This window comes from Peromyscus leucopus, chromosome 3 (assembly GCF_004664715.2).
Source record: "Peromyscus leucopus breed LL Stock chromosome 3, UCI_PerLeu_2.1, whole genome shotgun sequence".
NCBI lineage: Eukaryota > Metazoa > Chordata > Mammalia > Rodentia > Cricetidae > Peromyscus > Peromyscus leucopus.
Window position 1 is genome coordinate 107,095,990 of NC_051065.1, and position 134,820 is coordinate 107,230,809.

The 134,820-nt window shown below is 52.0% G+C and overlaps 1 protein-coding gene across 3 annotated transcripts; it reads left to right on the plus strand.

The window, feature by feature from the left end:
• Nucleotides 1–6,083: 6,083 nt before the first annotated feature.
• Nucleotides 6,084–68,815, plus strand: Fbln2 (fibulin 2). 3 transcript variants are annotated; one of them, XM_028854749.2, is made up of 19 exons: nucleotides 6,144–6,184; nucleotides 6,688–6,762; nucleotides 29,384–30,678; nucleotides 47,050–47,161; nucleotides 47,980–48,109; nucleotides 49,974–50,154; nucleotides 51,844–52,053; nucleotides 52,525–52,725; nucleotides 53,309–53,410; nucleotides 55,378–55,518; nucleotides 59,055–59,189; nucleotides 60,302–60,439; nucleotides 61,839–61,982; nucleotides 62,098–62,226; nucleotides 62,479–62,604; nucleotides 64,358–64,474; nucleotides 64,906–65,034; nucleotides 66,615–66,738; nucleotides 67,904–68,261. In XM_028854749.2, exons 3-19 carry the CDS (start codon nucleotides 29,397–29,399, stop codon nucleotides 68,259–68,261), a joined length of 3,759 nt encoding a protein of 1,252 aa, XP_028710582.1. In that variant the 5' UTR covers nucleotides 6,144–6,184; nucleotides 6,688–6,762; nucleotides 29,384–29,396. The 3 variants fall into 3 exon arrangements, with proteins under 3 accessions (XP_028710575.1, XP_028710589.1, XP_028710582.1); XM_028854742.2 differs by lacking the exon at nucleotides 6,688–6,762 and having other exon boundaries at nucleotides 6,084–6,184; nucleotides 67,904–68,815; XM_028854756.2 differs by lacking the exons at nucleotides 6,688–6,762; nucleotides 55,378–55,518 and having other exon boundaries at nucleotides 6,084–6,184.
• The last annotated feature ends 66,005 nt before the right edge of the window (nucleotides 68,816–134,820 follow it).

The following is a 134,820-nucleotide window of genomic DNA, read 5'->3' on the forward strand; positions in this document are numbered from 1 at the left end:
CATAAAAAGCATGTGAACAAGTGCAGAAGTGTTTGCAGAGAAAAGGGGGAGCCCCCTTTCTGTGCAAATAATGTCGGAAAGAGCCTGCTGTAGATGCTGAGTGAAGGTAGCCTAGAGGCTGGGCACCCGGTGCCAGTGTTGGCACAAGCATCAGAAGCATCCAGGATGCATGTGCTCTGTGCCACTGCAACTTCTTGGGGGTGGACGAGTACCCAAATCTAAATCCTAAGATGCTCTGCAAATCATCTTTGAAAATAATAAAATCATTTAGAAATGGTCAGAATTGGATCGACAAGCTGGGCAGAGCAGAGGGGACTTCTGAAGAGATGCTGATCACAACTGTGGGGGTTTGGGTGGCACAGAAAAGAGCCGGTACAGCTCACAGAGAGACAGTGAGCAGAGGTGGACAGGCATCCACATGCTCAGGCTCACACATTTATTCACATACACATGTATGTATACACTCACTGACGGAGATGCTCATACTTACATATATTGATATATTTCTACATGCATTTATTCTTTCATCATACATACATTTGCATAAAACAAAAGTGATTGAAAAAGATTCTTCTGAGAAGACATTTGCTGGTATAGACAGTTTGTTTTATATTCTCTAATGTACTTATTAAACCCAGAGCCAGCCTCTAGGATTTCATAGGTGGGAAAATCAAGGCTTAGAATGGACAGAGGTTGTCCAGGACTAGGGTTCCTGCCTCTGAACTTTCTGTTAGCCCCTGAGGGTTGTGTTATTTGGTCTTTGGCAAATCTCTTCACTCTCTTGGCTGTTCTGGAAGAGTGGGGGGCTCTGAGTAACCCCAGTCTGCTTTCTAGCCTATGGTGAAATCTTTACTCTGAGTTCAGCATTCTACCCAAGCCAGGAGAGCTGGCCTGAACAGCCAGGCTGAGCCAAGTCTTGTCCTGGGTGACCAGAACTTCTGAAAAGTGCCAGAAATTTCATCACACCAGGCAGAGGGGAGGGTAGGATGAATCAGTAATGAGCTACGCCACAGAGGCAGAAACCGACCATTCCCAGACAGAGGCGTCAGGCCATCGGACTTTCTGGAACACACAAGGAACACATGGAAGACTAATGGCTCCCCACCTCCCCAGGGCTTCCAGGTGCTTCAGACCCTCAGAGCACCTTGCCAAGGGGTGCCTGGTCTTTGGTCACGGTGCTTGGGACAGTGGAGGAAGGACAGTGTGTGCTGGTTGCATGGGATCCTGCCATATCACAGAGCCTCAGCTTCTTCAACTGTAAAGCAGGAACAGTGATAAAAAAAGATCTGGACATTGTGAAGTGTGGGGAGGGGCCTGAGAAATGCATGGGGTGGGGGATGGAGGATGTACATGGTAGGCCATTTTGCTTCACTGAATCAAGTTTATCAGCCAAGCTTTTCTGTGGGAGTATTTGTGAACAAGAAACTCCTAGTCAAATTGGTCAAAGCCCCAAATGAAGCAACTAGTTCAAAATTGCAACTCAGACTGGCAGAGGCTTCCAGAAGGAAGTATTTACTGGTCCCTACAGTGGAAGCCTGCTATTGGATGGCCCTAGGTTGAGCAGTAGTAAGTGCTTAAGCATCTGCATCAGGAAGTACTCTGTGTTCCTGTGCTGCCCAGAGTTGGTCTCTGTTCATTCCTGGCTGGTCAAATGTAAGACCATGGCCACAAGCTCACTCTCCATCAAAGAGCAGGCACAAGTGTCCTCTTTGGGCTCCAGGCATACAGTACCTCTCTTAGTTACTTTCCTTCCCTGATCCAACCACTGAAGCTGGGGATAGACTTCTCTAGTAGACCACACCTGGGCCAGGTGTCCAGCCAGGAAGTGGGGACCCTCCCAGTCCAAATGCATCATGTGGAACCAAGATAGAGACAGAAGGTTCTGCAGAGGCACTGCTACCTGGGGATGTGCCTGGGCAGAAAACTGAAATGCAGACTGCATAGGTATTGTAGGATCCACAAGTCCCGCCCCCCAGTTCCCCAACTGCCACAGGTACGGTACTGCACATGTGGGCTTCTTAGCAGAGAAGTTAGTTAGGTACAGGTTAGGCTGCTATAATAAAGGGACCTGTGCTTTGGTGCATTTCCAAGTGAAGCTCCAGGGCAGGTAAGGCTGCTTGTCATACCCAAGGGCTCCTTCCATTCGAACAGGGCATGACCTGTGTCCAGCCAGCTGGAAGTGAAAGGAAAGGGTAGGCTTGTCCTTTCTGGAAGCTGGTCATATCATTCCTGCTTCTCTCCAGTGGTCCAGAATGTTTGTGGCTGTAACATCAGGAAATGCAGTCCTTAGCCAGGCTTGCATGCCCATCTGAACTTCCTATGGGTAAATTCTAACCAAAGGATGGGTAGGGGTCTAGTTCCTGCCACAAGCAGAAAGGAATTGGGTGGATGGAAAAGATTCATGATGAGCTGGATGGCAGAGAGGTGGGGATGTCCCCTGGAGGGCAATCCAGCTTCTCACAGGTGAAGACCACAGTTCCAGCCTTGAAGATGGGGGTGTGAGTGAGTGAAAGGCTAGAGAGGTGGGGATCCAGATCAGAGAGGGCCTGAGCCTGGCCCTAACCATTGACTGTTTCTCTGTATCCGATGCCTTGCATGTCAACTGCTAGTTCTTGTCCCAGGTTTCCCCGGGGGTCTGAGATGTGTAGGCTGGTGGTGCAGCCACTCTGGGGAGGAGGCAGGGCCCAGGAAGGACATGCACAGGCAGGAATTCCAGGTGGAGTGCTGCCATCTAGAAGGCTCCAGGTGGCCTTCCTCCTTTTTTCTTGTAGACATTCCACTCTCTATGAAGGGACAAAGCTGGGAAGGCCTTCTGCCCAGCTGTACTATAACCTATCAGGTACCTGGGGATTACTGAGAACTCGGCTGCTCCACTCCACCCACTAGAGAAGTGGACCTAGGCAGTGTAGACATTTGTATTTCAGATACAGACATAAAGTACCAGAGTTTTCTGTTCACTATCATACATGACTGTTTGGGGTAGTGCTGCCCAGTGTCTTTGTGGGACAACAGGATGAGGTGGACTGACCTCTGAAAGTCACTGGCTGTCATCTTTGAAAGTTATCTTCATTCAGTTTCTGCTGCTGTGTGAAGAAAAGAGTCTTACTTAGCTCAGACTCTGGGAGAGCTGAGATGACTGAGCCAGCATCCTGGGGAGGGCCCCTGGGCTGCACCACATCATGGTGGAAACTTTGTGAGAGGGACAGATCACATGTCGAGACGGGAAGTCAGAGTGGGTGGGGGGCGGCAGGCTGGGTCTTTACAACAACATCTCAGTGAGCTGGGCCTGAGAGAGACTCATTAATCCCATCTGAGGGTGGAGCCCCCACAACCTAACCATGCTCCACCAGACCCACTTCCTGAAGAAATGCAACATTTCTACCCTCCAGATCCCCCTTGCTGGGAGCCTTGGGGACACTAAGGTCTCAGAAACCTGAGGACCCTCAAAGGGTATTCAAGCCATAGCTGGAGAGTCTTGGTGGCTCTGACAGCTCCTGTCCTCTTCTCCCTGGCAGCTGGGGAACCTCACTGTGGCTGTAATGTTAAAACGAGGGCAAGAGAGGAGATGCAGAGGGGGTAGGAGCATCGAAGAGCCACTATTGGAAGTTGAGGGTCACATCAGCCACAGAGGCAGGAGGATAGCTTCCAGCAGGAGTCTTGAAAACAGAATGCAATAAAAGATGTTTTTAAATAAATGGAGGTAGGAAGGGGAAAGATGTGTGTGTGTGTGTGTGTGTGTGTGTGTGTGTGTGTGTGTGTGTGTGCGCTTCCATGTGTGCCAGGAGGAGGCCAGGGAACACTGCTGGGTGCCACTCCTCAAGAACACTGCCCATCTAATTTTAAGACAGAGGTTCCCAGTTGCCTGGAGCTCTTACCTAATTAGCTTGATTAGGATGATAGCAAGATTTGGGTTCCTGTGGGTGCTCTTTTCCTTCCAATTCTGAGTCCCAGTGACATTATACACTTTTTCCCACAGACAGCCCAGGGAGAAGGTGTGTAATGAATATAGTAGCAACCAATGTGAAGCCAAGGGCTTAGCATGGCGAGTCATTGCTTCCAGCATCTTCTACACAATTCCAACATGGGGACAGAAGCTAAGACTGAAGGCCACTCAGACAGGACTTTAAGGCAAGGCTGTCTAGCCTCAGAGCCTACCTTCTCAAGCCCTTAGATGGTGTCCTGTGCCTTTACAGTGGGGCAGTGGCCTTCCCGAGGACACCAGGTATGGATACAGTCCCCTCCCCCAAAGACTATGAGCCTTTTCTTCCAAGTCCAGTTGTCCAGGTGGTGTAGGTGACCCACCATGCCTGCTGGCTGTGGCGCCTCAGTGCCCAGGGAGGCCATGAGATCTGCACTGGTGTGAATAACACCTCTGCCCCCCCGTGACACTCTGTCTGGGCCTTATCAGCCCATAACTTCCTTCGACTCTGTGTCAGCCAAGCCCCGGCCCCAAATTCCTGATGGGTGATGCATACTCTGTCTTCGATAAGAGTCCTGGCAGGCTCTAGGCCAGCCACAACTCTGGCTCAAATGACGGAGGTGGGAAAACAGCCTCTGCTTTATCTGGTGGAAAGACAGCCAGGCCCTGGCTCCTTGTCTGCAGCCCGAGCCTGAACATTGGCTGTTTGCCTCTCCTCCCTGGACCTGGGACCTGGACCCCTGGGTGGGGAAAGGACCCATACTTTCTGCATTCTTGCTTTTGGCCATCTGCTGTTTATTCTCATATGCTGTTTACGAAGCACTCCCCTTTGGGATGTCAGCTCAACACCCCCGATGTAGGCTTTGATGCCTTTTTGTTCCATTGACAGTTGAGGAGGTCAGTCAAAGCTTGGAGGGAAGCGACGTGCCTAAGTCCGCACAGCTGCATATGACAGAATTCTTAACTGCGAGGTTATTCCACCCATGACCATCTATAAATCAATCTCAAGAAGGGTAGCCAGGGAGAGAGTGCAGCCAAGTAGCAGGAAAGAGTGTCTCTGATGGGGGGTCTCGGAGAGGGCAAGTGGGGATATTGAAGCTGTATCTCAAAGCGAGGATGAGCCAGCCCTGGCATCTTGGGGGAGAGATTTTCAGGTAGAGGTTAACAGCACATGCAAAGGTCCTGAGAGACCCTTTGTAGAAAGGACCCACGGGAGAAGGCCTGTCAAGTTTAGACAGACGCTGAGGCAGCCTGGGTTAGACCTTTGCACTCAGCTTTGGTCCTCACATCCCATCCTGGTTCCTCTGAGTCCCTGGCTCTTTCTGGCCCCAGCTACATAACCCTAGGCAGAGGGTCTCCCTTCTCTGTTTTTGTTTGCTCTTGGCTGCCTCACACCTGTTCTGGGCCACAGGGGTCTTCCTCTTGGACCTCAGCTGCTGCGAGGCTGAGGGGTAATGGCTGCAGGGGCATGCATCTCTGGCAGGTATGGGAGGTGGTTTGTAGTCTTGGATCCCAGACAGTGAGGCTCACTGTCTGCTTTCTATCACGCACAGGCCCTGGGCCTGCTGAGAATGGGCAGTGGCAACCAGACACTAGGATACCGGCCTGCATCGTTTGAGGGGTGGGGAGCCAAGGACCCTGTAATGATTTGTTTTGAGTTTATTACTTACAGAGCGTTGACTGCCTGTTGGGCCCTGTGCTGTGGATGATAGGGTTCTCCACATCTCCCCACTTACAGGGGTCAAGGGGATTGGCCAAGCCACACCATGGAGAGGCAACAGAACCAGGCTGGAAAAAGGGCAGGGTGATCTAGACTGTGGAGAACTGAGGTGTAGGTGTGCCCATGCCTAGTTTCTGCAGGCCTGCCTCTGGGCAGCTTTGTGCCTGGGCACCACTTCTGGCCATCACAGCATGCTCAAGAGTACTGGGTCCACGAGGAGAAGCTGAAGGGCGGCGCAGTACTGAGATTCAAAGTGTAGCCAGGACGCGGAGACGCGATGCCGAGACCGGGTGCCGAGAAGGGGCTCAGAGACCGGGACAAGAGAGCCCGGGCTCCTATGCGCGCGTGTTGAGCCTGGGGCTGGGCGAAGATGTCTTGGCAAAAGCCGAGGCCCCGCCCCGAGGCGGGACCTGTTGGGCGGGGTCTTAAGGCCTGGCTCGTCCCGCTCTTCCCCGCCCCGAGCCGCGCGCAACCCGGACTCTGGATTCACCGACGGCGGGTGCACCGATGGACGGACGGCGGCGCAGCGCAGCACAGAGCACCGGGTGAGTACGGGGCCCTCAGTCTCCACGCCGCGCTCCCTCCAGGTCGGTCATCTTCTCTTGACCCCTGGCTGCGTCTCTCCGGCCCTCCAACCCCCAGCCTTGTCCCTCGGGGTCTCCCAGGATCATCCCCCACCACCACCACCACCACAGCAGGGAAGACTGGGCCTCTCAGTCTGGCACCACCCCACCCGCAGTCACACACTGCCACACACGTACTCGCCCTCACGCTAGCAGAAGTTACTGCAAACTCTGCAGAGGCACGGGCCACCCCACCCCCCAGTCCAGAATTTCTCATGCAGGGGCTGTGCACACTCACCTCTCCCACATCCCTCTGCACGCGTGCTTTCACACACACCGGCCTGTCCTTCCAGCATCCCGCAGACACGCAAATGTGACCATGTTAAACACGTGTGCCTTCGACACCCCAGAACAAGTTTGGCCCAACATCAGTTAGTGTGCCATGCTTATCTCCATCCACTGTTTTACATACATCTCCCACACAGGCCTGAGGACACAGAGGGCCCTCACATTCAGGTGCACAGACAGCATCGTGGCCCCTAGCACCTCTGTTTCTCCTGGTGAGTGGGAGCCTTGGCTTAGGGAGAAGAGGGTGGCTGCTGGTGTTATTCTTGGCTCACTCTTGCTATGGCCTGGGTGGCTGTGTGTGTGGGGGGGCACAGGAGGGACTCCGTCTTCAGGGGGTGGGCTTGGAGTCTCACAACCTCTTGTTTCGTCCCTCCTTCATCCTGGTCTCCTAGGCAAGGGTGCCCACGCCGTCCTCCTCTGCCGTCCTGAGATCTTGCCCATCTGCTTTGTGATGATGGACACTCAGGCCAGTCAGAAGTTGTTCTGAGCCAGCAGGTGTCCTGGGACAGTCCAGAGAGGACAAAAAGGAGGCTGTGGTGTGGGTGCATGTTGCTCAGAGGGTGATGAGCCAGGCCCTCCCCAGGAGAGGCTGGGTGACTTGGGTGGCAGCAGAGGGCTCCCTGGGCTTGGCGCTGAGTGGAACCGATGCATGTTTGGGAGGGAATGCCAGCGTCTCTGGGCCTCACCTTCCCGAGGGGCCAAGCGCGGGGGTGCAGGACCCCCAAGAGGAAAGGCAGGATGGGAGGTGTTGCCAAGGGCCGGTACCTACCCCTTAACTTTCCGCCCACCCCACCATCTAGTATGTAGAAAGCCTCTGACTTGAGGCACAGACCCACCAACCCCAGCCGTGATTGGCTCTGTATGTTTTGCTTGGCTCTCAATATGCTATTATTGTTTTTAAAAATTTAATTAGCTGCCAGCATTTACTAACTGGCAGCTTTCACAGAAAAGTCCGGATTTCCGTCTTTTCTTGAAAAACACAAGCCCCGGTGCTCAGGATTCATTATGCTTGTGTGGCTTGCTTCAACCAGTGCTGATTGCCTGCCATCCTTGGGGACAGGCCAGGCACGCCGTTGGTTGCCGTCCCTGCCAGGCCTTCCTTCTAGGCTCCTATCTGACCGTTAGAGACCTATTTTGGCTGTGGCCCTTTGAATGCATTACTACCTCAAGAGTGGGCCCAGGCTAGGCTCCGCCATGGCAGGAAGCCTTCAGTATCTTGGTTACTACAGAGGTGGGAGTGTCCCGGACTCGGGTCTACAGGGAATCTCGGTGATGGGGTAGACATTTTGTGCTGGTCTGTGGGGGTGATGGCCTGGTGTCCTCACCAGAGGAAGGTCAGAGCTCCTGGTTTTCACACCCTCAAACAAAGCTCTCTGCCCTTCCAGCATTGAACCCTGAGAAAGAGAGACCTTGATGTCAGTGGCTCTGGAGCTTCCTGAGTCTCATCCACTGCTGACACATATAGGTGCTCGATAAATGCTCCTGCCATGACTGGAGGCAAATAAACTGCTCCTTAGGATCACAGCAGAGCTGAACCCAGGGCTCGGGAATAAGATCACACACAGCCTGGCTACATGACCCTTTAGTGAATGATGAGCGTGACAGTCCCCTTTGCTGTGACTCCTGTGGCACCAGGTAGAGTCCACAAAGTCTGGGCAAATCCATGGCACTGTTCAGGTGTGTCCTCTCAGCCATCTGCTGGCCTTGTACCTTAGATTTAGAAGCGAGGCTGTGAGCAATTTTGTTGTATCATCCCTCTAGCTGCCCTTGGCAAATAAGAAGCCACAGAGAGACGGACTCAGGAGACTATGCAAGCCAAGTTCACGTTCCGGCAGGCAGCTGCTGGATGTGTGGCTCAGAGTGGGCTAGCCAATGGGTTATTCTAAGACGAGATTTCGGTGGCCTTCCACACTCATCCTTTGCATGTGGCTGATTGTAGGTATGCTGAGCACCCCTGTGACCTGTGGCTGCCTGTCCATGGCTCATAGGACATGGAGAGTGGGCAGCCGCTGGCCTCTCCTTGGTGTTGTTTGGAGATTTCCTGCTAGGGAGCTGGTCTAGAGCTTGGCTGCCTGCCCCCTTCACTGGGCCTCAGTCTTTTCTTTTGTATGGTAGAGATTTCTGGCATCTTCTAGTGCCTGTGAGCATGCAGTAAGGAGGTGGAAATGGGGACGTATCGCTGCCTGGGGGGTCCAGCCTCGAGCAGCACAGGGCCCAAAGGGAAATCCACAGAGTCAGCATGTACTAGATTTTTTTTTTTATCTGAGAGGGTTAGGGAAAGATACTCACATATTCTCTTGATGATTTCCTTCAGACCTTTTCTTTATTCTTCTTTTGCATTCTCTGTTCTTTATTTTCCCGGTGATTCCCTTCTCTTGTTCTTGATGTTTTCCTTCTAACTCTGTCTTTATTCTTGATGTTTCCCTTCTCGTTCCTTCTAACTCTCTCATTCTTAATATTTTCCTTCTAACTTTCTAATTCCTGATATTTTCCTTCTAACTCACTTTAATTCTCTCATTCTTGATGCTTTCCTTTTAACTCTTATTCTTGATGTTTTCCTTCTAGCTTATTTTAACTCTTCCTTTATTCATTTTCTTACAGTTTATATACCTGAGCAAAATCTTTCAGGCAATATAAAAATTATGTTTTGGTTACATTCTGTTTTTCAAGTGAATGATTACAAAGCAAACAGTAACAAAACAGCATGTTTTCCATATCCCTTACATGATTAAACATTTTACATATTACAGGTAAAAAATAAATTATCCCAAGAACCCACTTACATTCATACCTAAGGAACTTGTTATAGATCAACCATGTAGGCAAGCAAGATAGTTTTCTCAGTCAGGTCTTTTACTGGCAGGCTGCAGTTTTGCAGTTATAAAGAAAGGGCCAATTACTTTATTACTTATCTTGAAAGGTAATCTTATAAGGGATTCTAAAGGAATCACAAATCTAAACTTTTATATATGAAAAAGAATCAGTCAGCTCTACTTTAAATCTTTAGGGTACATACCCACTCATCAATAGTTTTTTTATATCAGGAGATTGAGGGCAAAAATGGGTACAAGGAATTAATCATCACCTTTGGTCATCAACCAATGCTAGCAAGGAAAGTACGTCATCTAGTAATGATTGGGCTGCTTTGTTCTTGTTCTCTGAACTTAAAGAGTTCTGTATTCATCTATGTGCCTGCCTAAAACTTTAGATTATCTTCTTGGGTTTTTTACCTCAAGGCTATTTGACAAAAACATCTTAGTCTAACTTTAAGTTATTTTCAAAGCTTTGTTTCAGCTGTGATGCACACTGAAACCTGTGAACACATCTCCCAACATTAAGGTTAAAAGAATTTAATCTAGCTTGGTTAACTGGGACTCTACTGTTTTTCTTTTTCTTTTCTCTCTCTTTTTTTTTTCAAGACAGGGTTTTTCTGTGTAGCTTTTGGAGCCTGACCAGGCTGACCAGGCTGGCCTCAAACTCACAGAGATTCATCTGCCTCTGCCTCCTGAGTGCTGGGATTAAAGGCGTGCGCCACCACCGCCCGGCTTCAATTGTTTTTCTTAATCATTAACTTAAGCCATAGTCTATATGGCTCCTCAATAGGAACTTATGTGTTGTAGCTGTGTGACACTTCCTTGTTTATATTTTTAAACACCAAAAACGCTATTTAAACTAACATTATTATCATCAATTAGACCGCACAGCTTAAGAAGAAATCATCATAATAATCCACAGGTTAAAATGCCCAGTAAAACAGGATGTTTCCATGAGATAAACACACTACATTACAGGTAGTGGGGATCTCCCCACACCCATCCACACCATGCCAGATACCAGAGAAAGATGGCAGCAGCAAACATGTGAAGGCACAGCAGAAGCAAAAGACCTTCAGGGGTCTATGGTCTCAGGGCCTTGCCTAGCCAAGATTCACCCATCAAGGAGTTGCCTCCTGGTGGGCTGACCTTGAATTTCAGTTGTCACCTGATGCTCCTCTAACATGGTCACCAGCAGGGATGACTGTCTAACATTTTGTCCAGGCCAGGTACAGGTGCAGATCTCACGGGGGCTGGGGGTGGGTGAAGCAGATGCTGTGCGTGTTGCTATGCAGCTGATTTTCTATCTGGAGGGGTGAGATGGGGGATTCAGATGGGAACATACTGAGGAGGGAAAGACAGCCAGATACATACCCAGGTGGATCTGGAGGCCGTTCGTGCGTGCGTGCGTGCGTGCGTGCGTGTGTGTGTGTGTGTTGGTTGTTTGGTTTTGAGACAGTCTTATTGGGTGGAGGGGCTGGCCTAGATTTTACCTTGTAGCCTAGGCTTAGGGGTTGAGGCAAGCTCTTTGAGGAGGGATTTCTAGACTGAGATATGATAGCAATGGTAACAGCTAGTGCAAGGGGTCTAGTGTGGGATTCTCCTTGATGCATGTAAGGGAGAGAAAGGGAAGAGGTGGGGCTTTTGTGGGAACGGGGGCTGTAGGAACAGAGAAGGCATGAAGTGTGCAGCAGGGAGTTTGAAATTTCCTGGGACTTTTTGTTTGTTTGTTTTATTTTGCTTTTTGAAACAGGGTCTTGCTATGTAGCTCTGTCTGGCTTCAACTCACTATGTAGACAATGTTGGCCTTGAACTTCCAGAGATCTACCTACCTCTGCCTTTCTAGTGTTCCAATCAAAGGAGTGTGCCAACATGTCCCAGAAGTTCCTGGAAGTTTTGAACCAAGAAGCCCCAAGATGCAGGTCCATGTAAAGATGCTCTGAATGGGTCTGGGTTCTGGAGACTTTGTGCCTCTGCAGAATGGTGCCATGTGGCCCCTGAGCCCTCCTCAGAGCCAGGCCTGGTGGTGTGTATACCAAGCTTCCTGTGAGATGTGCTGGTCAAATAGAAGAGAGGCTGTGTGGAAAGATCTAGAAGCTCTGCTGGAAGATGAAAACAAAGAGCTGCCACTTGTGTAGCCGTGTTGCCTTGTGTAAGGACAGAATACACATTTACAGGGGCCTGCCTGTGCAGCAGCCACTACCCTGGGAGGACAGGCGTGAAATGTGCTCACCTGGGAAGGGACAGTGCAAGAGAGGAGAGACTCCCCACTGTATGCCTTGTTATATTTGGGGGTTTGAGCCTCGTCGGTGATGTAGGCTCAGAACACACAGGAGAGGCTGCAATTGTTGACCAGCAGCAGTGGTTAGTGTGCATAAGGCCCTGGGAGCCACCCTTAGTGACAGAGAAAATAAACCTCCAAACAATACACAAAGCTGAAAGCCCTTGATGAACGGGTGTTCGCTTGTGAGTGAGAGCTGGTGTTCACATCCCTGTGTTCATGACCTCATTGAACAGATCGACTTCTCCCTGGCATGAACTGTGAAAGTTTCCACGGTGATTACATTATATGGTGCCAAAGTCACGCTTTGCAAAGTCCAGCCAGTGAGCCAAAGGAAATCCCTCCCCTCCCTCCCTCCTCTCTCCCTCTCCTTTCCTCTCACCTCCTTTCCTGGGGTGTGCACTCCTGGTTAATTCCCGAGGGCTGTCTGGAATGGGCATTTGGCATTTGGTGGGGAGCTTGTGTCCTCATTTGGTCTTAGGCACATAGCTCAGCCCCGGGGGCTGGCTCAGACCCCACTCTTGCATGGGGAGAAGCTGGTACAGAAAAATCCCGTTTGGCCTCCTATGAGGTTCACAGCTCTACTGTCCAAATATTGCCCTTGTTCAGGCCGGTTGACTCACTCAGCCTCTGAGCCTCAGTTTTCCTTACTGTGAAGTGGGTATTGCGGTCCTCTCTCAGTTTTGTCAGAGAAGACGCACCTTCATTCCGTAGGTCTTCACTGAGCACCACTGAGTGTGGAATGCTTCTGAGTGCTGAGGATAACCCAGTGACTCAGGCCACATCCTCCACATCATCGAGCTTGATCTGGTGGGAGACACAGACCGGAGGCAGATGGTACACACTTCTGTGTGAGCAGAGGGACACGTGAGGCTGCCTAGGACAGGGACTGAGGGTGGGCTTAACATTAGGGCCCACACCCTGGATACTGCTGCCAGGAGAGACTTTAAGACAGAAGCCTGTCAGGAGCAAGTGACCAGAACCAGTTACAGGACGAGACCTCTCCCCACCTCATGACTGAAGGGGCTTATCAAGGTGGATAGTCATGGAGGTGGGTAAGGGTGGCCCCTGGAGCTGCCACACTGTTAGGGGATTCTGATGGGTCAGGGTGCAGTCTGGTTGAAATGCGAGATCCCCGTGGCTGCAATCGCGAGAGTGGGCTGGAGGTGACATCAGGGTTACCTCCCCCATCCCATCAGGTTATCTCCTACCTTCTACTACAGTTGGCAGTTGGAGCTGGGTCCAAAGTGGTCACGATGGAAATGAGAAGGGACGAGATGCTGGGCTCAACTGAAGGTGGGTGTGCTGGGATTCCTGCAGTATCAGAAGTAGACCGAGGGAAAGGGGAAGCTGGTACAAGACCCAGGGGCCCCCGATGATAGAGCCATAGATCAGAATCCTCCTATCACTTGAGTCCACAGTAGTGCAGGCCTCTTCCTGAGGCCTGAAAGCTCCTCTGTGCTCTGTACCCTCCCAACAGGCTAGAACCTGGCAGGGCTGGCAGTGGGGGGGGGGGAGCTCTGTATACTGAAGGGGTGAATGGAGACTGCGGGATGGGGGCTTCAGTGGGAGCTGTGGACACTGAGGGATGGTTGAGAATCTAGTGGGTGCTTTGTGGGAATGTCCGTGGAGGTGCTTGCTGGAGTTGTTGGGGCTCGTGAGTTGGCTTTGCAAGCTTCCTTGCCAGGGCCGGTGCACAGAGGGAGGAAGATGTCTCTCATGGCAGTCTCGGGGTGCGGCACACACAGTCTAGGTGCACAGCCAATCTGGAGGAGAGTGCAGGGAGTTCAGAGGCTGCGAAGCTGAGCCAGGAGGCAGGCCACATTCAGCTGAGCCTCAGGAGAGCTGGGAAGCTTCCTGGACAGGGTGGGACCCCCATTTCAATGGGAAGGGAGAATGAGAAGGACAGGGGCCCTGAGAAAGCCTGGCTCCTCTTGGTGAGTGGATTGATCATGAGAGGGAGGTAGACAGAACCTCAGGAATGGAGAACCCCTAATTTTGGGCAAAGGGCCAGTGACAGGTACTTCAGAATACTCTGAACACAGGGGGGACAAGGCCAGAACTCTTGAGGTGATAGGGAAGGTAGACGAGGCTCTGAGAGGGCACGCCTGCTGGCAGTCACCCTAAGGAGGAAGAATGGGCTGGAGCCAGCTCTGTCCGCCTCCATGTCCTCAGCATGGGTGCTACAGGCCTCCTTTTGGCACGTCCTTTCCAGGGGGCCGTGAGGGTCAGGCTGTACGTCATTTATAGCCATTGTTCTTGAAGTTACTGTAACCTGGAAACCGTACAGAAATGCCTCTGCATGGGGCTGATTGTTGCAGGGAAAGTGCAGGTCTGGGGGAAGGTTACTTCCTTCCTCGGGGTGGGAGTCTGACTGTATTGTCCTTGGCCAGGGTCCCCACCCACGTCTTCCAGCTGGTGAGGAAATGGTGCCACCCACCATTTGGCAGAGGCCAAGGGGATGGTGGGAGCCTTAGGAGGTGGGGGCTGGGGCACTGAGCGCTAAGTGCCGCGTCCACAAGAGGACATTGCTTGAGGCAGACCTGGTTCCCCCCAGGTCTCTCATCCCTTTAGGCCTCAGTTGGCTCATCTTTGAGCTGGGGCAGCATTCCTGGCTCTGCTGACCTTTGGGGGCCCAAGGATGGTTTGCATATGGAAAGAGGCTTTGGAGTGTGGGGAGGACTGGACAGTGTGTGGGATGTGTGGAGAAAGCTGGCTGGCCACTTGCCTTTGGTCTTAGCCACAGGGTATCTCGTCCAGCCTCAGAGTCTCCATCTGAGTGATTGAGTTGACAGCCCCCTCCCAGAGGCAGATGGAGACGGAAGGAAGGTCACAATCTGTGCATCCCCCCCCCAACATATGCTGAGCAGGTGGGTAGCACTGAGTGGTGGCTTCTCTCTTGTCACCCCTCCACTCCTCTGGTTGCTGAGGTGGCACTGTTGATCCTTGTGGTCCTGCTTATCAGGTCTCGGTGCCCAGAGTCCATTCTCCCTTACCTGTGACCCCCAGCCTGAATGTCTAGCCCTTCATTTTACCCAAGGGAACATTCAGAAAATCTAGAAAGTTCTGGTTTTAGGGTTCTCTCAATCAGGAAACACATCAGAGAAAATTGCAGTAGGAACCCTTGGGACCCCTGATCACCCTTCTTGCTAGTTCCTTTGGGTCTGACCTTATTCTTAGAACTGATCCTAAGGGCAGTGAGATAAGCCAGGAAGTGAAGAGCGAGAGCAAGGGAGAGAAGGAGAGAGGGAGAGAGAGAGAGACAGAGAGACAGAGACAGAGGGAGAGAGGGAGACAGAGACAGAGACAGAGAGACAGAGAGAGAGAGGGAGGGAGAGACAGAGAGACAGAGAGACAGAGAGACAGAGACAGAGGGAGAGAGGGAGGGAGAGAGAGACAGAGAGAGACAGAGAGACAGAGACAGAGGGAGGGAGGGAGACACACACACACACACACAGAGAGGGAGAGAGAGAGAGAGAGAGAGAGAGAGAGAGAGAGAGAGAGAGAGCAGAGTGGAAGGGTAGGTAGCCGAAGGGGAGGTCCTCCTGAGACCCAAGGATCAGGACATCAGGGAAGGTGATCACAACACATAGAATGTCTTGTAAATACAACTTGCCAGTATACTCCAGTCCCTGGCATGCACACAGGCATGTGCATACAAGAAAACACACAGGAACGCACACCCATAGCCATGTGCGCCCATAGACTCACACTCTCTCCTTTTTTTTTTTCTTTTTTTAGTTTTTTGAGACAGAGTTTCTCTGTGTAGTTTTGGTGCCTGTCCTGGATCTCGCTCTGTAGTCCAGGCTGGCCTCGAACTCATAGAGATCCACCTGGCTCTGCCTCCCAAGTGCTGGGATTAAAGGTATGTGCCACTGCCACCCGGCTACACTCCCTCCTTTTAAGATTTATTATTATTTTTAATTATTGTGTTCCTGTGTGCATGCATGTGAGTGCAGTTGCCCTTGGAAGTCAGAGGCTAGAGGTGTCAGATCTGGGGTTACAGGTGGTTTCGAGGTGCCCCATGTGGATGTTGAGAATGAAACTTGAGTGTTCTGGAAGAATAGCAAGTGCACTTAACCACGGAGATGTCCCCCATTCTTTCACATATGTAGACATGCACACCCATTGGCACTCACACACAGGTGCACATATAAGTTTATGAAAACACTCATGCTCAGGCAGTGTACTCTCATACCCAGCACACATTTCTACACACAATACAGGTGCACTCTCTGTCTCTCTCTGAGAGAGAGAGAGGAGAGGAGAGAGAGAGAGAAGAGAGAGAGAAGAGAGAGGAGAGAGAGGAGAGAGAAGGGGGGGAGAGTCACGCGTACTCACTCACATACCCTCTGTTCCTGGGTTCCGCAGGCAGTACCCTTAGTCCTCTGTGGTACAGATGACTGGGCTCCTCAGGTAATGCTCCTGGTCCTCTGCAGCGAATCACTGCATTCTTCAGCCTCTACACTGCCTCCTAATCCCCCCAGGGTTGCAGAGAGGTTGCAGTAGCTGGATTCTTCTGCAGGGGAGAGAATCGCTGGGGCCCTGGGTCACCCGCTTTGAGTTGCCTAGCACTCATGCATTGGATATTGAGCCCCATCGTCAGGAGCACCCAGCTTGGTCTGGATCCCTTGTCTCTGCCTCAGCCGTGGTTGCTGACTGTCTTGGCAGGGTTTGAGGTGGGGTGGGGTTTCTCAGACTCTTGGTCTGACGGTTGTACCATGGCTGGGACCAGATCTTGCTGGCTTTTGCATACCGCCACCTGCTTTTTGGTAGTCTTGAGAAACACACAAATTCTAGGTTTGTGCCAATAAATTGTTGCTTGGCAAAGGCCCTTGGGAGTTGCGGAGAGGCCAGCTGCCCTCTTCCTTGGCTGGCATCTCTGTCCAGCTGTGGTGGCAGCTGGGGAGGATGGGTGTAGAGTGCCAGTCAGTCACTGAAGGACCCTGAAGGCTGTATGTGCTGGGCAGAGGGAAGCGGGGTATGCTGGGGGGGGGGGAGGAAGTGACTGTGCTCCACAGCCAGGGCTGGAGAGCTGGCTTGTTCTCAGAAGAGGTGGAAAGTGGCCAGGTGAGGGGAGCCCGTCACATGTGTGGCCATGTATGCATCCATGACCCTGGAAAAGAATCTTCAGGTTTCCCCTAGAAAGGCCTTGAGAAAGAAGGAAAGACAGAAGTGCTGTGAGAGACTGTGGGACCATGTCGCTGCCACCACACTGCCTCCAGCTCCCTCCAAAGGCTACCTCATTCTCCACAAAGAGATGGGCTAGCCCTTCTCAGAGGTTTGGATTCCACAGTGGTGGGTTTTATTACTCATTTTTCAGCATCTAGGGATGCTCGTGTTGAATTTTCTTGCAGCTCTTGCCTAGCAAGATGATGAGCCACACTGAGTTCCAGCCTTGTGTGGCTTCTGGCGTCTGATGCCATTGTGGAGCGTGGGCAGCGAGGTCTTCTCTTGTATTGTCTGTGTCTGCTTTAGATTTCAGGATTTTCCTGGTTTTATGATGGGAGGAGGGGGAAGGCACATTCCATTTTTCAAGGCCTGGAGCAATTTTTAAAACAATCTTTTAATAGGATGGAAATTTTGAGGGGCCCTGTCTGTGCTGTCTCACTCTGGCCTCTGTCAAAAGGCTTTCCATTTCATTCTCAGTCTCCTGGGAGGACATTGGTGCTTTCCTGCAACAGGCAGGGGACTGAGCTCAGAGAGTCGCAGCCTGTCACCTGTGGACACACAGCAGGGAGCGAGCTCTGCTGGCATCTCAATTAGGTCAGTCTGACTCCAGGGCCTGAGCTCTGGTGCTGGTCCCCAGGGCAGGGAGCTGTCTGAGGTGCTGGCCAGCTGTGGAGCCCCGGGGCTTGGTCTGGGCTGTGTTGTGGAAAGGAAGAACTCTGACTCAGGACTTCCCTCGTCTGTCTGTGACATCCATGGGCAAGCCTGGCTCTTTACTCCCATTCGTACAGTCACTGTCTACTGGCCCATGACTCCATTCATCCTGTGCTGATGTACCCAGCTACTACCCACCTCCACCCTCCATCTCCTCACCCACCCAGTCACCACCCACCTCTGTCCTCCAACTCCTCATCCACTCAACTACCGCCCACTAACCAGTCTACCTTCCCACCCATCTGTCCTCCACCTACAAACAACCCACCTACCCAGCTCCCATGGTCTTCTCACCAGCATCTACTTACTTATCCATTTTTTTGATAAGTTCATGTAACCATCTATTAACCCACATTTTTACCCATCTGTCTTCCTTCTGATTCATTTACCTAACTAGCCACTTACCCACCCACTGACACACTCATCTCCCCACCAAACCATCTGTCCACCCATCCACTCACCTAGCTACCTGTCCACTCATTCACTTACCCATTTATCCACCCACCCAGTCACCCTCCCATGTATCCATATACACATCCACCCTTCCACTCATATATCCATACACCCACCAATTCGCCCACCTACTACACATATATCTCCCTGTTCATTCATTTATCCATCCACTTATCCATCCATCCATCCACCCACCCATCCATCCATCCATCCATCCATCCCACCAGCTACTCATCCATGTATCCATCCATCCATCCATCCATCCATCCATCCATCCATCCATCCATCCCACCCAGCTACTCATCCATGTATCCATCTACTCACTACCTATCTACTTGCTCTCCTTTTATCTACTTCCTAACCCTTTGGGCTTGACCTCGGGCATGGGATGGGATTAGAGGCTGCAATTTCAGAGGAAAGATATATCTCACGTTGGGGTAATGATAAGAGGAGAAGTTGGGGATCAGAAAGAATCTTCTAGTTTGTTTGGTAGGAATTGGTTCTTTGGAGGGCTCCAGAGGGAGACAGCTTGGGAGATATGGGTGGGGAAGGATAAGTGCTTGTTGTAAAGTGATCCTTGGGGTTTTTCATTTCAGCTGGGAGGCCAGGCACAAGTCCCTGTCTCCACAGAATATGCGTGTATGTCTGCTAAGACTTGGCTTTTCAGTCAGCTTCAGGTGCAGCTAGTGCAGGTGCCCTACAGCTGTGGCCATGCCTCTTTCTCCTTTCTTTCTTTCTTTCTTTCTTTCTTTCTTTCTTTCTTTCTTTCTTTCTTTCTTTCTTTCTTTCTTTCTTTCTTTCTTTCTTTCTCTCTCTCTCTCTCTCTCTCTCTCTCTCTCTCTCTCTCTCTCTCCCTCCCTCCCTCCCTCCCTCCCTCCCTCCCTCCCTCCCTCCCTCCCTCCCTCCCTTCCTTCGAACTGAACTGGTTCCAGTGTCCTCAGTCTCCTTCTGAGGACAGAGTGACTTCAGGGATCCTTGATGCCTCATACAGGATGATAGAGAGAGGTCATTCTCCACTGTCTCCCCTAAGCTGGGTCCTGTGGACTCTGACTGGCTTGGTCTCCATCACCAAACACTGTTGCAAGGGAAATGAAAGCGCAGAGTTGCATGCAGTGGTCCCCAGTAGGTACTCCAGGGGCTGTTCTTGGAAAGGGGGGATGTGCAGGGTGGTCAGATGCATCCTTCGTGCCCCACAGAGGTTTGCAGAGCCCACCGAGGGGCTCACTGGATGCAGCTCAGGCAGGCAGGACCTTGAGCTAGCTTAGGGAGGTCAAGCGTGCACAATTGTAGGCTGGATGGAGCCCCAGGTAGGAGTGCTGAGATCAGCCTTGGCCCAGGCAAACTCTTTTCACTGCTCCACCCTGGGACTGCTTCCGCTTTGTGGGCTCGTAACTGGGAAAGGCGAAGATGGAGCACCCCAGAGCCAAAAGCAACATTTTCTTTTCTCTAAGGTTAATTGAGAGTGCTGGGCGTTAAGCTGTGTAATTTTTCACCTGCTTGTCCTGGTTATGAGATTAGCAGTTCATACCTATGAACCCGAGGGTCAGCCCTCTCCCAACACTTGGCAGCATTTTATTCTTTTCTTTCTTAGGGAGGGGTGGAAAGGGAGGCTGAAGCCTGGCTGTTCCATTGAGAGTTTATTTTTCCAACATTCTCATGAGCTCACCCCATTGAAGGGAAGTCCAGGGGCTAGAGAGCGAGTGAGGAGCTGGCTGCCCGGCACCCTAAATCCCACATGGGACCAAGCAAGCACATCCAGATTGTTTTGTTTTGTTGGTTTGTTTTTGTTTTTAAGACTTATTTTATTGTTATGTACCCCAGGCTGGCCTCAAATGCCTAGGTTCCATCGTTCCTCCTGCCTCAGCCTCCCAAGTAGCTTGGACCACAGGCATGGGCCATGATCTAAATCCACTGATTTAAATCCATGACTTGCTTTTGGACCCAGAATTTCTCTCCTCCTTCAGGACAATTGGAGTGGGTGGCACAGTCCTTTTTACCCATTGTCTTGAGCCTAGACCATACTTCCTGGCCCATCCCTTGCCCAAGTTCTGTGCCCCAGAAGACTCCAGACCCTTCTCTGAGTCCCAGCTGATTCCTTCCCTGCACAGCCAGCCTCGATTTGAGGCAGTCACACCATGCAGTGTTCTGACTGGGTCACAGGGAATAAAGAAAGTAGAGCTCCAGATAGAAGCCAGGCCCGATGATAGTTGGCGGTGTGTGTGGCCTCACGTCCGTCCCTTCCCCAGGTCCCTGTCCTGTCCTCTTTCTTTTGTTTCCTTTTTCTTGGTTCCTTTTCTTTTGTAAATCATCTTACTGAGGAAAAGCACATGTACAAACAACAACAACAACAAAACCCATGCTTCAGTGTCAGGGTGGAGCCAGAGGGCAGACCCTTGGGTAGCACCATCTTTGTGAGTCAAGAGGACATGGCTGTCCCTGGGAGGCACCGTGGCTCTGTGGACCCTTTTTCAGGGGATTTGGCTACAGGGAGGCATATTCCCTAGCTCTGCCTCCTGCCTCAGTCTCTAACTAGGGATGTGTGGGCGACAGTCACAGATCTGCTGGAAACACACGGCCTGCAGGCTGGCAGTTGGACACGTCTCTGGGCTTTTCTAGATTTCCTGCTTTCTAGGACTGGGATTGTCCTCAGACCTTGGCAGCTTCTCTTTGGATTCCAATCATGCTGTTACCCAGTGACCCTCGGCAGAGCAGTGCGGGCCCGTTGCTCTGCCAAGCTCCCAGGGCACTGTGTCTGCGGAATTAAGGTCTCCTTCCCTCCCCTTCTCTTCCTTGTCCCCTGACCACCTTTCTTGTTGTCCACTTCCCGTCTGCTGTCTCTCTTGCATGGTACCCACAAGTGTGCCAGACTGATGTGTGTCCCGGGGCCTTTGCACATGCGTTTCCTCTGTCCATGGCCATACCCCAGACCTTTGGGTGGCTGCACATAGTTTTGCTGGGTAAGTCTCAGATGGAATGTCACCTCCTCGGCATCCTCTCTCCTCTTTCACCAAGGGTGTTTACAGTTCGCATCACAATGCCCAGATTGTCTTATTGATTTCTTCCCTGTTTTTTTTTTTTCTACATTAGGTTATTGGTTCCATAAGAATCTCTCTCTCTCTCTCTCTCTCTCTCTCTCTCTCTCTCTCTCTCTCTCTCTCTCTCACACACACACACACACACACACACACACACACACACACACACAGATTCACACACACAAGCATACACATTCTTTTTTTTCCTGGTTGTTATTTATGGTAGTAGTAGCCTTACTATGTGGCCCAAGTGGACCTTGAACTCATGATCTTGTATCACAATTTTCCAAGTGCTGAGATGACAGGTGTGACCTAGAGGGAGGACTTTTGTGGTCTTGTTCACTGTCCCATCTTGGTACTTGGCACAGAGCTAACTGGGGTGGGGTGGGGTGAGGAGGTGCTTGCTGAACTGATGGACTTGGGCTCCTGTCCCATTTCAGGTCTGGGTTCATATCCCCTTATCACTTTCTGATTGTGGGTCCTTGGACAGGCCACTTATCCCAGCTAGGCCTCAGTTTCCTCATCCGTGAATTATAGCTAAATGAAACAAACATGTCTGGACTCTCACAGCTTGGTGTCTGGCATCGTCTGCTCTGAGGAAGTCAAGTGTATATGAAGCTGGTCAACTGCTGAGCTCCTGACTGAGCGCTGGTGCCAAGATCCAGCTTATTTTCCCAGCCATCTGATGACTTCCTCTTATCAGATGAGGAGCACCGGGTCATTCTCTAATTTCCCTTTTGGCACTGGCTGCCAGGAAGCTTACTACTAAAGGCAGGTTTCAGGGCCAGCACTTGTTTCCTGCCTAGTCTTCCCTGTCCCCTCTCTGTGCCTTGGTCACTCTCTTTTGGCTTTTGGTTTGAGCTGTGCGTGTGAGGTGGTTTTCTGTTTTTTGTGTTTTTTTTTTTTTTTTTTTTTTTTTTTTGTAAAAATACACACAATTTGTCATTTTTGAGTGTGCGACTCAGTGTCATTAAGAGCAGCTACAGTACTTGCAGCTCTATTTCTGTCTCTAGACTCTTTAATCCTGAACAGAAATTCTGGCCATTCAGTACCAGCTCCCTCTGTGTCCTGGCACCCACCATCAGCATTCTGTCTGAGTCTATATTTGTGCCTGGGGCCTTTTCACATGCATTTCCTCTGCCCATGGCCATACCCCAGACCTTTGGATGGCTGCACATAGTTTTGCTGGCTAAGTCTCAGATGGAATGTCACCTCTTTGGCTCCCTCTGTCCTCTTTTGCCAAGGGTGTGTCTAATTCTCATCACAATGCCCACACTGTGTAAGTGTGGACTCTTTAGTGACTAACTTGTCACTAGACATCATATCCTCAAGGGGCATTTACATGGTGGCCTGTGCCAGAATGTCCTTGCTGAGGCTGGTGGCATTCCATCGTCTGGATAAGTGGGTTGTCTTTATTGGCCTCTCTACCAGTGGGCAGCATGCAGTGATGAGTGTGGGCATGTGGGATTAGTTTTAATAGACATAGTCTTATCTTTCTGGGCCTTGGGTGAATCCAGGATCATCTGCATTAAAAGTAGGTTCTGGCCAATTTTAGAACAAAGCCATTGTCAGTGTGTATGTGAGTGTGTGTGTGTCTCTCTCCTGTTTGTCTGTGTATATGTGTCTGTGTGTGCATATTTGTGTGTATGTGTGTCTCCGTGTGTTTATGTGTGTGTATGTCTGTATGTATGCATGTATTCTATGTGTCTCTATGTGTGGGTCTGTGTGTGTGTGTTTGTATCTGTGTGTCTGTGTGTGGTATGTCTGTGTGTAGGCACGTATTCTGTGTGTCTCTGTATATGTGAGTCTGTGTGTATGTTTGTATGTTTCCGTCTGTGTATTTGTGTGTGTCCGTGTGTGTTTGGTCTGTGTGCATGTATTATGTGTGTCTCTGTATGTGTGGATCTGTGTGTGTGTGTCATGTGTTTACTTCTGTGTCTGTGTGTGCTAGGCACTGCATGGCTCCAGTTCCCTCTCACCTGGAGACCCCAGTTGGGAAGTGTTGGCTGCTGATGACTCACACCTGTATCTTCTCCAGCTGCTCGCTCTTGGCTGGCAGGTGTCTCATCTTGGTGTGCTGGAAGGTAGCTCTTCCTGGTCTTTGGTGGAGTGAGGGCTGAGCTCCGGAGCCTTTACCCTGCAAGGTCCATTGGTAGCCTTGTGCTGTGCTGAAGCTGAGACCCTAACCCCTGTTTTCTCTCCTTGTCCCCGGAGCTCTGCTGGGGGTGTACACATGTCCATATCCCAGACTTGAGGCCAATGGGGACATGGGACACATCTCTCACCATTAAAGGTTTAAGGAACTATAGGCTGTTGGTTGGATCTGAAGAGACAGACACACTGAGGGTGACTAGTTGCTAGACACAGTGGCTGCTAAGTAGAGGGTAAAGTAGAGGAAGAATTGCCCTGAAATTTAAGGCCATCCTGGTCTACACAGTGAGTGCCAGGCTATCTAAGGCTACATGGCCAGACTGTGTCTCAAAGGAGAAGCCCAAGTCCTTGTGGAATCAAGACCAGGAGCTTTCAGATTTCCCAGCAAGCTAGAAAGGCTGAGTCAGTCCAGGGCAGTGTGTTCAGTTTGGTACCTTAACACAAGGTCCCATGGGTGGACCTGTGTACAGATGGCCTGGCTGCTGACTTGTGCTGTCCTCTGGTTGGATGTGGGGATGGGTCTGGCAGCCTTGAGGGTGGCACCCTGGCCAGGTGGAACTGACTGCTTATGTTCTGACTAGCCAGCAAGAAGGGCTCTCGTGTTTATTTCCCTGCGGTCAGCCCAGCTGTTTGTAAGACCTAGGGTTCTCTGTGGCTGCCTGTCATTTAAAGGAGATTCCTTCCAAATGCTTGAGAAGTTTTAAGGCTACAGCGCCAGGCTGAGGCTTTCCTCCAGAGCTGCCCATCCAGTGCAGGCTGCCAGTTAAAATAGGATTTCAGAAACGCAGCAAGTGAATATGTTCTAATGATTGCAGGAGTGTACTCATGCTGACCTAGTGTTCATTGCTGTTCTGAAACCTCAGTGTGACCGCGTATCCTGGGTTTTTATTTCCTAGTTCTAGGAGACCTCTTCTTGTCAGAATCGCAAGTTGTCAGAGAACTGGAGAAGCAAAGGACTCGTCTTACTGTGTAACAGATGCAGAAGTACTCCCTTGTTGAAAGTTTCTTCTCCCACAGCTTAATTATCTACAGCCAATAGTGGCCTAAAATATCAAGTAGAAAATCTCAGGAATAAACATTGCAGGTTTGAAATGGCGTGTATTCTGGGGCCAGTGATGATCTTTAATGCCCTCCTGCATGGGACCCGAGCCACTCTGTCCAGTGGATCCATGCTGTGTTCACTACCCTCCCGCTAGTTACTTAGTAGTTACTTGATATGGAGCTTGTCTTTAAGTGGCCCTATGCCACTTAATCATGGCCCCAGAGCACGGAAGTGCTGACAGTGCTAATTGATGTGACAAAGAGAGGCAGGAAGTGCTTGTTGGCGGGGAAGGGGTAAGTAAAGGAGGAAGTTTGCCTGCTGAGGGTGCTTTGATCTAAAGTAAGGATTGCAGGAGTTGGAGATGTTTGAGGTCTCAGGCATCCCCGGGGAACCAAAAATGCTTTCCCAGAGAATAAGGAGGATTGCTGGGGACTGCCGTAATGTGGTCATTGCTCTCATCTGGCAACAATAGAATGTCTTCCTGGGGCCACTCTGACCTTCCAGTGCCCTTGCCAGCTCAGAGTCCTGTAACAGTGTGGAGGTTAACTTGTCAGTCACTTCACTGGAGGGCTGTGGTGTGTAGAGTGTCTGGAACAGTGAGGACACAAGGAGGCGCTGTGGCCAGTCAGAGAGACCAGCAGTAGTCTAAGCAACATCCTGGAGCACCCATGACTGGTATGCCAGAGACCTGTTCCTCTTGGGCATCTGGCTCACCCAGGGGCCTGTGGGAGAAGGATATGGAGAATGGATCTCCAAAAGGTACCCTGGGAGAGAGAACTTTGCCGAACGGGCCTCTATCCCAAAGGCCCTGTCTATGTGAAGTCAAGGCACACGTTTTCTAAAAATTAAAGATTCTCTCTGTGTGTGTGTGGTATATGTGTGTGCACATTTGCAAGTGTGCCTGTGTGTGGAGGCCATAGGTCAGTGGTGGGTGTCTTCCTCTTTCTCTCTCCCCACCTTATGTTTTGAGACACAGTCTCTCACAGAACCTGGAGCTCACCAATTCTGCTGGCCCCAGGGACCTTCCCGTCTTCTCTTCCCCAGAGCTGGAAATACAGTACATGTGTGGCTGCACCCAGATTCTTAGATAGGCCTTGGGAATCAAGCTCAGGTCCTCATGCTTGGGAAGTAAGCAAGGCTGGCCCAGCCCCCAGGTCCCTGGGCATGTGTCCTCCTGTCCCGGGAACATGCTTGCCTTACACGTGGGCTGCCTCAGTGACTGCGTTCCTGTTCTCTTTCCTACCTTCCCACTTAGCATTCCACTTTGAAGGTGCACGGGGGGGAGGGCCCACTTTCCATGCTGTGGGGTCCGTTAAGGGGTGTGCCTCTGGAGCTGCAGACAGGGCAGAAAGGGAGCTGTGGCCACCTGGGTCTGGATGGCAAGGGGTGGCCACGGGGAGCCAACCATGGCTATGACAGGAGGAGGGAGAGTGAGGGACGGGAACGGTGGCCGTGGAAAAAGGAGGACAGCCACAGTATCCCAGAGGGGAGGAGGAGTGGCACCCTGGCCTCTCTGTCCCTCCCCTTGACTGGACAGGAAGCTGGAGAACCAAGACGGAGTCTCAGCAGAGTCCAGCCTCCCTGGCATAGAGCAGCACAGCTGGGGACGGACAGACAGACAGTAACTCCCACAGGGACCCCACCAACCCGAAGACCAGCCCTGTGCTCCCTGGGTGTGGAGTGCATGTCAGCTGCATGGGGTGCCCTGCAGTGTGGCAGCTTCAGGACACACTGGATGGAGTTGTCCTCACATGATGCTCTTCTAGCCTGTGTCCTATCTACACCTCACCTCTGGAGGGTGGGGCTCACAGGGGAAACTCTGGGAGACCCTGGCCAGGTGTGGTTGAGACAACTGGGCAGGCTTGTGAAGGCCCCTGAGGGCCTGTGGGATTCACTGGAGGTTTGTAGAGACTGGAGGCTGCTTGGAGCTTCCTTTCCTTCCTACTCCCACCTTCTGGAGGGTTGAGGGTTGTTTTTAACAAAATCTCAATCGTTCAACTCTACCCATGAAGACCCAGGAGCCAGATGCTAGGGTGAAAGCCCGCTAGCTCAGAGAGGCAGAAAGAGCATCCAGCCTACCTTCCTTCTCACCTAGGTCCCTGAACCCTCCCGCCTTCCCTGTGCCGTCTCAAACCAAACTCCTCCAACCGAGTGTCCCTCCCTTCTACTTCCTGCGTGTCTCTCTATCTGTCCTCTTGACTCCCTCTTACTCTCTATGGTTTTTCCGTATGTTTACCCCCTGTCAACTGGTTTCATGCTGCCTCTTGACTCATGGTTGACTTTATTTAGTCCTGTTTACAATATTGAATCAGAAAGCTCTTGGGTGAAAGGTGTGTGCTAGGGCTGAGCCACAGACCAACTAGAAACAGGTTTTTGCAGTAAATAATGCAATCTCGGGGTTCCCAGTGTGATCAAATATCCTCCAACAGGCGAGGACTGAGTCAGTTGGAGTGAGCCCCAGGGCTCCAAAGATCCCTCAGATTCTGAACTTGGCATGGACACAGGCTCTGTCTTTCAATGTCATTTTTACGGTATGCCTCCTGGCTTCCTCAGCTCTTCCTAGCCCAAACAGGGCTTCACATCCCCCAGTACATCCATGGCCCTCCATCTGTCGTTTCCCGCTTTTCCTCCTTTCCCTGCCTGACCAGATTCTGTATGTCTACACACTCGGTAGACTTGATCTTCATAGCAAGTCCCCTCCCCTGCCCCATCTCCCTTGTCCCGTGGGCCACCCCACACTCTGTACTCTCTGTCCTCATACTGCATCAACACAGGGTGTCCACAGGGTCGGCATCAGGCCCCTGGGCTGCCAGGCATCCCGCAGGTCCCTCACTCAGCAGAAACCTGCCTGCTTTCACTACTCCTTTCCTTTCTCACCTGTGGCCAGCCCCCGCTCCCCGCCCCATCCTCCTTCCCGCCTGAGTTCCTCCCTGTCTTCCGCTGCTCCTGCCTCAGGTCTGTGCATTTGCTGCCCCTGGCCCAACGCACTTGGGCCTCCTCAAGCCATCCAGCCTCAGTCAAATGCCACCCCCTGTAAGATGCCTTTCCTGAGTCCCCAGGATAGCAGACTTCCCAACCCAACCCTTCCCAGTTCACTGTTTTACGGAGTGCCTGGAACAGGTGGGCATGTACCATTTACCCCACGGCCATCAGCCCAGGGAGGTCAGCCAGCTGGCCCATCTTACTGGCTGACAAACACCAGTCCCTGGACGCACCTAGCACAGATGCCTGCCAGCTGCTGGTGACCACCTGTCATTATTCCATTGCTGACTTCGGGGCTCAGGCCTTGCCGACAGGCCATACTTACCCTGCCTGGGCTGGGTGGGAGCTGGGCAGCCCAAGCATGTCCATTCTCCAGAAAGCTCACCTCTCTCTCTCTCTCTCTCTCTCTCTCTCTCTCTCTCTCTCTCTCTCTCTCCCTCTCTCCTCTTTCTCACCCCAGATCTTTAAGAAGTTACTGTCTATCTTAATGTTTAAAGTGAGAGTTGGGTATGGTGGTATAGACCTGTTACCCTAGTATTTGGGATGCTGAGGAAGGAGGATTCTCTTTTGCTCAAGGGCAGCCACTATTACAATGTGAGACCTGTCTATAAATAAATAAATGAATGAATAAATAAAATCTTGCCCTAAAACAAATTGACATATATTGAGACCCAGGGACTATACTTTGTTGTATTTTCTAAACGATAAAAAGCAGGGCTGGGCTTGCCCGGTCAGCGAGGCAGGCACCAGGACCTGGACTCAATCCCTAGAACCCATGTAAAATGCTGGGCATGGTGCCATGTGCCTGTAATCACAGCTCTGGAGAGACAGAAGGAAGGAGCCCTGGAGTTCACTGGCCAGCTGGTCTAACATAATGGTTGAGCTCCAGGCCAGTGAGGGACCCTGTCTCAAAGGAGGTGGACAGTGTTTCTGAGGACAAAATCCTGAGGTTATTCTTTGACATTACACACAGGCACACAGGCACACTCACACATATACACATATGCACACATTGCTTCCCCTGAAACACATGCATACATACCTACATACATTCACGCGTGCAACCCCCTCCCCCCTACACACACACCAGGTACCATCAGAACTGATAGTGTGAGAGTCCCTGTTCATGACTTCAGGGGATTGTGCTGTCCAGGGTCTAGCCTGATGCTGAGTCACTGTGCCTGTGGGTATCGGTACCTTTTGCAGGAGCGAGGATTGGTGGAAAGATGGCGTTTGAGTGGCTGTGGAGGACTTTGAGGAGAACAGGGAGCAGGAAGGGGGAGGCTCCTGGGAGCATTCGTGATTGGTGGGAGGAACCCCACTAGTACTGGGCATAGTGTGGGTACTGGCCTCTTCTTGCTGGTGATGGAAGCCAGGCAGCATGGAAGTGGCTGGCGCCTGGATCACTCTGGCTTGGTGCAGCAGAGCAGAGGAGAGCTGGCCTTAGGGATGGACAGGACAGAGGCAGCAAGGCGCTGTGATGAGGTGGCGGGAGCATCCAAGGTTGACCTTGGAGTTCCAGGGTCTCGTGAGGTAGATGGTCTTGAGCTCTGGAGTCTGAGCACTGGGGATGCAGTATACACAGGATTGGAGGGCTGTGCCAAAGCCCAGAGGGGGCCTGTTCCTGTCCTGTGCCCCTCACCACATCCCCTGGCTGGCAGCCATGACTGGGAACCCAGCCAAGTGTTTGGAGGAGGAAAACTGTTCTAGTGGCTGTATGCAGACATGGGCATGGGAGTGTGTGTGCAGGATGATCCACGGGTGTGTCTGGGTGACTGGGCAGGGTGAGACCACAGTGCTGGACTGAGTGAGCATGTACTCATGTGTACTTGCTTGCTTTTACATTAGTGTGTGTGTGTGTGTGTGTGTGTGTGTGTGTGTGTGTGTGTGTGTGACTGTGGGCTAGATGACGCAGAGGGCTCACGTCACCTCGAGCACAAAGATGTGGGGCCACATTGCTGACCTGCTTCAGCATCCGTGGCACCTGAGTGACACATGTTCAGGTGCCTGCATCTTCCCTGCTGTGGCTGTCTGTGAGAGAGAGAGAACGAATGCTGAAGGATGCATGGATGTGGGGAGAGGGGCATGCCTGGAGGTGGAGGTGGCTGTGTGCGGTGTGTACACACGCTGGGGCGTGTGCCTCATCGCTCTGTGTGTCCCTTGGTGTGACAGGCTTCCTCTCCATCCTTCCAGGGCCTCTCAAGACATGATGCTGCTCCAGGAGTCTGCAGGAGCATGGCTGGCATTGGCCCTGGTCACAGCCCTGACTCTAAGCCCGGGCATGGCAGTCCCGTATCAGGACTGCACAGGCGCGGAGTGCCCACCCCTGGAGAACTGCATCGAGGAGGCACTGGAGCCAGGAGCCTGCTGTGCCTCCTGTGTGCAGCAGGGCTGTGCCTGTGAAGGCTACCAGTACTACGACTGCGTCGTACATGGAGGTTTCGCGGATGGCCGTGTGCCTGCCGGCCAGTCCTACTTTGTGGACTTCGGTAGCACCGAGTGCTCCTGCCCGCCGGGGGGCGGCAAGATCACCTGCCAGTTTATGCTGTGCCCTGAGCTGCCACCCAACTGCATCGAGGCTGTGGAGGTAGCTGACAGCTGTCCTCAGTGTGGCCAGGTGGGCTGTGTCCACAGTGGCCGTAAGTATGCCGCTGGCCACACCGTCCACCTCTCGCCCTGCCGGGCCTGCCACTGCCCGGATGCTGGCGGTGAGCTCATTTGCTACCAGCTCCCTGGTTGCCAAGGGAACTTCTCAGATGCAGAGGAGGGTGACTCTGAGCGACAGTACGAAGACCCCTACAGCTATGACCAGGAGGTGGCCGAGGCAGAAACCACCGTGGCCACGGTGAACGAGATCCAGGCAGGTGCAGAGGGCCCCCCAGCTGCTCTGGGAGGTGGGAACTTGCCACCATCCTCCATTAGAGCAACTCCCAGGCCAGCTGCCCCCGCCAGACCCACAGCAGCTGCTGCCCTGGGTCCCCCAGCTCCCATGCAGGCCAAAGCCAGGAGAGTGACACTGGACATTGATGAGGAAGAGGAGGAGCAAGTGGAGGAGATGGTAGCCACTGAGCCACCAGCAGCAGGTGGCCCTGGAAGGCTGAACAGCTTGCCTACAATACCTCCAGCCATCCCTGACCTCCCTGCCCGAGAGAAGGAGGCTGAAGCCAAGGCAGGACTGGAAGAGAACTTTATTCCTGATGTCCAGGCCACTCCTCCCAGCGCAGGGCAGGAGGGGGCTGCACCCCTGCCTAGGTTAAGCCCGGCTGGTCTCATTCCGTCTCTGACCACAGACAGCTCTCCTGGGGACCCAGTGAAGTCCAGCAGCCACCCCATCCTATCCACACGGCCGCCTGACAGAGCCCAGGTCACACCCTCCCCAGAGGTGCCTGAAGAACAACCCCTCCATCCGCGGTCGCGACTTCCATCCCAGGCAGAAGAGGACACGGACCCCAACTCAGTACATTCTGTCCCCAGAGGTGGTCCTGATGGTAAGGCCCTTTCCTGTGTCCCTGCAGGGCCACTGAGCCTGGAAGGAACTGTTGCTCCCTATGGGTTCCTCACAGGCCTGAGACAAAGTGGTGTGGGTTGGTGGAGGTTCCCATGGTGCTTTCTTGCAGGCCTAAGACAGAATGGCATTGGCCAGGGGAGTTCTCAGCACTGCCCTCTCATAGGCCCGAGACCAAGGGGTACGGAGAGGTCCTTGTCTAGGAGTACAGGGCCCTTGGTGGGCTCTGACTGAGGGCACAGAAGGTTTTCTTCATCAGAATAGATTACGATCCTGCCTACTGGAGTCCAGGGATATCTTAGCAGGAGTCACAGGGCTCTGCAGATCTGGTCCACTGTCCATGAATGTCCTCCTCCAGAGGCCCAGCGGTAGGCTGGTGGCAGAGGGGACATGTTCTATTGTGGCTCTACCTCGGCTGCTCCTTCCAGCCAGGAGTCTGGTTAACATGTCAGGCCCCTCAGTGCCGCTACAGTGGCTCACGCCTTACACAAAGTAGAAGCTAAAGTCCTTGTGGTGTCCATGTGTCCTTTTCAGCTGCCCAGTGGCCTCCCCCCTCCTCCTCTGACCCCTTATACTCTCATAGTCGGCTTAGGCCCACTGGTTTCTTGGCCAGGCAGCCTCCGGCCCTGGGACCTTTGCACTTAACGCTGCTTCTGTCCGAGATGCTCTTCCGGGTGTCTGGATGACATAGTCCTTTGCTCGGTGACAGGTCACTTCCTCAGGGTGCCTTCTCTGCCACCCGCCTGCCTTCTGGCAGCTTTGACCTCGCTCAGCCAAAGCTGACATTATAGACATAATGACTTGGGTCCTTGCTTATGGTTTTCTGATGTTTAGCATTACACCAGCCAGATCTGGTGCTGAGCCCAAGGACTCCAGGACCACCTGTACATAGTTGGCGCTCTATAAATGTGGGATGATGGATGGAACCGGTGGGAGACCACTGTCTACCTCCTCTCTTCCTCGTTCTTCTTCACCCCTGTTGACTCAGCGTCTCCCTGAGAATCTGATCCCCCCGCTGTTCTCAGTGTTTGCTAACGGCATCGTTCCCAGCTCGGACAGCACCTCCCCCAGGAAGTCTTCCCTGAACAGTTGGGTCTTGTCTCCCTCCAACCCACCAATTCTATTCTCTCCCCCTTTTCTTTACAAAGGTGCCTGGGACACTGTGTGGTCTCTAGAAGCTTTCCCCATGGCCAGAGCCTGTGTCTTGATCAGTCCCATACTGTAGGGTTGTTTGTGAGCAGGCCTTGATGGCCCTGGGAAGACAGGAATGGGCTGGTGTGGCGCTGGGCCCCAGGCTTTGAGGGATGGATGCAAGGGGAGGGTCTGGGAAGGCTTTCAGGCAGAGTGGATGTGAGGGGCTCTGAGACAGTCACCTTGTGACCACGTTCCTATCCTGTGGCTTCAAGCTTTGTGGCTGTGAGTGGGCTTTTCACCCGCCTGGTGTCTGTCCATCTATGATGTGCCCCATGGCACTTGCTGGGCATGGGCTGTGTTTGGAACCTGTATATGGGCAGCAAGGGTGCCATTGGGGGCTGTGAGGCTCCTCAGGCCTGTGGTCCTCATACCACCAGTACCTCTGTTTCCAGCCTGCTTTCCTTCCCGTGGCTCCCTGCTCCCAGCCTGCTAGGGAGGTGTGGCTGTAGAGGAGGCCTGTAACTGACTGGGACTGGAGCCCAGGCTGTTCTCAGCCCTGAGCCTGGAAGTGCAGGGGGCAGGGAAGGTCTAATGAAGTGCACGTGTGTGGGAGGGCTCAGTGCCCTTAGCCTGCAGCCTCTAGGTTTCCAGAATAGGAACAGCCCTGGCTTCCACTGTGGCTCCGTGGGATCTGGGACCAGCTTTGCTCACCTGGTGGATCTTCCTGCCTGGCCTTCTCAGCTGTGTTTGGGCTGCCACCGGAGACTAGGCCTGGAGTACCCTCATCTGCTGCAGGGCCATCCCAGCAGGGGCCCAGCTCATGCAAAGGCCCAGAAGATTATAGTCAGCAGGGCCAGGCTGGTACTGCAGCTTCAGCTAGGGAGGAAGGAGTAGGTTTAAAACAGGACCCGGAAGTCTGGGCCTGACCAGAGTCTCAGTCTTTGCTCACCATGGGCAAATGGCTTGGCCCTTTATGCCTCAGTTTCTCCATCTTCAGACAGCGTAGAAGCCCTGCTCCAGGGCTGTTTGGAGCTCCTCGGTGGCTGCAGTCTGCGGCATGGCGCGGAGTGTTCACCGAGCATTAGGAGATGTTACTGACTTTACTCTCCTCTGTTCTTCAGCCATAGCTCTCTTCCTCAGCAGGCATTTGTGGGGCCCTGTCTATGTCAGGGGCAGGGCTAGAGAACAAGGCGGGCCCAGCCATCCCCTCAGGGCCTAATGAGTGGAGTGCATTAAGCAGATAAAGGCGCAGGCAGCGGGGCATGCAGCTGGTGAGGGTGGGCGACAGCAGGCCTCGTGGGTGGGGCTCTGGTGGCCTGCCAAGCATCTGAGGGAAGCTGGGTCTGAAACTTAGGGTCTCCAGGCTGCTATTGGAGGGGAGTTTGGGGCCACGGCAGGGGAGAAGCTGGGAGAGACAGCTTTGCCCTTCTCAACCTTCTAGGTTTACTGAGAGGCATGCCGGAAATGACCCCGGCCCTGTTGCCATGGCAGCCCTGGGGCCTGGAGAAGGTGGTTTCCTACCGGGGCGGGGGTCCTGCCTGGGAGTCAGAATTGTACCAGGGATCCCCACTGCTTCAGCTGGGCTGTCCCTGCCTCTGAGCATGTCCAGATGTAGTCTAAATGGAAGCCACATGCCTGCCTCTCTGGGCCGTGGAGAGGGGCTCTGATGTCTGTTTCTGCTGTTACTCAAGGGACTTTGGGAGGGTGCTGTGTCTGCTGGGCTGGCATAGCAGAGGGAGCTGTAGAAACAGCAGGGGGTGGCCTTGGCCTTGAAGAGACCAATTTGAGCGGGAAGGGGCCCCTTCCTTGGGGCCTCACTCTGCAGGGCAGGTGTCTATACTGACGCTCCAGTTCAGGTGCCAGCTCCTACCTGTCCCAGGCACTGTCCTCTGGGCACTAGTGTGTGAACTCAGTGATTATTAAGCCCCTTTGTCCCCACCCAAGCCCAGAGGGTTCTACAGAGCTCTCTTCTGGCCTGTGGACATGGTGACAGGAAACGGCAGAATCAGGATCATCTTGAAGTCTGCATTGCCATGTCCTGTGACCCTCTTCTGAGACCTGGTCACCTTCACTGAGATAGATACTAATTCTCTGCTCTTGGGGAGCGCTGGGTGACTTTCAGAAGCTCAGTCGTCACAGATGTGATGGCCTCGGTGAGGGGAGACTGGGCATGAGGCGGCGGTGTCCTGTGCCCGTCTAGGGGGCTCTGACTTCTCTTGTGGGTCAGGGAGGCTTGCTGGGGGGGAGGGGAGAGTGCCTGTGCTTAGTGTTGTGGCCACTGGAGGACTGTGAGAGAAGGGGTTCCCGGCAGGGCGAGTGTCTATAAAGTTCCTCCAGCCAATAGGGATGACATTTGATTAAGAAGGTATCCTCCAGCTGATATGAGGGAGAGTTGTTGGTGCAGGGGCGGGAACCAAACCCAGGGCACCGTGCCTATCCTCGGGTGCAGATCCAGGCCCGGTGGGGCATAGCTATAATCTGTTACTTGGGAGGCTGGAACAGTGGGGCTACAAGATCATGGCCAGCCAGGGCAATGTATTGAGACTCCGTCACAAAAGGAAAAACAAGCAACAGAAGAGCGCAGGGTATAGCTTGGTGGCAGAGTGCAGCCGAGCATGTGCAGGGCCGCCTATCCTCGGCACTCTGCTTACCAAAAAGGTTTGGGCCTGCCTTAGCCCACAGGGGTTTGAAACCTGTGAGGCGTCACGGAAGTCGCAAGGATGACGGGCTGTGGATGATTTGTCTCCACTTGGGGCTCTGCCGATCCCATTCCCCACTACTGCCAGCTCACAGGGCCTGGAAGTGCCAGGGCTGCTGGGGTGGTGGTCGTGTGGAGGGCAGCCTGGGGCTTCCCCAACTGCTGCAGCCTCCGATGTCCTCGCAAGGCCCCGTCTGCGGCTCATCAGCTGTAGTGAGTGTGCTGACCTTCCTGTCAGAGCTTTGGAGACACAGGGGACCTCATGGTCCGTGCTTCCCCCGGCGTTGGTTACCAAACATCTGAGAAAAGAATTGGAACTGAACTGTATGGAACGTGCAGTTTGGTCTTTATGCCCTAAGCAGCAGTGCCACAGCTGGTCACACAGCATAGGGATGCGTGACTGTAGTCTAGAGACGATCTAGAGCCTAGATGGCTGTGCAGAGGCCAGGCTGGCTCGTGTACGGGCCTGGAGCACCTGCTGTCCGGGGCTTATGCTGGGGCCTCCTGGATCCAGCGCCCTTAGCGTCCTTAGGGGAAGTTGAGCGATATGATGCTGGTGCTCTGCCTCTGTTTTGCGGACCTGCCATGCTGGCCCTCGTTGGTCTATCTGTCAGCTTCTCTGCAGAGCATGCTGGGGATCATTAGAAATGGGAAGGCCTCCAGGAAATGACACTTCTGCTCGGTGTTGTTGAATGACAGGCAGGTACGGCCGTGCTGGGCTCACACACCACAGGCCAGCCACTCAGCAGGCAAAGGGAGGCAGCCCTTCCCACGGGACAGACTGGTTGCTGCTAACCCTCTGTCTCAGCTCTGGTGTCACCGCCAGTGGTTGGCAGTTGGATTTGGGTCTGTTACTCCGGGTCACTGTTTGAAGCATGGAGTGAAACAGCTCTGAGAGAAATGATGGGGGACATCCCATTTAACGGAGAGCAGGAACTGTCATCCCAGGTTAGGGGGCTTTTGTGAAGGTCATAGCAGAGATGGTGACAAGTAGACCCTGCCTCCCTGTGGGAAGCGTGGGCTCTAGTTCCCACGGAGGACTCACAGGTAGCTCATATGGGTTTCCTAGGCTCTCTCCTCCCTATAGGCACTGGTTACATTTTACAGTTGTCCCCACAGTGAGGGTCTGAAGCCAAGGCTGGACCTTTGGTGGCTTTCTTTGAGACAGATTTTCACTGTGTAACCTAGTCTGGCTCCAAACTTGCCATCCTCCTGCCTCAGGTTCCTGAGTTCTGGAATTAATGGTATCGCCCTATTTGATTTCTGTAGCTTTGATTGAACACTATGATCAAAAGCAACTTGGGGAGGAAAGGGTTTATTTGGGTTACACTTCCAGGTCACAGTCCATCATTGAGGGAAGTCAGGACAGGAACTTTAGCAGAAACCATGGAGGAACACTGCCTCTTGGCTCAACCTCAGACACATGCTCAGCTAGTCTTCTTATGTCATCTAGACTCACCTGCCTAGGGACGGCACTGCCCACAGTGGGCTGGGCCCTTCCACATCAATCATCAATCAAGACAATGTCTTCCAGACTTGGCCTCAGGCCAGTGGGATCAATTGAAATTCCCTCTTCACGGGTGACTCCAGATTATGTCAGGTTGACAATACAAACTATCAGGCACAGATGTACACCACCATGCCTGGGGGAACAAGACCATGGGGATCAAAGTTCCTCTCAATAGTCTGTCTTCTCCATAAGTGGGATGTCCTCATGGTGTCTCTCAGGGCTGTCACTCCACGGGGACCAGGTTTCTCTAAAGTTTCTGTTTCTTTAATGTCTTTCTTTAAAAGCAGGTTTATTGAGATCACATTTATGACCATAAGGTCCCCTGTATTTGAATGCATAGTTCAGTGGCTTTTTAACATATTCACAGCTATGCAAAAATCATTCAAATCTAATTCCAGATTATCCTCATCCTGCTAGGACACCACATCCTGTCCTGTCTGCTTTCTCAGCTTGTGGCTGCTACTCACCTCCCTTTTGCCTGTTGAAGTGTGGGTTCCAGATTCTAGGGTACTCAGGAACCTCCCTACTGGGGTTTCCTGGCCACGTGCCACCTCCGGGACTGTGGGGTTGCCACCCTCCCAAGCCATGACACTGCTGGTGCCTCTGGTGTTCTTCACAGATGTCCCCTCGGCCCCACATGGTCTTGTCTCCACTCTACATGGTCTCATTTCTGCTCCACCTGGTCTGATCCCCATGGCCTTGTCTCTGCTCTGCTGTCTTGTCCCTGTTCCCCATAGCCTTGTCTTTGACCTGCGTTGACTCCTCTCTGCTCTCCATGGTTTCTCATCCTCAGCTGACATGCTGCAGCCTGTGCTAACCCGAAGATGAAAGAGTGCACGGTGGTCCTGGTGTGCAGCCTCATCCCCAGGGCCGCTGCGGCCTGTGATGCTGTCCATAGCCAGCTCCGTCGGGAGGCTGACCCAGGCCCAGTGACCTGAGGAGAGCGGCTACAAAGTCCTCAGCAGGCCCCGGGGAATGAGCAGTGGCAAGAGAGTGAAGGGTCTCTCTACCCCTGAGTGCCCGCCCTCAGCACTGTGGCCGGGGCTTCAGGGGCCCCATCCTATTTGCTCCCCACAACAAAAGCATTTCCCCCATGATCCCCACAAGGGCAGAGGGTGTGCTGTTGCTCTTGCTGCCTAGCCTGCTGAGAGGATCCCCTGCGTGGATGACTCACTTCTTTCTTACTGTATAACCTTCAGGTAAATCACTTGGCTGCCCTGTAAAAGGGGTTTACGGCAGTCCTGCCACCGGAAGGCAGCAGGACTCTGCAGGACTCTGCAGGGCCCTCACCCCCCCCCCCCCCCCCCCCGTGACTGCACAGTGCTTCCCAGCGTGGTGTTGAGTTACACTGGGAAAGAGCCCAGTTTGACTCTCAGAGAGTGGATTCCAGGCCCTGCTCCTCCAGGCTGTGTGACCAAAGGCAAGGGACTCACCCTCTCTGAGCCTCAGTTCTGTATGTGGAAGATGTAAGAAGTCCTGTTAGGGCTACTGATTTTTTGGTTTTTCAAGACAAGGTTTCTCTGTGCAGTTTTGCGCCTTTCTTGGAACTTACTTTGGAGACCAGGCTGGCCTCGAACTCACAGAGATCCGCCTGCCTCTGCCTCCCGAGTGCTGGGACTAAAGGCGTGCGCCACCACCGCCCGGCTGTTAGGGCTACTGATGAGACGTGGGCCAGCTCAGAGTGGTTACAGAGCTGTAGGTGTGTTCCCTGCCTTCCCTGCAGGGGGGTTGCTGTGCTCTGGGGAGTGCAAGGAGGGTGGATTTGTGCTTTTGTGTGAACAGAGCTGTGTCTTTTCTGCTGGTCAGAAGCCTGTCCCTCCTGAGAAAGAGCCAAGGGCCAGGCCTGCTGGGGATGGGCTGGGGTGTTTAGCTGCACACTTCCTGCCCCACCCATGTGTTTGTCATTCCAGCTGCCTCCAGATGTGCAGCTGAGTGCTCCTCCCTGCCTGCCCCCTCCTTGTGCTGTGCTCCCTTCCAGCTAAGTGTTCCTCGGGGCCTGTCCTTCACACTGTGCTCCCCTGACACACCTTTGCCAGCTGTGGGCGAATGCCCAGCCTCCAGTCCTTTCTACCTGTAGTGTTGCCTAGCTGTGAGGTGACATTCCATTACCAAGGGCAAGCGGGTGGATTATGTGTCAGGTGCTGGATTCAACTCTGGCTGAGTACGGATCTATTCATGTCTTGAGACACCCTCAGGGGTTTGCCATCTTTATACCCATTTTATAGACGGGTGACTGAGACCCAGGGAGGTTAAGGGAACTGTCCCAGGTCCCAAGGCCAATGAAGCAGAGAAATGTGCTGACTACCCACTTGGCCTTTTGCCTTGGTACTTCGTAGCCCTGTATGCCATCCTCCTGAGTGCCCAACTACGCTGTCAAAGCAAATGGAGGCTCTGGAACTATGACAGGGCACTGGGCCCATTGGGCAGAGCAGGGCTGGGGCACAGCTGGCAGACGGCCGGCTCCTCTCTGGCCTCTGGCCTGGGCCTCCTTGCAGCATTCACTCCAGGGGCCAGAGAGCCAGATTCTCCGGGATGTAGGTGGTGGAGTCTGGGAAGCTGAACACAGGGTCTGACTGTCCTGCTCATGCTTAGAGAGCCACTTAGCTGGGGATGGGTCTCTGGTTTCCTTTCAGCCCCATCCTCTTGCCTTCTCCACTCATGCACTGACATGGTTGTGGGCCACACTCCTGGATTGTGCTGGGTGCCTGGGAGTCAGAAGGAAGCAGAGGTGAAGGCCTATCCTCCTGGGGTCTGACTGTGGCTCAATGCCCAGGGACCAGCAGACCTCTGGGAGGCTGCTGGCCTGGAAGCAGTTAGAGATGCCGAGCTGGTAGGAGGTCAGATCCCACTTGTATGGAAGCTTCTGGATCTGTTGTTTTCTGGGCCGGAGAAGCTGAGCATGATCGCTCTGGGTTTTCTCCAGAAGCCCGGGATCTGGAATTTCATCTGGAAGCTCCTAACATGTAAAAATATTGGCAGTTCATTCAGACAGTTTAAAGCACCAAGGAAGCGTGTAGTGGGCCTGACCTTGCTGCTGGGTGTATTGACTTCCCTACTCCTTCCCATTCCCAGACACACAACTAGAACCCTGAAGAGGCCAGGGATAGGTAAGGAGCCTACCAAAGGTCCAACAAGCTCAGAGATGGAACCAGGAGTCCTGACTCCTAACCAGAGCTCCCTTCCCTGTGAAGACCCCTCCCAACTGAGCAAAAGCCCTTGGGAAGCAGTTTCATGAAGGGGCCTGATTGGATCTGAGGGGACCAATAGCATCCTGTGAGGGGCGAGGGGACTGATGGCCATTCAGCTGCCACTAGGAAACCTGGAGAGCATCAGCTCTGGCTGTAGCTTGAGAAGCAGTCAGGCCAGCATGTCATGGCGATTCCAGGCTTCTGCCTCTCCAGGCTCTCTTCCTGCTGAGCACAAAACAGGGCTGAGCAGGGTAGCAGACAGGCTTGGAGGAAGAGAAGGGCCTAGTGGGATGTCTTTAGGTCTCTGGCATGTGCCCTTGACCATGAGATGCAGGCCTTCTCGCACTCAACCCATGGTGAGCCACTTGGACTGCTTGTGGGACTGTTCCCATCCAGGGCAGACTCATTTGATATGCACAGAAACACATGAGTACACATGTACTTACATTTGTGTTAACATTTCCTGGGGAGGCATGAACAAATGTCTAAGACCATGATGACAGGCCAAATGATGCCACCCAAGTCTACTTCGGTGAACCCATGGGTTTAGTTGGGATTACAAGAACATGAAGAACTTAACGTGTGTCCCCTAATAGCAGCTGTTAACTACTTGCACATCTTTGGGGAGCGGGCAGGGTTCATGCCTCACTTCCGCAAAGGAATGTTAGGAGGCTCAGCCTTCAGAGGGATTGTGGGCAATCACTGCAGCTTTGATTTCAAGGCAGCAATAGTGTTGTCATGCCTGGAGGACAGCATCATCTCCCAACACACACACACATACACACACACACACACACACACACACACACACACATACACACACACACACACACACACACACACACACACACACACACACACACACACACACAGTGTTCTGGCCAGTTTTGACAACTTGACACAAGGTAGAGTCATTTGAAAGGAGGAATCTCAATTGAAAAAAATGTTTTCATAAGATCCAGCTGTAGGGCACTTTCTTAATTAGTGATTGATGGGGGAGGGGGGGCTAGCCCATGGTAAGTGGTGCCATCCCTGGGCTGATGGTTCTGGGTTCTATAAGAAAGCAGGCTGAGCAAGCCAATAAGCAGCATCCCTCCATGGCCTCTGCATCAGCTCCTGTCTCCAGGTTCCTGCCCTGTTTGAGTTCCTGTCCTGATTTCCTTCAGAGATGAACAGCAATGCTGAAATGTAAGCCAAATAAACCCTTTCCTCCCCAACTTGCTTCTGGTCATGGTGTTTCATTGCAGCAACAGAAACCCTAGCTAAGACACTCACTCACAGAGAGTCACCACTGGGTATCTTCAGAAAATTGATTCCAGGAACACCCCCACTCCATCTTGGGTACCAAAGTTGGAGGATGCTCAAGTCTCTTAGGTAAAACCCGTGCATAGAACCTGTGTGCGTCCTACTTCAAACGCCTGCCCATCACTGGTTATCCTGAGGCAGGGTGAATATGATGTGGCCATAGCTGCTACGCTGCACTGTCTGGGGAACAAACACCAGAAGCATGTCTGTGCACCTTCGCTCAATGCAGATACAGGTCTTTTAGAACTATTTTCCTATATTGAGTTGGTTGAGTCCACAGCCGTAGGTAGTAGAGTCAGTGGATAAGAGGGCCAAGCATATAGGTACGTGCATGCTGGGAACATTTCAGTCTTGACTCTGTATCTTAAAACTCTAAAAAATAGACACTACATCTAGCCCAGCTAATTCCCTAATGCCATCTAATGCTCCACTTTCTCTAATTGTTCCCAAGGTGGGCTGTAAAGCTTGTTTTGTAAAGGCAATATCTAATCAAGGATGATTAGCCAGCCAGCGTCTGGTTTACCGTGGTGGTTATATTCCCTGGGTTTGTTATTCCAAAACCCCTCTGAAGCCTAATACACACAGTCTCAAGTGTCTTTTGATGTAGCACAAAGGAACAGGCCTTTGCCAGATGCCCTGTTGGAACTTAAAGTGCGGACAGCAGGCCTCGGTGGACAGCTCAGAGAGTTCACACCTGTGCACACACGTGGCACGCACACTCATGGCACTCCACCCCACCGACGGAGACTTGTGCTCCCTGGTGTCACCTCCACATCGTTAGCTCTTTCTCCCTCCTGGCTCCATTGAAGTCATTGTTCCGACTTGCCAATGCCCTTGCCTGTTCCTGAGTTTGTTTTATAGAATGGAGTGATCCGACTCGTGTCTGGCTCTTTTGGAGGAAGGAAACACATTGGGTCCTATCCACATTCTTGTGGGTGGCAGGCAGTTAAATTGCTTTTTTTGGTGTTAATTGCGGCCCCCGTTGAGATGGCAAGCAGAAAGTCTCAGTTCCATTCTGCTGTGGGAGGGAATCACAGCTTGCTGCTCTGCTCTGAGGCCGATAGACATTGAGGGCTGCGTCGCTGGCAGCGTTCCTCTGTGTCTTTGGGAAGCGGGAGGCCCCCCTGTGTGTTCAGTGGACACCTCGGTAGGAATCTGCTAACTACAGGGTGTGTGGCATGGACCGATGTTTCTCAGTGCTCTTCCGGAGCACCCCAAAGTTTACATGCATGTGTGTGACAGGTGGGGTCCCGCCACTCTCATCTCGGGCTCATCCCAGGGACAGCCGTCTTTCATCTTTGACCCCAGAGTAGAACAGCATCTCCTCTTGGTTTTAAGTCACATTCATGAGAATTGTGGTGCTGAGGACCTTTCCTTGTGGCTGGCTCTTTTTGTTCTCATTTGCCTATGAGTGTGTGTGGCATACAATAGGTCAGGCCTTTGTCTCGCTATCCGTAACAGTGGCAGAGCGGCAGGGCCCTCCACTGAGAGCCAAGGAAAGGTGCCACAAGTGCAGGATGCAATTCAGCAGTCACTTCTGGACTCAGGCTCGGGTTGGCACACAGCGGGACCAGCCAGGCTTGAGGCAGGGCCAGCCTGACGGGAGGCAGGGGTCCATGGCATGTGTGTGCTAATAGGGCTGGGAAGAACAAGGGGGCAGGGAGCCAGACATAGAGAAGCAAGGCTGGGTGGGCTTAGGTGGAACCCCCATCCCAGCAGCTCCTTCTGGGTCCCCATCACTTCTCTGCCCAGTCCTGTGAACCTGGGGCGGAAGGCAGAGCTGAGGTCAGGACCTTTTCTGGTGTGTCTACTTCACAGGCTCCATAACAATGCTCAAGGCTCCTGGGTGGCCCCGAAAGGCTCACCCTAGGTTGTACAGGAAATGTCACCATGTCCCTCAAGGCTGGTGGGACCCACAATACTGTGTCATTCTCTGAGCTGTGTGCTGAAGCCCTCAAAGCAAACATCCTGTTGAGCAGGGCCCTGTGGAGACTCCCACTGCTACCCCCCTGCCAGGAGAGAAAATGCTCCGCAGCATTTTCAAAGCCAGAATCCTTCAGGGCTTTTATGTCAGGGAAAGGGGACTGTCTAGGAGGTCTTGATGTCTGGGCTGGATTGTTTGGCACATCCATTGTTCTGTGATCAAAGGAGGTTATATAGTCTCTGGAATCTCTGAATCTATTTACAAGGGAAGAGTTCTGGAATGGCTAATACCTGCCTGCAATATACAGAAAGCTAGGCTCCTTCCCAAGACACCATCTGTTGCTGGGACTTGGGTCTCCGCTCAGATGCCTGGTGCCTATCTGTGTAATCCTTTTAAAAGACGAACGTCACTTTATACAGCTCCTGAACTCTGACTGAAATACGTTCAGGAATGGTCTCATTTCGTGCACACACCTGCCTCTGGCTCCTTAACACCTGTGTGTGATTGGCTGGGAGCAGCTTCACTATTTCATCTCTGATTGTTAGGTATTTCTGGAATCTTTGCTGTCACAAATGCATCATGCATCTGGGACCCTCCTGTCTGGGTTCATGGTGGTGTCTGTCAGCATATGAGATTCCTGGAAAGGGAAGTTCCAGCTCGCAGTTCTTTATATTGTATTGCAATGCATTAAAAAAAAAATAAGATGAAATTTACAAGTATCGAGTGTGCAGCTGAACAGAATTAAATGAAGTCACACTGGAGTGAGATCTCCCATCTTCTGAAACTCTGTCCCTGTCAAATGTGAAGGCCCAGCCCCCGGTGCCCAGCACACTGTTTTCTGTCTTTGACTCTGGGTGGAAACACGTGCTGCCTCTAGTCTTTTTGTCTGGATTGCTGCTCTATCTTTTGTAAGTCTTAGGCCTCCGTCTTCACTATGGGATTTTTCTAGTCCTGTTACCGTATCCATTCCTGTTTTTGTCTCTTCCTGTGGCCAGTGTCTTTCCCCATGTCATGCTTGTGGGATAGGAACATGTCACGTGATGGCTTTGGTCATCATTGGCGGCTTGTTGCAGCACAGGAACCATGTCTCTGGAGATTTCTAGCATGGGCTGTTGAGTGGCCTGGGACCCTCGGGCATCTATTTCTTATTTTCCTAATAACAAAATCTCTGCAAAATGGGTTTGCATATCTTCCCTTCAGCAGGTGGCAGGGCAGGTTTTCCAAATCTCTCTCTCTCTCTCTGTGCCATCCAGGGGTTTGGCTGAGTAGGTGGGTCAGGGAGCAATCGTATTCTCTGGCTGGCAGGACCCTGAAGCCTGATACTCCAAAGACCACAGCAGAGTGGTCCAGAGCCAGGCCAGAACCAGGCCATACCACTGTTCACCAGGAGGTGAGGAAGCCCCAGTTGTCCTTGGGAGGAATAGGGAGGCCCAGCCAATCCAGAGGAGGCAGAATGGGACTTCACAGCCACGGAGGCGTCCTCATCTGATTCCGATGTGTGGACAGTCACCTGGGTACCATCCTGGAAGTGACTGGAGAAGCGGAGGGTCAGGAGGTGAGGCAGAGTGAGGGGACAGGTGGGCTGTGTGTGCTTTGGAGGTGGTCCTGGGGGGTGTGGATTTGATCTAGAGTCCTCAGAACACACAGGGACTTCACTGACACAAGAAGGTTCTGTGAGGCAGCAGCTGAGGCATCAGAAGGAGGCAAACATCCCAGCCTTGGAGAGCCAGGGGCAGCCTGAAGCAAGTCTACTGCTGGTGGGGTGCAAATTCCTATGACTAGGCTAGAAGTGTAGTAGGGGCCTAAGCAAGGTGACATAGGAAGCCCATAGATCAGAGGGCGTCACTGGAGTCAGAGTGTGAGGAAGAGGAGAGGCCAGAAGCCAGAGAGGTTAAGAAATTCCCAGAGAGTGAGGCTGAGGTGTCTGAGGTCAGGGAAGGAGCCAGGCCTGTGGGAGCTGCCTCAGGACCATCTTGGGAATTGTGGGGTGGAGTCCTCACTGTGACCTTGCCTCCTATATCTTAGATGTTGAGTCCACATTAGACCCAGTCCCCTTTATGCACCAAATGGGTTGACCTTCCAACATGAGGTCACCGCCCCAGATGCCTTTGAAGTGAGAAAGCTGGGGTGGGAAAACCCGGGGCAATAGTGGAAGTCTACCAAGTGCAGGCTAAAATCTGGTCCGAGACCAAGAAACTAGAAGAGAAGACCACCGAGTCCATGTGGAGGTGGCCCCTTGGCCTGCTGGAGGCTGGGTTCACAGGTCTTTCAGGACTGGCTGGGTCAAGTTGCTCGTGTTCCCTGGAAGGGAAGGGGAAGAGAGGAAGTGAGGCTGGGCTGTCTAGCCCTCCACTTCCTCCGGGCAGAGGGAGTAACAACAGCTGGAGGGTTTGGCCCTACGCCTGGCTTGTTGCTGGCACTCAGCACGTCGCGGCTGTCACTGTTATCTCTTAAGGCATCCATCATGTGTTGCCTGGCCAGGACCCCGGGATCTGGTGCAATCTGGTTATCCCACAAGGCTTTCTTAGAAAAGCCTTAGGGAGGGAAGATTCCAGCCTGTAGAAGGAAGATCAAGTGTTCGGATTTGGATATGAAATGCCCCACCCAAGGCTCATTATGTCTTTTTTTTTTTTTTTTTTTTTTTTTTTTTGGTTTTTCGAGACAGGGTTTCTCTGTGTAGCTTTGCGCCTTTCCTGGAGCTCACTTGGTAGCCCAGGCTGGCCTCGAACTCACAGAGATTCGCCTGGCTCTGCCTCCCGCGTGCTGGGATTAAAGGCGTGCGCCACCACCGCCCGGCGGCTCATTATGTCTTAAAGGCTGGGTCCTCACCCAATGGGTCATCTCTGCCACACACACATTGTACACTTTGTGTGTGTATGTAAGTGTGTGTGTGTGTGTGTGTGTGTGTGTGTGTGTGTGTGTCTTTATGGAGTCCAGGCTCCATAAATTTGTAATCCTCCTGCCTCAGCTTCCAGAATGCTTGGTTTACAAGCATGCACCTCCTTGGCTGACTTGTATACTTTTATATAGTCACTTTGGTAAATGGAGGCTGAGTGGGGTGATGTAATGGGGTTGGGGTACACAAAGGTCAAGGAACATTCTCTGAGGAAATTTGATCCCTGAAAAGGGAAAATTGAGTCAGCCTGGTTGACAGCCATACCCCTACTCCTCTTTGTTTTTATGTTTTCATTTTGAGACAGTCTCACAAAGTTGCCCATGCTGATCTTGAACTACAATCCTGCTGCAGGACCTTCTGAGTAGTGGATTACAGGCTGGTTCCACCAGGCCTGGATAATTGTGTGAATTTCAGGATCACCTTGACAAACCCCATAAACAGATTGGGACTTTGATTATAATGGTATTAAAGTTGTAGCTCACATACAGGAGTGTTCACATCTTGAGTCCATTGACCCTCTATTCAAGTATGCATACATGGTATGTGTTTCAAATAAGTGGTTAAAAGCACTTGCTGATTTAGCAGAGAACTCAGGTTCAGTTCCCAGCACCCACATAGCAGTTTAAGACCACCTATAACTCCAGTTCCAGGGGATATGATGCCCTCTTGTGGCCTTCATGGGCTCTGCACTCATGTGGTGCACATACATGCATGCAGACAAAGTAACACATAAAAGAAGAAAAGAGAAAAAGGCAGAGAGACTGAGAGATTCCCTTCTTGTTGGACAAAATTCTTACTGCTGATTTATTTCTGGATTTCTCTTTTATCTTTTTAATTTTTTTTTAAAAAAAAATTTTATTTATTTTTATTTTATATGCATTGGTGTTTTGCCATGGGTGTCAGGTCCCATGAAACTGAAGTTACAAACAGTTGTGAGCTGCCATGTGCTGGGAATTGAACCTGGGTCCTCTAGAAGAGCAGTCAGTGTTCTTAACCACTGAGCCATCTCTCCAGCCCTGGGTTTCTCTTTTAAATGGCATTTTTTTCCTGCTAAATTTCCTATTATTAATAATAACCACTATTTGAATACATCAATTTTGGTTTGGGTCATTGTGTCATAATAATAGTATTAATTTTTATTAGTTAGACTTCATCTTTACAATTTTTAAAAAAGCAGCTTAAGATAGCTCTTAATGGAATCCCACAAGCCCCCTGAAGCTCTTTTCATGTCTCCTGCCCCATCTGGGCCACTCAGGTCAGGCTCCTCAGAAGCAGAAGCCCAGTCAGGGCTTCTCATGTCTGTAATGATTCATTAAGGGACATGTCTTGGCAGAACAGTCTAGGGGATGGGGAAGGGACTAGACAATCACTCACGGGTCAGCTGCTGCCTGTGCGGTCTGATCCTGTGGGCTCTGGAGTGAGCACCCCCAAAGTGCACACACACACACACACACACACACACACACACACACACACACACACGCATGCCCTTGGAGCCAGTCGCTGGCTACCCATTGTTATACCCACCCTGCAGGAGGACCAAGTCTCCCCAGTGCTTCCTTAGAAGGGAAGGGCTGGACATGCAGGGCAGGGGGTGGGTGGGGGTTGGGGTAAGGGGTTCCCTTGCCCAGTGCCTGCAGTCATGTACTGCACTTGGTGGCCCCCAAACCCAACCACACCTCCTCCTTGCAACCCACAGGCTCCACCAAAGACCTGATTGAGACATGCTGCGCAGCTGGCCAGCAGTGGGCCATTGACAACGATGAGTGCCAGGAGATCCCCGAGAATGGCGCTGACAGCGATGTCTGCAGGTGAGTGGCCTGGGGTGGGCAGAACTGCTCTTGCCTTCCCTGGGACCCAGGTGTGTGAAGGTGACCAAAAGTGAATGCAGTGAGTCAGCTGGCCACACGAATCTGTGGCTGTCTCAGTGGGTAAATGCAATGGTGTGCAACTTAGAGCAAGTTCAAAGGATCATCATCACCTCCCCCTCCCCCAGCTCAGTCACCCAGAATGGTCCAGAGCGTGGCTGCTCTTTATCCTCCTCTGCCACCTGTGATGCGGCTCCAATGCGCATGCTCTGCCTCCCCTGCCAGGGTTGGTCTGCTGTTACCTTACTTTCTCATCTTTGGCAGCCTGCTCAGTTTTCAGAAGGAGAGTCAAGTCCAGAGAGGCAGTGCGACTCACCTGTGGTATGGCCAGGATTAGAAGCCATATTTTCTATAACGTCCAGCTCACTCTGCCTCTGCCTCCTTCTAAGCCTCTTCTAATTCTGTGACAGAGCGTCACTATGTAGGCACCACTCTCCCCACCATATCTACCCTGTCCTTTCTGAGGTTGGGTCTCTCTAACTTTCTCTGGACTGATAGTGGAACTCTGAATGCCAACTCCTTTCTTCAGAGGTCAAGGGCACAGCTCTGAGACCAGTGGGTCCCAGGCCCACATCAAACCCATGTGACATGGTGGGGTTGTGCCTGCCCTTCTGCCTGTACTGGTCCCACTTGCTGCAGACCTCAGGTCGGGCCTTCCCTTTTCTACACTCCACCCCATCTCCCTCCTGTGAGGTGGGGGAACGTCACCCTCCTGGGGAGGGTCCCGAGGAGACAGGCCCTGAAGCCGCCCCCTGTTTCAGGATAGCCCAGAGGCACTGCTGTGTCTCCTACTTGAAGGAGAAGAGCTGCATGGCTGGCATTGTGGGGGCCAAGGAAGGGGAAGCCTGTGGAGCCGAGGACAATGATACCTGTGGCGTCTCCCTGTACAAGGCAAGTTCCCCCCCCCTTCCACAACTGTGGGTGAGATGGGTGACACCACATCTTGGGGGTGGGGTGGGAGGTAGACTCACACCCTGCCCAGGAAATGTTAAGTCATGGCATTCGTCAACAAATCCACAAAGGATGCATTGAACTCCCCCAACAACCCAGGTGACATTGTGCTTTCTCTGAGGCAGGTCTGGTTGAATGTGGCAGGGTGTGGTGTGCCTGAAGGTGGTACCTGAAGAGGTCTGCGGGTGGAGGTCGTGCTGGGGTGCACAGTGGCCCTAGGATCAGTGTGGCTGCAAGCAGTACAAGGTCCTAGAAGCTGGTTTTCCTTGCATGTGTGTGCTGGAGGCTGGAGGCAGGCAGGCCGGGTAGTAGAAAAGGCTCTTGCTGCTGCAGGCAGGTGTAGAGTCCTGCTTCTGCCGTTACCTTCACCCCATGCCTCTCATTACATTCTCTCTCAGCCTCAGTTTCCCCAGGCGTAAAATGGAGGCAAGGAATTGCCCATCCTAGGGCAGGCAAGGCCCAGGGCCCACACCTGGAGCTTGAGGTCATGTGGTCTTCGGCAGTGGGCACGGCAGCATCAGATGAAGGACTGGGGTGTCACTCACCACAGCTGTGCTTGTGGCTGGCTTGGCATCAGAAAAGGTTCAGCTGGGCTTGTGTGGCTGTCATTGGCTGGTGGCTGCTCTGGAGCCAGATGATGTAGGTGGCCCACAGCTTAACTGGCTGTCTCTGTTCCCTGAATGGAACATTCTCTCCCACAGTGGGCTGGCTGGGCCTGGTTCAGATCGAGCTCTAAGAAAGATTGAAAGCATGTGTTGCTCAGCTTTCCTCACTGTGACACGCCCGAGACCACCCCCTTATGAGAGTGAAAGGTTTGGGTTCAGTTCGTCTACTTAGCCCTGATGCCTTTGGGGCTGTGGTGAGGTGGCATGGCATGGTGTGCCTGGTAGAGGCAGTTGCTCACATAAGAGGGAAGAGACTGGTGTCCCCACGTCCCCTTCAAGGGCATGTCCTCAGTGACCTAAGACCTGCCACTAGACCCTTCCTGGGCCCTGGAGTAGGCATATGCCAAACACACACTATAATGACATGCAAGACCTTTAGAAGCCTGGGTTCAAAGTGGGCACATGGTCACTTTTATCTAACCTTAGTGACCAAAGCAAGTGATTGGTCACCCCAAGCTGGAGACACATGCTCACTCTCTGAGTTGCTGAGCTGTCCAGCCACAGACTGGGTACCAGGGAGGCTGGTCAGCTGGAGCTGTTGCTGCACGCAGCCTGTTGCCAGTTTGACAGTGTAAATCAGATTTCCCTGTGGCGGCTGGCAGTCTGCACTGGGTGGCTCTGCGTATCCTTAGGGATGCAACCTCTGTCTTTTTGTTGAATTGTCATTGTCGAGTGTTAGCTTCAGGTCCCTTCATGACCTGACATGACACCAGGAACTCCAGCACAGGAGACGGGTACACTTCCAAGTTGAGCCTGTCCCGAGCACTTTAGGATGTCACCGGGACTGTACGGGCCCTTGAGAAATGCTGTCTTTTTGCTGAGCTGACGGGATTGGTGTCCTCTTCTCAGGGTGGGGCATAGTGAGCAGGGCTGGGCTTCATTTGTAGTTCTTTCCAAAGGGACATTTATTCATTCATTAAAGAAAATTAACATTAGTCCTACGCTTCTCTAGACTTGGGATGTAGGGGTGGGCCGCCCTCCACCCTGGGAGAGCACCCAGGCAGACAGAGGATCTAGATAATGTTAATTCACCCCAGAGCCTGCCCCAGGCTATGCCCACGGACCTTGGATGAGTCACAGGCACACAGACCGTGGGAAATCAGGCAGGCTCTGAGGGCTTGGTGCTCTGTCCTCCTCAGCAATGCTGTGACTGCTGTGGCCTGGGACTCCGTGTGCGGGCTGAGGGCCAGTCGTGTGAATCCAACCCCAACCTGGGCTATCCCTGCAACCATGTCATGCTCTCCTGCTGTGAAGGCGAAGACCCCCTCATAGTGCCCGAGGTCCGTCGGCCGCCAGAGCCTGAGGCCACCCCGCGTAGAGGTGAGTGCTGCCCTCCCAGGTGGAGGCAGTTGGAGGAGGACGGTTAGGGTCCTTAGGATGGTTGGGCTGGGTGGCCTCAGGCCGCAGTGGGGACCCTGGTCCATGGCTGTATGTGGTTTGAGGTTTGATCTCCGCTCTATAGAGTTCTGCGGCTACTGACTGGACTCTAACCCAGTTTGTGCTGGTGTGGCAGTCCCACATAGTTCTCTGTGCCACTCACCAGTCACCAGTGGCCATCTGCCCTTCTACCCTCTCCTCATCACCCTGGCTGCTCTGGCCATAGCCACAGCCTTCCACTGTTCCCCCATTCCACCATGCAGATCTGCGTATCTATTTCTCCACCCAGTCACTTGTCCATCAGTCCGTCCGTCCGTCCATCCATCCATCCATCCATCCATCCATCCATCCACTTCTTATCCATTCACTTGCCTGTCCATCATTCATTGTTCCACTTCCTCATTACTTCCCAAATCTATTCATCATCTACCTCCCCACTCATTCACCCTCCCACTCATTCACTTATTCTTTCACCTACCCACCCACTCATCCGTTTTCATCCATCTTTCCATTCATCTGTCCACCTACTTGCCCATCCATTCACTCACCTATCCATCCACCAGCTCATCCAAGGTGCTAGTTAAAAACAACTTCTGAAGAACAAGTAACTACCCAGACAATGGTTCAAGGTAGAGTTCAGGAAGAAACCCAGAATCAGAGGTCAGAACAGGATATAGGGCCAGGTGGACAACTTGGCCAGGCAGGGTCTATCCATCCAACTTAACCATCCACATGATATCATAATATCCCCTTCCTGTGAGGAGCTTCTGGATTCTTCCTTGGGTCTGGGAGATGCTGGTGGTGGGAGCAGACTGTTCTGCTTCAAGTCCTGTTTGAAATGGCCTCAGGCATATCCCCTCCCTTTTCTGCTGGGAGGATGGTTAGGAAGGGCATGCAGTTGGCAATGAGCAGGACCTGGCCCATGGAGGTACATGCTGGTGTGCTCATTGGTCTGCCTCTGCCCAGTCACAGTTCCAGGTCCTCAAGGACAGCTGTGGGCACCAGGCCAGGCCTTCTCAGGATGGAGCTCAATGCAGACACCTTCCCTATGTCAAGTCCTTAGCTGCAGCTTCATGCCACCATTCTGTTCTCTTGTTGCTTGAGGCGGATGGCAAGGGCTGAGGTATCAGACCAGGGGAGAGCTGCCCAGCAGAGCAGCCTCCTCTTCCTCCCCCCTGCTACCCTCTGCAGAGTAGGCCGTGGGTCCCAGGATCTGGAGGCATGAAGAGACCCAGTGCTGGCCCAGCTAAGGAAGCTGCAGACAGACGTCACATCCTGATCTGTCTCAACCTAGGCCAGCACTCTTTCTATGACTCTAGTTCAGCACTTTAGCAAGAACCCCCATTAGGCATGGTCCTGTCCTATTGAAGAGACCCAGGTGATGAAGGCTCAGACCCGCTACCATGGGTTCACTATCATTCATTCATTCATTCATTCATCCATCCATCCATCCCCCATCCACCTAACCATCCATCCATCCATCCATCCATCCATCCATCCATCCATCCCTTTCTCCCTCCTTCACTCCTCCATCCCCATCTGTTGAACCTCTGTTGCTTTCCTGGAATCCCGTGGGCTCAGCCACACAGTGGCCAAGTTGGCTATGTCCCCAGTGCTGACCAACCACCCCAGTTTCAGAGGCGGAGATGGCAAGCCGGGAGGCCCTGTCACTGGGCACAGAGGCTGAACTGCCCAATAGCCTGCCGGGAGATGACCAGGACGAGTGCCTGCTGCTCCCCGGGGAACTTTGCCAGCATCTTTGCATCAATACCGTGGGCTCCTACCGCTGTGCCTGCTTCCCTGGATTCGAGCTGCAGGGTGACGGCCGTACCTGCCGCCCAGGTGAGCTGCAGGCAGCCCAGGCACAGGCTTGTCTTGCCCGTGGAGGGTGGCCTGGCTAGGCTTCCTGCTGCCCCCTGGGTTGATGCTGGCAGAAGCCAGAGGAGGCTTCCAGCTCTGGGGATTCTGAAGACTGCCTGGAGCTGGGCTTGGGCTTTAGAGACCCTCACCAGGCCCTAGTTGTGTTCCTAGCATCATGGCGTTCTCCCTGCCAGCTGTGCGGGGTGGAGCTGCCTTTTAGTCTAGACACCCCCACTGCTTTCTTCCCTCTTTTGCCTTCTCCTAGTAGCTGTGAGATAGCTCTTGCCCAAGGTGTGCTTGTACCCAGAACCTCAGTTTCTTCCTTTGTGAATGGGCAAGAGGGGTGGTCAGTGAGGTCATCAGTCAATGCCTGGTGTGGTTGCCTGTGAGTGTCCAAGGCCAGACAGAAGATGTAAGCCTGCCCCCTGCTGTATGCTCTGCTTATAACAACAGATGGAGGCGCGCCACGGTTGGACGCTGCAAGGGAGTCTGCCCCGAGGAGGGCTGAGTCTGCCCCGAGGAGGGCTGAGTCTGCCCCGAGGAGGTCTGAGTCTGCCCCGAGGAGGTCTGAGTCTGCCCTGGGGAGGTCTGAGTCTGCCCAAGTGTCCCCCAACACCATCCCACTGCCTGTGCCACAGCCCAACACCTGCAAAGGTGAGTGGAGGGGTGTACTCTCTGCAGGGCCTGAGCTGTACACGTCTGGGCCATGTGGTGTGGTGGGCTCTGGGGCTGGGTGTTTGCAAGCTGGTCCAGGCCACCGGGTGCCTCTGCTTTGTGGAAGGGGTGGAAGCTGCATGGTGATGACGGAGGAGGAAGAGGCGACATCAGGGGATTCTGGGTCTCTGTGTGACCCTGGTCAAGTGGGTCATCTGCTCTGCCCCATTCCTCCTAGAAAGCCAAGTTTTCCTTCAGGAATGCTGGGAAGTCCTCCCTTCCTGCCTTCCGTTCCTCACTGTCCTCCCTAGTACTCAAGGAATGGCTTGGCGTCTGAGTGGTGTGTGGGAGAAACTCGAAATATTGTTCCCAGTGCCCGCTGGGACTGGAACCACCTCCTGGGGACCCTGTGAAAAGGCACGGGCATGGGGTTGTCATCTTTCCACACCTCTGCCTCGATGGGCCTGCAGTGGAGACACCCCACCCCCCACCCCCCCACCCCCGCCCACATCGCAGAGCTGGGGGATGGGCAGTACGGTCCGGGCCGGGCTTATGTGTTCTGACTGCAGGAATTTCCCCTCAGACAATGGACCCTGCCAGCAGGTGTGCCGTGTTGTTGGAGGCACAGCCATGTGCTCCTGCTTCCCTGGCTACGCCATCATGGCGGATGGCCTGTCCTGTGAAGGTGAGTACCTTGGGGTCACCCTCTTACTTTTGCAGGTCAGGTTGTCCTGTGGTGAGGGCTTAGGGTAGGGGCGACCAGGAGGACTTCAGACTCACTCTGATCATGAGGTTCAGCTGTTGTGACAGAGAACCCCAGCAGAGCAGTGTAGATGGTGCCCTCTGGTGTCACTGAACCCTTGGTGGTATGGGCCTGCTGTGGTGCCGGAAAGGTCCAAGGTCCCCGCTCCTGTCTGGTTGCTCTGCTGCTTTCTAGAGGAGTTCTTCTCAGAACTGAACTTGTTCCCATGTCTCCTGGAGTCCCTCTGGACACAGCTTCCCGGGAACTCTACAGGCTCCCCAGACGTCCTGCTTAGGGGCCCTGGGAAAGCTCAGAACTTGTGTTCTAACCAAGACCCATGCCAGACGTGGGCCATACTCGCCTCACTGCTCCCTGGGGGCTGGCCTGGTCTGCGTGGCTGAGCTTGCTTTCTGATCCATGCTCAAGGCCAAGGTGGAGAGAGAGAGAAGGGAGCCATGTGTCACTGTGTCAAGGGCACATCCAGAAGTGGCCTCACGCGGCCCCCCCCCCCCCCCCCGCATGCCTGAAGTGGGGAGAAGGGCCTCAGTCATGGAGGGAGAGTTGACATTGGTGACAGTGAGCTTCCTCTGCCATTCACAAGCACATGAAGAGTGATGGTCACAAAGTCACTTCACCCCAGTGACTGGCGAAGGTGAGCTCCTGTCTCGGTGGGGCCATTGTAGACTAGGACCTCCCAGCACACAGTGTACAGTGGGAACAGTAGTTCTGACACTCGCTGGTTGGCCTCCTCAGTGAGTTTTGTCTGAACCGGCTTGAGACGTCCCAGGACCTTACCCCCTTCTATCTGGACAGAGGAGGCATAGAGAGCTACAAGTCCAGGATATGTATGGATGGGCTCAGGCTCAGGAGACATAGTCTGAATGTCTGCATATGATGATCAAGTCTGTCCAAGAGGATGCCCACATGCCTTTATGAAGCTCAGCTCATCCCACATCCAATCATTCTGGAGACGCAGTTTGTGTATGAGTGACACCATCCTGTCAGTCTAGAGAAGGTAGCTAAGGCACATAGCATGGTGGCAACTGACCGACCTTCTTCTCCGGTGGTGGAGACGACAGGCCCAGAGGATACTGTGTTCTTTGGGCTCTGAGTCTCCCCAGGGCTCTGGGGACTGAGAAGGTTATCTTGGTTCAGAAGTCTTCAGATCTGATCCCCACCAGGGACCTGGGACCGGGGTGCCCAGTATGCTGCCTCTGCTGGCCATGTGGCTTGGCTGGTGTTCACGTTCTCCCACGTGCCCCTTCTCTCCGGGAGCACTCCAGGAGAAGAGCTGAGAGGTAGAAGTCAGAGGTTGCATCTGTGAGGGTGTGTCCAGCTCCCACACAGGAGGAGGCCTGCCCTACTCTGTTCTCAGAAACAATCGCAGGAATTCCCTGCTGGGACAGCCTGAGCATTTTTTAAAACATTTCCAAATTTGAGTTTCTGATGAAACTTCAGAAACCTGCCCATGGAGACCCTTTTGCATAGCCCCTAGCCTGGCAGCCTCTGGAGGTCCCCACCTCCTTCTGTGAATGCTGCTGGCCCTGACCCCAAAAAGCCTTTGAACTTGCAGGTTCTTCTGTTGCTAATTCCTTGGTGGCTGCAGACTTGGACATGACAGAGAGTGGGTTGGGGGCAGCCTGCTGCCTGTGGTGTGAATGTGGGCGGGTTGCTTGCCCTCTCCGAGTCTTACTCCATCTGCCCCTTACTGGGCGGTGGGAGCCAGCTCTAACATCTTTGAGTCTTACAAACTCAGCTTGCGTCCCGAGGTTCAGCCATCACACTGACAGGCACACATTGGTTTTTCGTTTTCGTTTTTTTTTTTTTTCTCTCTCTCTCTGTCCCTGGATGCCCCCAGCAGCCATGCCTCTCTAACAGCCTTCTGTTTTTCCTTCCGTGGCTGCCATTAGACCAAGACGAGTGCTTGATGGGCACTCACGATTGTAGCTGGCAACAGTTCTGTGTGAACACGCTGGGATCCTTCTACTGTGTCAACCACACAGTGATCTGTGCAGAGGGCTATATCCTCAACGCACATAGGAAGTGTGTGGGTAAGCTGGAGCCCCTGCCTGCCGCCTGTGCCACGGCTGTCTGCTCTGCCCCACGCCAGCCCACCACATCATGCCACATGCTAAAGGACCTGTCCTTTGCATGTGAGCTCCCACACAGCGGCCTGCTGCGCTCTGTGTCACACCCTCGTGTCCCGGTGTCTTGTCCCGCTTGTTCTCGGTGGCTATGTTCCCAGATTATGCCTGTGACGTAGAAAGCTGATGAGATAGCTCCCTGGTATGTCAGGGACAGGGAGGACAGATGTGGGTACCAGGACTGTGCAGCAGTGTGGAGGCGGAGAGGCCTGGGCTGGAAACAGGACCCTAGTAGCTCTGGACCTTGTCTTTTCTCAGCTATTGGAAGCTGTTGACACCTATGAGGACTGTGGGACATGAGCAGCGTGCACGCAGCCTGGGTCATGTAGCCTGTCACCTCAGTCATTTAGATTGCCCATAGATTTATCTGGAATCTCCCCAAAGGGGAATGGGTTGTACTGGGTCCAGACGACCCAGTTCAGCATCCATTTGTTATGTGACCCTGAGCAGGTGGCATTTTCCTCTGAGTCTTCCCTCAGTGGGCAGGAGGGTGTGGGCCCTGTGTCAGCCCGCAATGCCTGGGCCTCTTGTCTACCTATGCCTGATTGGTTGGGACTCTGGGGTTCTGTGGGCAAGGAAGGACTCCATGCTGTCTTGTGTCTGGGTCATTTGGTATTCTCACTGAGGAAACAAAGCCCTGGCTTTGGGCATCTCAGAGATAACCCCGAGGAGTGGGGAGAAGTCAGGAAGACCAGCCAATGCTACGGCAGGGACATGGGCAAAGGGAGATGTCACTCTTGCCAGTGGTACCCAGGAGAGGAGGCATCTCCACCTGTTTCCAAGAATGGGCAGAATGTGGAGATGGGGAAAAGCATCAAGCAGGGAGACAGCTGAGACAAAGGTGTGGAGGTGGGAACCGGGCGGAGAGTGCTCAGGGCTTGCGACCAGAGTCCTGTCTGTCTTGCCTGTGCTTGGGGACCATGTCCAGCCTGGACATGTCCTCTTATTCCTTTGCACTGCTGGGCAGCAGCGCAGGCCGACATGTTTGCCTGGCTGCAGCCGTGGTACAACATGGCTCTCCCGACGTGCTTGCCGGTGGTGGCAGCCCCTCCTGGGTGGGCTGGGTCTGTGTGTGCCCATTGGGAGGCATGTGAGTCCCTTCACAGGATGTCCCCCCACCTGCCACTCCTTGGCTCGGCCGCTAAGACCTGTGCTGCAGGGTCTTTAGCAGCTGGAAGATGGGCCCGAGGATAAGAAAGCCAAGTTACATTCCATTCAGCAAGATTTATGGGCATGCTCTATGTCTTCCCTCTTTACTCTGCATAAACTACCAGCCTCCCCTCCTGTTCCATGCAAATATTGCTTGGGGGGTTGGGGGTTCCCCAGCTGCTCCACTCAGGTGCAGTAACTCAGGCGATCATGCTAGGATGAAGTGTGCTTTCGCTGGAGGCCGCTAACCCCTCTGAGCCTTAATTCCCACCCTCCACCCCCCATGAAACAGGTAGATGATGGTGCCTGCCTCTGAAGGTCACCGTGGAGGTCAGGGGCATTAGTTCCTGTGAGGAGCTCTGGCAGGGTTCCAGAGCCACTGAGGCATGGAAGCTGGGCACAGGAGTGGGTGTGGCCTCTGCTCGGTCCCCCCTGTGCTTGACTCTTAAAGTTCCCCGCTGGGCTGGACTGTGGGTGGCTGAGGCGGGGGCGCAGCCTCAGCTCTGGGACCTCCCTGGCAGTGGGAAGCAAGCCGTGAGGAAAGGGTGTAGCTTGGACCAAGTGCCCTGGCTTCTGTCCCTGCTGGCTGCGTAACTCAGTCCAGTGGCATCCCTTTGGGGAGAGAGATTTCCCCGTCCGTCCGTGAAATGGCTACCCCTGGATCACAAGGCAGTGAGTCTCATCAGTTCTTGTCACTTCCTGACCCTCTGGTGATCCCTTGTGTGTGGTGGCTGTTACCATTCAATACGGTGAGGCCTCCCAGCTGTGGGAAACTCCTGGATCCCTGTGCCGGTCCAGCTGTAAATCAGAAGTCTTTGTGGTGGCTAACCAGAACTGTCACTTCCCTGTCCCCACTCCTCTCCTGGAAGGGTCTCTTCCCCTACCCCACTTTCCTACCTGGTCCCCTAGTTATCTCATAGATTCAACTCAAATGCTACCACCCCGAGAAGCAGCTGGCATTGCAGGACCAGGGCAGACAGTCCTCTGAGCTCAGCCCCGGGCACCTCACACCCCTCACCCGGATGTGTCTCCTTCTGCCTGTCTTGATCCAGCTGCTCAGCTGGCCACTCAGGGGTGGTGCTGACCCACTGTGTGGCCACAGGAACATGGCACAGAATAGGCACTGGCCAGTGTGGCACTGAGTGATTGGGCTGTGCCTAGTGCCATTATCTCCCAGGGACAGGCAGGAGAGGCAGGGCTGGGCAGAGCCTCCATGGGACCTTAGCCCTGGCCTGGAGGCAATTATGGGTTGGTGACCTCTGCTTCCTTTTGCCTCAGTTCACTGTTCCCTCCTCCCTGCTACTCATTCCTAGCGTGTCCCAATGTCTGTCCTTGACCGCTTCCTCATGTACCCATTCCCTCAAGTGACCTCCGCCACCTGACCACTCCCCTCGACTCCTTCAGTGAGCCCAGAGGTTGGTCTCTAGCTGCCTCTTAGCCCCAGGGAACTCTGAGACCTTCCTCTGCACCCCTGCTCCGGCCAGCTGGCCCACCCCAGGGGCTGGCATCTATCGAGCCGCTCAACCCAAAGCTGTACTGACTTCCTGGTTCTCTCACCCCCGCCTCTGCCATCCGTGGGTCCTGCTGCTTCTGCCCTCCCCGACGCCCGGTGGTACCCGCCACCATCCCTCTAGGGATAATTATTTCCTCCTAAACCGTTCTCCAGCTCCAGCCAGGGCGCCCTCGCTCCTATACCAGGAACCCTCTATGGCTCCCAATCTCTGCTTGTCCTAACCTCTTCCGCTCACGTTTTCTTCTCTCCCCTACAGCCACACCTGCCTCTGGGCTGGTCCCGAACTCACCTGGGCTGTCATATAACTGTCCCTTCTGCCTGGACTGTCAGAGTGGCTCCTGCTGTCTCCCCTCCACATTCTCACTCGATGCCGTCTCTCTGACCGTGCCCCTCGTCCCCGCCTTAAACTTGCTTGCCCTGTCCACACCTCCGCCCACCCCTCCTCTTGCTGTGTCCCCCAAAGCCCTCCTGACACCCATCACTCCCTACGCCAGCATCTCCCAGCGTCTACTCCAAGGTCAGGTGTTTCTGTCTCGTTCACTCACTCGTCCCTCTCGCTGAGAGCCCTGCTTGGCACGTAGAGGGGTGTGATAAATCTTGGTTGAATGAAGGGATACTTGGATAAGGGACATCAGCTGCGTGCTTCTCCCTGCATGGTGAGTACCTGAGGTCAGAGCCTGGTGTCTTCTGCCTCCTGGTGCCTGGTTGTGCTAGGATCCGTGTCCCCGGAGCCCCACCCCCACACCCCCAGGCCTTGACAGCTGCCTTGATCTCCACACAGACATCAACGAGTGCGTGACGGACCTGCACACGTGCACCAGGGACGAGCACTGTGTGAACACGCCGGGCTCCTTCCGGTGCTACAAGGCGCTCACCTGTGAGCCAGGCTATGTGCTCACAGACGGCGAGTGCACAGGTGAGAGAGTGCTGAGGTCCAGCCCCACTTCTGCACCCCAGGGACGTCCCCCCCCAAATACCTCTTCCCCGACATTCCCGTACTTGACTTTCCTGTCATTGGGATGGAGGTGTTTGGAGCAGAGGGGTCTGAGGTTAGGGATGGGTGTTGGGACAAGGCCAGCACCTGGCCCTGGCCTTCCTGCCACCTGCTGGCCTCTATGCCAGTCTTTCCCCACACTGTGCCTCAGTTCCCCTGTTTGCACACTGAAATGGAGCCCCACAGAAGACTGTTCATGTTCCTTTCACTGGAAAAGTCTAGCTTTCGAAGAGAAGTTTTGTTGTTGTTGTTTCTAAGTATCTTAACAAGTATTTCTCAAGCTTCTTTTAATACCAGATGGGATTCTGGGTACCAGCACTGGTATGAGGTGACCTTTCTGTGACCTTGTGGTAGGGGATGGGGGAATACAGAAATAGCAGAGTGACCATGGGAGGTGGAAGGGTGCGTCTCTACTGTGGGTCTATAAAGGTTTCCATAAAAGAGAGTGTAGTTGAGACCCAGATGATGGGAGTCTACCTGGAAGGGCGTTTTGGACATAGGGAACAGCAAGCCTAGAGGCCTCTGACATGATGGAGGGCCGTGGCAAGGGCCCCAGGTGTGAACCCCTGTGCTCCTCTCTCATGCATGGTTCTGCTCTCTTCTCACGAGTATGGTGTGATGAATGATAGGGAGCCAGACTGCCTGACATTCTGTAGCAATGGAAGCTTGCCTGTGCCTCAGTTTCCCCCACAGGAAGATGGGCTAGTTCCAGGATCTACTTCTTGGTGTTGCTGTGAGGATGACATAAATCTAATCGCCTCACATGCTTTGAATAGTGGTGGCGGACCATGAAGAAGCTCGGGGCATGGAGGAGCTCAGGGCATGTGGTTAAGTCATTTTTACTCCTGGGACATGGGCCTCCCCAGTGTCTCGGCCCTGACACCTTGCTGGGATGCAGACCTCTGTGACTGCTGAGATTACCGTGGTGTGAAGATGGAGGACGTGTGGCAGGGTTGCTGGATGTGAGGTTGGGGCCCACCTGCCTCCCACCCCCGCCTCCCACCCACCCCTGATGTCCAACCTCTGTGTGGCAGACGTGGACGAGTGTGTGACAGGCACACACAACTGCCAGCCAGGCTTCTCGTGCCAGAACACCAAAGGCTCCTTCTACTGCCAGGCCCGGCAGCGCTGCATGGACGGCTTCTTGCAGGACCCTGAGGGCAACTGTGTGGGTAAGTGGGCCGTGGGCTGTGGCTCCTGGGGTCCTGGGGGCTTTAAAGGCCCGGTGGAGCTAACTGGCTGCTCCCTTCTCCCAGCCTCAGTGTCTTCATCCATTGAGTGGGTGGGTGGGACATGTGAAAAATGGTAGCTGCTCTGCTTGCCTGGGCTGTTTCTCTCAAGGCCTCCGTTTACCGTCTTGTGGGACCACACTGGAAGAACGCAGGTTTTGACCCCGCTGACAGGAAGGACTGTCTGTGATGCAATGCCATAGGGTTCCTGCCTGCAGTGAAACCCACAGGTACCTTCACTGCCAAAGACCGCTGCGGAGGTCTTCTAGATCAGCTCCACGCCATGCTTAGGGTAGGGACGTCCAGTGTGATGGAGGCTGGCCTCGTTGTCCTGAGAAGGTCTGAGATGTCACCCCTTGTGCTACTGACTTGGCTCCTGTTCAGAACACGGGTGGCAGAAGGGACAGTGACACAGAGAGGCAAGACTGGTCAGGTGACAGGCAGTCCATGTGACAATAGCGTATCACAAGGAGACCAAATGGCGAAGGGGGATCTGTTGTCTGAAGCTTCACCAAGATTCTGGAGGTTCTCCCTGCCGGCCTGAGTGTTGCCGAAGTGTTGCCTTTAGTGTCTGTCCACCACCACCATCCTCCAGGACACATGGGATCCTTGGGATCCTTGTGGGCCCTGGGACCCCCGCTCCAGGCCAGAGGTGGCAAGGAGGAGATGTTCTTATATATCGACACAGTTCCTCGGTGGTTCACGGTGGGCAGCATTTCCTGGGTACCTACTGTGTTCCAGGGTCCTAGATGGGGGCAGTCAGAGCATTTGCTGAACTTTTTAGTGGGGAGGAGACCAAATAGGCAGCCATGTTCATAAAAAAAAAAATCAGTAATTCACATATAACTTGATAAATAGTAAACAATCCATGACCAGCCAGGAGGGTCTCCCTGAGGTGACACTGGGCAGTGGCCTGAGGAAGGAAGCAAGCTAGCACTAGAAAACATTAGAGACAGTGTGTGGCAGATAGTGGGGCCGTGTGTGTGTGTGTGTGTGTGTGTGTGTGTGTGTGTGTGTGTGTGTGTGATCTGCAGAGCTGGAGGAGCAGCTGGCAGGTCCCTGATTTCTTGGTACTGTAGGCACTGTTGGAAAAGCAAGTGCACGGGCCTGCCATTCTAGTTACACCCCCCCCCCCCCAGCAGCCTTGACTTCCCCTTACTTTAGCTATTCCACTGGACAGATGTGTACAGATGATAGTCAGCCCAGTGGCTCTGGCTTCCAGGGGTGGGACTCTTGGGTACCAGGGTTCAGGGGAGGGATGGTCCAGGCCTAAAGCCCAGAGCTGGCCGGATGAGCACAGGAGGGGCGAGACAGGCTAGCCATCACCCTGTCCCTCCTGCAGACATCAACGAATGCACATCATTACTGGAGCCCTGCCGCGCAGGATTCAGCTGCGTCAACACAGTGGGCTCCTACACATGCCAGAGGAACCCACTGATCTGCAGGCGTGGTTACCATGCCAATGAGGATGGCTCCGAATGCGTGGGTAAGGTTGGAGCCTCCCTGAATCCACAAAGCCTCCTCATCTAGCTCTCTGCCCAAGAGAGGCCCTGTGGAGGGACCATCCAGACCTCAGGGTGTCCTGCTTGCCTGCCCCACAGATGTGAATGAGTGTGAAACAGGTGTGCACCGCTGTGGCGAGGGCCAGCTGTGCCACAACCTCCCTGGATCCTACCGCTGTGACTGCAAGCCTGGCTTCCAGAGGGATGCATTTGGCAGGACCTGTATCGGTAAGGGATGCTGGGGTCTGAGATCCCCTGGGAGCAAAGAGCCTGCCCCTCTGTGCCCCTTCAGCTTTCTGGCCTGGACCTTCCTGGATGTCTGCTTTCAAGCTACGTCCCCCCCAACCCCCCTACCCCCCGGCTCTGATTCTGTGCTCTAGCCCTCCTTGCCTCTGCACCCTTTACTCTGGGTAACTCTGCTTCTGACCACTCCCCTGCTGGCTGCCCACTCCGTGGCTGCTGCTCACGGTCTCCCCACAGATGTGAACGAATGCTGGGTCTCACCGGGGCGCCTGTGCCAGCACACCTGTGAGAACACACCCGGTTCCTACCGCTGCTCCTGTGCCACTGGCTTCCTTTTGGCCGCAGACGGAAAGCATTGTGAAGGTACTGCCCACCCTGACTTCTGACCCCTGGCCTCTGACCCTATGCACCTGGCCCCTACTTGGACAGACAGCCTTTGATTCCTACTGTGATCACAGGGAGTTCGCTGCCAAGGTGGCACAGGGCAACCATGAGAGTTCAGGAGCTGTGAGAGAGCAATGGTCACATGGTTCCCATGGATGATGCCACCAAGCAGGAAGGTCCAGGGCAGTCTCATTTTTCTGCCTTTTCAGAAACCAGGAATTCCAGTATGAACATAAAATTAGCTGCTACTTGCACATTGCTGGTGGCAGAAGCCTTGAAGTACACACTGAGCTAAACCAAGTGTGGGCATGGACTGTGCCTGTGGTTCAGGTCTTCTCAAGTGTGATGGGCCTGTAACTGGGGCAGTGATGGCGCACTGTTCCCAAAGATGCCCACAGATGCCCACAGCTGGCCAAGGTCTGCTGGGGAAGGAAGTCATGAGGCAGCTCGGTGAGAAGCCGGGCCTCAGCTGAGGGGCCATGGCATCTCTGGCCCCATTTTCTTAGGCCTGCCTTCCTCACTCTCGTCTACGTGGGACAAATCTGCTGAGACCTCGGTGGGACTCCCGGTCCTTTGGCCCTGCTGTGTGTGGCTGGGCTTAGCTGTGGCAGGACACTGAGGACAGTCACCCTTACCCACTGGGGACATTATACTGTGGGCATGCCTCATACCAGCTTGGGTGTGGGCAACTTGGAGCGGACAGGGCTTCTACCTCCCCAGTTTTTTGCCTAGGCACAATTCCTACATTCGCCTCTGTGCCGCCTCTGCTCAGTGCTGGAGATGTGGAGGTGAACTGAGCATGAGTTGCCTCCCAGAAGCTCAGCCCAGCAGAATGGACAAGCCACACATTGATACATACATGGCTTGTCTTTTGTGAATGACATGAGTTTTAAGAATTAGACACACATATTGATACATGGCTTATCTTTTGTGAATGACATGAGTTTCAAGAATTAGACACGGTCAGGCATGGCTTGCCCGCTTTTACATTCCCCCCAGGCCCTCTGCCCTAGCCACCTGTGCCTCCTGGATGTTCCTTAAAAACACTCAACAAGCTCCTGCCTCAGGGCCTTTGCACATGCTGTGCCCTCTACCTGGAGAATCCAGATGGTCACGTGGCCCTGTCCCTCTGATCACATCCTCCCTGATCACTTTATATAAGGCTGCAGCCCACCACAGGACCATGAGACACCCCTTTCTATTTCTCTGATGTTTCCCCCATGCCACTTGACATACTTGGGCATGCTGTTTGCCTGGCTTACCATTCTTTCTCCTCCCTCTTCTCTCCATCGGTGAGCTAGCTTTTCTAGGTGAAGATTTTGTCTGCCTTGTTCATGGCTGTCTCCCCAAGTCCAGTGCAGGCCTGGCACAGTCTAATCTGAAACGTTCAGTGTACCCACATGCTCCGAGGAAGCCCTGAACTAGCCCTCCTAATTCACCCCACACCAGCTTCTACACCCTCCCCCACCCTCACACAGTGCCCGCTCTTGGTGGCCTATGTTGTGACTAGGTGACTGGAGTCATCCGTTTCAGCAGGATAGCACCAGGCTCTGCCTTGGCTTTGTCCTGGGGCCAGAGGACCTGTCCTTGCTGATTGGCTTGCCTGGCCCCACCCTCCTCAAAGGGGGCCTGAAAGAAATATCTGTCTGTCCAAGCAAGGATCCTGGTGAGCCAGCCCAGCCCAGTATGTGGGCGGGGAGGACCCACCGTGATGGAGACTGTGTCCCCACAGATGTGAATGAGTGTGAGAACCAGCGCTGCAGCCAGGAGTGCGCCAACATCTATGGCTCCTATCAGTGCTACTGTCGCCAGGGCTACCAGCTGGCAGAGGATGGGCATAGCTGCACAGGTGGGCACCTGCCCCCTCCAAGGACTCTCACGAAGAAGGGACCTTTTCCCCGTGTGCTGGGATCCCAGAGGATTTAGTGTTGGGTCTGAGTTCATATCCCAGCCTACAGTTTTCCTGCCGTGGGACCTTGGGTCTCTCCACTCTGACCTAAGGTTCCTCTACTGTAAAGTGAGATGATGACCCTGATCTCAACAGGAGGGCATCACCCCAGGTCAGGCTGGCACCTGAATTGGCCTTGGCTGATGCCGTCATGATCAGTAGCACACACTCTTGTGTGAGACACGCTCCAGTTCTAGTCCCCATCTTCTGTGTGGCCTTGAGCAATTCACACCCACCATCAGACCTTCTGGTCTTCCCTTGTCAACGGGCCCCTGGGATTCCCGGCCATGCCTGTGGATGGCCGAGGCTCACCAGCTGACCCTTTCTGGCAGACATCGACGAGTGTGCACAGGGCGCTGGCATTCTCTGCACCTTCCGCTGTGTCAACGTGCCCGGGAGTTACCAGTGTGCATGCCCAGAGCAGGGCTACACGATGATGGCCAACGGGAGGTCCTGCAAGGGTGAGTGCCAGCCTCCACTCCGCCAGGCCTTGGGCAGCTCTGTGCCAGCCTCCACTCCTCCAGGCCTTGGGCAGCTCTGTGCCAGCTTCCACTCCTCCAGGCCTTGGGCACCTCTGTGCTTGTGCCACGTGCTGTGAACTGCCTCATGTTGTGCTCAGGGCAATAGTCTCCACGTCCAGACCTGGGAGGAGAGGAAGGTGATGGGCTTCATGCCACTCATGCCAGCATAGAATTGTAGATGTAACCAACCGTCGTATTAAATAAGAAACACAGAACCAATGTAAAAGAGAAAGCCAAGAGGTCAGAGCTCAGAGCTAAAACCTTACCCTTCCTCCAGCGGTGGTCCTACCTCTCCGAAAGAGAGCTACTTCCTGTGTGTTTGTCTTTAATGTAGTCTTTATGTTCTGTCTTCTCATTGGTTGTAAACCCAAACACATGACTGCCTCGTCACTGCCTGTAAGTACAGCCCTCCAGGTCTTAAAGGCATATGTCTCCAATGCTGGCTATATCCCTGAACACACAGAGATCTATAGGATTAAAGGCATGCGCCACCACCGCCGCCACACTCTTTCTATGGCTCTAATAGCTCTGACCCCCAGGCAACTTTATTTATTAACATACAATTAAAATCACATTTCAGTACAAATAGAATACCACCACATAGAATCTTCCAGGCTTGGCCTTGAATCTGCATACTGCCCTGGTGTGAGGAGGCAGGGGACTGTCTATGAGTATACTGGAAGCAGAGCCTCGGAGACCTGAGCTACTGTCCTCCAGTTTCTGCCATACTCTGTCCAGGGTCAGGTTGGGACAGGAAAGCATGTGGCCTACAGGCCAGATGCAGGGAAGAGTCACAGGGAAGTCAGCCCTAGTCCAGTGCAGGTTGATGTCCCCGCCACAGCGGTGCACATCAGGAAATAGGGGAGGTGGCTCCTGTCACCGGGGACACAGCAAGCCCCAGCTTTAGCAGATGTCAGGTTTGCTTCAGAGGAGACAGTCCTGGCATGGACCAGACCTGCGACTTTCACTGTCCCTCTGAGCTGGATTCTAAGCTACGATTCTGAGGTCAGTGTCATTGACCACAAAATTCTGGGCAAGCCAAGCCAGCAAGGTAAGGTGGCCATGGGAGAGGCCCTGACTCCCCCTCAGGAGAGGCCTGGGACTCGAGCCTGGGTGGCCTTGTTGTGTAGTGAGTGGACCTGTGGGTCTCAGTGACTAGCTCTCCTGCCCCTGTGTGTCTCAAGGGAAGAATGCCTTAGACACGGGAAGGGCAGGCAGATTGCTCTGCATTCAGGTTGGTGGCTGTGGGTGCTGGAGTTAGCCCCGCACCAGGCTGCACCCCAGTTTATGGTTGGGCTTGATGTGCAGCGGGGGCACCTTGAACTTTATTCTGAGAACCTGAGAAGCCGGGTCGGGACCCGCTGCTGTTGTGTGGGGGTGAGTGAGATGGGGCGCTACAGTGAGCCGTGCTCTTAGGTCACAGCTATCTGGGACCCAGGCCTCCACTGTGGGTGGGAGTGGTCCAGGCGGGGTTCCTCTGTCACGAGGACTCTCCTAACAGCTCTACTCTCCCCTCCCAGACCTGGATGAGTGTGCCCTGGGCACCCACAACTGCTCTGAGGCCGAGACCTGCTACAACATCCAGGGCAGTTTCCGCTGCCTGCGCTTCGAGTGCCCACCAAACTATGTCCGTGTCTCGGAAATGTGAGTGCCTTCAGCCCTGGTGTGATCCAGGGCCCTTCGCTGCCTCTGTGCCTCAGGCCGAATGGCAGGGGGTTCCCGCCATGGCCACCTCCTGTCCTTTCCTATAAAGCACTATGAAGAGAAATAGAGAACTGTCCATGCAAAAAGAGGGCTGTCACCTCAAAGGGATTAAGTTTGATCTGGAGCCAGATATAAATGACCATGGCCTGGAAACATGAATCAAGGTTGCCTCAAAGAGCATGTTCATGGAAACAGTTTTATGAAGTCAATCAGTTAATCAGCCTTGTAGAATCTTTAACACAGACATAGTATTTGCTGGAAACTTCAGTTCACAGCCTCACCTCCCTACACACACACACACACACACACACACACACACACACACACACACACACACACACACCTCATGCATTACCTACCGTGTTAACAACTCCCTGGCATTTGATCCCTTATTATAGATACTCTTTACCTCCCTGGGGGTTCTGGGGACCTGCAGCCAGAGCAGCCTCATGGTGCAGCTTCATGAGGACTCCAGTTGGGGTCTCCTGAGCACCCATCAAGCTGTTCCTGTCCCTGCCTGGTCATCTGGCTGCTGGCCTGCATTTGCAGGATCCCCCAGGCACTCACCAGGTTGTAGACTGAGGCCTCTGAGCCTCACCCCTCAGCCTCTCCCAGGGCTGCCTGGGCTGTGGCCTCCTTAGTGCAGGCCACTAGGTGAGGGAGCTGCAGAACTAAGCTGACTTTAACTTGAAGTGACAACACCCATCACTGCAAGAGTGGAGTGTGGCTGCCAGCAGGCAACACCGAGGTGGTATCAGGAAGCCTGGGCGGCGGCAGCGGTGGGGGTGGAGGGGTGGGGGGATGGGGGGGTGGGGGTGATGGAAGAGGGAAGGGGAAGAAAGGAAGGAACAAATATGGATTAAAAAAAGTCCTGCTGGGACCCTGTGCCGGTCACTGTCAACCACACACCCCTGGGACACCATCTCACGGCTGTGGAAACTGAGGCCCAGAGGATTGAGTGATTTACTTGAGGCTGGACTCCCATGGGTAGATCTCACACTTGATCTCTGGTCTACCGGTTCCTGAGTCAACTGCTGGGGTCTGTCCCATCTCTGAGATGGGAGTGAGGGTCCCCAGACGCTGACCAAGCATCCTTCCTTCACAGGAAATGTGAGCGTACCACATGCCAGGATATCACGGAGTGCCAGACCTCGCCGGCTCGCATCACACATTACCAGCTCAATTTCCAGACTGGCCTACTGGTACCCGCACACATCTTCCGCATCGGCCCTGCTCCTGCCTTCGCTGGGGACACCATCTCCCTGACCATCACCAAGGGCAACGAGGAGGGCTACTTTGTCACAAGCAGACTCAATGCCTACACTGGTGTGGTATCCCTGCAGAGGTCTGTCCTGGAGCCACGGGACTTTGCCCTGGATGTAGAGATGAAGCTGTGGCGGCAAGGCTCTGTCACTACCTTCCTGGCCAAGATGTACATCTTCTTCACCACATTTGCCCCGTGAGGTGCCCATCCCTCCAGGTGGCATCCGGGCAGTGGTGCCACTCGGGAGTGGCTTTTGCTGTGACTCTGTAACTTAACATAATCACGCTGATATGGTTGGTCTTGAGTCTTTGCCGTGGAAGGAAGGGGATGTACCCCAGCAGGCGATGGGTACAGGTCAAGGTCACCCAAGGCTGGATGGTGGCCCACAGACTGGACACAGCCACAGGGGCTTCAGAGCTCCACCCCACGACTATGGCTAAAGATGACATTTCATTCCCACTTCCACTGTGTTCTTCAACTAAAAAACAAAAAAACAACAAACCAACAAAATAAAAAAAAAAAAAGCCCAGCTAGGTCTGAGGGTGCATGCCTTTAATCCCAGCACTGGGGAGGCAGAGGCAAGCAGATCTCTATGAGTTCCAGGCCAGCCTGGTCTACATTGGGAGTCCCACCAGCTGGGACTGCATAAAGAAACCCTGTCTCAAAAACAGAAAAAAATCATTTTATAAAGTTTTTTTGGCTGTTTAATTATAAGAATAGTACATATGCATTATTAAAAATGATCAAATAGCACAAAAAGCTTATTCAGCCTCTTCGTCTCCTTCCTTTTGTAAAACATTGATATGTGGCATCAGTGCCAGAATGTCACAGGGTCCCCAGCCTAGCTGATGAGCGTGGAGTGAGATCCACAGGTCAGCTAGCTGGCCTTTTCTATGACAGTTCCCACCTCTCCTCCTGCCCACACTTGCTCCCTCCTGCTGCCCCCTTCTCAGATGTGGACCCTACCTGCTTCTCTGGTCACCTTGGTTGTGATGGCGGCAGGTCTAGAGTGGTCTTGGGTGAGGCTGAAGGAGACACATTTTTCTTTGAGCTTGTGTGAATTTCGGCTCTGTTAGGCTTTAGCCAAGGAGGCAACTATGAAAATGTGGGAAACAAAGGCCTGGGAGCAGAGGGAATGTGCCTAAGGTCTACAGCAAGGGTCAGAGTGGGCAGGCCAACATGACTCTGTGTCCCCCAAGATGGGTCTTCTTTCTAGGAGCAGTCTGGAACAGTTATAGGTGGTGAGCAGCAGACAATATATTAACAATGGTATGGAAACTGGGTTGGGTCGAGATGATCTGTAATCCCAACTACTTGGGACACTGAGACAGGAAGATTGAGAGTTAGAGGTAATCCTGTCCAAAGGAGTTAAAAAAAAGATGGGGTAGGGGACTGAGGACGTAGTTTAGTGGTGGAGCATTTGGTTGGTATGTGTGAGGCTCGGGATTCGATCCCCAGCACTACACAGGAGAACCGAACAGTAAGGACAGCACCGGCACAGCTGAGTGTTCACACATGGTGACAGCATTGTGGGTGTCTGGGCACACATGTGCTTGGGCCACCAGCTCTGGCTGGGAATAGGAAATACTTTCTTACTGTGAGTGGTGGGCAGAACCTGGGGAGGTGGCCTGCTGGGATGGTGGTACATAGCCCTCAGTGGCTGGGAATTCTCCTTTAAGACATGTTTGCAAGTCATATTTTGATGTAAATTCTCCTGGTTTTAAGCTGTGGTTGAAATTTTAAAACCAAACCAAACAAAAATCAGGCATGAGGGCCAGCAAATGGCTCAGAGGGTAAAGGGAACTGCTGTAACTGGAACGTTTCTCTCCAGCTCCCGCCAATCCCCGGTAGTCCAACAGCCCACTTATAAAATAAACACACACAGATGCTTATATTATTTAAATTGTTTGGCCTAATGGCTTAGGCTTCTTGTTATCTAGTTCTTCTATCTTAAATTAACCTATTTCTATTAATCTATACTTTGCCACGTGGCTCGTGGCTTACTGGTACTTTACATCCAGCTCCTCATCGTGGTGGCTGCGGTGGCAGCTGGCAGCGTCTCCTTGCCTCAGCCTTCCACCTCCCAGAATTCTCCTCTTCCTTGTCCCGTCTACACTATCCTTCCTGCCTGGTTACTGGCCAATCAGCATTTTATTTATCAATCAATCATAGCAACATATATTTACAGCATACAGGACATCCCACAGCAAACTGCTACTAAGCCTGATGACCTGAGTTTGATTCCCAGGGTTCACATGGTGGAAGGAGAGAACTGACTCCCACAGGTTGTCCTCTGACCTCCTTTACACCATGTGTGCTCTAGTATACACACACACACACACACACACACACACACACACACACACACACTCTAAATTTTTTTAAGAAAGGAAAATGTTGTGAGCTACAGGAATGTAGTAAGAATTCAGCTGTATATGATAAAGCTATACCTAGAAGGATCAAGGAACCCTTCTGGAGGAAGCCATATATCAAGGAATATTTAGTGTTATTCGGCTTTTAATATATCAGCTATTTCCTGCTATCAGTTTCTTGTGCACTTATAATGCATAGGCCATAAAGGCAAATAGTATAAGTTTCTCAGACCTACTGCTGATCTGAACTAAGGTAACACCCTTACAGAGACAATACCTGTCTCCTAGGAGACAGGTGGATGTGTAGATGTATAGCTTTGTTTCTTGTGCAAATGAAGCTCAGACTCTCCTTCCTCTCTGGGGCCAAATGGCATTCCAGAGCAATTGACTCAGGACAAAAGGGTTTTTTGCATTCGGGGTGAAGGAGGATTGAGGCAGTATTCTTAGTTCTGAGTGGAGTTGCGGAGTTGCATGGTTGGAGAGGAAAGAACAAGGCATAGTTTTTGCAGATGGTAGGTGGATGGGGTCAGGTCAGGAGAATAGGAAAGGAAGGAACAAGCATGGATGGAGGGACTGAGGATGAAGATGAGATTGAAAGCAAAGGAGCTTAGTTAGGGCTGTGAGAGGACAGGAAGAGAAGGGATAGAGGAGCTGAGTGTGAGAATAGAACTGCAGCTGTGTGGATAGAATTTTGCCTCTGAGAAAGAAAGTGGATAGACAGAAGAACAACCCAGTGCACTTAGACTATTTTCCTGCACGTTGCCTCCACCATGAGCAGCATCTCTTCTGGCCCTGGGAAAGAGATTACTAGGGCTGGACCCAAATAATTTTCGAGAGGAAATCAATAAGCATGGGAGCTGCAAAGATGACTTCGTGCTTAAGGAACCCACATGGCAGCTCACAATGATCTGTAACTCCAGTTTCCGGGGATCCGATGCCCTCTTGTGGTCTCTGTGGGCAACACACACACACACACACACACACACACACACACACACACACACACACACACAGACACACACAGTGCACATGCACACATGCAGGTGAAGCACCCACATAAGAAAGAATAAATCTTAAGAAAACAAAACAAAACAGACACAAGCCAAGCAAATCCTACTGCCATAGCGCTCATGGAGGGTCATCACCCTGTGGCTTTCTCTCTGCCCTCCCTTCTCACTGTCCCCTCTCCCCAGGAGTGTAGTGGAAGTTGCTTCCATGCTACTGGCCTACCCGTCTCCCCCTCATCTCTCTGGTCCTTAGAGTCCCAGAGCTAGCAGCTCTGCTGTGACATCCATCTGCAGGCCAAAGGCTAGATGGAGCCCCAATGACAAGCACCCCAGGGGCACCCTGGAGGTATAGGTCACTCCGTGGCTGACAGCACCTGCCCTTGTTCTTCCTCAGTCTGGGTCATCCTGCAAGCTCATGGTTACTAACCCTGGATCTGCATTAGGCCCCCAGGACTCCTTTGGGGCAATGCCTCTGCGGCATCCATCAGTACTTCCAGTGGGGAACATGCCCCCTGGTAGTGTTTGACTGCAAGCTGGCCAGCAATTGGTGTCAAGTTGCACTTCCGGGCAGCCTCTGTGGCTTCCTTCCACAGCTCCAGTTACTCCAGCCTTCTCCACCATGCTGGTCATCCATCCCTGCCCCACTACATTCCGGGAGAGGCAAGATTCCCACCCTTCATGGTGGCTCAAGCTCTGCAGCCCCCACTGAATTGCCCCCCTGACTCCCATCTCCCCGGTGTGGCTAAGTCCCCCTGGTCCAGTAGAGCCCCGTGGGGACATCCTGGCTTTCATATAGCTGGTCTGAGGCCACACAAAGAAACCTTGTCTCAAAAACAAACAAACAAATAAAAATAGATGCACACACGCTTTTCGTTTTATTTATTTAGGCAGAAGTGGGATTGAATCTAGGGCCTTGTGCATGCAAGGCAAGTGTTCTGCTGTTAGGCTATTTCCTCTGTCTCTTTTACACTCCGATCAGGTCTTACTAAGTGGCCTCGACAGGCTTTGGACTTGACATCTTTCTGCCTCAGCTTCCTTAGTTGCTAGGATTCGATGGCTTGAAATAATTTTTGATTAACATGTAATATTTGTCCTATATATGAGTTACCCTTTTCCGTGCTGGGAATGGAGAACCAGGGCCCTGTATGTGCTGACCAGCAGTCTACCGCAGCATGATGGTTTGATTTGTGTTTCCATTGGGTTGTGCATTTTTTACTTTTCTGTGGGACTACCGTTCCAGAAAGATAGCCGTGCATCATGGTGGGAGGTGTGACAGCCAGCCACAGGCATGGCGGCCTGAGCAGCAAGCTGGGAGCTCACCCTTTGATCTGCAAGCACAAAGAGAGAGCGAATCAGAAAGTGGCACATAGGCTTTGAACTCTCAAGGTCCACTGGGAACCGAGCGTTCAAATAGTGAGACTGTGGGGGCATCTTTACACTACCACTGGGAGTGATCAACACAGGGTTGCTACAGTATCTTAGCTTTTCATTGTTCTTCCAAGCTGACTACATTCTAAATCTTCTGGCTACTTTGAGACATGCAATGCACCATATCAGTTACCCTCCACCCCTGTGTACTATGCCAGGACACACCAAACAGGCCCTGCTCAATCACATTGTACCCCTCACTGACTGTTCTTCCTCTACCCTCCCTGGATCTTGCTCTCAGCTTCTCTGTGAGGTCAGCTTTCAAGGGCTCCACTTATGAGAGATTACATGTTGCTTGTCTCCCCATCTCCGACTCGACTGCCCTCTATATTCAGAGAGCAGCTGGAGCTCGGTTGGTTTGCTCACTTCAGAGACTACTGCACTGTGCTGTCCAGTTCATGCTCTCTGCACAGATTTAGAAATGTCCCCCGAGGGATTGTGACCCCTTGCCTTTCTCCATTCACCTCTGGGTTTGTCCACTCTGATGGCAACCTTCACTGTCCTTGTGGGAATAGGCTTTTTTTTTTTTTTTTTTTTTCTGGGGAGGAGGCTCCAAGAGCAGGAGCTGTTCTCCCTCTGCGGAAGCAGTCTGAGGATGGGGGATTAGCCCAGCTCCGGTCAGAGGATTCTGAGTTTCACTTTCACTACTTCCTGTTTCAAGGAGCCAACTCTTTGAGAGTTGGATTGGTCCCTAACTCCATTGGGAATGGTGGCCGGGTGTTATACACAATAATCTCAGTACTTGGGAGATAAAGGTGGAAGGATCAGGATCAAAGCCATCTTCAGCTACAGTGAGTTCAAGGCCAGCTTGGCTCTCTTATGCTAGGGAACATTGATGAAGATCACGTGCTTGCTTCAGGACATCGCAGACCCCTCCCAGAGTACCACAGCTGACCCTACATGATCTTGACTGGATCTCAGCAGCTTTGAGGACTGGGAATGAATCATACGATGCCTACAGTTGGGGTTTGTCAGGAGTCATCCCCGTAATTGGACTCAAGATGTGGGGTCCAGGGCAGGAAGACCATGGGCACAGGCTATCACAGGACTGCTGATCTTGGCTGCATGACTGAAGTTTGCTGGTCAAGTTCTTTCTCTTTTTCTCCACTGTGTCAGTTACTTTTCCGTTGCTGTGATAAAACACCAAGACCAAGACCAACTTTGAGGAGAAAAAGGGTTATTTTGGCTTACAGTTCCAAAGGAGATCATCTGTCATGGTAGGGAAGCATGGCACCAAGACATCCTGGTAGTCAGGAGGTAGAGAGGGAGAACAGGAAGTAGGACCAAGCTATAAAACCTCAAAGCCCCACCCCCAGTGACATGCCAGTGATGGACTTTTCTCAGCAAAGGCTCCACCTTCTAAAGGTTCCATAACTTCCTCAAGCAGATGCACCAAGCTTTTAAACACATGAGCCTTTGGGGACATTTCTAATTCAAATCACGATACCCCATCAACCTCTGTTGTCACATATTTATAGTTGAGTAACAGCCACCTGATCAGAAGCTCAATTAAAGCAACCAGAGGCTTGTAAGTGGCATCATGGCAGGCTTACTCTGGGGGACTGAGATCTTAGGCTGGGAGGCCTTGCTTGATCTAAGAGGAGACATGTGGAAGCGCACAGCCTGAAAGTGCGGTCAGTAGTTTCTCAGTTAATTAAATAATCAATTTCATGTGCATGGCTGCCTTGTCTGCCTCTACAGCTGTGCATGGTGGGGATGCCTGGTGTCTAGAGAGGCCAGAGAAGGTGTCAGATCCCCCACGACCGGAGTTACAGATAATTGTGAGCAGCCAGTGGGTGATGGGGATTAAACCTGGGTCCACCTGGAAGAGCAGCCAGTGCTCTTAACTGCTGAGCCATCTCTCTAGCCCCAGTGGATATTTGGCTTTTCAACAGTTTGGAAGTCAGCATTTTATGCTTGCGGCACTATGTGAGTATCCAGGCCACTGCTATTGACTGCAAGTCCTCTGAGGGGCATCCTCTCCCACGGGCCCTCTTGAAGCTGCCTGGGCTGTCCCAGATGCTATCGGCAGACTGCCACAGAGCACCGTGCCTATGCGAGGATTCCTCTATAGAGAACACACGTGCAGGGGTGCATGCTGTCTGCAGGTGTGCAGGGGTGCATGCTGTCTGCAGGTGTGCAGGGGTGCATGCTGTCTGCAGGTGTGCAGGGGTGCATACTGTCTGCAGGTGTGCAGGGGTGCATGCTGTCTGCAGGTGTCCAAGCTCCACCCGGTCCTTACAAAGCGTTGCTCCAATAACAGTGGTACACAGATGCTTGCTATGTGCTTCTCAAAATGCTGATGGGTGCAAAGCTAACTTGCTGCTGGTTTGTGGTGGGCAGAGGGGGATATCCCCAGCACACGGATACCCGGGGTGTTTTACCTAAGCCACTCCGATATGCTATTAACCAGAGTTTGTCCTGCAGCCGAGGTAACAGGTGGCCTCTGGCTTCTTGGCGTGACATTTAGAGAAGTTGGGAGCAACATATGAACAGTGAGAAAATGTACACATGGTTTTAGGCCTTGAGCTTCTCTGAAAGCCCCAGGCTTCCTTTTTTCTCCTGAGTTTCCTAAGTCAAGCTGTTCTCTTGCAAGTTTCTAATTTGGTGGCCTTTTGAGAGCATATGGTTTCTGCAGGATGGCCTGGAGCCACCACAAAGCTCTTTGTGCATGTACACAGCTGTCCTGATGTTCTAGGGGCTCTGAGTGGGGCTCTCAGGAGGTCTGGGGCATGAGATTGACGCAATTCCTGCAGCGTTCTGTCGCACAGCGGAGTAAGGGCGCCCCCTCATGGCTGCATCCCAACCCAGCCAACAATTAATGACGAAGGTGGATTTGGGCAGACAGAGACCCCAGGGAAAGGTGTTTTCAGTGCCATGGGAGGCTTTGAGGCCTCAAACTGTGGCCTGGAATGGCTTCAGAAAAGGTTTAGTGTGAGCCAAGGCCAGAGGTCTGTGGGGTCAGAGCTGTCTTAGGCATGTCTTAAATCATGTGTCTGGGCTCGTAATCACCCTAGGGTCTTCTCTGCCCCACCTAGAACTACTAAATCCCTACATTCAAGAGTCTTCCTGGCAAACAACCCCCTGTGAAGGCCTGGGGCTTTCCTGGTCTGTGGGCAACACACTCCACCCAGAGAAGCAGCCCTGAGGTTCAAGCTCTGTGCTGGGGATCAAGTCTCACGTCACCCACCACAACCTAGTGGAGAGTTCGGCCCCTGTTTCCCAGAGTTGGGCAGAGGGGGCATGGGCTTACCAAAGGTCATATGAGGACTTAAACACTATGAGGACAGCCAAAGTCAGGTGAATAAGAGAAGCCACAGGCTGGCAGAAAAGAACTGCAAAGGACAAAGCTGATAATGACACATGTGCATACAACATGTAACAATAGAAACACAACAACAACACAGGCAGAAAGATGAGCAGACACCTCAGCAATCAAGCACGCAGATGGCTGAGATACACGTGAAAAGATGTCCTGTTTCTGTCTTCAGGGAACTGCCAGTGAGAGCCAGCTGCCACAGCCCCCTCCTGTGAACTTTCCCATTCAGTTACCTGTGGTCAGCGGCCACCCGAAAACATCAAAGAGGAAGTTCCAGAAGCAAACAATCCAGGAACTGGTGAGATGGCTCAGTGGGTAAGGGAGCTTGCCTAGTGGCCTGATTTTAATCCCAGAAGGTGGAAGCAGAGAGCTGACTCCATCGGGTTAACCTCTGACCTCCACAGGTGGTACACACCCCCACACACAACATGTATGCACACACAGGACTCATAAATGTGGGGCTCTTGAGATGGCTCAGTGGGTAAGAATGCTTGCTGCACTTCCAGAGGCCCTTCAGGGGGAGGGAATCGGGGAAGGGCTCCCCTCAAGTGTAGATGTAACCAACCGTCTTATTAAATAAGAATCACATTTCAGTACAAATAAAATACCACCATACTCAAGTGAAGAAGGCTCAGTTCCCAACACCCACACAGTGGGTCACAACTCTGGTTCCAGAGGATTTTCTGGCCTCTGGTGGCACCCGTCATGCATGTAGTATACAGACATACATGTAGGTAAAACATCCATATGCATAAAATAAAAATTAATTAAAAAATAAAAATGTAAAAGAAACAATTCATAATTTTCTGGCTTTGACCTCTTCCAAATGGACAAAACGTCAATGGACATAACGTCAAGCTTCCACACTGTGTCATGTTCAGGGTGTAAGTTGCCCTGCCATTCTGGGCAATCTGTCCCTTCCATCTTGGTTGTGGAATCTACTATCTTATCCCAGTTCTGGCATTCAAGTGACTCTTGTTTTGTTTTTTAATTTTAATCTCTTGTTGTTTTGAGACAAGGTCTCCCATGGTTCGAGCTGACCTTGAATTCACTGGGCAACTGAGACTGGTCTTGAACTCTTGATCTTCCTGCTTCCACTTTCCAGGTGATAGGGTTCCGGGTATGGCCACCATGCCCAACAAAGTGGTCCTTGTTTTGCTTAGCATGGCTCCAGAGGGTAAGAGTCGTGATGCTGGCAACCAAGGTGTGCTGGAGAGAAGCCGTGCGTGCTCCCCTCCGTGTGACTGGAGTAAGGAGTGCTCCCCTGTGGTGGCGTGAATGGAAAATGTCCCTCACAGGCTCAAGAATTTAAACACTTGGTTCCTCGTTGGTCGGGAGGAGGGGGCGTTAAGTAGCATGGCCTTGCTGGAGGAAGTGCATCACTGAGGGAAAGCTCTGAGGATATATGCCTTTCCCCATTTCCCGAGTTCACTCTCTACTTTGTGCTTGTGTTTGAGATCGCTCAGCTTCCTGCTTCTCTCGCCACGCCTGTTGAGTGCGGCCATATTTTCACACCATCATGGACTCTTGAAATGAAACTGTAAGGCAGAAAACCCTCTTTCTTCTCTGTGGTGCCTTAATCATGTTGTTTTATTACAGCAACAGAAAATAATGGATACATCCCCTCAAGGGAAGAGGAGTCAGATGTGCTCCCCTCGGGAAGAGAAGTGAATGATCCCCTCATATGAAGAACCGTGAGTGCTCCTCTCAGGAAGAGAAGTGAATGATCCCCTCATATGAAGAACCGTGAGTGCTCCTCTCAGGAAGAGAAGTGAATGCTCCCCTCATGTGAAGAACCGTGAGTGCTCCCTCACGTGGCGAGGAAGTGTTTTCTCTGAGTGAAGGTGAGTGAGGAAGGAAGGAGAGGGGAGAGAGAAGACAGATCGCTTTGACCACAGTGCACCCTAGCATTTGCTCATTGCACTGTTGGTGCCTTGAAAATATTTCCATCATATTTTACCATGCCTCATTGATAAAATGAATGATCGTAGATGTGCATATAAAAGAAAAACACAAGATCCATGGGACTCAGGGCCATCCACAGTTTTAGGTACCTATTGGTGATCTTGGAGTGTGTCCCAGGATAGTGGGGGACACACCCGCTTTGATCTTTGGTGAGGTCTGAGTGAATTCACCAAGGGGAGACCGTGTTACTTGCCTAGTGGTATGACCACACAGGTTGTTGAGGAGTTTGAAGAGTGGCTGGGGCCAAAACAACTAAGGATGAGCTAGAGTGGAAACAGAAGGTGCGAGAAGGCAGAGATCCCAGGCAGAGGCAGAAGCTGTGGTCTCCATCACTGGGAGAATCCAGGGTGCTGCTGAGCCTCCAGGACGAAGGGTCTCAGACACCCTAACATTTGCCGCTACCGGGGTTATCACAGGGCGATCCAAAGCTTGAGAGCTGTACCATTAGTCACTATAGGAGCTGAGGGGCCCCGAGAGCCACCCCCAGGAGCTGTGACACTATCACAGCTGTCACTAACGGTGACACTGGCAGCCATTTGCTGCAGCTGATCATTGCTAGAAGCCTAGGGTTACAATAGTTGCCCGATACCAGGGCCACTGGGGGCAAAAGCCCATGGTGATGAGCCTCCAGCATGAGCACCCACGGCTCTGAGTTCCTGGCTTCTAAATCTTGGAGCAACAGGGTTCTGGCTCCCAGAGCGTTAGCTGCAACCTCTGGCCATCAGCCAGTCCAGCCCCGGGGGCCTTGGGCACTCAAGGGCTGGGGCTGCCCACTGGAGGGTTTCTTTACGTGCACTCAGACTCATACCTGGGTAAAGAAGGACCCTGATGACTTACCAGTAACAGCAAGGCTCTGGGTGCGGCCCCAGTGCTTCCACAGTCTCACTCTTTAGCCCGAAACCTGACATCTCCCTGGTAGTGGCTTCTCCAGGACATGGGGGACTGTTGCTGACACCTGGTGGCCAAGGGAGGGATTGCTAGCGGCTGGGTAGGTGCCGATTGGGTAAGCTTCATCCAACCAGGGTAGGGCTGGGAAGCGGCCAGGGGGCACAAAAACAAGGGTGTGCTGAACCCACATGTCGCCTCTCACCTGTTTCCAAACCCCAACGGACACGCCACACTGCCCGTCACTCCAGCCACAGGCGAGGAATCCCTGCCGCTTTGGCTGTGGCTGCCAGGCACTTCAGAGCGCCCATACCCCATTTTCTCTTAATCTATATGGAAATTACATTGGCTTGAGACTTGCTGCTGGAGAGCATCCTATGTGTTAAGAGGCCCACTGGAGTCCCGCCACGGGCCTCTTGGTGTTCTGATAACTGTAATTTCTGTGTAATTGGCGTTTAAGAAATGCTAGGTGTGCTCAGCTGCCAGCCCACACGCACACACACGCGCACGGGTGTGCACATGCAGGGGAAGAGGCCCTCTGGAAAGGTGACTCTTGTGTGTGGCCAGTGTGGGGTGCTGATCGTAGGTTGCATTTGCTGGGTCCGTTTGGCCACCCGTGTGACAGCAGGCAGTTCTGTTCGATAGCTGTGTTGGGGCAATGGCTCTAAGTGAGGCCTGGACTACGCCGTGTGCCCGGAGGACCTGGGGGTCGGTAAATGTGTGTGAATGTGAGGGGCCTGGTGTGTGGCGCCCGACCCACAGCCCTGTGAAGTTTGGCCTTTGCGACTCTCAGGACCTTGCCCAGCCACTCTCAGAGGTAATAAGCGATGCAAGACTGGCCAACCTACGTTGCCTGCTCTGGGAGGGACATGTGTGGCCTTCTGCCTCACCAGAACCATCTTCCTCTCTCTGTCTTGTCTTCATTTTATAGACACAGGAATCAAGGCCCAGAGAGGTTCCATATTCCGCTCAGGACCACACAGGGACCCCAGCTAGGGCTGATGAGAGGCTGTGGCGGGACTGATCCTTCTGAGCCTATCTGCCACGCCTGTGATCCCCCTTTGCCCGTCTGCCACACCTGTGGTCCTTCCTTTGCCTATCTGCCACATCTGCTGCCTCGAGCCGGGTGGGGTGGGTGTGGGTGTAGGGGGGTGTCAGGAGCTAGTGGGGAATGCCTTAGTTTTCCCTTCCTGTATAAATCCCACCATGGCTCACCATTGCTTGTAAAACCAAGTTCAAGCTCCACAGTCCATCATCCTGCCCAGTCTTACGACCACCACTCCCTGCTGGACCCCAGTGCACCGGCCACCTCGGCCACTTTCCCGGCTCCCTGGAGCCCCTCTCCCCATTCTGGACCTTCTGCTTGGAGAGCCTGGAAACTCCCATGAGCCCTGCGATGTCCAGCTCTGACCATCTTCCACGGAGTTGGTATTTCCCCATGGCCTTCGAGATTCCTGATAGTAGCTCTGCTCAGGGTGTGTGCAAACAAGCCTCCCCTCTGAGTGTCCATGGCCCAGCACCAGGCACAGAGTAAAGTCGGCAGATAAATGCAGAGTGAGTCAGCTGCACAGGTGTGCTCTTGCTGGAATACAAGCCAGCTGGGAGGAAGGCGGCTCTTCTCCATTGTCTCCAGAGTTGGCCAGAATGTCCAGGGTGGGCCAGTACTGGAGGAAGGGGCAGGTTGATGGAGCAGTTGGAATAGGAGTTGTCCGGGTGCCGGCTCTCTACCATATGTTTTTGGCTTCTCCTTGGCAGGGGCTGCTGATAACTCAGCACTGGCCCCAGGAACCGGGCTCGCCTCTGAGGCTCTCTGTGCCCTGGTGGGTCTGTCATTTCTGTCCATTTTATCAGATCGGAAGCTCAAGGCCGGCTCTGCTTGGCCGAGGCCAAGGTTTCTGTGGCTGCCCTCCCTACTCCAGGACTTTGACCCTGTGAAGCACAGGAAGGGTGGGAACAGGAAGGGACAGTGGAGCTTCTGTGCTGGCTCTAGAGCTTTGCCACCAGGGTCAGGGTTTATGTCTGAAGCTCCCACTCACAGCCCTAGCCATCAGGGCAACGCCCTTGGGCCAGCTGACCCATCCCTGCAGGAGGCCGGCAGAGCCCGAGGGACAGCAGCGGGCGTTGAGGCTTTTTGAGCACCAACCTGCCTCCAAAGGTCAAGCCCAAAGAGAACAAGGGTCATCTTGTCATCACTGGGGGACAAGAACTCCTGGGGGAAGCCCACCAGCCCTGAGAAGGTCTGGGCCGTTCTGGCTGTTGTTCAGCTGAGAGGTCCCAGATTCTCTACTACGAATGGCACAGTTTTAGTATTTAGTATTTTGGCCTACTCACAACCTGTCCTCTTGGGGAGCCCCCTCCAGACCACGTGGCCTTTGCTGGCCTGTTCCTTGCACAGTATCCTACTTGTGGCTCCAAGTCATGGGTGCTACAGTTGAAGCCTCTCAACAGGTGGGAGTAAGGTGGAGTTCTGCATGGACGAGAAGGAGAGAGAGGTGGGTGGGGGGCTATGCTGACTGTAAACTGAGCCCCAGTAACTGTCATCAGGCGTGGCATGAAGCAGGCTCTGATAAATGTTTGCTGAGAATATAAACAACCTTGCACAAGCAGCCCAGGAGAAAGGCAAGCCAGATAGACAGTTGTGTTTGTCAAAATGTTCAGGCTGGGGCCAGAGCAAAGTGGAGAGGTGAACTGCATGGCCACGAGAGGGTTGGGCAGGGTAGTTCAAGCTGGAACAGGAGGCAAGAGAGATAGCCCATTGGCCACTCTGGCTTGGGCTAGAAATATGGCTCCCCTCTCACTCTCCCATATTCTATCTATTGGAGCCCGGAACATTCTAGACCTGATCTCCCTTACTTCTCCTTTCCCAACCTTCAAACCATTGGTGAGTCCTGAAGAATGAAATTCTCAGCACATTCCAGAACCTGACCCCCTTTCCCGCTAAGCTTCTCTATTCCAGCTGGTCTAACCGTGGGTCATCCTGGTGCGTGTGGACCTGGCTGCTCTGCCCTGCCTCTCTTGGCCTACCTCCAGTGCCCCAGTGTGCACTCCCACGGTCCCTCTGCAGGACCCTTGCTTCTGTGGACACAGCCCTTTCTCTGCACAGTGCCTGGCCACCTGGGCTAAGCTGCCTCTGCCCACCTTGACGTCCTGTGGTCCCCTGGAGCCCGCCTTTCTGACTCACTCTTCCTCTGCCTTTGCATCCCCCTGATGCTCGGCAGGCTAAACTTGCTGTCCTGGTCAGGGACCACTTCCTCTGCCCCAGATCCTGCTTCCCGATGTTCAGAAGGCCTCCTCCCCACCCCACTCCCCCATGTCTTTTCTCAGGTAGGCACTTGCTGACCACAAGGTCTTAACTCCCCCCCCCCCCCCCACACACACACTACCTTGCACTCCGTCTTCTTAGAGAAGCATAGCTTTCCCAGAGCCTGATCACTTACGGGCGTGATTCCTGTCCTCAGTGTGAAATAACCCGGGCGTTAGCAAACAGGTGTTGTGGCATGATGGGCTTATGGTGGGGAAACCAGCATGTCTGGGGCAAAGGGGGAAATTTGCAGCACGTTCCTATCTCTCCCCAAGACTCAGTTTCCCCATTTGTGTTCTAATGCTGGGCTCCCCATCTCACAGCCAGTGGCATCATGTTGGGGAAAGGAGCTTTTGCTTTATTCTGGAAACAGGGTTACCATGGAAACAGTCTTGGCTCGGGCCTAGAGAGCATCCAGCCCTTTGTTAGACTGGGGCCTGCCTTAGGCTACCCCCTCCCCCGCTGCCTGAGGTCTGGTTGTGAAGGGACCAGTGGCTACAGCAGGCTACGGCGGGTGGAGGCGGGGAGGGCAGGCGTCATTCTGGCTGTACTTTTCCCCCAGCTCCTCCCCAAAGTGCTGTTTGCGTCACCAGCTTGTGAAGCTCTGGAGGACAGGGCAGTGTAGCCGGAAGATCAGGCCCCAGGGCACTCGACCTAGGGGCATATTCCCAACCCACGAGACTTTAGGGCCGGGACTCCGCCTTTTTCCGTGCCCCTGGCGGTGGCATTTCCTGCGCCCCTCTCCGCGGTGATAAGCAGCCTGGACGCCGCTGCTCGCTCCCGTCCACAGGGGCAGAATGTGGGCCTAGCGGGTGCGCATCGCAGTCCTCAGTGTGGCCACAGGTGGGCATCCTTGGGTCCCTCTTGGGTCCAGCAACCCAGGACCGGACAGCTGCGCAGAGTGGGCTGACAGGGGCCAGGCCGTAGTATTGCTGATGACCTTGGGCCCTAACCTGCAGCCTGGCCCGGAGCCACTGGGCAGGCAAGCAGGGGCTCTTGGGAGGAGCCCGACCTTCAACAGCAGGTGGCGAGGCTCAGCTGGCGAGTGCTGGTCCCCGGCATGGCCCTGCGCCTTTGGCTGGCGCGCCATCGCCGCCGAAGGTGCGGGACGCCGCCAGGGGGCGCTGCGAACGTCGCTGTCCGTCAGTGCGCGCGGCCGCAGAACGCACAGGTGCCAGGGCGCTCAGCGCTGGTCCATAGAGAGATGAGGTGCAGGCCCTAGAACTTTCCACCCGGAGGCCACACGCTCTGAGTGCCACACGCTCTGAGTGTCTATCCCTGCTGACAGCAGGTTTCGGCTCCAGAAATTCAAGGCTGGTAGACCCTGGGTTTCAGTACAGTGCAGGATGTGGACCCCGAAGCCCGCTGCCCTGTCCTGCAAGGGTTCCGATCTCGGTTCTGACCTTTCCCAGCTGTGAGACCTAGGCAAGTCCCTTGACTTCTCTGGTTTTCTGCCTTGTGAGATGAGATTGCTGCAAGTAACAGGCTCGCAGGGTTGTAACGGGGAAACCTAGGAATACACATGTTCCCGACCACCACAGTGCAGTTGACGACTGGGTTTGGCGATTTGGGGCTTTGGCTGTGGAAGCACAGAGAAGCAGGTTGTTGAGCAGGTGGCACTGTGCCCTGGCAGGTGCTAGCGAGGCTTAGAAGACATTTGGACCAAACTTTTCTCCTTGTGGGAAGACAAGACCAATGAGAGGCTCCACCAGGCTGATCTGGGAGACAAATTCAGTGCCAGGCCATTCTCTTCCTCCCAGAAGAGACAACCATTCTCGATCCTTGGGTACCTAGTTGTTCCCCTGCGCCATACAGTCCGTGTCCCGTGGAGGCTACCCACCTGAGTGCAGGTGTGGTGGGCAGCATCCTGCAGCAGGTGCGTGCTAGTGAACCGCGTCACCAGAGTAAGGACGGACTGCAGCCGCCAGATGAGGGCCTTGTGACTTGTTGCTTGACACACTATGAAAGAGGGCCTGAAGCTGAATCAGCTCAAGTTCACAGTCCAGAAGCGTGGAGGAGGAAGAGAGCCCAGCCCGAGTCTACCGTGAGGTACCTAGGCCAGGTTCTTTTCTGCACATGGAAAATCAATACATCCACATCATGGTCTTAAATGGTGACAACTCTGAAGATGAACAATGGGGAGAGCTGAGGGACCCTGTTAGAAAGAGATAAAAGGCTAGGGAAGACAGATCTGCTAGACAAAGGATGGGAAGGGGCTTGCCTACCGGTATGTGTGTGTTTGCGTGCATGCGTGCGTGCGTGCGTGCGTGCGTGCGTGCGTGCGTGCGTGCGTGTGTGTGTGTGTGTGTGTGTGTGTGTGTTAATGGTGACTGAGAAGGACTCCAGGGCAGGGCTGTGCCCTCCTGACCCTGGCAGGCACTCCCCAACAACACTTTTGCAAACCGGCAGCTTTCACAGCTCGAAGCCCCGTCAATCCTTTCTGACCACAGGGGGGCAGCAGAAGACGCAGCTGTGAGGAGGTACAGGTGGCAGCCCAGCGGGGACTCTTCCAGAAGCCAGGCTGAACACTGCAGGGCTCCCTCTCAGTCCTTCTGTGCTCAACCTTGCCTCTCTACTTGCTCCAACCTGAAGTGCATCTCTCTGAACCTCGGTGCCTAAGACTTTCATCTTAGGGAACCGAAGATCGAGTGCTTAGTAACAGTGTGCTTTAGCAGATTTGCTGTGGCTGTGGCCAAGTCATCTGTCCTGAGTGTTTCCTCAAGTGAAAAACCGGGATGAGAATGGACCTACAGTATGGGATCTGGTGGCAAGATCAGTGATACCAATGCACAGTGCCTGGAGGTACCCAGCACGTGGGTTGTAGTTCTTGACCATCACCATTGCAAAGCCATTTGTGACTTGGGGCGGAAAGGAGGAAGAGACCTCAGGTGTTCATGCCGAAAGCTTGCCAAGAGGAATGATTTATTCATCTGGTTCTCATTAGGAAAGGTAGTCAAGACCCTCCAGGACTGCCCATTTGACAGAGGGGACACTGGGGGGCCAGAGAGGGTGGCAGATCCAGGCCTGGGATTCCCACCTGATTCCTGTAAGTAGATTATCCTGCCCAGCTGCAGGACCTTCCCTTGGTGGAGGGTTCTCGGGCTGTCCCTTCTTGCTACTGAAGGCCCCTGTGTCAGGCTGTGAGAGAGCAGAGAGCTCAGAGTGCCCAGCCCTTGAAGGGGCAGCCTCCTGAGAACTACGAGAGAACTTCTCATGGAAGCCAGGACATTGATGTTTGTGGTGGGTGGGGAATTCCAGAGGGTAGCAGCCCTGGGGCAGGGGGAGGGGAGGGATGGTGGGGGAAGGGTACCCAACCTTTCCCCTAGGAGTGAACCCCAGCTGTACTTTCTGCGGGAAGCATATTCCTCTCTCTTTGCAAGCCCTTGGGCAATGCCCACAGCCGGATCAGAGTAATAGCCCCGAGCCTTGGACACCCCCTACGTCTCCAAGGTTATTTTCCTTGTGGTGAAGGTGGTATTTACAGTGAAAACAGCCATTGAAGCAAATCGCAAAAATAATGTCAGTTTCCACTTTTGACAAAAATGGGAAGGCAGGTGGCTTCTTGTCTGCGATAAGCGCATCTGCTTCGGCAGTAATTACTATCTGAGATAATTATGAAAAAGAATTTAAATACTCAGGGCATGCGCGGGGCCAGGACAGCGTTCTTTCTCCTTAGTCCTAATCTCTCCTGCAAGTTGGAGTCTTGTCCCAACCGGGACAGTGCTGGGAGGGCCGAGGTGCAGGGGTAGGGTGGGGGCGGGCCAGGCTGGGCAGCTGCCCCTCTCCTGGCTTTCCCAGGCCTCAGTGTCCTTATCTGTAAACTAGGCTGGCCCCAGAAGAGCCTGGTGAGGAAACAGAGCAAGCCAGCGAGGATCCTGGAATATTATGCATGACTATAACCAGGTCTCAGTGACTTGCTCCCCTTCTTCCCTGGGGGGGGGGAGGGGGCGAGGGAGCCTCTGAAGCCCTCAGCTGAGCCTTGGCATCACACAAATGGAGATGGAGCTCACTCTCGGGACACGGAAGTCACAGCAGCAGGTGCCTAGGGGACAGCAGTCCAGCCTTAGGGAATCCTGGTCTTGGTCTGGGATGGTGATAGGGTGGGGCCGGAGCTGGACCCAGAGCCCAGGGCGGGAAGCTGATTCCAGGCTGGAGTATAGACCAGCTTCCTTGTCCCAGCTCAGCAGCACTGGTTGTACCACAGCAGGCAATCCTTGCCCCTGAGGGGTCCAAGTAGCACCCACCATTTGACAAGAGGAGGGCCCCCTGACAACCTTGGTCCGGAGACTGCATTGAATGGTGAATCAGGAGCCAAGAGGGCCCAGTTCTGGCGGACCTGTGTCAGTAGCTTAGCCAATGAGACACAGGGGACAAGGGGAGGACAGAGCCTTGCTTGGGCTCGCCATTCCCTTGGCTGAGCCTAGGCCTTGTGATGGCCACAGGGCTATGATGGGCAGGAAGGAGGAGGGGGCTGGCCAAGGACACCTTGGGGGAACAGGGCCTGGTGACTCAACAGAACAGGACAAGACAGGTGCTCCAGCGTGGCCTGGTTCTGCCCTGAGTCATTGGCCGCACACAAGACAGCATCTAACTTGGATCTCATGGAACCCTGCAGGCAGGAGAGGGCTGGGCTGTGAAAGGGAGCCCCGGGGGCTGACACAAGACAGGAATGTTATCTCCCTCACATTTAAACTTTCCTGTGCCGGCTGGACAAAGGGAACCAGCATCCTTCTAGCTGCTGGTTCTGCCAAACCAAGGGGGAGGCCCAAGATGGCGCCAGGTTTCCAGCCCTCGAATCTTGAGTCCACACGGCAGGTCAAAGGAGGACGGAAGGGAAAGGAGCCAAGTGAAGGTGTCAGTTACATCCCTAGAAAGGCTCCCGGAAGATGCTGTGGAGCTTTTGCCTCCATCCAAGTGTTTGGAGGGTTGATCACAGACCACTCCTAGAAGCAAGACTGAGGGTCCAGGGCCATGTGAAGCGGAAGACAGAGCCAGAGCCTGCGGCTGGCTCCGCTAGAATGTAATCTCAGGGCCTTTCTGCACAGACTCGGGTCTGAGGAGTGGACGGGTACAAGCTGCCATGTCCCAGGTTTCCTAAAACAGAAAACAAGCTGTACAGACTGAGGAGCAAGGCCTTGAGCAGCGCTGGGACTCCCCCTGTGGGGATGGCGGTCCCCTTGGATGGCAGCCTCCCTGGCCTTGGGCTGCTCTGTCGGCTCCTCGTGGAATCCACTTGTCTGCACACATGCCTGATCGTCAGCCTGCCGGGGGCGCAGGAGGGGCAGCCAGGAATGCCTGCGATTGATTCGGATGGAACCCTGCGCTATGAAGACTCTAGAGGGCAGGCCCTCCCTGGGACCTGGGCTGAAGGGAAGCGGCTGCCATGGGGCACGGGGCCGCCGGGGCGAGTGGGAAGGGGTCGTTATTTGCACGGGAGCTCAGCTTCTCTTCTAACGTTCAGGGTCTGTGTGTGACTCTGGTGTGGGTTCTGAGCACAAAACTAAGCAGGAAGTGGAGTAGGGTGATGGCAGAGGTCGTCAGTCAGTGACTCACTGGCCAGGGGCTTTCTAGGAAGGCACCACCTCTGCAGAGACCTGCGAGATACAAGGGGGCAATCAAGCCTCTGATCAAGGTGTTCCAGAGCACAGCCTGTGCAAAGGCCCTGTGACAGCCCTGTCTGGTGTGTCAAAGTTACAGGCGGGAAGGAGAAGGTGGAACGCACTGGGAGAAGGAGGGGGTGGTGGGACCTGAGTCCGTGGAGGAGGTAACACCATGAATCTCTAAGCTACCCGTCTCTCTCCTGAGGCCCAGTGGCTTCCCTGTAACCACGGTTCTCCGTCAGGTCTCATCTTCTCCCAGCTGATTCTGTTCTTGTCTCAAAGACTTATTCCCTCCCCCGCCCTCCCCCGCCCTCCCCCGCCCCCATTGGCTTAGACTGAAGTATAGCCCTGCAGTATAGGCATCCAGAAATGCAGTGTAGACACCATCTGCACACAATCCCCATAGAGTAGATGCTCAGTGCTGTAGTGTAGACTCAAAGCACTGGAGTGTAAAGGCTTCGAGTATAGACACCAAATCCTGCCGTGTAGATGCCCAGCTTCCATTCCTGAGTCAAGGTGGAGGGGAAGTTAGGGATACTCTGGGCTTTGTGGTTCTGGGCTGAGAGGCAAATTGGAACCTCCAGGACATACACAGGCAAGATGATATCCCAGAGTACTCAGCCACGCCCTCCTGCCAACTGTCAGGCCCACTGCAGAGTTCTGTACAGGCCTCATGGGGAAGCCAGGCACAGAGCAGAAAGACAACTTACCTCACACCTCACAGCCCGCTGTGGCACGACCAGGCTCTAACCTGCTACCACCTGTTCCACATGGAGACAGTCTAGTGGAGCTGGGAGGAAGGCTGCCTCTTATACCTAAGTACAAGTACAAGATGGGGAAACTGAGGCAGCCATGTGTGGTAGTCAGGAGCTGTTGATGGCCATGGTGGGAACCGTTCAAAGTCAATAGTGGGGGCATTCTTGGAGCTGTGGGATGCCCCTAGAAACCCAAAGAGGTGATGACTCACCCAGGGTCACACATCCAGAAGACAGACCCAATGGGCCTCCTCCCAGACATGCTGGGATGGGGGTGAGGAGGCTGCCAAGGAGAAGGAAGGAGAGAGTTTCTGTCTTCCAGGCAGACTCCTCGTGGCTGGCAATCACGTCATCGGCTGGGACACCACCACCCCCGGAGTCACCGTCCTGTCCTTCATGACCTCATCTCTTGGCTGGGTCCCAGCACAGTGCCTACTGCCTGGAATCAATACCTCTTGGCAGCAACCGAAGTCCCCTTGTCTTCCTGCCCCACATCCCAGCACATCGACCCACAGGCCAGCTCCTGCTCAGCAAGGAGCCCACGGGAAGCCAGCTCACTGCTGTCCTTATCTACTGCCCTGAGCCCTTTAGGTGGAGGATGGAGCCTTCACTCAAATCCAGCTTCTTGCCCTTCGCTCCAAGCCACGCAGCTCGGTTCTGTGAGCCTGGACTTCCCAGGTCTTCCAGGGAACCTAGCTTTAGGGACCCTGTCCTGCCCACAGCTCTTCTTTACCCTGCCAGTGGTCATCATGGCACGATACCATTGGGAAGTGGGGTGACAAGGAAGACCAGAGTGGACATTGAGTGACAGTCAGCTGTGGTCTCTGAGGAACTCAGGAAGGCCCCCCCCCCACGACGGCTCTTCTCAGCCAGGACTGCTTCCTGGAAAGGAAAGTGGGCATGACTGTGCACTTAGAAGTAGGTCAGAAGGGACCCAAGGGTGGGCACTGTGACTCTCTTAATCAACAGAGCACATGATAGTTCTGGTCAGGAGAGCAGCAGACCCACATCCCTCTCTGAACCTCAGTTTCCCCAGCTGTACAATGGGAAACACTTTAAAGAGCGTGTGTGGTGAGGGATGGAGACATGGGTCAGGCCCTCAGCAGAGGTTGGGGTCCTATCTTTCAAGCCCCACATGGGTAGCCTCATTTTGTCTTCGTGACACTCGTATGACTAGGAGTCCTTTGCCTTTCCCATTTACACCTAGGCAAACTAAGCCCTCCTGAGAGGCCACGTGACTCATGGGTTAGCATGGAAAGTCCTGACGTAGAATCTGCTGTGTTCCGCCTAGGAAGTCAGGAGTGTGCTGGTGGCTGTAATTAGTCTTCTCTTTGTGTACTGAGAGAGAGCGAGCCTGGGGCCAGCCCATCTCTACAGACCTCACTCTCACTGGAAAGCACAATACACGCTCGGTTCTCTCCATCTCTCAGTGATTCGTTGGGGATGGAGGGGTGGGGCAGAGGGCCGAGTCTTTGGAAACTTCTGGTAGGTGGGAGACTGAAGCCCAGGATGAAGAGAGAAGTAGAGGCTGGTAAGGAATCTTGGGGAAGAGGGGGTCTGGGGCCCCACCCTGGCCCTGAGGCTGAGCCCCTGTGCTGTCACCCATTCCAGGGAAGATGAACCTCCTCTCTGCTCAAGGCTGGGAGCAGACAGCTGGCTAAGACGGGCACGGTCTGAAGCCATGGGATGGTCTTGTCACACTGGCGGGAAACCTCTGAAGGGAAAGCAACTAGAAATAACGTCAGTTCTGACGCCACAAGCTGCACGTGGCGAGAGGGGGAAGATGTGGCTCCATTCTGGGTGCTCAGTAGCTCAGGGAAGCAAATGCCCTCAGGTTCTATTACCTAAGGAATAGAACCCACTGGGAGGGAGGGGATCACTACTTCTACCCTCGAATCTCCAGACCCCCTAAATGCTGTAGCTAACACCCTAGAAACAAGACAGATGTAGTCTGGGTTTTTATTTTATTTTATTTTATTTTACTTTACTTTACTGTATTTTATTTTATTTTTAGAAGGGGCAGCCGGGCAAAAGACACCTCTCTTAATGAGGAGCGTTGGGAGGAATTGGCTTCAGGGACCCAGGCACTGCTGCTCACAAACATTTGTAGGGGTGTTCCAGTATGGTTGTGGCTGGGAGACGCAGGCAAGTCTGTGGGCTGGGACCCTCTCTGCCTAAGGTAAGACTGGAGGAGGGAGTAGCCCAGGCTGAGTAAGGGGTATTTCCCAGTCCTAGTGTCTGGGAGAAAGTGAGCTGCCTTGGAAGACATGTCTTCCAACTGTATGACCATATACCCACTTTTGAATTCACCTCCCCCATTTCTCCACCCGTCATCCCTACCCACCCACCCATCCACTCATCCACCCACCCATCTGCCTATGCATGCATCTATTGGTGAATCTACCCATGCATTCATATAATCTCCCAGCCACCCATTTACTCACATACCCACCTGTCCACCCATGCATTCATGCATGCATGCACCCATACCTCCATCTATCTGTCCATACATGCATACATGTATCCAGACGGTTAGTAGTAGGTTGGGGACTGTTATAGAAGCAAGCACTATTGCTATTGCATGAAGCACCCACTTCGGGTTTAGCTGTAAGATAGGGTGACTTTGATGACTATGGGTAAGGAAAGGGCAGGGCAGTCCCTGACCTCAGGCTTTTGTTGGCATAGACTTGAATCCCTAGCCTCAGGAGCTACCTAGAGCAGCTCATGCACAAGGTCATATTGATTCAACATCCTGCTGGCACTGGTGGTAGTATGGCCAGACAGGGGCCCGAAGCAGTGCCCAGTGTGTTCTTGTAAGAGGATGGAAAGGCAACAGGTGGGTAGGGCTGGGCCACCCTAATTACTCAAAGTAGGTGAATGTCCCTGGCATTGGGGGTCAGGCACGTGTACGTGCTAATAAGTTCAAAGTCCTGGGCCCCGAGTGGATTTGACCAACACCTACTTTGCCTCCCTCTCTCCCCTTCCTTCCTCTCTCTCTTCACTCTCTCTTTCCCTCCCTCTCTCCTCCCTTCCTCCTCTTTCCCTTCCTCTTCCCTCTCCTCCATCCCTTTCTTCTCTGCTTCCTCCTTCCCTGTTGCTTTTCTGAGGCAGAGTCTCACTTTGTAACCCGGTTAGGCCTAGGAGTCCAATCCCCCCTGCCTCAGCCTCCTGATGCCGGGAACATGCAGCCCACCATTACCTCCCATTTTTCTCTTCTGAGGGAAGATCACTGTCTAGGTGAGGGGAAGACAAGAGAATTATCACTCCATGCTTCAAGGCACATGTGATCAACATGGTCAATTAGAGAAGAGCATGCCTTGCCTGGGCACCATGATTGGGTACTTGGGATGATTACATGATTAAGACAGACACTCTCCTGAGGGTGCTGCACCCGGTGGCCATCTTGCTTTCCATGGGCGGAGTAGAAGTCTGGGGCAACTTGGAGGCAGCAGCAGCAAGATGCAGACTCCTGGGAAGCTGTTAGTGTCTTCACACCTCCAGTCTCCAAGCTGGAGCCCTTTGCCATCCAAACAATCCTCTGGGGAAACTGAGGCCCACAGCCACCCTGTGATTGGCTCACATCTCTTGCACGGCTTGGTCAGTGTTCACACCCTGTAGGGGCAGCCCGAGGGCAGAGAGACTGCCATCATCCCACAGCGATGGCAGGGCTTTAACACAGCCCAGTGCCTCAGTCTACCCCCCCCCAAGCCTGGAATTCCCCTACTGAGGCTCCCTACACCCAGTCTGATCTCAAGTTCAGAAGTTTCTGGGATCCTTTGCCACCTGTCATTAGCGGACCAGGAGGAAGTACATAGGAATGTGGCCACTAAAAGAAGATTTGGCCCGATATTACATTTTTGACTGCAGCCCTCTGCAGAGGGAGACACTGAGACCAAGGGCTTGTGGGAGGGGAACCCATCCCAGGCTGGCTGCTGGGTGGTGGATGGTGTACGGTCCTGCCAAGCCTCTGTGAAAGGAGCTGGTCTCCTGAAGCTGTCCATCTGCCCCTGGGTGCTCTGTTCCCTGGCCACCTTTACCGGAGGAAGTCAGCTGTACCTTCACGAAAGGGCTGTGATCAGAAGGCAGCTTGAGGAGGGAACTAATGCAGTCGCCATCATTCCTTTGTGCTCTGAATGAAATTCCTCTTCCCTACATGCCTCTCAGGGGAATAAAAACACAGAAACCATGCACAGGGGGTAAAGGAACCGAGAGATGGATTGACCGTGATAATATCAAAGCGTTCATTTCTGAGCTCATTCCGGAGCTGTCAGGGGTCTGGAGGACTTGCCGTAAGCCATAAATAACCCATTTTAATAACGGGGACTTTGATTCCTCTCTGGGGGCTGAAACACTTCTTGGGATTCGGGTGGCAACTTGTCAGGGCGCCAGCGCGGGGTTTCTTGGGCACTTATTAAGGGATTACATATTTTGGGCATGTGCAGGTCTTCATGGTCTACTGGAAAAGCCTCACCGCCGACAATGCTGTGACCCACAGAGATGGACTGTTAGTGGGAAACAAACCCTCTCCGGCCTCACGTTCATTGTTTGCCAGTTTCGCCCTGAATTTGGTCGAAAGCTATTAATTATTTTCTTCATCTACCCAGCCTTCCAGCAGCACGGTGACTCATGGCTGAGTCCATGGGCAGTGGTGGGATTTCAGTGTCTCAGGAAACAGTGGTCCTGCCAGAGACACCTTTGGACCCCATCAGGTTCCCTCTGAAATGTACCTCTGAACACCCAGGTTCTCATCCTGGCTGTGATCTGCTTTGTGGCCACGATCCCTTCCCTCCTCTGAGAGGGAACATGATAAGCGCAGTAGCTCTGTGGCTATTTCTTTTTGACACAAATAGGGATGACGACACCCTTTCCATACAAGAGGCGCATAGCTCCTTTTGAGCCAATCAATATCTGTTGAGGCGGCTATGTGCCCAACCCTGCTCTGGAAACTGAAGACCAACACAGATCAGACGGACACTCTCCTTGTGGCCGCCGGGGTCCTGCAGAATACGTGCTGCACATTGACATCCATGTTCCCTGCCGAGGAGAGAGGGGGTCGGGGTGATGTTGCCATCCCTGCCCATTTCCTGCACCTCTGGACTGGGACTCAGATTTGAGTGTGGGCTGCCACATGCCCAGGCCAACGATTACATTTCCCAGCCTTCTTTGCGGCTGTAAGTGACGGACCAGTGCTGCCCAGTGAGTTCTAAGCAGAAGTGGCTAGCAAGGCTTCTTGTAGGATCTTTTTGTTGCTTTATCTTCTTATTTGCTGTTCTTTCTAGCTTGGATGTGGATGTGATGACTGGAACTCTGCAGCTGTCTTGGAACAGGGAACACCCGGAAGAAGGCGGAGTCAGGCCCAGTGGCGTCCATGGCCCTGACGATGCGCTGGAGCTACCCACGTCCAGCTTATGTGGATCCTAGCTTTTCATAGTCAGAGAGAAAGACAAACTGCTCTCCTGTTGTTGTTTTTTTTTTTTTTTTTTTTTTTTTTTTTTTTTTTTTTTTTTAGCCACTGCTGTTAGGCTCTTTGGGCAGTCTGCTAGCCCCAGAGAAAATCACAGAGACAAACAAAAACCAGAGCACAGCTGAGGAAAAAGCTAAGAGCAAATCCGGCCCGGCAGAAAGTGAGCACGCGCATGCGCAGCCATGATCTCTGTCAGCACAGCTTTAAAAGTCTATCTGCGGTTTGGACTTTAATCTTCATAGTGTCCACAAATTATAAAAGAAGAGACACCAGAACAGGCGTGATTGTCACTGTTCCCAGAGACAGCCACGAGTTTTTCATGACACTGATTTTTGTGTCACAAGCAGATTTTCCCCAGTTCTTGGTATAGAGTGGGCCCTTGATGCGTGTTGGCAGACTGGTGTTGTTCCTGCTCCTGAAGACTACAGCCCTTCAGTCCTCCCTGGACGACCCACATTCGCATGCAATTACTTTGCCCTTGTGCCTGGGTGTGCCTCACCCATGACAGAGACACCTTTTATAAATCCTTCAATCCATCTCTGTCTCCAAAGGTGCCACAGGCCCAACTGTCCCATGGCTGGACCCCTTTCTCCATCCATTTCCTTTGGACCACTCTATCAGTTCCTTCTCCTGGGCTTCAAACACGCTCAGCTGACTTGCACCTGAAAGCAAAACTTACACCCTCTCCTGTTGGTTCTCCCTTCGTTGACAAACTTCTCAAGAGCATCATCACACAGAGCTGCCTCCACCTGTGCATCGTGTATGGCCTGGGTTCATTGTGAGACTCAGAAGGACTGGTGGCAGTCCTCACTGCCCTCGGGTCATGCATTCATTCATCCTGTGGGCACTGGCCGACACAGGTGTCTAGGACATGGTCCTGCCTTCATGGAGTACTTGAGTATTTATAAGTGGATGCACGGGCATGGCGTGCTTCATGTCCACGCTGTGGAGAAAAACATGGCGGAGTGAGGGAAATGTAGTCCAGAAGACCTCACCAATAGGGATGGGGAACGAGGATGGAACCCGGGGACTCTTGAAGGGAATGTATTCCAAGGACAGCATGTGCAAAGGCACACAGGTGGTCTTGGCGTGGGAAGGCCACATGCTGAGACTCGGCAGGGGGAGGGCAGGAGAGGTGGGGGGTGGACAGGTGACGGCAGTGGGGTGCTGGCAGATCATCAAGGCATCGAAGGCAGCTGTGAAGTTTTGTGTCTTACTCAGAGAACGATGGGGTGCAGGGGGCGGCTAGCTAAAGTTTCTCTGGCGCCTAGAACGTGGACTGCAGGAATGAGGGGTACTGGGGGGATGTAGAGGGCTGGGACAATGGCTCCTTTCTGCTCCATCAGTCTTCCTTAGGGGCCTCTGTTCATCTTCCTCTGTGGCTCCTCATCTCTTTGCTCCCCTGCTCTTCTCCTCATCTGGCCTCAGAGGCTCTCCTCTTAGTCCCCCTGGCCTCCCCACCTCCAGTCTCTGTTGCTAACCTGTCTCCCACTCAGATTTTACCCTCCAGCAACAGCCATTTCTCAAGGTCCAGACTCCACACTCGGCAGGTGGTTCCCGCTTCACCCCTTTTCACACCCCACAGCCTTGCCTGCTTCTGTCCTCCTGTGCCAGGATACAGCACTAGCCTTGCCCCCGATACCAGCACACTGGTGAGGAACGTGGTAGGCATTTCGGCTTGGGAGGTATTTCTGTGTCCCACCTACCTGGTGAATGCTGGCGTGTCCTTGAATGGGTTACTTAGAATGCTGTGGGAACCCACTCACCAAGGGCATTGACTTCTTACCTTTTTCAGGAGGTGAATGGGATATGAGGACTTGAGGGCTCAACAAAGACCCCAGGGACCCAATTCTTCCCCTCCTCCTGTGGAGTTCCCTCCGTGTGCTTACTGTTCCTTTTTCAGGGTTCATTTTTGGTCTCAAAAAAGACTTCCAAGCAGCAACCACCATATACACTCCAACTAGGAAGCACAAGAATGGAGGGCAAAGGGGTTTTCTCAGCACATTCTTCTGTGATCCGGGTAGACACCTGTTCCCAGAAGCCTCCAGCAGAATCCCTCATGGTCACTCCTTAGCCAGTTACAGACAGATGCTTATGAGAGGAACATCACTGTTTGTGTGTGCCTAGTGTCAGGCATCCTCTGGGATGATGTGCTGGAAAATGAGAGTCCTGTTAGCAGAGAGAGAGAGAGAGGCATGGCTGTTGCATGGATACCAGCCAGATTACTAACTAGGGTGATGTCTGCTAGAACATCCTCTCACTAGAAGATCTAGAGCTTGACCCTGGACCACGTTGTAGTCACCACGGACCCTGCGATCAGCATTTCACAGCCACTATCCTGCCTTCTCACCCTCCATCTGAAGGCAGGACTAGCATTCCCACTTACAGAGTGAGAAATAGGATCGGAGTGGGGATGGACAAAGGGAGCTGGATGGCCATGCGGGGGGTCCCACTGCATTTCCGCACCGTCGCCACTAAACGGTGGATATCTGGTGAGTGCCCCCACGGACTGGCTTTTGATTTAAATACCTTCCCGGCTATTGACACCTGGGCCCCAGGTTGCAGGCAGCGCACAGTGGGCAGCAGACAGATGGATGGCTTCAAAACGTCTGAACCCGAGTTTGCCACATCCTGGCCTGGGCGAGGGGCCCTGGTTGCGAATCCACCACCAGAAATGCAATTACTGCTTTGGGAAGGGCTTGGCACGTCAGGGAAACCATTCACCTGTCCATCATTTCTTGGAGATCACTCGGCTGAGAATGAGGAACAATGAACTAGAGATCTGGCCTGCCCGCAGCCATTTGCCTCTGGAATCCCTGCCACCCAGTCACAGGCGTGCGCACCAGTGGTGGGTACTGGGGGTCTGAACTTGGGTCCTCCTGTTTGCACAGCAAGGACTTTGAACATCTCCCCATCTCTCATCCTCTCTCACTTGGAAGTTCCTGAACATTTTCGCCTCCTTCCTGTAGCACACCCCTGCTCCCCCCACACACCCTGAGCCGTCACAGCCCCCACTCACCCCCACACTGACTCCCCTTCATATGTGTGTGCACCCACAGCGGCTCCCTTCCTTCCACTGCCTCAGAGGCTGCTCGCAGGCACTGCTCCTGCACCAAACCACACTCCTCCGCGCACTCTTGTCCCAGACCTGCTCACTCCTCCCATAGGTAAACCACCCATGGGCATCCACACCAGCAAACCCTCTACCTCCCGAGATAGCTCTGAGACACAGAGAGCCCCCAGAGGCCACAGCTGTTGCTCTCTCCCCATCTCTGTAGAGGGTGGGGGGCCTATGACCCAGAGGGAGATGGGAAAGCCACGGGAAGTCCATTGTGAGTCCTTATCACAAAACTAGCTGGGTATGGGAGTGAGCCCCCCAACACCAGTGGTATGCAAGCAAGTAAGTGCTGACTTATTCCTTGATAGAGAGTGAAGGGGCCAGCAACCCATCCTGTAAAAGATGGGGCTGGAAGAAGGGTCCTGTGGGACCTTTAGCCATGTGCTCTGGGGTCCCGGGCTGGCAGGGGATGGAGGGACTGGGCAGGTCCAGGAAGGGGGCGAGAAGGGGCAGGTGAGGGTGGGGCTGCCGGCCTAGAGGGTGAGGACTGTCTCGCCGCAGCTGCCATAACTCAGTTGGGATGGACAGGTTCCTTTCTCCTGCCTGATTTACTGCCTGCTTTGGAGGGGTGAGGCCCATTCTTTGAACTTCAAAAGGACAGGGAGTGAGCTTAGGTCGTGGTGACAGCCCAGAGAGCTGGGGGCTGGCCGTGCACAGCCTGAGATGCCACTGGCCCCGGGTCTCCGGCCACCGGCGGAGCCTGGTTCAGCTCAACCCTCTCATCTGTAGCAAGTGGCCCCCATGCCAGCCTCTGAGAGGATCACGCAGGATCACGCCCCTTGGCATATTCTAGAGCTGAGGGCTATGACATGGGGTCTCTTCCAGCCTGGCAGCCCAGTCAGCCCTGTGCAGGAATTGGGGGACACCCTCTTCTGCTTTTAGGGATATTTATTTATTTACACCCATCATCCGTCATTGTCTTCATGAGGGAACCGTCTCACTTTTGTTCTTCCCCATTTTGTAGATGGATACATTGAGACATTCGTTGGTCTCAGTCACCCAGGGAGGCCGGGAGCCTCGGCCCTTGGTATCCCTTTGAAGCTGCCCCACAGCCCGTGTACCTGGGCTAGGAGCCAGGACAGAAGGCATTTGTTGTTTTCGTGTGTTTTTGCTGAGGGACCCAGCTGACCCAGGTTCTGCCAGGAGTCAGTTTCCACAGGCCTCAGTTTCTCCATCTGTGGGGAGCTGTGTGCTCACCCTCTCAAACTCGAAAAATCCCAAGTCCCACGTAGCAGGCAGCCTTGGAGCCCAGTCAACCTACATTTTTTTTTTCCTGTATGTGGTCTTTTCCATAAAGATCCAGCTTTGCATCTTCTCTTTTGATGCTGGGGCCGGAACCTGGAACTCCATGGCTACTGGGGAAGCACTCCATCACAGAGGCACACCCCGGTCTCTCTACCTTCTCTTGAAGAATCAGAAACCATGATCATCCCAGTGTCTCCATCTGTAAACTGCAGTCTGGAATGGGGAGAGGTTCTCTTGCATAGAGGACATGTCCTGTGCCTCCCCCTCCCCCCTACCAGTGCCCTCTACCTGGCCCTGAGTTGCCTGGATTGTGACCTCTAATTCACCTGAAGTAACCTGTACTGGAATCCTTCTTAGCTGCTGTGTGGCCTTGGGCAAGTTTTAGAGCCTCTCTGAGCCTCAGAGTGGATTGGAGAGTGTAAACAGAAGAGGGCTTGGCAGAAGTCTGTTAGGCAGTGTTACATTACCATTACCTGCAGCTGAGCCTGGGGAGCTCAGGAACTCTTCATCCTCATGCTTGTCAGACGGAGGCTGTGGACTGGGGCAGGGGGACTGGTAAGTCAGACGGAGGCAGGGAAGAGCCCCAGTCTTGGCACTGCCTCTGGGCGGTGTGACCTCTCAGGCCCCATTTCTGCCGGGTGTTGCTGCTTTAAGCCTCGTGGCGGGTGGTTATGGGGTCTAGGGAGCTCCTGCAGGGAAGTGTCTGGCGTGTAGCTGCTGCTGGGAGAGCCAAGAAGGAAGGGGTGGGTCCGAAGAGGGCCTGCTGGGACCAGAAACAGGAACAGTGTGGGAATGGCCTCTTCCAGAGGGAGACAGAGGGTAGCACAGTCAGCCCACAGCTAATCTGGGTGGGGAGTGGGGCAGGGACAGAGGGCAAGAGAACCAGGACCAAACCGTGAAATCTGTCTCTGTAGCTCCTTTGGCACAAAAGGGTACAATTGCTATACTAGCCTCCCTTTTAGGTTGATAGACTATGTTCCTGCGTCCGGGCAGTCCGGTGCTTGAGGAGGTTGGATCTGGGTCTGTAAATTCCAATCCCTGTCTGCCGTCCAGCTTGCTTGCCTTACTTACCTTACCTGCTGTGGGGAGAGCCACAGCTCTGGATTCAGGAAGACTAGGGGCCCAGCTAAAGCTCCCCTCCTGCGTGGGCCGAGGAGATTTCCCACACTGCCACCCGACTTGGTTTCCACATCCCCAAAGCTCAGGGAGCCACATGCTCTAGACGTTTCCTTTTAGCCAAGGTGTGTCCTGGTGCATTGTCTTCAAAGGCGAAAGTTCATTGTTCTCAGGGGAGAGCGTGAGGGCAGACACCTCAGCTCCCCCACTGAAGGAGGCTGGGGGCCAGAGGGCTTGAGGCTGGAGCTGAGATGCTCTCTTGTCTTTGAGGGTGGATGTGATTGTGGTTTCAGGGGGGTGGAAGGGGACCCTCCAGGACTTTATAGTGCTGTCGCTAGGCAGATGTGCACAGACAGAATGTTCCTGGCCCCACAGAACAGATGCCTCAGGCAGCCTGCATGTGTCTGACGTGGCAGCTGTGGACCTTGTTGGCTCACTTAGACAGGAGCTGGTTGTACTCGAAGGTGGCCCTCGGTGGGGAATGTGCACTGTCTTTTAGGAATGATTTGGGGGTCATAAATTTTCGGTGGCATAGCCGTCCTCCGAGTTTTCATAACGCTGAAGCGTTGGAACTTGTCTTGGAGGGGAGGGCTTCCCTCGTAGAGGGTAGTGCACCAGCTCCAGAGAATCGTTATTGCAAGGGGGAATTTTTTTCCCCCTTAAGGTGGAATCCTCAAATTTTGTGCTCTGCTTTAACTTGTTTTATCTCACCCAGAACACAAATAAAAAGAGCCCACCATGCTATACGGATGGAGGAGAAGGGTCCTTCCTCCGGAAGGGCAGAATAGTTGTTGAGAGTTTATTGTGTTGGCCTTAACCTGGGCTCTGTAGAGTAAGTCTCTTGGACCAGGGCTCTGTCCCTACTGGTCCCTGTCCAGGGATGGGTAGGGCAGTCAGTGTCTTCCGGTTGAATTCCTGTAATGGAGCCCCTGAAATTTAGACACTCCACAGACTGGGAAGGATGTAACCTACAGGGCTCCCCAGCTGAGCCTTCCGGGGCTCACATGTCCTGAGTCTGCACTCGGGGGCTCAGGGTTGAAGCTTATCTCCAGCGTCCAGAGCACTCTCCAGCTCAAGTGGGGACTCGAGTGGGAGCAGGATTGCTGAGAGGAGATGCTTCACATAGTTGGCTCTGGGGTTGACTGAAGTCTCCTAGGCATCTTGGCAGCCCTGTTTCCATGGCGACCATCGCCTTGCCACTCACGGGCGTTTCTCCCTATTCACTAGCACAGCTCTCAAAGGGTGTCAAGGGAAACGCTCCCTGCTTCAAACTGGCTCATTTGCATCAATTTGCATATCCATTAAGTTTTCTGGATTCTCCCAGAATAGGCCTGCTGACACAGTGAGCGCCTTGTCTCTCAATCTACAGGACAGGATAAAAAGGGGTCTGAGTTGAGTCATTTTGGTGGAGGTACAGGCTGCGCCGGGCAGCACAGCTGCTGCTGAGCATGGATCTTTGCAGGCTGGCCTGGGATGGCTCTGAGGACCCCCACATAGGGATCCAGGGAGGGTGGATTCCACTTCTGCCCGTCAGCTGTCAGCTATAAGGTCCTTTGGGATGCAGGGTTGTCACGATGGATTCCTTTGTTTTTGGCCCACTGTGGGCTCTACACTATCTCACCTTCTCCTGTGAAGGAGTGTGGTACTTCTCATCTATGCATGGGAGGTGAGCACTTATTCTACAGCTGGGGGGGGGGGCAGTGAGAAATGGGCTCCTGACATGGCGGGGCTTGCATGCCTGGCCCAGAGATGGGGACAAAGCATGGAAGAGTGTGCTATTTACTCCGGCTAATATGACACAACACAGAGACCCACTCCTTACAGATTCACAGGGCAGGAGTCAAAAACCAAGATGTCCTCCAAGATGGCTTCTTCTGAGGCCACTCCCCTTGGCTGCGGGCTGCTGTCTTCCTCCATCTTTAGACACCATTAGCGTGAGGGGTGGTGCTAACGACCTTGCTTTAGATTAACCGCTCTGCAAAGTCCCTGTCTCCAGACACAGCCTTCGCTGAGGCTTTGAGCGTGGGAATTTCACAGCCTGTCATAGTGTAGCTTGTCTTAGAGTGTTGGTGGGGACACTGAGGAGCAAAGGACGTAGAGGCTGAGCTGGGGACAGTGTGGGTCTGGGGCCTTGAGTGACAGGCTGAGGAACTGGTCCTCCTTTTTCGTGTGATAGACACATGGCATAGTTCCCAAGGTTGGCGGCTTCAGGATGAGAAGGACATTTCAAACCATGGCCCTTCATCAAGTTGGGATGGAGCAGGTCAGCGGCTTTGTGGACCCACAGCCCATGATCTTTGCAGGGGTAACTGACTTGCACGTGGGTCCTTGTGATGCCCGGGAGAACTGGAGGTCGAATTCAGGGGATTCCTAAGCTTTCTACCCTGAAAGTGTCACCTGCAGCAAGTACTTAAGACCCGCCTGTTTGTTTGGGGGTAAAATGGGAACCAGAAGTAGAAGTCGGGGTGAGGCAGGGCTGGGAGAGGACTGACCCACGAATGTACTGCTGAGCCAGTCACTGCTATGTGGAGTGGAGACTTGCACCTGCTGGGCCCCTCAGAGAAGTGTGGTGGGTGCCTCAGGTTTGTTCCTCAAGAATAGGAGAAGGGCCCCCACTACTCTTGGGGTAAGTGCTCAGGGGCTGAACAACCCTCTTAGTCCTTTCAGGTTTGCCCCTGTATCTTGTCAGCATGGCTCAGGTCTGCTGTGACACATCCAGGTGGCAAGCTTGGAGCAACGTGTGAGATGTTCCAGGTTCTTCTGTTATAGAGTTGTCAGAGCTGTAGCTGGAGCAAGGATGAGAAATAGGAGTCAAGAGAGCCCTGGGACATCTTCTAAGCAGGTAAGAAGTGTGAAGACAACCGCTAACTTCAGGGGACCCAGGTCCTGGCCAGCGTATACTCTGAACAGGCTCCTGTCAGATGCTCTTCCACGCTATGCCAGGCTGGGCACACGACGGCGGGTCTGATGTGCTTGGTCCCAGGTGAGGCATGTTGGGACGAAGCTGTACCAGGCACAGGGCAGGGACTGGTCACCTCTGCCATGGCTGAAGGAATCTCAAAGATGGGCTAGAGAGCCGGAGGCCGGTTGTGCCTGGACTCTCAAGCCCTGGGTGGAGGCCTCTCAGAACAGAGACAGCAGGGGCTGAGGTTAGACCAGAACCTGAGATCTGAACTCCTCCCTGGAGAGAGACGTCCCTGGAACTCACGCATGGTAGTGACAGCTCTGGTCACATGACCATGGATGGCAGTGCTGCTGCCAGCTGCTCCCGGGTCTGTCCCCGAAAGACGTCCTCCCACACACTTGTCCACCCCTGTCTGGATGCTGCCAAAGTGACACAGACAAGTGGAACTCAGGCCCAGGGTAACTGCACAGAGGACTCCCTGGCCAGCCCTCTGCCAATTGACAAGATGAAGGAATAGACCTGTGTAGTGAGGAGCGTGAGGGGTGGGCTGCTTGTTACAGACGTGACCTCCCCCTTACTCACTGGGAGTGAGAGCGACCACGAGCCTCTCCACAAGGCAGCTTTGGTGTGTGGTGGCCCAGTGTGGGTGAAAACTGAGAGCCGAGTCTTTGAAACGCTGTGGCCCGTGTTAGGAGGCGACGGCAGGTTTGGGAGGAGTGGTGCCCGAGAGAACGGGAGAACGGGAGAGAGAGCACAGGGCACACTGAGCCTGCAGCCCTAGGGAAGACTGTTCGAGAGTGAGCTGAGGGTCGTCACCATTGGGAAGAGCAGGGCCGGACAGGGTAACAGCGGGTCTGAAGTAGAACCGGAAGGAGCAGGGCAGGGCTTCTCTGGGATGGAAAAGCCAGGCGCTTCTGGACCTGGAGTGAGACTGAAGACGCTTAGCCTGCAGCGAAGGCGTGACATCTCCCTCTGTGATGTGGCCTTAAGACTGTTGAGAAGAAGTGGAGAGGAAGAGGTGGGGAGGCAAGGAAGAGGGGAAGAAACACGCGGGGATTGACAGTCAAGGAAAGACCCGTAGGTGCCATGGATGGCTTGCAGAATGGACCAAAGGTGAACAGATGAGAAACTTAGGTGAGTTATGAGTTTTATCAGAAAAGAAATGATGATTCTGCTCTGAGGAGAATCTTTGGCCAAAGCTTAAACTATCCTGTTGGCCCCCAAATATCCAGACCAGGAAGCCCATAGCACCCCAAGGGTAGCATGTCCTAATCCACTGGCCATGGCCATGGACGAACAGACAGGAAAAACCTTAAAGACAGAGCCATGGATGCAGGCTCAAAGGCACATGTAGTTTTCCAAGACAACACACCCTGGTGGGGGCAGGGGGGGCAGGTAGCCTTTGCTGCCAGGGTGGGAATCTCTTGTGTATCCATGAAGTTGTCCTGCACTGAGGGCCACGTGCTGCTGGATGGCTGCCATTGTCTCCTTTTCTTGAATGGGAGTTTCACTGAGCTCCCTGCCCCACCACCACCTCCTATTTGTGTGTGTGTGTGTGTGTGTGTGTGTGTGTCCATGTGCATAAGGGGCAACAAACACATAGCCTTTACAACGTAGACATCAGACCATGTCATGGCTGCATGGGACTTCGATTGTCTCTCTTGGAGAGAGGCTGGGTTTTGTTTCATCTGTGTCTGGATGGATGGCACTTGTAGATATTTGGTGCCCGAGGGGTGGACTGTGGAGAGACTCGTGTAGGGTGATCTGCGTGTCACCACCTTTCTTTCTGGGCACTGCATGACTCATGGCCACAGGAGTGTGGGCAGAGCGGTGCTCCGCACTGGCTCCAGGCCTGGCCTGAGGTCTTGTCTTCTCCTTTCCATATTCCATGCTGGATGATGGCCAGCTTTGGTGGCCACGTGTGCAAGGTGCAGGGCAAAAGATGAAAGGAGCCTGGGTCTCCTGAATGGCTGCGTGCGCCTGGCCCCTTATACCCTTCACCAGGCAGTGACATACGTGAGAAAACAAAACAAAACAAAACCTTAGTTCCTTTAACCCAGGGATGCATAGATGTTTCTGCTTGGTAATCCTTTTTGCCCAAGAAAGCTTTAGTGTGCAGTGGCACAGCATGGAAACTGGGCCACCATACACCGCATGCATGACCGCAGGTATCGAGGGATATAAAAATAGTTATTCAGTTCAAATATCTGCTGATAGTAAATCATAAAGGTGTTTTAAATGCTCCTTTGAGATACATATAATTTTACCATCTATTAAAGAAGAAGCAAATTTACATATTAAAGATTAAATCTCGGCTGAATGTTTTATACTGGAAAACTGGAGGGCATCTCTAGTGTCTTCAGAGTTGATCAGTATTTTGATTTTATAGTCATCAGTGCTGAGAACACTACCTCACATGAATACGTAGCGGAATACAGCAGATATATGTTTAGGGTCATTTCACAAGTTGTTGGAAGTTCTTCCCTAACTCCAAGCCAAAAAGTCATTTAAGGAAACTCAAGTCAGAAACTCGAACATTTTAAAAGGTAAAACATTGCACGATACAATCCAAATGTGTTTGTCACTTATATACTGAGGAACGACAGTAGGGAAGCGCGAGTCTTTATTTCCGTAATTCAGCCATTATGCTTCTGTAAGAGCAGAGAGCCTCACTGTGCAGCGAAGCCATGCCGTCCCCGGTTCCAGGCAGCACTGGGTGATGTGGTGTGGTATAAGGACCCCCGGGCGAAGTGTGCATGTGTGCTCAGAGCCAAGGCTGTGCAGAAGTGCCCTGCAGCCCAGCCGCTGTTAGCGGGAGCCTCTGGCTTCATCAAGCTTTTGATTTTGAACTGAATTCTGGCAGTTTCTAGTTGTGCATTCAGAAAGATTTCACTATTACCTTTTTTTTTCAGTACTCATGTTCAGCTCCACAACCCCATGAGAGTTGAGACCCCCAGTTTATGAAGCTCTGCTGGGTGCTCTTTGCCATAACATCAGGGTATCATGGTATTTGAAAGGTCGTTAGCCTTCTGAGGAAAATCTGTGGCTAATCCTATGTGGTGATATTTTGTGTGTGCTCTAACAAATAAAGCTTGCCTGAAGGTCAGAGGGCAAAGCCAGCCACTAGTTAGCCATAGAGGCCAGGCAGTAGTGGCACACACTTTTAATAGCAGCAGGAGGAAGCAGGAAGATCAGGAGTTCAAGGCCATCCTGGGCTACAAGAGAATGAACCAGTCTAAAATCGAAACAGAGCTGGGTGGGGGTGGTATACACCGTTAATCCCAGCACTAGGGAGGTTGAGACAGGAAGTGATATGGCTAGGCAGAGAAAGGAATATAAGGTGGGAAGAAAAAGGAGCTCAGTCCCTTTGGCTGAGTATTTCCCAAGAGGAAAGAAGTAGTGGCTGGCTGCTCTGCTTCTCTGATCTTTCAGCTTTTACCCAATACCCGACTCCTGGTTTTTATGAATAAGACCAATTAGGATGCGTGCTACAATCCTATCCCTCCCAACACTGTCCTAAAGCCTTCTTTTAGGGCCTAGGTGCCAGCCTTCTGTCTGCTAGCCTTTTGTCCTCTCACTTGGTCTCCTGTTTCTGTTTTTCCACCCAATGGCTTCATGAAGCACCCTATACTGTCTTCTCCAACTGTTCCTTCTGTTTGAAAATCTCCCACATTATCAGTCTATTATCTGATACTATAACAAAAATACCTGAGTTTGGATGCTTTATAAAGAAAAGAGGTTTATCTAGCTTATACTTTTGGAAGCTGAAGCCAAACCACCTGGTGCCGGCTCTTGAAAGGACTCCTGATTGGCTCACCTTACTGCGTATAGACCATGAGAGTGTGTGCGAAAGTGAGCTGTCATGGGACAGGCAGGCTGTGGCAAGAGGGGTCAGGGATAGGACAGGCCAGCCGGGCATAAGCCCAGGAGACTGGGGACAGTGGAAGGATGTCCTCCGATGGGTCTGAATGATGTCTCTTGCTGCTGGGTGGCTGAGACTAGAGGCAGGTAGAGTTTGGTGTGGTGTGAGAATGAGAGCAGGAGAATGAGAGCGGGAGAGCAGGGCGGTCTCCTAGGACTGGCCTGGAGCCCGCATGGCTACAGCGCCGTGCCCGCAGGGATCTGCTTCACTGTCTGCCTTCTCTCCTTCCTTCACCCTGTCTCTAGGGCTCTGTGGGCTTGCTCCTGGGTGGAGGTGAAAGGACAGGCCATCCCTCCCCTTATCAGGCTGTGTCCCCCTGAGGCCCTGTTCATCTTCTTGGCCCTGTCACACAGGGCCTGGACTTAGCTGCCATAATGGAGGCCCTCCAAATACTGAAGCTTCAACAAGACAGAATGAGTGATGGGAGACGAGAGTGCTGGTAGTTTTTCCAGTTTATGGTCCAGCAAGGTGTTTTAGGACCAGGAGATGAATCTGGCATCCTCAGAAACTCCTGTGAGTTCAGGGTAAGCACCCTCAAACTCACCTTCCCCCAGGCAGCTGAAAATGGAGACGGGCAAGAGGAGAGAATGCCTATTCCTTCATGGAATACAAATGGCTCTGACTCTCTGAGGCACCTTAATTAGCTGCAAGGGAGGCTGTGAAATATAGTCTCCTGGAGCTAGCCAGACAGCAGTGTTCCCAGATAACACTTCTTGTGGGATGAGGGCATGTGTGAGGGCTTGTAGGCAAGCTATAGTCTCTGTCTTCCAGCCCGACCTTGAAAGGGAAGGTTTACATATGTCCAACTGACAGATACAATTTCTGTGATTTGAGATATTATATAACAAAACAACAACAAAACCTTTTAAGTTTTTTGAACCTTGTAGATTGTGTGTCCAATGGAGGTCATTGGGTGTCTGTAATGACTATGACTCTACAACCCTGAAGGTAAGATGGAATTGGTGGGTGTGCATGCTTGTGTGTGTGTGCGTCCGCGCATGCGTGTGTGCATGCATGTGTGTGTGTGTGTGTGTGTGTGTGTGTGTGTGTATTCCATGACCATGTACCTCTCTCTGTATACTGTTCTATATGCACACACTGTGTGTGTGCACATGGCCTCATCTTATTGGTCTACATGCCAGAATACTCTTATTTATTTATTTATCTTTAGTCTTTCCTGTTCAAATGCCAGCTCAACCACCTACACTGGGCATGGATCGGGTCAGTATCTTGTTGGAGCTGGTGAGTGGGTAGATTCAGTACTCAGCTGTAATGGTCATTCCTAGGGAAAGCCTGAGGCTCCTGGCCCCCATCTGCCTGAGGGGCTTGCCTCAGCCCAACTCCATCCACTCAATCCTAGAACATGGAATTCCACAAATAAGAACTAACATGTACTCGCTGAAGGACTACTGGGTGCTCTTCCATGTTTATATTTTACCTCTTTTTAGCTCCATTTTGTGGATGAAGAAACTGAGGCAGAGGACAGTGCCCAAAGGTAGACAGCTAACTAGAAGGATTTGAATCCAGTCCTGAGCCCCTGAGGGTTGTTGCCCAGATACTGTGTTGACTGTTGCTTGTTCTCATATGGTCTATCTCGGGGAGAGGGTGTCAGGGCAGAGCTCCTTAGGGTCATAGGTGAGGGTGTCAGGCTCCTTAGGGTCATAGGTGCCTTCCCTGTCTCTCTGGTCAGCCCACTCTCTGCCCAGGTTATCCCTCCTTCCCCTAGGCTGTCTTTCCATCATGTTTCTTGCCTTGCTCCTGGCCTGGCTTCTCTGTCTCTTCATACAGCTGTGGGCTTCCCTTCTCAAGCTGGGCCACTCCTTAGCTTATGCCTCCATGTTTCCTCACTGTGCTCATACGGAGCTCAGGCTTCTCCAAAGCCTGGGCCATGGATGTCCTAAGGCAAGTGGAATAGGCAGAGGGCAGACCTGGGCCAGGACTAAACTTTTCAGTTGGGGAGACAAGCAGATGAGGCTACTGGGTGCTGCTGCTGGGTGCTGCTGCTAGGTACTGCAGATGGGTGCTGCTGCTGGGTGCTGCTGCCGAACTTGTGCGAAGAGCAGCCACCTGGAACTGGCTTAAGTGCCAACTTTGTACTCCCTGGGGGCATTTCTGCCCACAGCTGCATCTGCCCCACCCCTGACTGCAGAAGAGGAAAAGAGGTACAATCCCGAGGTGCGTTCTGAGGATCCATGGATGGAAGGCTGGTTTGCATCTTGTCTCTATAACCAGGGCAGAGACAGAAAGATGTGGTGGGCTGGGCCTAAGAGGCAGAGACTTCTGTCCTCTCACTGGACCACTTCTTCTAACTAGGCTCAGATCCTACAAGATCTATCACCTCCCGGTAGATAGCCCATCAGGTTATGAGCCCATCAGTGGATTAATCAACTGGTAAGGTTAGAGCAGTGATCCAATCCCTTCCCCAAATCTTCACCTCTGAGCATTGTTGTTTGGGGACCTACCCTTCAGCACCTGGGCCCACAGTAGACATTCTGGATCCAAACAGTAACAGCCCCCAACACCCCCTATCCATGAGAGAGTCTGTAGGAAGAGAGGCATGTCTCCAACAGAAAAATGTGTGTTCTAGGAGAAACTGGAATGATGTGAGGTCTGGTGGCCAGGGCAGAGGCAGTGGCTGGGGTGGGGTGGAAAGTCATCAAGGAACATGCCAAGATGGTAGGTTCTTTCCTGAGGATTCCCATCACCTATGACTCTCATGTGAGTTCACACAGGTCTTCTCTCTCTGTGCTTTAGGGCTCAGTGTGGTGCCCAAGGGTTGAGACCTAAGGCCTCTTGGAGCTGTGACTCTTTAGCTGGATGTGTAGTGAAGAACTCCAGCCTCTAGACTATGGGGCCTGGGTTCAAATCTAGACTGCCATTTCACATGTGTGTCCTAGAGACAAGCTGGTTCACTTGCCTCTGAGTACGCTCATCCACAGGCAGAATGGGTGGTGAAGCATGCAAGCCCTTGCTGGGCTGATGCCAAGGCAGAGCTGATAGGGTGTATGGGGAGGTCTGTGGCTGTACAGGAGGAGGATGCAGTGTGTTAACCATTCTTTCTAGAGGTGACTCTGAGCAAACAGACTACCAGGGAAGAGGCAGCCTCAGGAGTTCTGCGTATCACACACCAACTCCAGGCAGCTCCATATCTTCAGTCCTAACTTTTGGTCCAGCCTTGGACCCTGGGGGTTTGGGAGGAGTATCTGGCAATAGGCAGGTCTGAGTTGGCTGGGCCCTGGGAATAGGCAGGACATTGTGCATTGATGGGAGCCCCATGGGCCAAGTGAGCTGTCCCTGGCACCGCCGGGGAACAGGCCGAAGGTGGAGGGTGCGGAGTGGGCTGGGTGCCCAGGAATCTAGCCCACTGCCACAACCAGTACCTCAGGGGCAGCAGCCCTTGGCCGGCTGGTGTCTGCTCAGCCTTCGTCAGTCAGGCGCCACGGTTGAGACGTCTGCTGGAGAAGTGGGCATCCCTCTAATGTATTTCACGCTTGTCTTAATTTTAAATTTATTTTTTCATCTAATTTTTCTTCGGATCTGAGCTATGATCACATGGTTCAGAAATCAAAAGTTTAATAAGTGTGAGTAGAGTCGGCCTCCAGCTGGGGTCCCGCCACCTGGCTGCTCCCTGGGGCCATGGCTGCTTACTGTCCAATAGTCACAAATAACAGCTTTGTGTATGGGATATCTTTTCCCAGGTAAAGGTACTTGGCTGTGGCAAACACATACTGACCACAGCAGGCTTGGGTCACTTAACCTTGTTCTTAGCCAGCTTTCCATTTAAGTGTAAGTGAGAACAATATGCCACCATTTCCTTTCAAGCGGAAAGAACACCTAGGACAAGGTGCGGCTGCTGCTTCCAGCCTTTCCTGATGTCTCCTGGCCCTGAATGCAAGGTTTGCCTCTCCCCATCTGGGGATCTGCAGCATGTTAGGAGGAGCTAAGCACCCCAGGGAAGCTGTGCTGGGAAAAGACCAGAGGGACCAAGAAGATTTGGGGAGGGACTAATGTTACTTCCTCACAGCTCAACCACCAGTGCAGCTGGCCATGGCATCACTACATCCAAATCTCACGTCATCCAACCATCCTGGCATTTAAGGATCCCGGGTACCTAAGGCTGGGAAGAAGGAAAGTGGTATTAAAATTATCAACCTAGCTGTGGCAGGTCCTGGATCAGACCTTGTTTCCTGGGCCCCTGTCTGAACCCCGGGGGTGGGGGGCAGTAGGGATGGCCTTTGTTTGACAATGTCTGTGCTCTTCTCTGACCCTGCTCAGTTTCTTCGCTTGCCCCAAATTCTCATTTTTCAGACAGACCTGTTTCATGTAGCCTGTCTAGTTTGATGACATACAGTTGCTTATAGTATTCCATTGTATTTCTGTGAGGACAGAGTGATATCCCCTTTTCTTTTTCTGAGTGCAACAAATTTGTCTTTTATTTTTCTTCTTCTGAATCTGAGAAGTTTTGGGATGTTGCATCTCCATTTTCTCTCATCCAAAGTGTTTTTCCATTTTCCTCTCTGATCCGCTGCATAGTAAGAAGTGTTGCTAAATACCCACGCACCTGTGACCTTCCACAGTTTCCGTCACTGGAATGTAATCTTACTCCACGGCGCCTGGAGAGCATCCCGTTGTTTCTCTCTGTTCAAATGTCTTGAGCGGGCCTCATGGCTTGCCACACACAGCTTTTCATGGAGTGTCCCCTGTGCATTCCACCCCTGGGTGGGGCTCTGAAGAGTTATGGGGTCTACTTGATTTACAGTCCTCTCCACCCCATTGATTTTCTTTTGATCCTCTGCCTGGTTGCTGTAGACGTTACTGAAAGCAGGAAGTTGTAATTTACAGCTGTTTTAGTTCAATTGCCTACTCTCATCTTCCAGTCTGTCAGTTTTTCTGCCATGTAGTTGGGGCTCAGTTAGGTGTGCGCACATATATAATTTTTGTTATCATGCTGATGAATTGACTCCTTATCTCTTGTTTTTAACCTCTACATATTTTTTTGTTTTTTGTATCTTATTTTTTAGCTAGGTGTATGTATGGTATCTCTGTGTGGGTATGTGCTCATGAATCCTGGCGCCCATGGAAGCCATAGGCATTGGATTCTCCTGGAGCTGGAGTCACAGGCAGTTGTGATCCCATGTGGGCACTTGGAATGGACCTCAGGACCTTGGGAAGAGCATCAAGTGTTCCTAACCACTGAGCCATCTCTCCAGCACCATTTTATTTTTCCTTTTTAAACCTTATAGGACTCGGATGTCAAGTGTTCCCCACAGGCTCATGCGTTTGAACACGTGGCCCCCAGCTGGTGGCACTGTTACAGGATATGGAACCCCATGGAGGAAGTGAGAAGAGTCTGACCCTTAGGTTGCAGCCCTGCTTGGCTTCTGGCCCAAGTCTCACTCTCTGGTTGCTGATCCGCCACAGGAGATTTGATTGCTCCCTCCAGTTTACAAGCCTTTTCTTTTCCAAACTGTCTCTCCGCCCTGGATGGAACCTGCAGTACCCCACGGAAGATCAGGGCAAGCCCCCTCTGCCTTTGTTCCTGGTGTTGGAGGAAACTCTCGAAGGTTTTCCTCATGAAGACAGCAGTGAGTTTATCTTGCATCCCCTCACTATGCTGAGGCCTGATCTACCTACATTTACTCTGGTCAGGGCTTTTATCACAGAGGGATGTTGAATGTGCCAGATGCTTTTCCTACATTTGTTGAGATCATCAAATAATTTTTGTCGCCTCTCCTGTTAAGATGGCATATCATGTTGAAACATGTTTTCATCCCTGTGAAGAAACTCACTGGATCACGGGTGATTCTCTGGATAAACCACCGAGTTTAATCCATTAGTGTGTTGTTAGGGATTTCTGTGTCCTTGTTCACTGGGCATATTGGTCTACATTTTTTTTTATTGTGTCCTCCAGTTTGGGTAATAGAGTTAACTGTCCTCATTGAGTCTAAAAAGGTTTCCTCCCTTCCTATTCTAAGAATGCTCTGAGAAGCATCACGTTCCTTCTTTAAAGATTTGTGGAGGGCCTGGATAATTGTTCCATCAATAAAGCACTCACTCTGAAAGTACACGGGCCTCAGCTTGAACCCCTAGCACCCACAGAAAAAGCTGTAACCCCAGATGTGGGGAGGCAGAGACAGGCAGCTCCCTGGAGCTCACTGCTTTGGATGAATGGTGAGCTCCAGGCTCAGCGAGAGACCCTGTCTCAAAAACTAAGATGGAGAGTGATTGATGAAGACACTGAATGTGGACCTCTGGCCTCCCCCACCCTCATACCAAGCTTGCTAAAATTCATCAGAGAAGCTATCCAGATCTTGGCTTCTTTGCAATGGAGACTTTCTTATTATCCAATCTCATTGTTATTCATCTCTTCAAGCTTTTTAAAAAATACCTTATTTCAATTTTGGGGGATCATCTGTCTCCATAAATTTGTACATTTGTTCTAGGTTTTCCAATTTGTTATTGTGTAGTTTTTCTACCATAATCTCTAATGACTCATTGAATTCTCGGGTTACCTGTTGTGGTGTCTCCTTTTTCATATCTATTTTTATTTGGACTTTCTCTCTTCTCCAGGTTAGTCTAGGTAAGGTTTGCTCATTTTATCTTTTCAAAGAACTGCTTGTTTCATTATCCTGTTTGGTTTTTAGACTTTCATTTCATTCTGCTCCACGTTAATTATGGGTATTATTTGTTCCTGATTTTCTAAGTGCAACTTGAGGTGCAGCTTTAAGTTATTTGAGTTTTTAAAATCCAGGCACTATTGCTATAAACCATTCTTTCAGTACCTCCGCTGCTGTATCCACAGGTTGGGGCATATCCCCATTTTCACTTGCATTAGGAAAATTTGAATGTCCTCAGTGGCCCCCAGTGTTCATTCCAGGTGTGCTGGTGTTCTCCACGTGTCTGTGGGATTTTAAAGTTCGTTTTTTGTTACTGATTCTTGGTCTCCTTTCACTGGGATGGAAAAGACACAGGGTACCTTTCTTTCTTTCTTTCTTTCTTTCTTTCTTTCTTTCTTTCTTTCTTTCTTTCTTTCTTTCTTCCTTCCTTCCTTCCTTCCTTCCTTCCTTCCTTCCTTCCTTCCTTCCTTCCTTCCTTCCTTCCTTTCTCTTTTTGCTTCAGAGCTGGGATTGAACCCAGGGCCTCACACTTGTTGGGCAAGAGTTCTACCACTGAACTACACTCTTGGGTCCTGATTTCAACATTTTGAGTTAGATGATGTGTATTCCATGTGTGCGTTCTGTTGCTGTTGGATGAAAAACTCTGTAGATGTCTGTTAAGTCCATGATGCTGCTGTGTTGAGTTTCCATGTGGATGATAGGGCTGGGGATGGACATCCCCACTGTTGTATTGGCACCTGTGTCTTCCATGAGCTCTAATGGTATTTATCCTGTATGTTATTTATATGATTGTCTTATTTAGGGGTTCAATTGCTGGGAAGAGATACCATGGCAACTATTATAAAGGAAAACATTTAATTGAAGGTGACTTAAAGTTTCAGAGATTTAGTCCATTATCATCATGGTAGGAAGCATGGCTGGCGCACAGGCAGACATGGTGTTGGAGTGGTAGCTGAGAGTTCAACATCTTGATCTTCAGGCAACAGGAAGTGAACTGTCACACTGGGCTTGGCTTGGGCATGTATGAGACATCAAAGCCTGCCTCCTCAGTGACACACTTTGTCAACAAGGTCACACCTCCTAATAGTGCCACTTCCTATGGGCCAAGCATTCGAATATATGAGTCTATGGGGACCATACCTATTCAAACCACCACAGTAATGTGTGTTTTAACATGAGGTGCACAGGTTACACTTTCTTTATGAATCATTCTCTGATTGTAGAATGACCTTCATTGACTCTTAACGGTTTTGACGAGGATATTTTCTCATGTGTAAATGGGGCTCTTCCTGCTTCCTTTTGGACTCCGCTTCCTCAAGTGCCTTTTATATCCTTTCACTTTCAGTCTCTACTGGTGATGTGAGTTTCTTGTAGGCAACACACACACACACACACACACACACACACAATCAATCCATTCAGCCAGTCTGTCTTTGAACTAGAGAATTCATTTACATCCAAGGTTACTATTAAAAGGTTGAGAGATTGTCATATCATGTGAGTTGTCTCTGATATTTTCCTTCTTGTTTATCTTTGTGGCTTTGTTTGGCTTTGGAACTGTGCTGTTAACGCCCGAGGATCATCTGTCTCTGCTTCATGTATCTGTTCTTCTAATGAATCTAACTGATGACGTTTATGTGTCTTTCACTTCTGGATGTTTTTCTTTCTTTTTCATTTCTGAAGGATATCATGCTGGGTACGTTGGGTTTGTTGCAAGAAGAATTGAAGTTTTGGATGGTGAATTTTAAATCACTGTAACTGGTGACAGGTTTGGCTGCAAGTGGTGCAGTATTCAATGTCTCCCATGGATTTGCAGAGCACACATCTTGGGTGTATTGGTTTCTCTGGATTGAGAAGGCTGCAGGGGGATATGACTGACATCAGACTCCAACAGCAACGGGAGTTTCCCTTGGTGTGAGTTTGGCTTTGGGAAGTCTCTTCTCCTGGGTCCAGCATGTTGTCTAGACACTTCACTTTTACTACACGCTATGATCCATTTGAGAGATGGTTCTTTGTGTTGTATAGAACAAGGATGTCCAAAACAATGATGCTTTTTATTTCCTGGCAGTTCATGAGATACCACTTAGTGGCCTTTTCACCTTTCCAGTTTGACTCAAATGCCAAGTGACTCTCAAATGTTCCACTTGAGTTCTTTGGTGATGTCTCCTGCAGCTGTAGGAAGATCTGCGTCAACCGCTGCTCTCAGTGGGTCACTATCAGCTCCTGGTGGCCTGACCTTCGCAGCTCATCTTCAAGGCTCTTATCTCTCTGCAGAGCTAAGTCACTGCCCTGTACATTCTTAGCAGTTCCTAGGCCAAGAGCATGGTTGATGTTGTGATCTGTACCACTGTTATGACCCATTTTGAACTTGAATGATAGAATTGCTTGAGTTTATTTTCTGTCTTAAATGGTATAAAATATAAACAGGAATGTGTCATTAGCAAAAAACACATATAGCAAGAAATGATCATTAAAATAATACATATAATATTTGCATTAATTTAAGAATGGATTCTAACACCAAATGACAAATTTCAACAATGCAAAACTGAGGTTACTTTTGCACCACCCTACAGTAACCTTGGTTGGCACTTTCAGGACATTGAAAATATGCCAGTCCATCCTGGCCTCTGGGGTTTCTGAGCAACTGCCTGTTGTTAGTCTCATAGACCTGCCCTGAAAGAGGACACAGGAATTTTTCTCTTACAGATATGAAAAGCCTATTTCTGTCTTGTATTTTTGGTGGCTTACTGTAATGTGACATGGTGACGATCTATTTGGGTATGTCTCTTTGGGGTCTGCCACCCTCCTGTGCATAAACAGCCATGCCTTTCCCATGATTTGGGAGCCTTTTTTGCCACCATGTCTTTGAATGTATATTCTTTGCCCATGACCTCCAATCCCTCACTTTTGAATGTCACAGATGTTCCATCTTGTGATGGTATTCCAGACAGTTTGGATCCTGTCCTTCTTCCCCCTTGTTCTTTCCCATGTGAACGGCATCTCTGAAGCCTGTTTTGAAGTTCACTGCTTTTGCTACTACTTGGCCTGTTGCTAAGGGTTCTGGGAGAAGTTTCAATTGTCATTTACCATCTTATTTCCAAAATTGCCATTTACTTCTAGTTCAAAGCTCATTCTTATCTTGTGCTATCTTCTAAGGTCTGTTCAGCTATTCATCTGGGTTCTCTTGATCTCATCAAACCTTTAAAAATTATTCTTTTGAGTTCTTTACCATTCATTCCATTTCTTGGCAGTCCTGTGCTAGAGAGCTGTGGTGCTATGGAGGTGTCAGATTGCTCTGCTGTTGCTCATGTGGGAGGCTGGGTATCACTACCACCTTCAGGAGTGGCCTCCCAGAGGAAAGCTTTCTCATGAGAATGTGCTTTGGTGTACTAGTTTGTTTCAAAAATGTTGGTTTTCTTCCCAATGGGGTCTTGTAGTGTGGTCTCCATCTAGCTGCGGTTAGTGCCATTAACCAAAGTGTATACCATGTTGGAGTCAGAGAGATCCATGTGAGCAGTTCCAGCAAGTGTGTAAACAGCATTGTGCATGGGAAGCTCACTCTTATGCTCTCTTGCAATAGGAGTGAAGCCTCTGTCAGATGACAGGGTGTGTCCAGGGAACATTGATGCTTCTGTCAACTCATACGGGGCTCTGACATGGACCGCTTCAGAAATAGTGAGGGACCTGAAGGATCCTTTTGCTTCATGGGGAGAGGTGATGGCAAGAGCCACAGCACCTGCCTGTGGCACCCTCAGGCTTGCCAACAGTGTGTAATCAGACAAGGTGCCGGAGTGGCTGGCCTTGGGAACTGCCTATGGCAGAGGGTGTTGTAATGTTCTTCTCTGCTTTACTTTGGGCATGCCTACCCAGGAGTAGAACCCGAGGCCCCACCCCCCTGTACTTGGGACCCATTTTGAATTTATTAGTAGCAGTAGTATGAATTATTATCTTAGTGTGTATATGTATTTGATGTATGTGGACCAAAGGCGGATGTCAGGAGTCTTTCTCAGTCTCTCCATCTTTCTCCTTGAGGCAAGGTCTCTCAACTTAACCCAGAGCTGTTTGATACAATGGGAAAGCTTGCCAGCTTGCTCTGAGGCCTTCCTGCCTCTGCCTTCTGAGCACTGGAATTGCAGGCGGGTCCACATGTCTGCCTTGCACTTATGTTAGCTCTACGTATTTGAACTCCAGTCCTCGTGCTTGGATGGCTAGAGATTTATCAAGTGAGTGTCAGGTCTGGTGCTATACAGTGAGCACTTCACTGACTGAGTGTTGATTATTATAACCATTTTTGTGGCACTGGAATTGAACCCAGCACCTTATGGCAGTCAAGTGCTTCAGTATTAAGCTATACCATAGGCCTGCTTTGTGTTGAGTTTTGTATAAGATGTGCAACCAAGTCTAGTTTCTCTGTCTAGCACCTTTGTTGGGATGGTGGTGTATCTGCATATTTGTCAAAGATCGGTTATCCATAATCAGGTCTATTTTGGAATTCTCCATTCAATTCCTTTGTTCTGTATGCTTGTGTTTTACCAGTACAGCATAGTCTTGATTAGCATAATTTTGTAGTACACTTTTTTTACTTGATACTTTCTTTCCATCAGTGTTTGTGTGTTGGACTTTCCTCATTCTCTTATATTAAGCCAATCTCTGCTCTTACTATTGAAGTGAGTTTCTTGTAGAAAGTATACAGTTGTGCTGTATTTGCACCTACTGTGCAAATCTTTTTACATCTAATGCCATGCTTTAAAGTTGATTTAATTAATTATTAATAGGTAAAGGCTCAATCTGCCATCTCATTTCTGTCTATTTTTTCTTCTTCATTTCTTTTAATCTATATTCCTTTGGGTTGCTTGAATACTTATTGGAATTCCATTTGTTTGCAGTGTGTTTTACTGCATCTTGTTTTATATATGTTTTTGTTTTATGTTTATTTTTGTGTGTGTAGTTGCTTTAGATAGTGTATTGTGCAGACACAACTTAACAGTCTGCTATTATTCACAGCTTTCCATTTTGAGTAGTGTAGAAACCTTATCTCTTCATATTCTTTTTTTTTTTCCAAGACAGTGTTTCTCTGAGTAGCCCTTGCTGTCCTGGAACTTAGTTTGTAGACCAGACTGACTTTGAACTCAGAGATCTGCCTGCCTCTGCCTCCTGGGTGTTGGGATTAAAGGTGTGCACTACCATGCTTGGATTTTTTAAGTATTTATTTAATTTTATTTTATGTGTATGAGTGTTTGCCTACATGTATGTATATGCACTATATGTAAGCCTGGTGCCCACAGAGACAAAAAAGGGGCATCAGAGACCCTGGAATTGGAGTTTATAGATGGCTATAAACTACCATGTTGGTGCTAAGAACTGAACTTGAGTCTTCTGAAAGATCTAGCAAGTGCTCTTAACCACTGGACCATCTCTCCCACCCCTTTTCATACTGCTTCAATTTTTTTAAAATTTTTATTTCATGTGTATGAGTTCTTTGCCAGCATGTGCATATGTCTGTACATCACCTGTGTGCTTCAGAAGAGCATATCAGATCCCCTGGAACTGGAATTACTGACAGTAGTTAGCCATTATGTAGGTCCTGGGAACTGAACCCAGGTCCTCTACAAGAGAAGCAAGTGCTCTTAACTGCTGGGCCATCTCTCTAGTCCTCTTAACATTCTTCTATCCTCCATCATTTATCTAATAATCATCTTAAATATCCCCATTCATTGAGAACTATCATCGTACAATGCTATATTTTCTTCTACCTCTAAAATAAAGCTAATTGATGTGGGAGAACTCATCACACTGTGAGCAACACCATTTGTGGTCTTGGGACATATAAGAAAGCTAGCTGAATGAGCCAGAGAATGAGCCAGCAAGTAGTCTTCCATGTTTCTGCCTCAGGCTCCTGCTCTGAGTGCTTGCCTTGGCTTTCCTTGATGATATACTGTAAACTTTAAGCTGAAACAAACTCTTTCCTCATCGTTTTTTTTTTTTTTTTTTTTTTTTTTTTTTTTTTTTTTTTTTTTTTTTTTTTTTTTTTTTTTTGCCAGAATGTTTTCTCATAGCAACAAAACCCAGAACAGCTACCCAGTCTGAGATTGGTGAAGCAACAAGAAAACCCATAGATCAGAGGCCGTGCTTATCCCTCGGATCTTAAGGCTTGTAACTGGGGTGCCATCTCTGACCTTTCAGGATCTTAAGGCTTGTAACTGGGGTGCCATCTCTGACCTTTCAGGGTCTTAATACTATCTTATATATGAAGCAGCAGTTCATCTGCACTTTGAGTGTAGAATGGGCCATGGTTTTTCTCCATTGTCCTGTGTGAAGAGTTTCACTCGTTCTTAGTCCCTTTACTTACTGCTCATTTCTGTCCTGTAAGGATGGAGCCTTGCTGAGGGTGGAGCCTTGTTGAGGGTGGAGCCTTGCAGAGGAATGCATTCAACTTCATCATGTACAGACATCATAGTGTGTGTTTAGGCAAACCAAGACAGCCACAGCTTCTACCAGCTGTGGGCTGTGGGCTGCTCATGCCCCAAGCTAGCTATAAACACAGACCAACACATTACCACAAACAGTTTAAAACATTGCTAGGTTTGTTTTTCTGTAACTTGATTTCTGGGTTCCTGAGACTGAGCTGTACAGACAACATCATATTGCTGAATCAAAGGTTGGACACCTCTGCTTGAATCATTGGTAACATTGGCCCAGATGTTGCTATGTGTGTGCTATTGCAGTGTCCTGTGGTAACTATTGTCTGTTGGTAATTTGTCTATTTTCTCTAAATCACCCACTTTGTTGGCATAAGGTTGCTGTCAATTGTTCTGCTGGACTGTTCCTAGAGAGACTTAAACATGTGTCTTCTGACCCCGGGTAGGGAAGTGTGTTGTTTAATTTCCAAGTGGTTGGGGGTTCCCCAAATTCCTCTGTTGTTAATTTGTCGTTTAATTTCTTCATAGTTAGAGAAGAAAAGTTGCAAGATTTCAATTTTTGGGATATTTTGAGATTTGCTTTATGGCCTGATGGACAGTCTGTCCTGAGGGGTGTTCCCTGAGAGCTTCAGAGCTTTATGGCTGTTTGGAGGACATAGTCTTCTGCTATTCTATGTCTATGGTTTATAGTGTTATTCTCTTAGTCCCCATGCCATTGTTAAGTTGTCCTTCTCTCTTTGTGTCCACCCTGTATTTTAGGGCTCTTAGTTAGAAGCAACTGTGTTTATAGTTGTTATATATTCCTGATAGATTGACTCACTTGTCTCTACAAAAATGTTATTTGCTTCTAATGCTGTTTCCAACTATTCTTGTAAAATAGTCTATTTTTCTTCTGACTTAGTCATTTTTTTTTTTGCTTCTCGTACCTTGAAACTCTTGCTTAATGTCTATACATTTGTAATTATTGTATCTTTTTCTGTAGTTGAGCATTGTATTATCCTGATATGTCCACCTTTGTCTCTGGCAATATTTCTTGCCATAGAGTTTATTTTTTTCTAATACAAAGATGGAACATCTCTGCTTTGTGGCTCTACTTCCTATAGTGTGGCTTTTTCCCTGTCCCTGTCCCCCAAAGCCTGTGACTCCCCTGTTGAGGTTCTCTTTTTCTGTCAGTCCAACAGTCTATATGTATGGGTGTTTAGACTACTCATTCTGGGTAATGTATCTGGGGTTAAGTTTTCCATTTTGCTAATCTCATTAAATTAAAAAAAAGAATTTTATGTGTGCAAATATCTTGTCTGCATGTGTGTCTGTGTACCACATACATGCAGTGGCTGCGGAGGCTGGAAGAGGGCACTGGATCTCTTGCAAGTGGATTTTGACCAGTGGTTGTGAGCCACCTTGTGAGTGCTGAGAATCCAAGCCACATCCTCTACAAGAGGAACCAGTGCTCTTGACCACTGAGCCATCTCCCCAGCTCCTCGGTCTCATTTGTTTGTTTTTTTCTTGATTGCTTTCATTTGTGTTAGGTAATTTATTTTATCTTTATTTTTATTGGTGCATGATTTTTAACTTCTCTATTGAGTTTTCCCATTTTAAGCTTTTTTTTCTTTTCTTACATGTGTATGTGTGTGTGTGGTATGTGCATCTACGTGTGTTTGCATGGGTGTGGGAGCACATGCATGTGCAGGCCTGAAGTTGATGTCAGATGTCCTCCTCCATTGCTCTCCACTTTATACATTGAGACAGGATCTTTTACTGAACCCACAGCTTCTCTAGTGAAACAGCTTTCCCATGTCTGCTTCCCAAACTTGGGGATTACAAACAGCTGGCATGCCTGCCTGGTTTTGGAGGATAGTTTTGCTGGGTATAGAAGTCCTGGCTGGCAGCATTCTGCTTTCATCATTGGGCTGTGGCTCCACCCCCTCGTGGCCTCCTGTTTCTGGGGAGAAGCCAAGCATTGTCTTATTACAGAACTGGACTTTTCCCCTCCCTGCTTGTTGTGTTAAGATTTTCTTCTTTTTTTCTTTAGGTTACAAGAGTTTGATGATGTTTCTCTGTGTGGGTCCCTTTGGATGCTTCCAGTGAGATGTTGAGCTCTTTGGATATATAATGTATTTACTATTTGGATGTTTTGGCCATTTTGTCCTCATTTTCTCAGCCTTTTCTGTCTGTGCTGGTTGGATCTCCTGTTCCATGCCCACTGGCCTCTCAGGTGCTGTTCATTTCTCTCTCTCTTTATGTGTTCAGTTCTAGAGTACTCTCCTGGCCTCTCTCCATGCTTGCTGGTTCTTTTGTTTGTGGTCCCGATCAGCTGTTGGACTCGTATAGTAATTTCAGTTTTATTTGTTGCATTCTCCAACTTAAGAACCTCATTTAGTTCTTTTTTAAAAAAAGTAATTTATATCCTCTAACCAATATCCATTTCTATTTATTAATTATTGTCATACCCTTCTTTAGTTCTTTAAATACACTTTATATGAACATATTTCTAATATTCTCTTTTAATTTTTATTTTATTTTCATCTAAGCTAATGCCAGGGACACCCAACAATTTCTATTGAATTGTTTTTTTCCTGAATGTAGAACATACTTTATAATTCTTTTCATGTCCTATAGTTCAATGAACATTTTAGATAATATAGTAACTCTATGTAGTCATTCAGCTTGGATCACTATAGCAGATACCCAAGCACATCACCTTACAATGAGAAAAGAATTCTTTGGCTCACAGTTTTGGGAGTTTTGCAAGTTGCAGCCTCGGCCAGCCACCAGCCTCTCCTTTATGGTGGCACATCATGGTAGGGGCGCGTGGTGGGCAAAGCTGCTCACTTCGTGTCGTGGTTGGTATCACCCCTATGTCCAATCAGCTTAAAAGTCATCCAGCAAAGCCAAGCCCAGTGGCACAGGCCTGTGATCTCAGCATTTGGGAGGCTGAGACAGGAAGATTATGAGCTTGAGGCCAGCCTGTGCTATATAGTGAGACTGTCTCAAAAATGAACAGGTAAAGAGTAGATAAAGCCTCTTGTCCAGTAGTCGGGTAGGCTGTTCTGGAGCACAGGGCACCGTGTTCTGCTGCCGCCGCTGTGGGCCGTGGAGAGTGCACTTGGAGTCAGGAGGCTTCAGGTTAGCCTCGGTGTTTATTTCCTTCTGACACTTGTTTCCTTATCTCTCACACACCGCACTTCAACTGGAGGCTGCTTGATAGCTCAAGCGCTCGCCGTTCTCTCTTCCAAAGGCACGGCTAAGCCAGTAGTACTCTAGGGGCAGGGGTGGGGCTGTGACACTGTAGGGCAGGGGTGGGGCTGTGACACTGTAGGGCAGGGGTGGGGCTGTGTCACACCACAGGGGCAGGGGTGGGGCTGTGTCACACCGCAGGGTAAGAGGTAGTGCTGCGTGACACTGTAGGGCAGGGGTGGGGCTGTGACACTGTAGGGCAGGGGTGGGGCTGTGACACTGTAGGGCAGGGGTGGGGCTGTGTCACTGTAGGGCAGGGGTGGGGCTGTGTCACACCACAGGGGCAGGGGTGGGGCTGTGTCACACCGCAGGGTAAGAGGTAGTGCTGTGTGACACTGTAGGGCAGGGGTGGGGCTGTGACACTGTAGGGCAGGGGTGGGGCTGTGTCACACCACAGGGGCAGGGGTGGGGCTGCGACACTGTAGGGTAGGGGTAGGGCTGTGACACTGTAGGGTAGGGGTGGGGCTGTGACACTGTAGGGTAGGGGTGGGGCTGTGACACTGTAGGGCAGGGGTGGGGCTGTGACACTGTAGGGTAGGGGTGGGGCTGTGACACTGTAGGGCAGGGGTGGGGCTGTGACACTGTAGGGCAGGGGTGGGGCTGTGTGACACTGTAGGGCAGGGGTGGGGCTGTGTCACACCACAGGGGCAGGGGTGGGGCTGTGACACTGTAGGATAGGGGTATCACTTTAGAAGGAAGCCAAGGCCCAGGAGGTGTGGTGATGAGACCTAAGGAGCAGTTTCCAGTTTGGTGTGAGAGAAGGCTGGTTCTCCTTGCGCTGCCCAGGGAACTAACTTCCTCGGGAGTTGGGGAAAATCTGCAGGAGGAGACTGAAGGCAAGGAAGGGAGTCTGTGAATGGAAGACACAAAATATGGACTTGGACTCGGTTCTCCGTGGCCAGGAATACCCGTCGTCCAAACACCCAGCCCCTGCCACTTCCGTCCTCAGCCCTTCCCATGGTGGTCTCTCTGGGAGCCTTGTATCTGTTCAGCCTCAGGACCTTTGCACGTGCTCCTTTCCCAGGGGATTCCTTTCAACTAGTCCTTCACAGGTCTTGTATTAATCAGCTATAGCAGAACCATTAGTATAATGAAATACCTAAAGCAATCCATTGAAAAGGAGGAAAGACTTCATTTGACTGGCAGTTTTAGAGTTTCTGGTCAGTGTGGTCTGACAGTGTGATAACAGTGTGTGGTGGGGGAAGCCTGTTTTTCTAATGGCTCAGATGAGGGGAAAGGAGAGAAAGACATCAGGGTCTTCCCCCCAGACTTTCCCTACAGACACATCCTGTGAGCTCACCTTCTCCTTCTAGGCCTCACCTCACACAGGTCTCTCTACCGTCCAGGGGTGCCAAGCTGGGGATGAAACCTGCCACCCAAGGGCCTTTGTGAACACTCCAGATGCAAACCACAGCAGATGCACCTCCAACTGCTGCCTGCTCAGGATGTCTTCCTCACCACCCCGTCTAAGAGGGGACTCCCTGGCTCTGCATCACACCTACCTCTGGGTTTTGCTGTTGTTTGACTCTCCATGAAGGGAAACTGTCCATGCAGGATCTGTGTGCTCTTTCCATCATGTGGGACGTGTGGCCCAGGCACCATCATGCTAGGCACAGTGCAGATGGAGCCGTGAGTAAGTGTGGAAGCCCGCCACCCCAGAACACCTCATACAGGGCCTCTTATGGAAGCTTGAGGACCAGGATGGAACAGATAGGGACATCAGGTGGACAGACTCAGATCTGTCTAACTACTTATTTGGGGTTTTGTTTGTTTGTTTTGAGCCAGGAGTGTGCAAAACTGACTGAATTCCTACTGTTCTGGACAAACACAGTTCTGCTATACAATATCATGGAACATCCTATATAATCCTACCGGTCCTTCCAGGGAGGAAGAGCACAGGGGCAGGCTGAAAGTGCTGGGAGCATCAGCTGCTACTTAAAACAGTGGTGTGTTTCCCCAAGGCAATCATGTACAAATACAGCTGGAATATAGCGCTCCACACATCCTATTCATTCATCCTAATGGTATCGAAATAACAGCATGTTTCCTTTTTTTTAAGATTTATTTTATTTAATAATTTTAAAAGTTTTCTTCAGTGGACGAGTGTGTTGCTTGCATGTGTGTAAGTAGACTATGTGCGTGCCTTTGATTGCTTTGCCTGCATGTGTATAGGTATACGATGTGCATGCCTGGTACCTGCAGAGAGCAGAAGAGTGTCAGAGCCCCTGGAACTGGAGTTATAGACAGGTGAGAGCCACCATGTAGATGCTGGGAACTGAAGCTGGGTCCTCTGTAAGAGCAGCAAGTGGTCTTAACTGCTGAGCCAGATCTCTGTCCCTGATTTTTATTTAGATCTCTCTCTCTCTCTCTCTCTCTCTCTCTCTCCCTCCCTCCTCCCTCCCTCCCTCCCTCCCTCCCTCTCCCTCTCTCTCTCTCTCTCTCTCTCTCTCTCTCTCTCTCTCTCTCTCTGTGTGTGTGTGTGTGTGTGTGTGTATACCCTCAGAGGCTGGAAGACTGCATCTGATTCCCTGGATCTGGAGTTACAGGCAGTTGTGAATTACCCGATGAGGAAACTCAGGTTGTCTGGAGAGCAGCAAGAGCTCTTAACTGGAGAGCCCCCTCTCCAGCGCCCCTCTTACATTTCTGTTCTCTAGTCATTCCCCACTCTCTGTGAAGGGCTGGTTTCAGGATCCTCCATGGATTCCAAACCCAAAGCTGCTCAAGCCCCTCATAGAATGCGAGGTATTTGCATAGAAGCTCTGAATGTCCTTTCTCACACTTGTAATCAACCCCAGGTGGCTTGGAACTCACAATGCGAGGCACAGGACTTGCAGACTGTGGCTCGGGTGTATTGATTAGGGAGCCTGCATGTGCTCAGTGCAGATAGCAGTTTTTAGAACAGCATTTCATCTGCAGTTGAGGGAGATGCAGATGCAGAACCCAGGCTGGCTGCATAGCATTATACCACTCAGCGTGCACATAGTGTGCATGTTGTGCCATTGGGTGACAACGTGTAAGTAATGATGACCTACGATTACAGGCAGCATGAAGAGGTATAGCAGCTACCTGCAGCCAGCAGGTTGTGGCATATGCTCAACCTGCCTGACTCCTGTGACCTTCTAACCTCCTCTAAGCAGGCAAGAGCCAGCTTCCTGTGGGATATGAGGGGTGTCTTTGACCCCTGAGACTAAGATGAAGCTCAGCTCTGGCTCCAGTTCTGAGATCATCACCGTGTCTCTGGAGCTCAGCTCCTCATCTGCACAAAGGAGATGCAAATTGTGGGGTGACTACATAAAAAGGGCTGAGGAGGTGACAGTTAATGAGCACCTATTGGGCCACCGGATTTTTATCGCCACAGCATGAGGCCCAGTTACTACCTTGCATCCTCTGTGCAACAGTGTGGCTTTCGCTTGTAATCCACACACCCCTTTGTTCAGGTACGCGCTAGACTGCTTACAATGCCCCTGCAGTACACATGCTATGGTAACTGCCGCTCCCGGCATTGTGTAGCGATAATGACATGGAGAAATGCCGCTAAATAGCTGTTCCGCTGCATTGTGTGGATAATGACAAGGAGAAAGGTCTGCACATGCTCAGTGCAGGTGTGGTCTTCCTCGGGTTCCTTTTCCATCCATGGCTGCTCAGGGAACCCTGGGGTATATGGGTTAGCCTATGCCCAGAGTTCCGTAGCCAGAGCTGGTGCAGCCACTCCTGTCCAGAATGCTCCACACCTCTCTCCTAGCAGTAGCATCCTGCCACTCGTGCTTTTGGGGGGTGTGTGGAGTAGGGGAGAGGCTGGAATCCTGCCAAGGTAATCCTGGACTTTATAGATGAGGCCCATTCAAAATGTAACAGGAATGCCAGCGGCCTCTGCAGGGAGGGGTGCTGTTTCCAGTCCTTGCCAGGTGTGGAGCCAACCCTTGCCCTTTCTCTCGCACACCCTCCTCCGGTCTTGTTTTTATCGTGGTTTCTCTTAAACAGGGTTATCTGTTCTAGAAACCAATGCACACTCAAGGAATGAGCGAGTAAGTGCGTGACGGCTTGCGTCTGAGTAGGACGAGTTAGAGACTGCTGAAGACCACAGTAGGTCCAGCCCATGCGACTTGAGTCGACTTAGGACTTGTTTTCGGAAATCGTTACTTCCTGCTGCTCATCCCAGGAGCTGACCTCTGTCAGGAAATGGAGAAATGCCGCCCTGAGCTGTGTCCTGTGAGCATCTGCACCTCCCTGGCCCAGTGGGACCTCTCCAGGAGGCTGCCATTATTTATGGAGCAGTCTCGGTGACAGGGAGGGGCTGCCCAGGAAGCATTCGGTGGTATCATGTCCCTAACCTGACTGACATCGCACTGCCTCAGGGAGCATTTCTCCAGGAGAGGATGGGGTCAGCAGCCCCCATGGAGACTTTTCAAAGCCATAATAAAGATATCAGGAGGGTGATCTGTCAGGTGGACGCTGCTAGGCCATTGAGGGGGCGGGCAGATGGTGAGGAGAAGGCTGGGCCAAGAACCAGATGTTCTGTTTCCTGAGAATAGACATGTCAGGTCTTCAGGGCTGTCAGGTGCCCCCTCATTAGCCCATCAGGCTCCCAGAGCCACAGCGCACTGACATCTCACTCAGCATGACATCTGGCAGGGACCCAGGGCCACCGCCATCCACGGTGACCAGTGCTTCCTTCTTTGCAGAGGACGGGGCCCTACAGGGGCATGGCAAGCCTCAGTGGCAGAGATTGGAGCAGATGACAGCTCAGGAAATACCATCAGGCTTTGAGCTGTGGAGATTATCTGGGTGTCACCACCCGTGTGTCCCTGTCCTGTCCTGTGCTGTCCTTGCTTTGGACCCAACCTTCTTCTAAGCACGTCTTCTTCTCATCAAATGGAAACTTGATGAACTATCTTAAAACACACACACACACACACACACACACACACACAGAGGCATGCATGCAAATGCCCATCGACCTGTACTGTGATGCGTGAGAGGTGGCACTAACAGATAGATCTCAGAAGCACCCAGGCTGTGACAGTGTTTGCTAGCCAGCTCCTCTGTCTCTCAGCCTCACCTCTGTCCGCCACGTTCGCAGGTGGCAGAACCAGTATGGAGGGCACCAAAGACAGACAAGTAACAAGTGGGGATTTTCTTGTACAATGATCAGGACAGAAAAAAAGGATTATCTATTGTGTCAAAGTTATTTAACATCCAAGTTACATCTCATGAGTTCCTGGGCCCAAAGCTACCACCTGCTCAATGCTCACACAGTTGACTCTGTTAGCGTCAGTCCACTAGGTTTTAGTAACACACACGCACAGTGGCGGTGACCATTAGACAAGCGCCTCCTCCTCCTTTCCAGGTGGGTTATAAGAAGATCTTCACGTGCCTATTATGAGTGAGACACACAGTAGGCACTCAGCACATGGGTCCCCCTTCACTTCTAAAGAGGGCCTCTGTGGTGTAAAAAGAGCCACGCATTAGTGTTGTCTTGGTATCAACACAGTAGGTGGGTAGATGCTTCATTTTGCCTGCCTGGGGAACACCCATTTAGCCCTGAGAAATTGAGGCTATAACACATGTCCTCCACTCAAGCACCAAGATGTGCTTGGGACAGCCAATAAGCTGGTGGCTTTTCACTGGCGCTAGGATTTTCACTGGGATTCAGACTTGACTTGGGACTAGGGAACAGAGGCCTAGTAAGAACTACCATGTTCCTGAGTCACTCAGCCTTCCCATGGTGCCTGCTGGCCATTTAAGATGCAGGGAACTGAATCAAGCCTGGGAGAAAGCAAAACCTGTCTTGGAGCTGCCCCACCGAGAGAGAGAGAGAGAGAGAGAGAGAGAGAGAGAGAGAGAGAGAGAGAGAGAGAGAGAGAGAGAGAAAGAGAGAGAGAGAGAGAGAGAGAGAGAGGCTAAGTACTGATTCCAGGCCCACTGAATGCCTCTGCAGAAGAGCAAGAGGGAGGAGGGACATGAACGCTCACTACACAGGCCGAGGTTGTTCCTCTTGTGGGGTGCTCCTCAGCCTAGACGCTGTAATTAGGCTGGGTAATAACAGGTCCTGTATCTCCTGCGCCTGTCAGGGGGAAGAATCCATCTTATCACTAATTGCAGGGTTGGCGGGCTCTGAATGTCTCTTTCCGCTAGCCTGGGCCTTTCCTGGGGGCAGCTGGCAGGGCTTTCTGAGTTAACACTGCCTGGGCCCGGGCGAAGGGAAGGTTGGAGAAGGATGAGACAGGCACACAGGAGCCTCCCTCGTCCTGGTCCGAGCCTGCAGCTCTACCTGAGCATTGGACACAGCTTCCTCGGCCATCCTTGCTCTATCCCTTCTTCCACAGCCAGAAAGCATGCAGCTGAACTGGAAGCAAGTCCCCTCCTTCGCTTTGCATCCCCACTACTCCAGCTTTCATGGGAAACAAGACAAAGCGCTCACGATGGCCTACAGGCCTGCATCATCAGTCAGGACCTGCAAGTGTCCACTAGCCTGCTGCTTCCCGAGTGCCCAACCTCCTGCGCTCACCCAGGGCCTTTGCATGAGCGTTGTCCCCCCTCCGCCTCTAGATGGATCTCCCCCACTTCCTGACATCCTGAGTCCTGGTGTGGACGCTCCCTCCTCGGGAATGCACTCCAAAGCCTCCAGCACTCGCTGCCCACCTGCCCTGCTTCATCTTGTTTTTCTTGTCAGCTCATCATCTTCTTACCCACCATATATTTTACTGATTATTGTCTCCCCCACCCCACAAGGCTGTCAGCTTCATGAGTTCAGAGGCTGTGGTCTGGCTGGTTCACCGAGGTACTCCTGGTGCCTCAAACAGTGCCCATCACAGAGTAGGTGCACACTGGTAACCCAGCTGACTTGCCTCACCGCTTTCTGGGTTCCCTGTTTCGACTGAAGCTGTTGTTGTCAAGGAGGCTCTTGCAGAGGCCCTCACCTCCAGGAAGCCTGCCTGGACTCCCCTGCAACTGCCAGGCTCTGCTGGAGACAGTTTCTTTCTCTAGTTACTACCTGTGTTTGAATCTGTCACCACGGATTATTCCAGGGCTGGGTGGTCCTCTGGGTCTCCAAGGACTGCCGGAGGCTAGTTGTCCTCAGAGGAATGAGGGGAATGAAGGGCTAGGTGTACTGAGGAGCAATGCAGTCAGACAATAAATACCAGGCCCCAAATTTAATCCAGAGTGCTCTGTGACCAGGCCACGTGCTCTTCCCTCCCCTGCACCCATGCACCTCATCTGGAAATGACCACGACGCAGCCCAGAAGCCAGTGCCCCTGCCTTCCCCGCTGGAACCCACACAGCAGTTCCTTAACCAGTGAGGTCACAAATTTGGTAGCATACTCTGGTTTGGACACGATCCTTTTGAAGTCGTGTGTGAGTGGGTTGAGAGGTGGGGGGATCTTGCAGAGCAGTGGCTTAGGAGGGATTCACGACATTCTCATGGGACTAGGTACGTAACTGTGGCAATGGACTGTTTTAAGAGGAGGCTCCCCATTGGGCTTGGTGCTTTTCAGTGTGTTGGCTTGTCTTCTGCTTCCTGCTGTGTTACAACACAGCACAAAGTCATCCTCAGGTGTGGCTCTGCGTTCTTGGACTTGCAGCCTTCAGAGCTGTGAGCTTCTTTATAAGTTACCCAGCTTCAAGTGCTCTGTCGTAGCAACAGAAGATGAACTGAGACGTAATACGTCCTTAGCCAAACAAACAAACAAACCCAAACAGTTCTAGAACCCACTTCCTATAATCTATTCATTTATAAAGCATTGGTTTTAGGTTGTATTTATAAAATGTGTTTGTATTTACTTCTTAAGTGGTAAATACTGAACACTTATCTTTGTAGGGTGTGTGGAATACATAGAGCGGGAGAAAGACAGAGACCTTCATGTTCACATGTGTGGCTCCTGCACAGCCTCTGGGAGACATCCCCTCCTGAGGCCCAGCACTCAGTGAGCTGATGTTTCAGGCGCTGAGAAAGTGGCATGAGCCATGGATCTTAGCACCCAGGCTGCTGCGCGTCCTTGGAGAAGTTGCTCTATCTCTCTGAGCTATACCTTTCTCACCGGTGAAGCGTGGGTGAGGATGTTTGCCAGCCCATCATGGAAAGGGAAATTTACTCAAAACGTTGAATGTGGAGGCAGGAGAGCAGCTCTCAGACCCCCCTGAGGGTAGCAGGGTTTGGGGATATTTATGGCTCAGGCATATGGGGAAAACATACTGGCAGTTAAGAAGCCATCAGTGGTCTGCCTGCAATCAAATGTCACCAGCTTTGACAGTGACAATCTATATTACAGAGGTGTTATCTCCACCTCTAAAATGGGTGAAGGAGATGTTCTTTTCTTTTCCCTTTCTCTCCTTTTTTTGTGATGCTAGGGACTGAACAGAGGCCCTCATCCATGCCAGGCACATGCTTTACCCCCAGGCTGCACCCCAGCCCCTGAACTGGTAGAGTCACTTCAGGCCAGTAAGCCACAGTGACACAGTGAGTTTTATCTGGTGCAGTAGTCACCTGAGCCCTCAGGGCACTGTGGAAGGGCCAATGAGAGCATCGCCTGGCACTTCAGAGTTGCTTCTACCCCAAAGTGGGGTTGAAGGGACCAATGAGAAAGTCAGGCCAGCAAGCTTGTCACCAGGCAGGCCCCTCTGCCACCTGCCGATGTATGCCAGGAACTTGGGGCTCACTGAGCAGACAGCATGAGCCAAGTGAGCAAACTGATTGCTGTGCTCAGAGTCATCCATCCCCACAGTGTGCGGGGAGGGTTGTGAGGTGTCAGAGGCTGAAAGCTGAGGTCTAACCCCAGCGAGAGCTGGCTGGCAGGGTGGCTGTCCTTTGTTGTCAACACCATTCTGAGGGCTCATGGTTTGAGTATATACCAAATATTTCTTTCAGGACCTTACATTCAGGTCAGAAAGGAAAGATTTGCTTCACCAGATCAGAGCAAAATGGTACCGATTAGCTTGCTAAATATGTGCCTAGGGCCTTGTCTTCACATGGTTCTCGTGCCGGAGCCTGTAACTGCCTGGCTTTTGGTCAGTGAAAGAATGACCCCACAAACAGCCAAAGGCCATGAAGCCCCACAGCAAAGCCCCACAGAGCAGACCTTGACCATCTGACATTAGTAGATCACTAGCCAGAGCAACTCTGGGTTTTAATTGCTCTGGGCTGAGAGGCCGTCTTTGGGAACATCTCTCAGTAGGATGCTGTAAACTGTTATAATCAGGTGAAGGAGCATCCTGGAGATCCCATGACAGGAACTGCTCACAGTAGAACATGAGCGTAGCATGGGAATCAAGACTCACGACTGTGGGACTCCAGCCTTCTGGAGGGGCTGAAGGATTTTCCAATGCAGAGCACTGGAAAAGTCCTGGCAGTTTGCTGTGGGAGGTCCATGAGGCTGTCAGGGTGAATAGAATTGGGGCAAAAGGACGAAACTTGTGTTCTGATGTCTCCACAACAGCAAAGTGCAAAATGCCCCAGAAATCAGCTTAAGGCCATGGATCCTGCACCCCATCATCCCCAGATGACAGACAGAATCCAGTGATTCAGGAACCTTGAATGTGATGTCGTCAGAGCCCATTAACACTTGACCAGGTGTGTCTGAGAAGCAGACATGAATTCAGACACCACTACTCTCCCTCCCTCAGGAGGGCGAAGGTAGCATCTCTTAGGGGCCAGTCCCCAATTCCAGCAGACCCCCAATGGTCCTTTTGTCTGGGTGCCTGTCCCATGGCTATCAGAACCTAGTGGATCGTCTTATAATTTTGAAGGTTAGGTAAACCTTCATGGCTTCAGCATGTTAGAGAAATTCAGATCCCAACTCTGTATCTTTAAGACATCCAGATACACCCCTCTTCTTTGAGGGTCCCCCAAGAGAGTCAACTACAGTATCTAGGGGGACCCCGATGGTCCAGTTGTCTGTGATAACCTCTGTAGCAATGCTTCTCAGCACTTTGCAGAAACTCACATGGACAATCCAAGACACAGGGACTCAGAGTGGGCTGAGTGTGGGTTAGGGCAGTGCTGCATTCCCTACATCTCTTGAACCCTCTTCAGAGAGCCCAAGAACCACACTCAGAGACAGCCCTGGGACCAGCTAGCTACAGCCTATTTCCTTGCGTGTTGGGTGTCCTTAGCCTGTTAAATGATGGGGGCTGGGCTTTCATATTGCTGCACCTCTGACAGAATGATTTATTACCTTGTGGGTCAGGGGATGGAGAGACCTGCAAACATCTGTGGAATGTCACCATTGGTGTTTTCAAGGGGGGCCCTCACTAATTGAGTAGATATACACAGTAGCATGGTAGTGACATCAGGCTAGCAAGCAGCCAGATACCCCATCTTGAGACTAGATTAAGAGAGGGCATCTCGGCGGCTGGCGAGGCAAGCCTGGCTCCTCTTCTGGCACACCTTGGCTCTTGGCTTTCATTCATCTGTAGATTTGTATCCTTTCCTCTGTTTTTTTTTTATTGTGATTCATCCCACATTCCACCCAATTCATTTTAAATTATATGGTTCCATTTCTGTTGTAAGCATTGCCATAGCCAGAGAACTTTCTCTCTGAAAGTAACCCCGCTATTAGCGGCACTCCTCATTGCCCCTAGCAATCACTGATCTATTTTGTGTGTTGATAAATTTGTCTGCCCAGATATTTCATGCATACGGAATTATATACATTCATGCGTACACATGGCTTTGTGCCAGGCTATGACGTAGCTTATAGTGTTTTCAAGGTTCTTTGTTTTGGTGTGTGCCATACTTGATGCATTTTCATATCTGCATAATATTTTGTTGTGTGAATCAACCATGAATCAGTGGGTGGACATCTGACTTGTTTGTACCTTTCGGGTACTGAGGACGGTGGTGCACTGGATGCTTATTACAAGCTTTTGTATGAACCTAGGTCTTCCCTTCTCTCGAGTGAATAGCAAGGAGTGAAATTGCTGGGTCACGTGGCAACTTTTTTTTTTTTTCAAGACAGGCTTTCTCTGTGTAGCCCCGGCTGTCCTGGAACTCACTCTGTAGCCCAGGCTGTCCTCAAACTCACAGAGATCCGCCTGCCTCTACCTCACCAATGCTGGGATCAAAGGTGTGCGCCACCACCGCCAGGTTCCTCATGTGGCAACTTTAACTTTGAAGTTTGGAGGAACTGCCTGACCTTTCCGTGGGGTCTGCACCACTTGATGTTGTTACAAGGAGCACGTGAGACTCTTACTCCCACACCCTGGCCAGCACATGCTATTGTCTGTGATGACAGTCACCCTTGTGGATGGGGTGTGCTGCGTCCCACTGTGCTTTGGATTCATGGCTGAGGCTGTGCATCTTTGAATGTGTTTATTGACCATTGATTTATCTTTTTTGGGGGAAGTTTCTATCCAAATTATTTTTGCATTTTATTTTGGTTGTTTTTCTTTTTGCTGTGGAACTGTGATAATTCTCTGTTTTGGATTCTCGTCCTCTATCAGGTAAATGCTTATGACTCAGATCTTCTTTAAGGCACAAGTTTGTAATTGTGATCAAGTCTAATTCATTGATGTTTTCCTTGGGTAACCTGTGCTAAAGCAGCTCTTGCCTAATCCCAGATCAGAGCCCTTCTCTTGAATGTTCTTCTTGGGGTTTTTATTTAACTTGCACACTTACGGAGAGTTCATTTTCATATGTGATGTGAAGTTGGTTTCACATCCATTTGTTTGCGGTGTGGATGGCAGTTGTTCTAAAAGCAGTTGTTAGTAAGTGTGCTTCTTTGTCATCAGACTGCCTCAGTGTCCTTGTTAGAAACCTGCTGGTGATGGATACAGAGCTTTTCTATTCTGCCCCGAGTTGCCGTACTGGCCTCACACACATCTGTCACTGGGGATGTGTCTTAAAACTTTCCAGATTGACTAATTAGACTACAACCCACAGCTCTAGAGAAGCTAGCTAGCAAGGAGGATCCTAAGAGAGACACATGAATCGCCCTGAGAAGGGGAAATAGATGAGATCTCCATGAGTAAACTGGGGGTGAAGGGGCAATGGAGGGTAGGGGATGGGGGATGAGAATTTAGGGGAAGGGGATTGTCGAGCTGGAACAGGGATGGAGTGGGGGAACAATGAAAGAGATTCCATG

Excerpts from the sequence above, each read along its gene's own strand:
- Fbln2 (XM_028854742.2), top strand. The coding sequence starts at position 6,147 with ATGGACGGACGGCGGCGCAGCGCAGCACAGAGCACCGG. Across the intron at positions 30,679-47,049 it reads CCCCAGAGGTGGTCCTGATG|GCTCCACCAAAGACCTGATT; the intron begins GTAAGGCCCTTT and ends TGCAACCCACAG. Across the intron at positions 50,155-51,843 it reads TGAGGCCACCCCGCGTAGAG|TTTCAGAGGCGGAGATGGCA; the intron begins GTGAGTGCTGCC and ends CAACCACCCCAG.